This window comes from Zalophus californianus, chromosome 9, assembly GCF_009762305.2.
Source record: "Zalophus californianus isolate mZalCal1 chromosome 9, mZalCal1.pri.v2, whole genome shotgun sequence".
NCBI classification, from domain to species: Eukaryota; Metazoa; Chordata; class Mammalia; order Carnivora; family Otariidae; genus Zalophus; species Zalophus californianus.
Window position 1 is genome coordinate 19,323,563 of NC_045603.1, and position 144,179 is coordinate 19,467,741.

The 144,179-nt window shown below is 38.9% G+C and overlaps 2 protein-coding genes across 6 annotated transcripts; one reads left to right on the forward strand and one right to left on the reverse strand.

Annotated features, from left to right (window-relative positions):
- Positions 1–10,621: 10,621 nt before the first annotated feature.
- LOC113922046 (voltage-dependent anion-selective channel protein 3) lies at positions 10,622–11,981 on the reverse strand. The gene has a single exon (XM_027593772.2). It carries the CDS (start codon positions 11,918–11,920, stop codon positions 11,069–11,071), a length of 852 nt encoding a protein of 283 aa, XP_027449573.1. The 5' UTR covers positions 11,921–11,981; the 3' UTR covers positions 10,622–11,068.
- A 25,042-nt stretch (positions 11,982–37,023) lies between these two features.
- On the forward strand, positions 37,024–113,719 carry IGF1 (insulin like growth factor 1). Of its 5 annotated transcripts, none has more exons than XM_027594205.1 (5): positions 37,193–37,321; positions 37,812–37,893; positions 42,361–42,517; positions 91,320–91,501; positions 93,230–93,391. In XM_027594205.1, the coding sequence occupies exons 2-5, from the start codon at positions 37,831–37,833 to the stop codon at positions 93,389–93,391; spliced, it is 564 nt and encodes a 187-aa protein (XP_027450006.1). In that variant the 5' UTR covers positions 37,193–37,321; positions 37,812–37,830. The 5 variants fall into 5 exon arrangements, with proteins under 5 accessions (XP_027450009.1, XP_027450006.1, XP_027450008.1 ...); XM_027594207.2 differs by lacking the exon at positions 37,193–37,321 and adding an exon at positions 107,407–113,719 and having other exon boundaries at positions 37,572–37,893; positions 93,230–93,281; XM_027594208.2 differs by lacking the exon at positions 93,230–93,391 and adding an exon at positions 107,407–113,719 and having other exon boundaries at positions 37,024–37,893.
- Positions 113,720–144,179: the final 30,460 nt, after the last annotated feature.

Below are 144,179 nucleotides of genomic sequence, written 5' to 3' on the forward strand. Positions count from 1 at the left end.
CTTGGAGTAAGATATTTAGACTTCACATGTGAAAAGATTTCTCTTTTCTGCCCTGTAGGGCTGCTGGGTAAAATACAGGTTGCCCAGTTTAATTTCCATTCCAAATAAAACCTGAATATTATTCAGTGTTACTATATTCTGAGCAATATTTGCAAATATTTATCTAAAATTCAAATTTAACTGGGCATTCTGCACTTTTATTTATTAAATCTGACAACCCTACTCCTCTACTACTTAACTCTTGTTGGTGCTAAAAAGAGAAGATGCTCCTTCTGCACAACACACACATGGACTTCAGACTTAGGATGACTTACTCTATCACTTCATGGAAGAGTTATTTGCAATGAAAGTTTAGAGCATTTATTTTTTGTCAGTTTTAAGTGACTGCCCTGTTACTCCAAATCCCAAGGTGCCAAGTTGAGGGAAGCAAGATACGGGGAGTCGTTTATACTCTATGTTTATGCAGCTAACTAAATCAGTGTAAGGACAATACTTCTCTCTCTCTTTTGAAAATCTGTCCATTCTTAACACATCATAGGTGAAACATAGAGTTAAATTCCAGCAGCCACATATTGAGATTGCAAATGACTGCTTATCATTCCTCAGTTCATAGAAGGACCATATCTTTTATTGTCAATTTGATTAAAGGCTTCAGCTTCAAAATAAAATTCATGTCCAAGGGGCTTTCTTTTTCCCTTTGATAAACGGGCATAATTCACTTTTCTTTAATGTTATTCCAAAGAGTGTTGTGTTACAATGGGGTTTTTGTGATGCCCCAAAAACATTTTTGAAACTGTTCTTATCTTTCCAGGCTCTTGCTAACAGCCACCACAATACTCTCTTGGGCATAAGTGTGCCTGCTCTAGCAAAGGCTCAAGAAATAAGTTTATAGCCTCTGGAAGTTGGATCTCCTGGGTGGGAGGGAGAAAAGGTTGCATATAAATTCTTTCCCATAAAAGGCTTTATCAAATGACTGAAACAGATCATACTAGGTAACTAGTTCCAGATTCATTTTCAATCAGCATTTTGTGAGCACTTCTAGGTACCCAGTGGTTCATAGTGGTTCTTAACCTTCACTGCACATTAGAATCACAGAAGGAGCTTTTTAAAAATACTGCTCCCTGGGGCCCACCCTTGGAGATTCTAGTTCAGTTGGTGTGCCGTTGGGGCTAAGCATTAGTGTTGTTGAAAGCTCCCTAGTGATTCTAAGGTGGAGGCAGCAGTAAACAATGCTGATATATACGATTTCATTTATTCTCCCCTGCGATCTGGCAAGGTCGGTGGGAGTATCAAGCATAACATATGAGGGGATTGCTGACTATAAAGCAGCCTCAGTGACCTCCTCCTCAAGCTTGGGCCTATTTCATGCTCAGTTTCATACTATGACAACTCAGGATACCAAGGGGCTGCAGGGGATTTGTTTAAAAATTGAGTCCTCTAAAAAGTATAAATCCTCAGATCATCTCAGAAAATTAAACTCAACATACCAAAACATGATAGAGGTATTTTAAACTTTGTATTATCAAATGTTTAAAATACATGAAAGTGAAGAAGCAGCATGATTGAATCCCCAGTACTCATCTCTAGACTTGAACGATTAGGCTGATTTTACCAGTTCTGCTTCCTCTCTGTCCTCCAGGGTTTTTGTTTGTTTTGCTTTATTAGATTATTTTAAATCAAATCCCAGTGGTAGTATTATTCACTTGTACATACTCCAGAATTTTTCTCTAACACCTGAGGGCTTTTTTCTTGTGGTGGTAAAATAAAAATGACATAAAATTTACTATTTTAACCATTTTCAATTGTACAGTTCAATGGTGTTCAGAACATTCCCATTGTTATGCAGTCATCACCACCACCCATCCTTAGAACTTTTTTCATCTTCCTAAACTGAAAGTCTGTCCCCATTAAACACTAACTCCCCATTCTCCCTTCCCTCAGTGAGGTGGCAACCTCCACTCTTCTTTCTGTCTCTATGAGTTTGACTCCTCCAGATCCTAGTTACAGTGGAATCCTATGATATTTGTCCTTTCATGTCTGGCTTATTTTACTTAGCATAATTTCTTCAAGGTTCATCCATGTTGCAGCACAAATCCCCTGAGGACTTTTTTCTGTAGCAGAATCCAGTACCATTTTCATCCTTAAAAAATTAATATGATATTAAGATAAATATCCTTTAATCTAACAGTGCCCTCTTACCCAGAATTTGGCATGATTTTGTGCCATTTATTTGTTAGAGAAACCAGGTTATTTGTCCTATAGAATTGCCCATGTTAGATCTGGCCCATGCTCCTTGGAAAGGATTTGGCAGGCTCCTCAAACCCAATATTTGCTGAAAGCTGGGTAGGACCAGAGACTTGACCAGACTTGGACTGTTGTCCCATTTTTTGGCAAGAAGAATTCACAGGGAGTGGACATACATCGTATTGTGCCTTTCAGGGGACCTGATTGTCCTGCTTTTAGTGATGTTATGGTCACTTAAGTGATGTCACCCTGATCCTTCTATCTGATTTCTTTGTGATGGAATTTCAACATGAAAGAAGCCACTCTGAGGGGCACCTCGGTGGTCGATTAAGCGATTAAGTGTCTGCCTTTAGCTCAGGTCATGATCTCAGGGTCCTCAGCGGGGAGCCTGCTTCTCCCTCTCCCTTTGCCCCTGACCCCTGCTCGGGCTCTCCCCCTGACTCAAATAAATAAATAGTCTTTTAAAAAAGAAAAAGAAAGAAGCCACTCTGAGTTTATGACCCCTTGATCAGCTTTTCTCACCTGTACACAGAAGAAACAGGACAGAAGAAGTTTAATGATTTGTTCAGCAACATTTGCCAACCAATATTTATCAAGTTTCCACTCCTAAGAGAGCCCAAGCCTCTTTCCATGTAAAGTTCCATTGCTCTTCCCCATGCTTCCATGCGGCTCAGTTCTTAAAGAACTTAGTAGGCTATGAAAACTGCCTAAGGGGGCACCTGGGTGGCTCAGTTGGTTAAGCATCTGCCTTGGGCTCAGGTTGTAATCCCAGGATCCTGGCATCAAGCCCTGTGTCAGGTTCCCTGCTCAATGGGGAGCCTGCTTCTCCCTTTCCCTCTGCCACTCCCCGTTTGTGCTCTCTCTGTCTCTCCCTTTCTCAAATAAATGAAACAAAATCTTAAAAAAAAACTGCCTAGAATAGACCACAAGCCACAGGAAGGAAGAGAGTTTATCTATTCATTCACCATTTAACTCCTTGGGTATATGACACAGAGCAAGGGACTGATACATATTTGTTATATAAAACAAAGACAAAAATGAATGAACGAATGAATGATTAATTGATTTAATTAAAAGATGCATGAACTTTGGGGTCATTTTTCTAAACATATGTTTCTACAGACATCTTTATAAAAGAATGCCCCAATAGTTTTTTAATATATTCTGGCCATCATTCCATCTCAATATAAAATTTAGATACTTGTAAAAAGCAGTGTAATCCTTTGCCAAGTGCCTTTTCTGGGAGATCTCACAAGGGGTCAAGAACTGGCTTTGATTCCCCCAAAGGGCTTTGAAGTCTCTTACCTGTATGCTCTATGCCCCTCTACAATTTCCAGAGAGCAGCCAGGGTGAAATTTTTCAAATGCAATTCTGATCATGTCATTCCACCAATGAAAACTCTCTAATGTCCTTCCATTGTGTTTAGAATAAAGAATAAAGCCCAAACTTCAAGCTGGGACCCCCAAGTTCCCATCCATCCTACCTCATATCTATTTCTCCAATCTCATCTCAGCTTCTCTTCTCTTGCACTGGCCTCTTTTCATTTCCCTGACCCTAGAACCTGCAGCCTGTTCCCACCTAAGGATTTTGCACTTGCTTTCCCCTCTGCCTGGCCTGTTCTCCTGCAGTTCTTCCTAAGGATGGTTTATTTTCATCCTTCAGGCCTCTAATCAACTGCCCTGGGAAAACCCTATTTAAAACGGGCCTCCTCTATGGTGTTTCTATTCCATCACCCTGGGTATTTACTTCATAACACTGTCCTCATATGTAATTATTTTATTTGCTCCCTTGTTGACTATCTCTCTGCTCCATTAAAATAGAAGCTCTATGAAGACAGGTAATTTGTATTTTTACCACTCTATTCTCAACAACTAGCACACTGCCTGGAACAGAAAATGAGCTCAATAACTATTTATTAGGTGAATGAGGTAAGGCAAACCTTTAAAAGTTTGTGAATGCATAATGCCTGAATTCTTGCATCAGCCTGCCTGTTCCTCTACCCTGATCCTCAACCCAATACATAGCTAAGCTTTTTGACACACTATGGCTCTACTTGGCCCCAGACTCTAGGAAAGGTTGAAAAGAGCCCAGATTTGCTTGGATCTCACACAAAATCCCCCTCATGTTAGGCCTGATCCTATCTTGGGCCTGAGGTCTAACTCCTAAGGTTGTGGCTTATTCCTTCACCTAAATATCCACATTATTTCTCAGGCTATATATAGCCAGGATATATAAATATCCATAATGTGGATATTTAGCTATATGTGGATATTTATATATAACTATATATATATATATATATATATACACTCTGCCTTGTTCTCCCTGCTTCTCCCTCTGCCTTTTTCTTATCCACTCACCTTCAGTCTTAGGCATTAGATCCTGGTCCTTATGCCATCCCTGTGCTGGGACCACACTGCTGTTGACATGGTGGGTCTCCTCTGGATCTATCTCCTTATCCCCCATCAAAGCCTTCCCTTTCCCCTTCTACCAACTTTTGACCAAAGCAGCCAACACCCAAATGGTGGGTCATGTTAAGAGCTGGTACACCAAAATCAAGCAAACAACTTGCTTTTCCTCTATGGAAGATGGAAAGGGTGTCCCCAAGATCTTGAAAAGGAAGAGGAAGTGGGTCTGTTTTTCTCATAAACACTTAGAATAAAAGGAAATATCAACATTGCAGATTTGAACTATTAAGGCAAACCACATGAAATTGCCAGTATGCTACCTACCAAAAAAAGGAGGCTCATATCACTCAGCCTAACACATTTCCCGCCTGCCTCTCTCACCCAGTCATGGCACCCAAAGCTATTGTCAGCTGTTTTAGACTAATCTGGAGTGAAGAAAATATGGACCATAATTAGAGGGTGAAGTCTGGGACCAAACAATTCTATGGAAGGGAAAACCTCCCAACCCCTTTGCCATTGCTTAGGATACTTAAAGCCGAGGATAAGAAGGAAGTATTAGTGATTAATTCAATTCCTCAGGACAAATGCAATCAAGTCCTGTGTGCACTGGGCACTATGCGTTTAATTTCACACTACCTTTATACTTTATGTTTAATTGCAGCCTTATTCTTCCTTTCGAGGAAGATCTTTGTGTTACAACAAAACAGCACTGCTTTAGGATCAGAAAAATCAAGCTTTGGCTCCCAGATCTGTTCTTAATTAGCTGCATGGCCATGGGACAAATTTCAGACTCTGAGTTCTGAGTTTTCTCGTTGATGAAATGGGTATAAAAAATAACCTACACTATACTTTGAAAATGAAATAAGTTGATCCATATGACAAGTGCACTCACTATGAGAAAATTCCCTTCATTTCTTCTTTTTTCATAAGCACTTTATTTATTCTCAAATTTCCTTATGGCAGCCATAGCCTCTGGTTCCCATAGGTTTATACAGGTTGAAGCAAACACTTATATTAAGTGGGATAAAAGTCTGGGGTAAGGTTCACAGACACCAGGTTAAGGATCCCTGAGGTATGTTTAGATGCTCTAATACTTAGTGTATGACTCTGACCCCAAATGATCAATGTTGCTGTTTGCTTTCCTGTTCTATTTTTGGATGTTTGATAAACACACTAATATCAAAGAGTAATATCAGAGTTTGGTTGTCACACTGGACTTTGCCCCTGCCCAAAGCCCTTGGCCAATGTGATCATTGGTCATGACTAATTGTTGGCAAAGCTGCAAGGAAGAGTCACTCTTCTATCCAGCTATGAGAAATATAAATTGAGGATACTTTTTAGAAGACAATTTGACAGTCTATATTAAAAACCCAGAAATGTATATAACTTGTATTCTAGAAATTCACCATTAAGAATATCTGGTGGGAAAATAATATATTAGATGTTTGTTTATAAAACCTTGGAGGGGAACTTCTCAATATCCAACCAGAAACCTAATTAAATCAAGTATAGTTTCCCATAAAATGGAATACAATGAGCCACTAGACTTTTCATGATGAAATGAGAAATTGTAATCTATTGCTAAGTGAATAAAGCTGATTAGAAAACAATACATTACATTGAACACTACATCAAAAACTAATGATGTACTATATGTTGGCTAATTGAACTTAATAAAATAAATAAAATAAAACAGTACAGTACAATGAGGTTTCTTTGTTTTGTGTTTTGTTTGTTGTTTTTACCAAATACACAAAAAGTTTAACAGTAGTTACATCTGCATGAAGGGATTATTGGTGGCTTTTGTCATCCTCTATGATTTTCTATATTTTCTAAAATTTCTGCAATCTATATAAAGTACTTAAACTGATTTCAAAATTAGGAGGTGGGGTAAAGGATGCACCTTTTTGTTCTTAAGTAGTTGATTTAAAAACAACTCTTTAAATAGCACTCCACCATAGGGGAACAGAGTAGAGAGCAGTGATTTCCGAGAATGATGGGGACACAAATAGCCATTTATGGTCATGCAAGATTTAAGGATCAACCTTGTTGATACTTTCCTGTTCTATATTGTTACATGTTTAAAGGATGTTATAAGTTTTCCAGGCTACATGTAAAAGATTGCCTTGACCACTTGCCTTCCACTCCGTGAATAATACAATGGAATTTCAGTGCAGAAAGGAATCTTTAAAATCAATTCGTTTTGTTCCTTTTCTTAGATGAGGCATCTAAGCTCAGACAAGCCAAATGACTTGTCTTGGGCTGCAGAATTAGTCATATCCTTATATATGAGACAATGTAGAAAGTACATTGAGGTCCATATGATGAATGGGGAAAGATTATCACAGATTAGAAAGACCCATCACAAAACTATCCATCTGCAACAAGGTGGGTACAAAAACAGTAACAAGACAAGATGAAAACTGTGTTCGCCAACATTCCACTGGAGGAGAGCACAGTGTTTGTTTCAAGGAATGTTGTGATAAGCTTACTTGGACTGGAAGTTGAGGCCTTGGGGCCATGAAATGGTTTGGTGCCAAGGCTTCAAGAAGGGGGGGCAGAACCCCCTTCTGCAAGAGGAAAGAATTGTATTTGTTCCTTTAAAAGGGAAGGATGAAGAAAGCGGAAAGAGAGAAATGTTGGTCATGAAATGCTGGTGAGTAGTTGGTTTTTGGGGAGGTCCATGAAATACCTGTGTTCTGTACCCAAGTTGGGGCAACCAGTAGGTTGACTTGTCCCAAATCATCCCAGTTTACCTAGGAGTTTCCCAGTTTAGCGGCCATAGTCCTGTGTCCCAGGAGCCCTCAGTCCTGGACAAACTAGGATAGTTAATCACTCCAGGGCAACATGAATATTTATGGGAGTTGGAGACCTTATTTAACATCTAGTTTACAAAAATAATTTTAAAAATCCAAAAGACTCTCAAATTTTGCAAAACACTGTCAAGTTTTGCAACAGGTTAAATGAGCAAAAGGGAAAAGAAAATGTATTTCCCACATCCAAAGAATGTATAATTTTTCAAAAGCCACTTCCCAGGGTAATAGTAATGCTTTAAATTATTTATGAATGTGAGAATCTTAATTAGAAAGCTTCTGTCTTGTCAGTCTTGTGCACGATGAGCAAGGATTAAATTCCTACCCTCCCAATGGTGCAGCACACCAAACTTCTGTGATGCATGCAGAAATCACATCTCCTAAAAGTAAAACAAAACTTCCATATGTAAAATGGAGATGCAATTGTTGTACTATTTCAAAGTTCCAAGGTTTAAATGAGCTCATGAGTGTAGTGATGACTTAAAAAGTTGTTAGTTTCTTTGACTTTTACTGGTTAGAGCTGTTGATGGCATTTCTATTCCATTTTTAGATACTCTGCAAATGTGCTTAAGATTGAAGGCAGAAGAAACCTGAATGTAAAAAGCTCCACATCACAATGCTGGGTCAGAAGCTGCTCCCCAGCCCATAGAAGCTGCCACATTTTCCCCTCTTAATTTTTCCCACTTTTCCTTTCCTACTCTAATTCTCCACAGCTCCAGAGTGAGGATTTGGGTGGCCATTACCCATGCTCTTCCTGCTTTAAAGGAGAACTTGCCTTAGGAAGAAGAGTCAGGACAGGTGGGAAAAGATATGCCTTTCTTCTGGTCACTGCATTAAAGTCCCCCAGGGTTGGGCACATGGGTCATAACTGCCTTCCCTTCTCATTGTCTCTTTGTGGCCATAATGGTAAGATGGAGTAAGGAGGGGGTGATGGAAAGATGGGAGTTGAACAAAAATACTGTCCACTGAACTCCTAAACAAGAGTTAGGAGGACCTTTAGAAAATAATGGTTCTCAACCCTGACTGAGCATCAGAATCACTAAAGAAATTTGTTAAAAATAGAGATGCCTCAGGATCCATTACAGATTTCCTCAGTCTGAAGGTCAACCATGGCCTGAATGTTTGTGTCTCCTCAGAATTCATACATTGAATTCCTAACACCGCAGGTGATAGTATTAGGAAGTGGGGCCTTTACGAGGTGATTAGGTCATGAGGGCAGTGCTCTTGTGAATGGGATTAGTGCCCTTATAAAAGATGTCCCAGAGAGATCTTTTGCCCCTCTCACCATGTGAGGATACAATAAAAAGTCAGCAACCTGGAAGAGGTCCCTCACCCAACCATTCTGGGACCCTGATGTTGGACTTACAGCTTCGAGAGCTGTGAAGAATAAATTTCCATTGTTTAAAAGCCAGCTAGTCTGTTGTTATACCAACCCAAATGGAGTAAGACAAGTTTTATATTTTTAGCAGGCATATGTATATTTAACCACTTCTTCAACTAATTCCAATGTAAAGCCAGGGTTGAGAACTTTGCGTATGGCATATGTGTGGTGCAGTGGGTCTCAGATTGGGGGTTCTGAGGCAAGTAGAATGAAAACTGCACTTTGAGAAAAGCAACTCCAGTGGTTAAGAGCACAGGTTCTGAGGTGAGGAAGACCTGGGTTGGAATTCCAGCTCTGTCCCTATGTGATCAAATTACTTAAGTTCTCACTTTCCTCGGGTATAAATTGGGAATGAAAATAAGACCTTCCTGTTAGATGAAAGGAGAAAATGTTTGTAAAATATTTAGAAACACATTAACAAGGTATACAGTAAATAACAAAAAAATGGTCATACTCTGCTTCTAACTAGTCACTCAGTTCTCTGTGAGTCTCAGCAACCTCATCCACAGAATACAGTGTGCTCAAGGCTATCTCCATGGTGACTCTCAGTTCCCATTCTCTATGATTGAATAGGATGTAAAGTAGGCATTGGCAAACTTTTTCCTCTAAAGGAACAAACTGTGACTATTTTAGTCTTTTCAGACCATATTGTCTCTGTTGCAACTGCTAGACTCTGCCATTATAATGTGAAAGGAGCCATAGTTAATACATAAATGAACAAGTGTGGCTGTGTTGTAATAAAAGTTTATCAATAAAAACAGGCAGTGAGCCAGATTTGACCCTGGGCTATAGTTTGCAGAACCTTGATATAAAGGACAAAAGGAGAAGGCAAGTTCTCTCCACTCTCCAGCAGCGTGTCTTCTCCCAACTACTACGCTGTTAGAATATATTGAGGTACAGAGAGGTTACATAACATGCTTGTAGTTGCTTATATTTTTTAAATATAGTCATAACAACATCTCCCATTACATATGCTATTCATACAATGAGACTTTGACATCCTTTCATCAAGAGGTGGAGTCAACATTTCCTACCTTTAACTCTGGGCAAAATTATGACTATGGCATGATGGCACTATGTCTTTTGAGACAAGTTCATAAAAAGTGATGCAGCTTCCACCTAGTGCCCTGGTTCTCTGGTTGGGACACTTGCCTTTGTAACCTAGACACTGTGCTGTGAGGAAGCTAAAGTCTCCTTGTGATGAAACCCACATGGAGAGAAATTGCCTGTCAGCACCAAATTGTCAGTCCTATGAATAAGCCATCTTGGAAGTGAATCATCCAACAATAGATGGGCTACCCCAACTGGGAGGAGCAGAGATGAAATGTTCCTGCTGAGTGTTGTACAGGTTGAAGTTTCATGAATCAAGTAAATGATCGGTTTTACTCTAATCCATAAGTTTGAAATGGTATGTTATGGAGCAATAGACAGAGTTTGGTACTGAGAATGGGGGGGAAAGTGAAATATATCACACTGGCTTTGGGATTGAACAGGACAGAAATCTAAAGTGTCTTGAAGAAAGGGTTAGTGACAGCCTAAAGGCCTCAAGAAGGTATCAAAAGGAAAAGTGAATTCAATGTTATTTTGAAGCTGGAGGAAAGGGTATCCATATAATGTAGTGGCAGAAAATTTGACAAGTGAGTCACATAGGGTAATATGGCCAATAGGAAATGTACCTAATGAATGTAAGGACTTAGCTAAAGGGATCTCAAAGAATATTAGAAAAACTATCTATGATAAAATGTAAGAGAAGACAGATTAGCTAAAGAACAAACTTTTTTTTTTTTTTTTTATGTTCCAAATGTGATGGGTTTATTTTATTTTACTCTGATGCAAAACCAAAGATTCCACTACAGCACAGAGACCAATATATTAAAAGGTCATGAAAAAGTGGTGTGGGACATGCAGGACGTGATGTACAAACTGGAGGATCGGGTCACTTCCTTTGTAACATGACACTACATTGTCGCTGAGGAACACATTTAAAATAACACTGCGGAACTCAACTGAAATGTGGCACAAACATGACAACTTCCAGGCATGCCTTCAAGTACCTCTCTTAGGATGGACCTGCGATCTCTAGAGTTCAGTGTGGGGAGGATTACAATTCTTTGGAAGAATAAAAAGTTCACACTTTTGAAATTTCACAGAATTTTAAGGCCAAAACATAGTGGGTTCTCTTCACCTCCAGGGACAAATCGGATGCTTTACCCAAAACCACATTAAGCTTCTAGTTCAAATCCCAACCCAACCTTGTGACCTCCTGCATTGAAGTTCTTTCCATCGATTAAAGCTGATAGGGTCAGTTTGACACCAGGTCGAAGGGTCTGAGTATAACCCAGTCCAATCAGGCTGGCATTATTTACTTTAGCAGATAGAGAAGTTCTACAATCCAGCTTGTATTTAGCAGCGATGCCAAAACGGGTATTGTTACTGCCAGCCGTCCAAGCAAGATTTATTGACGTTTCAATCTTCTCGTTAACCTTCTGGTAGATAGACCCTCCAAATTCAGTGCCATCATTCACATGAGTGTGCAGCTGGAAGTCTGCAGCCTTATAACCCAGGGCAAAATTATTCTGTGACAGTTTGGATTTGGCTGTGTCAAAACTCATCTGATAGCCAGCAAGCCAACCCTCAAAGGCTAACACAGCCCAGCCATAGATGGTTGGTCCAGAAAAATCTATATCAACATTACTGCCAAGACTGAAACAATCCCGTTTATAAGAGGCCTTCAATTTTCCACTCTTCTTTCCTGTGTTCGGTACAAATATGGTATCAAGAGTCAGTTTCAACCCTTCAGCCAACTTATTCTCCAAAGAGATTTCTGTTCCGAGAGTATTGTCTGTGTTCCATTTCTGGGTGAAGGTAAGTCCATAGTTACAGACCTTATATTTGGTCTCTAGGTTGCCTGACGCTTTCCCTGTATCAGTGTAAGCATGACCAGAAGTAGAAAATTCCACTCCACTACAGGACTTGGTTTTCAGATCTATTTTAACCATGCCAAATCCATATCCTTTATTGAAGACATCCTTGGCGGCCTTTCCTAGGTCACAGTAAGTCGGTGTGTTACACATATCTCCAACCAGAGGGCCTGTCCCCGTTCCGCCAGGGCAACGCTGAAGGTCTTCTTCAAGAACAAACTTTTATATACAAATAAGCCAGGATTTGCAGGATTTGAAAATAAAACTGTGTCTCATTCCTAGCCTCACCAAGATTTTCAAATCTTTAAATGGCTTCAAGGCAAAGATGATTAAATACAGGATGTGACTATAAATCCCTTTGTTAAGACTTCAGAAATATTTAAACTGATGCCTCAGAGACTTTGATAAAAGGACCTCTGAGAATATGAGAAGCATAGATCACCAATTCTCTCCATCAAGTAATAGGGCTTCCAAAATCTTAAAGGCAATGTCATTCAGTAGACTCACAGGGGGCCAAATATTAAAAGCCTGTCTCAGATAGGTTGTTGGTATAACTTTTGTCTAATGGGTAAACATCAATATGATACATAGAAAACCCACAATGTTTTTAAGATTTTTCTGGTGGAAGCACAACTAATTTGGGTTGAAAGGGACAGAAACTATACCAAATAAAGAGAAATTTGACTGGAATGTGGACTAAGAAAATCACTCAGCTGCAAATGTGGTCTACAGTTTATGGAAAATAGAGGATAATTCAGGAGAAGGAGCCAGGTGTCAGAAGAAAGAACCAAGAGCCATGGAGAACCATTTCCAGAGAATAAGATGAGCTCTACTCAAGGAAGTAACAATGTGTCTGGCTGGATTCCAAAATTATTATGACCCCAAACAGTTGTGTGTTTCTTATTTTCCCTCTCTCTGAAAGAAAATTTTTTTGTCTGTGAAGTTATTTAATGCCTGTCCCAAATTATATATTGGGTATGAAAATAGCAGATAACTTGCCTCTTTAGTCACAGGTCTTCAGAGCAGTATTCAAATGACTGTACCTGATGCCATAATGAGATGAGATTGGGGCATCTAGAGAAGGATATAAGTATATTTTGCATAAAGAACAAATGTTAATTATTATGACCAGAAAGTAAATTACAGAAGACTGTATTTTCTTTAAAAAAAAAAATGGTAGAACAATAGCTCCAATCTCACATGTTCTTCTTACAATGTAGCCTTACCACTCTTCTAACAAAATGTGATGCTCTCTGATTTCTGAGGCTAGGTCATAAAAGGTGATACAGCTTTTGTCTAGTTATCTTAAAATGCTCATCCTTGGTATTCAGCCACCATGCTATAAGGAAGCACAAGCTCTCTTGTGGAGAGGTCCCTGTTGAAATTGCCAGCCATGTAAGTGAGCCATCTTGGAAGTAGATCTTCCAACCTTATGCCACCCCAGCTGACACCATATAAAACAGAGATGAGTTGTCCCCACTGGACCTTACCCAAATTGCAGATTTATGCTATAAATAAATGATTGTTGTTTTAAAGCTATTAAGTTTTGGGGTGGTTTGTCACATAGCAATAGATAACTAGAACACTTAGCAAATGGTAGAGCTCACATTTGAATACAGGCATTTTAATTCCAAAGTCCACATTTGCAGTTTATAGAGAGTGCTGTACTGCCCAGATCCCCCTGCAGGAAAGAAAGTCATATTCATTCAAGTTCTGGGTGTGTTGCTCACCAACAGCTCTCAGTCCTCAGGCTTCCACAGTAATTGCCCTTGGATGAAAAGAGACACCTTGCCTAATGTCATCACTCCCTCCAGGAGCAGCTTGCATCCAACATCTGGTTCATGTAGAGATATGAAAGCTCAGCTTCCTTCCCCCAGTCTGGGCCAACTCTGAAGGGCTTCCCCAGCTTCAGAACTCCCTGGGGTCAGATAAGGCCTTGTTGCTGCCATGCCACAGTACATCCTCTCTCCCAATCTGCTTCTTTCACTTCCTCCACAGGTACAGATCCTGAGAAACCTCCACCAAAACTTCCTGCACACAAATCTACATTTCAGAATCTTTTTCTTGGGGAATCCAGCCTGCAACATTATTCTTATCCATCATTAAAATAGAATGAGATGTTTACAAAGGATACAAGGCATTCAAGCACAGGCACTTGATGGGAATAGGGTAGAGGGAAGTTAGTCTATGTAAATAACTTTTACTGATTGCCTACTGCATGGGAATCTAAAAATAAGAGACTGACTTTATCGAGAAAAGCTTACCATCTAATAAAGGATATAGACAAACAAACATGAAATTGTAATACAGTATAATAAGTACTATGAGAGAGAAGTATTCTAACGCATCCATGGGAACCCAGAGGACCAGGAAATGTGTCTCTGTGCTTTGAAATACAAGACAACATGAGCAGCATATAGGGATCCATAGGCACTGCTAAAAATACAAACGACGGGAACTAGTAAGTGATATAGCTAGAAAAAGCTTTCATGGTCTGGACCATGAAAGATTTCAGTACCCCGGTTAATGGAATGTATTTTACTTTATAGGAAAATAGGGTTCCACTGAAGGGCTTTAAGAAATGGATCATCAGAGTTATATCCATATTCTAGAAAGATCACTATAGCCACATCTTGGAAAATGATTTTAAAAATGGCAAGACTGGAAACAGGAAGAGCATTTAAGGTTTGTTGTAACAATGATCTGGATGGGATTATGATCTTTTTTATTCTTCAAAGGTGCCAACTAAGAAAAATGGGAATTCTGTACCTCTCCCCCAACTCCCTGCCAAAGATTAAACCATCTAATCTGGGCAGTCTATGCTAAATGTGGCTGCCTGTCCTGATTTAACTGAGCAACTAGCTGATTAATCCTCTCTTCCATGGAGAGGCTGAGAAGGCAGAAGAAATTATAGCAGCTCACCAGTTTCGTTAGGGAAAAATAGTTCCTCTAGCCCCCAGTACCCCAGAGAAAGCACCAGTTCCTCAAAATGAAGATCTGTATTAGACACTTCTGTGACATGCCACTGCCCAGACAAATGCTGAGATATTTTGGGCACCCCTAAGGAGTGGCTTTCCTGCCCCAGAGTGTCATGACCACTCGGAGGACTTCCCTCAAGGATGAGAACATCTCTGCTGGCAATGTAGTATCAAGAACATCTAGTCCAGCTTATGCCAGAACTTATTTGTTGTTTGTGTTTGTCTTAAAAACAGTTTTCAGCCACCATTTCTTTGGTTCACAGGAAAGCAGAGACCTGTGAAACATGCAACAGCAAAAGAAGTCTGGAGGAGATTTTCATGATTGGCTGGGAATGGAATAATCTCAGCATTAGGGCATCTAAGAGTTCCAGAAAATTGCTGGAATCCTTTGAGATTCAATTCCCTTGTGATTAGAAGGTGGGAATGGAAGTAGGGAGAAAAGTGTCTATTTTGTTTCATTAACTACCATCTACACATACATACACACACAAGTACTCCAATTCACTTAACATTTTAATTTCTTAAAAAAGGTCCTATTTGAGCATATTAAAAAATTACACAGTACAATATATTATAGTAAAAAAATAAGTTTTTTCTCTTTCACTTTGCCTTTCTCTCATTCTCAATTTCCATGTCAGAGGAATTACTGTGTCCAAGTTCTTCAATATCCTTCCAGTGATATTCTATGCATATATAAATATATATACATATATACACATACATATATACACACATTTTTGCACATATGGTGGCATACTATTCAAACCATTATTAATCTTGCTTTTCTATATTAATAATATATATTGATGATTTTTCTGTATCAATGTATCAATACAGATAGAGTCTTCTTATTTATTTAGCAGCCACATAAGATTCCAATATATGGTGGTGCAATAATTCGTTTAATCAGCCTCTTACACTGATAGACACTGAGACTATGTCCAAAATTTTGCTACTATAAATAATTATGCAATGAATATCCTTGTATGTATACATGTATGTATTTGTGCAGATGTGAGTCTTTATCAAGTGCATAAATTTTTAGAATTAGAATTACTGCATACAAGGGTACAGGTGTTTAAAATTTTGCCCTTCATGCCCCCACCATACCCCTTCCTCAGTCACTAATGAATTCCTACTGCAAGCACCTGCACCTCTTTGTCTGAGGTTTTTCCCTGGCCATAAAAGTATGCTTTGTGCACTCACAAGGTAGGCCAGAAAAATTGGGGACTGAGCATACGCAAGAGAAGTCCTCAGTCAATGACAAATAAATGCCCTCACTTTCTTCACCCTTTGGCAGGAAACAACTCTACAGAGGGGTCCCTAGTGGAACTGAGCCTCAGCTATCCACAGTGATAACTCTCTCATTAACATACCCTTTTATTGACTTCCTTCCCTTTCCTCTCCCTACTGGTGCTACATGGGATCACCTCCTAAGTAAACTACTTGCCCTCAAATCTTTGTCTCAGTGTTTTTGCTTCTGAGGAAACACAATTTAAAGGTTCCCTCCACAAAGGTTGTGATACTTTGCACTTCCACCAACAATGTCTGTTCCTCATCCCCACCTCAATTCCATCCCCACCCCAACTCACCATCAATTTTATTGTTTATTTATTCATTTATTCATTTGTTCATTCATTCAATAGATAATTTTTGAGCATTTTCTATGTTTCAGGGACTTAGCTGACCCCTGGATACAATACAAAGCACTAGAAATCAGACATACCTTGATTACCTATATTCTTCCTCCTTTAAGTTTACACCTAAATTTCTTTTAAGAAAGGCAAGTCCAATATTATTCCACAGTCAGAGCAAAAGCATTGAAAATGCATAATCTTGGGCGCCTGGGTGGCTCAGATGGTTGAGCGTCTGCCTTCGGCTCAGGTCATGATCCCAGAGTCCTGGGATCGAGTCCCGCATCGGGCTCCCTGCTCCTTGGGAGCCTGCTTCTCCCTCTGCTTCTCTCTCTCTCTCTCTCTCCCTCTCTCTCTACCTGTCTCTCATGAATAAATAAAATATTTAAAAAAAAAAAAAGAAAATGCATAATCTTGACTAAAGAAACATACAAGTGAAGCATTCCAAAAATATGTTCTCAGCAGCAACAAGACAGATTACCAAATCCTCCCCAGGTTTGTGGAGGGTTGGGGTTGAAGAGAACAGGAGAGGTCAGACCCTTGAAGTAGGTCAAGGGGACATGGGACAGAAGATATTCTTCAGTGATTTCACATGGTGATCTAGACTAGGGTCTGGTCCAGGACAAAAAGAAACTGTGTAGTGAGCAATTCTGTCATACAGCTACAAATGTTCTGCTTTCATGATTTATGGACATGTTTTTGTTTTTCAGACTGCCTGTTTTCATAGTAAAAAGCTTTATTCCTGGAGTACTAATTAATGAAGGTAATATTGTTCTTAAAAGAACAAGAAGGAAAGTTACCCCTGTCCTGGATAAATGCCACAGTCTGCCTTCTCTGCTCCTAAACCAGGCTGCCAAGCCTTGCTGGGAAGAAGTCCCTCCATTCTATAATCATGGACTCCAATCACAGCTGGACCCTGGATACTTTGAATATAACTTGTACTTGTCCATGTTTAACTTTCCCCCATTTTTCTCAGCAGCTATTTCAAACTTTCTCATTTTTCTTTAAACCCCTAATCTTCTACTTTTTGCCTTAATCCAAGCACATGAACTTTTTTCCTATTTTAAGGGGAAAAAAATGGGCAATCCAAACATGGACTTCTCCATCCACAAATTTCTCCACATCTGCACCAACTCCTGCTCTCTATTACTGAGAGGACTCAAGAACCTCACCTATTTCTCTGGTCCTCTCTAACTCATTACTCTAGGGCTCACCTCCTGTACCTCTTGTATCTTCATCTTCTCAAGGCCTTACTATAGCCCTTTATTTTTAACAAAAAAACATGCCCGGATCTTTCCCATTTTTAAATAAAAGGCACTTTTCTGTCATTCCCTCTAACTGGTTCCCTCTCATTTCTTTGATAATTTGGTGTCTTGAAATAATTGCCTATCCTCATTGCCTTTACTTCTTCTCCTCCCAATCATTCCTAACTCCCTGTATCTTCATCCATCCACCACAAACAGACATACTGTTCTCCTTTTCCACATTTTCAATTCCAATAAACTTTTTTCAAAGCTCACTTTCTTCAAAATCTCTATAGCAGTGATTCTCAAAACTGGTCCCCAGCAAAAAAAGCATCACCTGGGAAATCCTTAGAGACTTAAATTATTGGACTCCACTCAAGATTTACTGAATTAGAACTGCTGGGGTGCAAATCAGAGTAGGAGGTGAACCATGAGAGACTATGGACTCTGAGAAAAAAACTGAATGTTTTAGAGGGGAGGGGGGTAGGGGAATGGGTTAACCTGGTGATGAGTATTAAGGAGGGCACCTATTGAATGGAGCACTTGGTGTTATATGCAAACAATGAATCATGGAACACTATATCAAAAACTAATGATGTAATGAATGGTGACTAATATAACATAATAAAATAAAATAAAATAAAAAAGAACTGCTAGGGTGGGGCCCAGCAATCTGTGTTTTAGTAAGCCCTCTAGGTGACTCTGCGTTTTAAGTTTAATACCTCTAACCTCTTCTCTTTCTTTACAAAATTCCTTCTTCACTTAGTTTCTACGAGCTAGATAGTGATGGTTCTTTTACATTTTAAGCTATTCTTTTTAGTCTCCTTCTTCCATTCATCCATAAATATGGTTTTTCCTGGTGCTCTATTATCTCACTATCTGTCCTGCCCATGTGATGTCATCTATTTACAACACTTCGGTTACAAATTGTGTTAGTCAGGACTCTTGGTTACAAATGGCAGAAAAGGCAATTCAACTTAAGTGATGTTGAGCAATGTTAAACAAAAGATAGAATTTATTGGTTCATGTAACATGTTTGTCTTTCCCCAGGATCTTAAATAATATTACCAGGATTTGGCCTCATTCTCTTTTTCTCTTAGTTCTACTTCCATCTGAGCTGGTTTGGTTTCCAGTTCAGGCCCCCTCTATGTGGTCTCTTGAAGCTCCAAAAGTACATGTTCTCAGTTCCAGAGCAAATTAATTTATGTGCCCATCATGAATCAACCATTGTCTCCAACAAAGTAGAATATGATTACTTCCTTAAGCCTGAGTCATATCACTAATTCTGGAGATAGAAGTGAGGTCAACCTTAAACAAACTGACCTTTATTTAACATACATAAAACACTTACTATGTACCCAGTACTGTTCTTGGTTCTAGGAATGCAACAGTGACCAATGGAGTCAAAGTTCCTAGGCTCATGAACGGAGTCAAAGTCCCTACACTCATGGAGCTTATATTACAGAGGGATATATAGTCAGTAAACAAATAAAACAAACAGATAAATATAAGCATAGGAAGATAAAGGGGTAGAGAGTGATGAGACTGCTCAGGGGGACAGGGGTAACTTCCCAGAGACTATCAGGATGTTAATAGGAATAATGAATTCTAGGTTGGTAAAAACAATAGATACAATTCCCAGGTCTACATCTTTAACAATTATAACCAATTGCCTATTGACCCTGTCACTTAATAGGAAAATTAAAATGTCCCAAACTGAAAAATATTCCTTACTTTTAACTTCCTACTTGGTTTTCTTTGAATGGATTTTTCTTTTTAAATGAATGATTTTTTTAAACTAATAAGGATCAACCCCTCAAATTGGAGGTTATAAATAACAAAGGATATAGAATGGAAACCTCACAAGCAGGAATGGAGAGAAGCTAAAAAGACTATTTTTTGAGACATCTTAGGTAGGAAACTTGTGGAAGGATGGCCAGAGTGCAAAGACATGAACAACCTATGAACAATAGAAATGAACAACTTCCTATGAACGATAACCTTCCTATGAAGTCCCTTCCAATCATCCAATGAAGTACTCTGGGTAAAATCTTAAATCTAGAATGACTACATTTGTCCATTGTCTCTAGCTTCTACGTGATGGTTCCTGATATGAGCAAAGCTGATTATCTAATTTCCAAAGTCGAGGTTCACTCATCAAATCATGCCAATTCAGGGGCGCCTGGTGGCTTAGTTGGCTGGGCGACTGCCTTCGGCTCAGGTCATGGTCCTGGAGTCCCAGGATTCAGTCCCGCATCGGGCTCCCTGCTCAGCGAGGAGCCTGCTTCTCCCTCTAACCCTCCCCCCTCTCATGTACTCTCTCTCTCTCATTCTCGCTCTCTCAAATAAATAAATAAATCTTTTAAAAAAAATCATGCCAATTCTGCCCCCTAAATGTTTCTGGAAAATATTCCCTGACCCACACTCCTGTGACCACTTTACTCTAGTCCATGGTTCATCATCTCTTTTCTCTCTCTCTCATTTGAATCATAACCAGTCTTCTTCTTGTAGTCTTATCCCCTCCCCCAACATTCCTCACATTATTTCTGGAAAGGTCGTGGATTTCCAAGCAGTACTGCACTGTAGGTTGACTTGGCATTTCTGGTAAAAACAAAAAACAAAAAACAAAAACCTCAGCTGAGTTTGCTCAGCCTGATTGTTTTCTTCAGCCACATTCAGCTGCACCCAGGTAGTCAACAGAGATTCAGAATTGGGGTTTTGCCTGACAAGTATGATGGAAGGAGTGATGGACAAGGTATATATGCACATGGGGATGGATTAAAGTGATGGGTCACAGAATCTAAACTGGGTAGAGAGGGAAGCAAGGGCATAAGGGAGTAACAGGGAAATACGGTAGAATCAAAGGATTGGATATCCCAATGGGGTAAAGAATGGTTAGAGGAAGAGTACTAAAAGAAATGAGCTGGAAAGATAGAAAATGGTATGCAGGGAGTGGTATACTTAAAATGAGGATTTTGGAGATGAATATATTTTTCCTTTCCTGAAAATATGTTTATCTACCATATTTTGAAAATAATGAAAAAAATGGATTGAATTCAATTTAAAGTGGAAGCATGCTTCAGCAATGGAATTTTAAGTGATAATATTTGGTAACCTAAGTAAGTGTCAAGTGCCACAAAACCCCAAACAGAAATTTGAGTCCTGAACCTTCAGATAGAAGTCTGATGCCCTACCAACTGAGATATCCAAGATAGTGGTAATTGAAATAGCAGTGTCTAGGGCATAGTGTGTGTGTGGAGAGGGGGTAATAGCTGAGATAAAGTGGAGAACAGATGACTGGATGCAAGGAGGTCAAGGAGTTCAAAGGCCACGTTGTCAGATGTACTGTTCATATGAATGCTGAAGTCCTCAAGAATGGTGACAAGAGCAATGGTGGAAGGAAAAGCAATGATCCAGACAACAAATCTTCAATGCATAAAGGGGAATGACCAAGAAGACAATAGGTAATAGCAATAAGGTGGCAGAGAAGGTGGCATATTCTGATAGCTTGTGCTCCCAAGGAGTTGGAAATGGAGTAGCTTTGGGAAGACAGAGCAAAAATCAGAAAGTAATCATAGGGAATAAAGAGGACACCTATCCATCATCCCCAGACCCTGTTGTTTATGAAATATAACATGAAAAAATAAAACAGTCTCAAGACTGGGAAAAATCGCTGTCCTCGGGAGAGACAGATGGGTTTCAGTTAGAGCAAAAAGGGGAAGCAAAAGAAGATGAAGAAATGGGGGATTTTGCTGATGACATGTCATGAGTTCCAGAGAGCACAGCAGAAGAGTTTAGGGAAGGAATACAGAAGACTAAGGCGGATTAAGGAATGTGTAGAGGAGGATAAAGAGTGTCTCATGATGAGATATGACCTGGAATGTAAACAGGGATCAAAAACATGATACGGTTAGTCCATGTGGTCTTTTAGAGGGAAATTAGTAACCAGCTCTAACTGTAGTCTTTTTTTTTGAGACTAGTCTCTGAAGCAGTTTTCAATAGTGAGGTGGGAAGTGTTGGAAAGTAACATGGTCTTGCTAAAAAGCATCAGAAGCTCTGTTAGCCTTATAAGGAACCCCAAAGCAATTCCTATTAATCTCTGCATAAACTGTAACCTTTTCAGGGACTGTTTGTATTTTTAAGTGAGGCTGTTTTCCTTAAGTGTATGGAGGAAAGAGATTTGAGCCTCTGCATCTTGCTTCCTCTGTCCCATTTTTATGTATGCTCCACTTCACCTCAGCTATTAATATGGCAGAACAGAGATTACAACTGTTACTCTCCTATCATCAAATCATCAAAATAAAATAAATACTAATATTTAATGTAATGTTTTTCTAAATTAAAGCTAACAAATATGACAGAGAGATCAGTGTGACTATTTGTAGTTTGAAGAAATTTCAGAATCTGAAATTTTTTGGATAGCTACTAGGTTGGATATTTAGATTCGTTGTCCACTGTGGATTAATGACAGGGATGGTACATTTTATAGTAGGTGATATTTCCTAAGAGCTCTGCAATCTTTCATGTTAGCTAGCTTATTTATCAAGACTTGCATAAATTTGGGCACCTGGGTGGCTCAGTCAGTTAAGCAGCTGCCTTTGGCTCAGGTCATGATCCCAGAGTCCTGGGATCGAGCCCTGCATCAGGCTCCCTGCTCAGCGGGAAGACTACTTCTCCCTCTCCCACTCCCCCTGCTTGTGTTCCCTCTCTCACTGTCTCACTCTGTCAAATAAATAAATAAAATCTTTTTTTTAAAAAAAAGACTTACATAAATTTGGGAATACCCAAATCAGTTTTAAAAAGGTCACCTTAACCTTGACCTTGACCCAACTTTTCTACTAAAGAGAGGCCATCAGGAAATTCTGTATACAGATAACAAAGTAAATTCCAAATTGGAAAACTTTATGTTAGTGGTTTGTACTAAATATATACAAACATTCTCATACTAACAACATCTATTCTATTAGCACTTTTTGTGTGTTCAATCTGTGAGGTAGGTATCCATATCCTAATTTTATAGATAACTAGCCCAAGGTCACACCAACAGTTAATGATGCTGCTGGAATTTAAGTCCCAGTCTGTTTCAACCTGGGATTGTAGATAGAAAAGCTCAGAGAGAATGAGTAACTTGTCCAAGGCCATAGAACTATTTGGCAATATGTCTGGGATTTAAACCCAGGTCTTGTATCAACTTCTGTGACACTTATTTTGGGGGACTATAATTTACTCTTTCCAACATGATGCTTCTATTTCCCAACCTGGACCATCTTGAAGCTTGGCTTATCCACCCAAAAATCTATCTCTAAACTTCCTTTCTTTTTGTGTTACCTCTCTTTTCTGAGGCACACAAATCTAGAAGAAATCTTTTTCCCAAGAAAGTGCCCATCAATGTGTCAAAGAGGTCATCCTTACCATTTGCTTCTTCTACAAAGTGCCACATGAGTGAATATATGTAGGAAAAATACACATTTCTTCCTTCTTGTTCTCTCGCCCAGTTGAGATCACTGTACTTCATTATTCTGTACATATCCCTCATCAGATTTCCCTTTCTCCATTTCAGTAAGATATCAAATGAATAGGCAGCTGGACTTGAGGTGGTTTCCAACATCCCTTCCAATTCTAAAATGCCATGAATCTCTCAATCTGTACTTCTGATTCTTGTCTTGAAATATGGTACATTAAGCACTGATAGCAGATATGTGCTTTTGTTGCTACCACCCCTCCTCCCCTAACTCCAGCAAAAATATGCATAGTAATTATTTTAAGTGTTGGATTTGCATTTCTGTAGTTTCTTTTGTGATGTCAAGTAAGGTTGGATCATAAAGATGGAAGGTGGTCATGGTTTTCTGTATTTGCCCTCCAAGTTTTCAAATACTAAGTAGTAAGATGAAAAGATGACATTGATTAGCCTCTCTTTGAGGCTGAGAATAGGTATGTATTTATTAAGTGCTTTATGTTCTTCATGTTGATGTCTACAGATTGGCTGTTTTAGAAATTGTCTTGGCAATTTATCAGTTGAGCTTTGTCTATTGCAGCTTCTGATTTTTTCACGAGTTTTCTCAAATAGCTATCCACCTACACCTAACACAATTTTGGTGCAGTTCTATGAGATAGATTAAATTATTTGCTGCCAATAAACTAAAATTATCATAGTTATAATTCAGTTATATAAGCAGCAGTATCTAATTCACCAGTGTGTTCTAAATGTTTTGTGTTCTAAATGTTTATGAACTCCAAGAAATCATAGCTGAATGAATAAACTGAGGCCTGTGGAAATAACCCACTTGCTAGAATATTGGCTATGAAGTCACACTACAGTACACAAGCCCTTATTTTTATTGTACCTACTTTTGAGAAATGCTTTTTTCCTAAAGAAAATACTTCATTTCTATCCAGTTGGAATTGGACCTTTAGAATCTATCCAGTTGGAATCAGACCTTTAGAAATTCTTACCACTGATAAACTATGATTTCCCCTGTTCCACATAACTATAACTATGTAACTATACATAGTTATATATGTGTGTGTGTGCGTGTGTATAGTTCAGTGGGAAAAAGTTCAACAAAATAATGCTCGTGGTAAAAGGAGGGAGAGAAATGAGGTGGCAGCTGGATGGGAAGGTAGAATCAAGATGGGAGAAAAGCCAGCATACTTATGTACTGGTGAGAATGATGCAGGATGGAGGGCTAATACAGGAGAATATAAGAGAGAGGGGAAGAATTTCTGGAGTGAGTTCCTTGAATAGGCAAGAAGGGAGGCAAGTGGTAGTTAGTGTCAACTAGGAGCACGGATATTTACACCTATTAATGGAAAAGAAAACAATACGTGTAACAACAAAAAATGGGTGGTTAGAAAAGTACTGTGGGAGGAGCTTGTAGGAAGTCTCTTGTGAAGCTTCTATCTTTTTGATGAAACAGGAAGTAAGGTCTTCAACTAAGAGTGAGGATGGTGGCAGAGGTGATAGAGAATTTGGGAGAGAAGAGAAAATGAAAGCCATCTACAAGAGAGGTGAGTTAATAGAAAGGAAAATAAAGTATGATTGCTAACCAAGGTCAAGGGCCCATTCTTCCCTCTCTGCTCACCATAGCAATAAACACATATCAATAATCACATAATCTAGAAATTGTTCACATGCTCAGCTTAATACTTCATGATTATATCATCTCTAATTTTTTTGTTTGGTGTCTCTTAAGCAAGATAGCAATCTCCTCAAGGTCATCATAGATCATGTCTTGTATTTCTTTGTGAACCTATAGTGTCTACCAAAGGAGCTGGGCACATAGCAGAGGTTCCATGAATGCTCACTACATTCAATTAGAACCATAACTGCTACCTCTCTAGAATCAGAAACTGACCTGGTGTGGCAGAGCTCACAAGTTTGATGTCAACACAGAAAGAGATGTGGTTCAGAATGGTTGATTTTGAGCTCCTTGGCCTTTGGGACTTGGGGATTTGGGCTGGGCATAATGCAACTAAGATGCAAATATTGGAGAGTTGTCTGCTCTGTGGAGACTTCAGACCACAGAGATGGCTTTGGAAGACTTACTGTGTTCAAGTAATGTCACCAGGAATGCATGACAAAACCTTATTTGGCCCATGGCAAATACAGTAAAATCTTTATCTGTAGCATTTAGATGAGTTAACTGAGATTTATTCTTAATTTATTTGCTTAATTTATTTCATTTTTCAAGAAAATTTGAATATTTGTTTCCTAACTGTTCTTTCAATTTATAGAAACTACAATTTCAAATGAGGAGGACATTTGATTCAACTTATAGTACTAAGCTTATTCTGCCAGAGAAAAGGTTTAAACAACTTGAGATTTTAGTTTTTATTATTGCTTCTTGACACCATGATTATTATAACAGGTGATTTCTATATGTTCAATTTTTTAAAGGACTACCTCTAGATTCTTATATTCCTAATCTTATTTCAAATTTAAATTGTCTACCGTCACTTGAGTCCAACCTATTTCTACCTGCATTAAAAAAAGTTACTTTGGGATCATGTTGTTTAGTTAAAGCCCAGAGTTAGTGCCCACAGCACACTTTCCCTTTGTGCTTCTAGGAGGCCTTTTTTCAAAGTGGGTCAGTGACACAATCAATTAAACCAGGTACTGGATAGAACACTACAGCTAGAAGAATATAGGTATTTCCACTTCTTAGCATGTTGCCTATTATAATAAATGACTACTTTATGAATGAAGGAATAAATATACAAAGAAGTGTCTACATGCCTACATAAATGCATACAAGAGGAGAAGGGCATGAACAAGTGATATGGGAGCTTACAGGGATGAATCATCACTTATAGCTACTGCAGGGGTGAGGAGGGCATGGAAGAAATGCCGGGGGCATTAAGGAAGGATAGGTGGAAAATGTGCCAGAATTTTCAAGCTAAATGTGCTGGGGTTGAGGCAGGGGTGAAGATAATTTAGTAGGAGCTACAGGTACAAATGGGGCAAAGCATGTTTAGAGTATAGCAAGTAGTCTAACTTGGCCCAAGGGACAGATGAAGTTATGTAACAAGGGGTACATTTGTTTGCAAAGATCAGTTCAGGCTGAACGGCAAAGGGCTTGGAAGTTGTATTAATTTCATAATAACTTAAAAAAAAGTTGGTGTGATTCAAAACAGTACCCTCCAGGATAGAGAACATTGTGAAGCAGATATCTACAGTCTAAAAGTCTAAATACTTTTTAAGATGACTCTTTAGAGGTTGCTTAGAACTCCTTTTGGAAGAGATTTTGAAATTTAAGCAACACAACAAATAGAAGTGTCTTGCTCTGATCATTCAGGACATTGAAAGGTCTGATTTAACAAAGGTTGGTTACTCAGTGATACAGGCAAGGTGATCTACATCTACATTTGCATTTCATGCCCCTAGACCTTTCCAGCAAATGTTCTGTTTGACAGTGGAAATGAGCATGGCACCATGAGGCTAAACTGGGAAAAATCTCAGATGGAAAGGTCCTTCAGTATCTCCTTTGCTTGCTCTTTCTTTTCTTTTTCTCTTTCTTCCCACTGCTTTTTACGTGTTTGTTTTGTTTTGCACACACACACTTACTTAACTGGAACTATGGGATTTAGCATTATAATTCCACACATATCATATTTCAAGTGTGTCTCTGTCTAAGTTACTAAAATCAGACTTCCTGGGCAAAGAGAAAGCCTCCACTTTGCTCCCAGCAGATGATTGGGACATAATGAACATCTGGAATGTATACTCGGCTTCTTTACATGATTACTGATAGACCCAATCCTGTTGTGTTCTTCCAAGACTATAAAAACGTGTTAACATGGTTACATCACACACTTCAGCTGGTTTGTATAAGGCATGATTTTGCCACATGATATTTACTTTAAAAAAGTAAATAATAGTCTCATTTTAAAGTGATTCTGTAACTCAGGGCACCCATGTCAGCCCTGCCCTGGCATTTCTAGCCCATTTTCTGGACTGAACCAAATTCTTGACACTGAGCTATGTAAGCATATTTTAGTATTACCTACTAACTAAGGCAGCATAGTTTAGTAGTATAGGAGAATGTTTTCTCCAATTTGGGGTAACTCTGGCTTCAGTGTGGGTGGCTGGAATGCCCCAACTGATGAGTTGCATCTTCTAGTCCTATGTTTCAGAAATGGCCTCCTTCACGAAGAAAATCCCTCTTGTGTAGGATAACACAGCCCTGGGTTTGGCATGTTTGGGACATGGTTGCTGCTAAAATTTTTCAAAAGGACTCAATGAGGATCCTGTAGAATTTTTTTTATAAACTGCAAAAAATGAAAATTTATCACCACTGGTACTAGATGCTGATGATTGCTATTGTCTGGTTGTTCCTGGCTACACTTAGCATCTGTTCTTAGTTCTTCCCTCCCACTGAAAAGATTCCCTTCATTTCCCATGAGCGTTGGGTTTTATGTTTTGTCTATTTTGTGTTTGGGTCCTAAGAGTTGGTCAGGTTTGGATCATAAGAGTCCCTTGCCCACTGAGGCTGTCCTTGGGGGCAACACCTGGAAAATTGTCTTTGGTTTGGCAACACTTGCTTTATCTGAAAAATGCACAAAAGTGAGTGGGTAGAAAAAGTTTAGATGTTGGAAAACTTGACCTAGATAGCCTCTTGGGAAAAACAGATGCCTTCACTTAGCAGCCCCAGCCTCTCTCCAAACCCTGCAAATACTACAAATGCCTCTGGATGTCTCTTGCTTTCCAAAGCAGTGGAGTGAGTTTAACAACCCTGGCACCTTGCAGAGAAGCTAGCCATTCCAGGATATGGAATTGCTACCTTGATGGGAACCCAAGCAGGGAAGGAGCCTGCCAGATGGATTGGCAGTGATCTAGCCCTGGCAAGATCCAAATTTGAAGTCACCATCTTCCTTGTGAAGAATCAGGGATGGAAAGCCAGAAAGCAGTTGATTAAAGGGAACTAGTTCAGCTAGTATTCATAAGCCAGGAAAAGAGCAGAAAGAAAGGGGGATGTTGAAACAGACACAAAGAGTAACTGGGAGCAAAAGGTCAAAATACTAGTTAGTGAGCATACGGTCTGGTCAAACCATCCTACCTTGAATTGAGAATACTCTGTAAGACTTTAGGAACTGTCCCTAATCCATCCTGAGCTCCATTTGGGAATTGCCAGACAGGTAAAGTCATAGCTTTCTGAGAACCCTCAAGCTGCACTTGTTCTAAGGCAGGTTGAGAGGGATTTGCCATGTTTTCTATCCCAGGACAACCTGTAGATGTTTCCCTAACCTTAAGAAGTACAGAAACCAAAGACTGAGTTTTCCCAAAGATTGAGTTTCCCCTAATCTTTGTCTAAGAAGTTGAGCGTAAATTACCCTTAAATAAGAAATGTTAAGGTGTTTATGTCTCATTGAAAAAAAGTGTATATAAATCAGAGTAGGATTCAGTAGATAGATGCTTGACAGTGTGAGTTGCTTTACTACAGCTGCCCACATCTACATCCCAGAAAATCTATACTCTTTTCTTATTGCAATCGGAAGAATATAAGTGGCTTCCTGTCTGAGGCAAGCTCTGCCTGAGTTTTTGCCTTGGAGTCTTAAACCTTTTGCGTCTTGAGAGTAATTGTCTATTTAAGTGACTTTGTTTACTTGTTTTGCTTTATTAGAGGCACCATAGTATAGTGAAAAATCTGTAAGGACTTGTTTTTGTTTTATTTTTTTCTCTGTATTTCTGAGTCAGCAGCTCAGGCTGGAAGTAAGCATAATCTTTCTTTGTTAGTTTCTCCTAAAATGCTCCAAACATGGCTGTAACCAGACTCCACCCTAAGGGTTCTCTGAACTTTTCAGACTAGCTATTTCGGAAATTACTATTACAATTATTCTAAATTCATGTTTAGAATTAATTATCCCTTTATTGAGCAGCAATGAAAGTACAACATTTTACAATGGGGGATGTAGGGGTCATATAACAAAATACTGAAAAGATCATCCAGCTACTAAAGATGTGTAAATCATGTAGTGTTATATATTAGACCAGCCTGAATTTGAATCCTGGCTCTGTTGTTTACCAGCTATGGGACATTAGGCAAATCATTAAATTCTCCTAGCTTAATTTTCTCTTCATTCATCCAACAAATATTTTAGAGAATCTGATTATGTTCCAAGAACTGCACCAGGCACTTTGAAATGAAAGTGGAAATAGAGTATTTCATTGAGGTATGTGAGAATTAAGTGAGACAATTAAAGTAATATGAAATAGGGGCACCTGCGTGGCTCAGTCAGTTAAGCATCTGCCTTTGGCTCAGGTCATGATCCCAGGGTCCTGGAATCGAGCCCCACATTGGGCTCCCTGCTCGGCGGGAAGCCTGCTTCTCCCTCTCCCACTGCCCCTGCTGTGTTCCCTCTCTCGTTGTGTCTCTCTCTGTCAAATAAATAAATAAAATCTTAAAAAAAGAATAATATGAAATAAAGAATTGGATAGAATATATATTCAATAATGCTAGTGGTTATTATCATTAATTAACAAATATATCTTGAGAACCTATTTAAAAGCAAGCACTATGCTAGGGCTAGGGATATGGTGATGGACAACAGGTTATGAAGAAGCCATGATGGGCATTAGCAAGAGAGGAGGCTGCTAAAGAAAGGGGTGTTTTGAATGGGACGAGAGAGACTTAGATGTGGCCAAGGGACTCTGAGGAGGTGTGAAATACATGAACATGGCATTTGAGGAGGAAACCAGAATTGGCTAGATTGATATGAGGGAAGACTGTTAAGAAGCCCATGTAGTAATCTAGGAATTCATTAATCCAATCTAGAACAGTGGTGGGCAAATTGAGAGAAGGAGGCTGAACTTTTTTAGACATTATAAGGGAAGGTGGAAGAATGAAGGTGAGATTTGATGAGCGAGTGCATATACATATCATATAAGTAAGCCAAGACCAAGATGGTAATCATAGACGTTCAAAAGATTTGCAGAGGTAAACCGAGCTACTAGATACACATCCACTCAAACACATACATATATGTTACATATTCAGTTAATACTAGAGACAGATATCACCTATCAATGATGTTTTCAATAATTTTTGAGACTTTTCCTGACTATAAAAGTATACCTGCTGAATATAGAAAATAATAATAATTGGAAAATGCAGAAAAGTATTAAGAAGAAAGTTGAAATCACTTGTTGTCCAGGTACTGAAAGGGCCATCACTCCCCATAAAGCCAGGCATGGCATAAGTCTCTGGAGGCAAAAGCATGTAGGAAACTTCTCTCTCCATTTTGCCAAAAGGCAAGACATCACCCTACCCAAATACCACCACAGGCCTGAAACTTCTCTCCAGTGATCTAAACAGCTATTTTTAAAATAAGGGAATGAATACATTTCCTATTATCTAGAGAAACTAAGCACAGATGTTTACATGTGCATGTGTTTGAGGTATATGAGTGTGTGTAAGTGTGTTATATGCACACTTGTTCCCCTTAGTGATAGGGGAAAAAACCCAGGTTTTGGGGGGGCACCAATGAGTAACATCTTCATAAAATATAATGACATAGTCAAGGCAAGTGCCCTGTGACTTCCTTTTATCAATAATCAAGGAAGAGTGAGTATAGGAACCAAAGGTTTAAGAAAAAATGTATGGAAGGAAAACTCAGAATTGGGAAATATAATCCATTAACTTGAGTTTTCTTTTCTGAAACTGGGAAAAGACTATTATTGTTGTTCAATTTTAGTGAGGGAGGACTAGTGATTGTACCTTTGGAGAACCAGTGGTGTGATGTTTAATATATATGTCAACTTCGCTAAGCCACAGCACCCAGATATTTGGTCACATTCTAGATATTTCTGTGAAGGTAATTTTTAGAAGAGATTAACATTTAAATCAGTAGACTTTGAGTAAAAGCAGATTATCCTCCATAAAGTGGGTGGACCTCATCCAATTAGTTGAACCCCTCCCTGGAAGAAAAGGGAATTTTACCAGCAGACCACCTTTGGATTCAAACTGCAACTCTTCCCTGAGTCTCCAGCCTGCTGGCCTATCTGCAGATTTCGGACTTGCTAAGCCTCCATATTCACATGTGCCAATTCCTTAAAATAAATTTAGATAGATAGATAGATAGATAGATGGTAAATAGATGATAGATATCGATCTTATTGGCTCTGTTTCTCTGGTGAACTCTGATCAATACAACTGTGTTTAAATATTTATTTTGAGTTCTGGAAGAAGTTGAGGACTGCACCCTGTGTTGTGAAAACGAGCAAAGTGTGTTGTAGACATGTCTGAATGCCTGCAAGGTGTCCACAGCTGACTTTCACTCCAGGATCAGGGTTCTGTGCTTGGCAGAGGATAAGTTACAGTCTCCAAGGGTACATGCTTACCAAATGGATCATTACCAAGTGCTCCCCTAGAATCTGTATCTCCTCTTCAATTGATTACTCAAACTGCTATTTATGCAGGGAACCTTAACGGGAAGCAGTCTGAAATGTTCCTTAGCAGCCATCTTTAAGTAAAGAATTAAGGGTGGTGGCTGTGTTCCCTGCTCTCAAAGAACACAACAAAACTTCTTTAACTGACCCACATGAAGAGTGGGATGCTCTGAGGAACCAGTTTTTCTTTTTTTAAGATTTTATTTATTCATTTGACACAGAGAGAGACAGTGAGAGAGGGAACACAAGCAGGGGGAGCAGGAGAGGGAGAAACAGGCTTCCCGCCAAGCAGGGAGCCCAATGCGGGGCTGGATCCCAGGACCCCGGGATCAACCGGAGCCGAAGGCAGACACCTAACAACTGAGCCACCCAGGCATCCCGAACCAGTTTTTCTAGCAAGTTCAGGGCTCACCAGAAACAAGACCTTTTTGCATTTAACCTTTATTCTGAAAAATCTTTATCAAGTATAATTGTTTCATTTTTCTATTAAAATTTACTTACCAAAGTAGAAACACAATTTAATCTTTCAAAATGGAAGCTCTGGAAAGACCACTAGGTGAGGAAGAGATGCCTCAGTTCTTCTTAGCTAGCACTGCTCTCAGATTGACCTATGTCCAGGTCTGTTGTTCCATATGTACCTTGAGGCATGATGCCATACCCAGAGTTAATCACAGATTCAGCTACATACAAATCTTTTTATACAAGGGGATCATGAGAGAATTAAGACTGTTTTCCAGTCTTCTAGCTAAGCGAGGGCTAACTGATGGGGAAAGTAGAAAACCAAAACGTCTCCACAGTGTAGGAATCTGAGAGCATAGCTACAGGTCATCCCCCACATTGCCCCTACACTGGGAACTCCTCATTCTTATAATACAACTTTGTCCCTGCTGTTTCTTCTGCCCAGCCTTTACTATTTTCTTGTCATCTTAGATGTGAACTCATACCTCAAGACCTAACTCAAATGCTACTCACTCCTCTATACATTTTTCAACATCTTTAAGCTCTATGAAAGACTAGAATAAAAATGAGTGTGAGCTTAGAGGATACTTAAATTATCAAGAAACATAATTAATACATTTATATGGTGGTATTTTTTATACACAGGGTCTTTGTTCCCTGCTTTTTCAGTGTGACTATGTACTTTTCCTCCCAACACATGGCATGTTCCACAGCAGTGATTCCCAAACACCAGATATTCAAATACCAATTACACATTTTTTTGGTCATAACCATTGGCCACCTGTAGTAGTATTTGCTTGTTTAAAATTTTTTTCTTAAATTGATTTTATAAGAGTTAGATATTTGCTTCAAAATCAGCATCACTTGCCCTAAATAGAAGTTATCCTTAAAAATAAATACAATGAAAATAAAACAGTACTGTTAAATTCTGGATAAAACCACTGCATGCGAAGACTTTGGGCTTAAGGTCCATAGTTTTTGTTTTTTGGGTGTTTGTCGTTGTAATCAGACAGGAAGATCAGCAAGTTTTAGAGAAAACTGAAGACAGACTAGTACCAAACTGAGCTTTTCTCCCTTGTAAACTCAGGGTAGAAAGAACTGACAATGAGACCACTTTCACACTTGAGTGATTCTTTAATGCCCTGTCTTTGACCATCAGTGCAAAAGCCCACATTTTGAACCCTGATGAGCGCAGAGCATATAGGGAGACTGGGTTCGAGATCCATTTGCAAATGCCTAAATTTGTTTCAGTAAACAAGTCACTTTTCTATCCATCGATGCCCCGCCCTTCATTTTCCTTATTCACTCTCAGGAGAGTTTATGATAGTTTTTACATGAAATAGTTTACTTTTATCATCACTTTTTTTCTAGACTTTCATTAAATCAACAAAATGCTTTGAACCCATACCAGAAGCTCACCACTGAGACTGCAGCCACGGGGAAGACATTTCGTTCCCTCGCTGAGAGTTCTCTTTCTTTCTCCCCTTAGCTCTTTCCTCCTTTTTAAAATTACAGCGAATCAAATACCCAGTTTATTTATTTCAAACTGATGAAAAGATTAAAGATCGGTGCAGCTTAAAGTATACTTGAATCCAGAGCTTTCAAAACGCCCCACTCCTCCCAAACACACATTAACCATGAAGATTGCCGTGGCAGTTTCCCCGCAGGCCACTAGGCGGCGCGCACATTTTTCGATTCCGAAAGAAAGTGCCTATGTGGGTACTACCCCTGAACTTTGGAATTGGCGTCTCCTTTCCCCACTTTCTATTCAACTTGGGGCAATTGTGGAGAGCCCTCAGGTTCACTCACTCCACTAAGCCATCCTCGACCCATGTAGTGACTCCTTGTCTGCCATTACGAAGAATTCTTTTGCTCCCCAAACCACAACAGTTTTGCTTCTGACTGTTTTCAGCATTTGCCCTTTTGACATTTTAGAAAAAAGAAGATCCAAGTTTAATGTTGAAAAGAAAGCACTAATTTATTTAGTGAGAAGATTTCTTCTCCCTATTACTGTTTTCCCTAGCTTTGGGGAAAATGCTCCTCTAAGTATTTAAAGCAGCTCCTTTGAGCAAAAGAGCTTTCTGAGGAATAACAGAGCTCTTTCTGAGCAGATCTTTTGGAGCTGACACTGGTACCCTTGTCAGCAGCATGTTGTATTTTTGAGGTCCAGACTTTGTCTCTGAATTTTACATTCTGAATTAACAAGGCCTTGAGTTCAAACACTGCAGAATACATTCCCAGACCAACTGTCCCTACAAATCAGGATCCAAGACCTAGATCCAGGAGTTCTCCAGGTTCTTCACCTGGTGTGTGGCCCTAGAACCTTAGACCTCACCATTTATCTGATCCCAAAGTCCCCTTCCCTCTAAATATCTACTCTGAGCTTTTCTTGGGAGTCAGCAAAGACATTAATGAAATAAATTGTAAATATGCCCTAATGCACATGGATATGATATTGCCTTTTGGATGAGCTCCTCCAAAGTTGACATGGGGAACTCTGGGAACAGGGCTTGAGCAAAAAAGAGTGAAGACTGGGCCTTGCCCACCCCTTTCTGTGAATCTCAATCAGCCTGTTCTTTAAGGAGATAAGCAACTTTCTTTCTTTTTTTTAAGGGAGGTGTCAGAAGTCTTCTGAGGCTGCAGCTTTATGCAAATGCACTACTCAAGAAGAAGGCTTTAGGGGAGAGTTATTTATATCCCACAGGCATTACACATGCAAAAGGTGAAACTGTGAATCTCTGAATTTCCAGGAGTGGATGTTCTCATGATGAGCGCATCTTTGCAGTTAGCTATTTTGGTGGCACACAATTCCCATACCTGTCAGATTGTTCCGGGGAGGAGACTACATAATGATCCAGTAATTTTAGACTGACCCTGTATGTTTCTCTCCCAGTGGGACTGCATGACCTGAACTTTTTCTGGGATTAGATTTACTACCGCCTTCATCTACCTAGTAATAGATACATTTCATTTCTTTTTCTCCTAAACAGGTACAGCTCTCAGTTATTAAAAGGTAATGATGTGGCACATTTATTGCCTCTTTCCCTTTCAGATTGACCCCTCGAATTAGCAAAGAAAATGGCCATGTCTCTAGGAATTATTGCCCTGCTCTGTCACTGGCTTACCCTACCCAGAAATACAGACCATTCTCCACATCGAAGTCTACAGTAATCACTTCAGGAAATTGCTTTCCCTATTGGAAACTGAGAGCTCAAATCGGAATGTTTCCACAGCACAGCTGATGATAATTACGACTCACTGAAATTTCAGTTTTCTTTGATTGTGACATAAAAACTGGGACATAAATTAAAACCCAATTATCCTTTAAGGGTAATTGGGGTTATAAAACCAAGAGACTGTGAGTCAGTGTGTCGATATTGCAGAAGCACAGTGTCTGATGGAACAATATGTGTTCTGTATCCCAAACAGCCTTTCACATGAAATGGCTGGGAATAAGGTGATCCGTGTACAGTGCCTACCGAGAGTGTACATCAGACCAGGTGACAGCCTTGGAGAAATGCAGTGAGCTTCTAGGACATCTTGGAAAGATTAAAATATGCAAAAACTCTAATGGGAACGTCCTGGCCTTCACCTGTGAAGGTGCCCAGTGGTGGAACAAGGCACTCAGCACCAAGACTCCAGCCAACACCTGAGTGCACACTTGCAAAATGTGGTTCGATCTACCTGGGCAATAGGTATAGTTCTTTGGTGTAACACAATCTACATCATTATAGTCCACGAAAGGATGGACTTTGTTTTTCACGAAGGGCATGATCCCACAAAGGCTGCAGAAAAGATTTTTGGTAAATCAAGTCATAAGTTAACTGCATGAAGGAGAGCTCATTAAAGGAAGATTTGGATTATTATTTAAGGACAGGAATTGCCCACATACCTGTGGCTCTCTACCAGGCCACTTCTGGATGATGAGTATGTATACTCTTCGGGTCAAATCTTATCCACCAAAACTTCCCAACCACGTACCCCAAGCCCTATTGTGACACATCCCTCATTCTGGATTTTCAAAAGAGTTTCACTTCCCGGTCTTTCTAGAGAATTTTTTATTCCCTTCCATTGTGCACCGTTCATATTTTTAAAAGAGTACATACCCACCATATGACAGTGACATTTTCCTCTCTGGCTCTGCCACTCTGCCCTTGCAGTGCCTTGACTGTGATGCGTGTGTTGGGCACATAGCAGACACTCACTAAATGATGCTGAATATAATGCACCATTGAAACAGCATAACTCCAGATTTTTAATTCTTCTTTTTGGAAGGTAAACATTGCCATAAGTTATTAACTACACAGAAGACTTGAACAAATCCAGCTCCCTTTCAAAACCAACCAGGTTTTCCTTTGAGGGCACTCACCTCTGCAAACAATTTTCTGGCTGCAGGACAACATAAAGGTCCAGACTAGGGTATCCAGCAGACCTCTGTTTTTAATTGTTGCGTCAGTCTCATCAAGTCCCCTGAGAATCACGAGAGAGAAATGCAAGGTCCAGGTTATTTCCACAACCCTGGGAAACCAAGCTTGGATAGACATCTAGGGAAAGTGTTATGTCTGATCTGGGCTTTTGCAACCTTATTTCATAATCCACTTTCTTATCTATTATCTCGCAAAACCAAAGAGCAATTGGTACAAACTGTATTGACAAAAGATCAGAACTTGATTCTCAATGGCAAAGGCAAGTATACATTATAAATAGCAAAACAGCTGGCTTGGACCATGTTGCCGGCCACTCATCCAGTTGAGGGATTTGAATGACATCATAACCCTTGAGAGGGTATTGCTAGCCAGCTGGTGTCATTTAGAATACACAAAAATTGGAAAAAGAAAACACACACGCACACACACACACACACACACACACACACACACACACATACAGGTTCAAGTTATGCAGAAAAACATGAACAATGGAAAAATAGTTTGCCCCTTAGGTGCCTTTCCCTGGGCAGGGGGGAGGAATGGGGGGGAGGTTGGTAATAGGAAGCCTAGTAGAGAAAGGAAGAAAAAGATTTTATTTTTTCAGTTGGCTTTATAGCTCAGCAAAGTCTTTGCCCTGTTGCGGGCAAAAAGCATGAGACGGTGTCCTAAAGGGAGCCAATAGCAATGCTGCCTGCCCCTTTTCTAGGTTCTAGGAAATGAGATCATTCCCCTTGCTTGGCAACTAGGACAAGGGGTCACCCCAGTGCTGTCTTCCAACCTACTTTACCCCAGTCATTTCAGGGTTAAAACTGTAGGGTTTGCTCGAGATTTTTTTTTTTCTTCATTTCTGTTTTTTTATTTTTGCATTTGCTCTGGAATAGAAAAATGCTCGCCCATCCTCCATTGTATGTTCCTTTAATACTGGTAAGGTGTATTAGCAGATGTGTGTGTCTCCATGACCAGCAGAAAGTTAATCAGAGAACAGATCCTTATTTTTTATGGCAGCATCAGTATATTAATGTCTGCTAACCCTGTCACTAACACACATTCTTTTAAGGGAAAAAAATGCTTCTGTGCTCTAGTTTTAAAATGCAAAGGTATGATGTTATTTGTCACCATGCCCAAAAAAGTCCTTACTCGATAACTTTGCCAGAAGAGGGAGAGAGAGAGAAGGCAAATGTTCCCCCAGCTGTTTCCTGTCTACAGTGTCTGTGTTTTGTAGATAAATGTGAGGATTTTCTCTAAATCCCTCTTCTGTTTGCTAAATCTCACTGTCACTGCTAAATTCAGAGCAGATAGAGCCTGCGCAATGGAATAAAGTCCTCAAAATTGAAATGTGACATTGCTCTCAACATCTCCCATCTCTCTGGATTTCTTTTTGCCTCATTATTCCTGCTAACCAATTCATTTCCAGACTTTGCACTTCAGAAGCAATGGGAAAAATCAGCAGTCTTCCAACCCAATTATTTAAGTGCTGCTTTTGTGATTTCTTGAAGGTAAATATTTCTTACTCTTTGAAGTCATTGGGGAAATTTCTTTAAATTGTGTACTGTTTGCTTCTGCCTAGAAATGTTATTCACTTTAGAATTTTCATTGTTTCGGAACTGGGAGTTATTTATAAATTGCTGAATATGCAATTCTGTGGGATCTGAAAAACTAGCTCCGGGAGATGGATGCCTTTGCACAGATATCTGTATGAGTAGAAACTATAGCAGGGTACTTATGCTAAATCCTCCACTTGTGCAGGGCTTCAGTGGTATCATTATAGAAGGTTCCTTTAAATCCTGTCTATGGTTAAGGGCTATAGAGCATGGATATGAACTTTTAGATTTTTTTTTTTGCAGGTGCAGATGTTTTATTTTTAAGACCATGTTTCTGTGTGTGCGTGTGTGTGTGTGTGTGTGTAACTCGTCAGGACTTTTTATTACGAGGCATGCCACATACGAAGAGTTACCTTTTAGGTGATATTAAAGCTTTTAAATATGATCTTTGGAGCTAAGGTCCCAGAACTCTCTGCACTTATGCCCAGAGAGTCAAAGTTAGAGCGAAGTTTAATTTGCTCTTCTGAAAAAGAACTTGACAACTCTTGCTGACCCTGCATATTCGTATAATTTAAACAAATGCATACTGTATGTATGAAAAGCGGAAACTTTCTAGCAACTGCATGTCCAAGTTTTCTCTTTGGAAGAGGACTTTCATGGGTGAAGTTTGGACTTGGGATTTCGTGTTGTAAAACTGATTTTATACTCAGTGTTGTAAAGTCTCTTTAGGTAAATTTGGCTGCCGCTGTTAATGCCAACTTCTCGTTTCCAATCACTGGCCCTAGTTCAAGTTTCCATTCTCAGCAAAATTATATCCTTCAAGACTTGTGTTTTTCCAATTTGCAAGCATTTTTAAGCCACTGTCACTGGCTCCTCAATGCAATTGCCTAAGAGCTCAATTCATAAAACTTCCCTGCCACTTAATACAGCATTCATTTGCTGCTTTCAAATACTCCACCACTAGGATTTTTCTTAGTCAAGTAAGTGGATTAGGAGTTAAGAGTACATCTTTGTCAGGCACCTGATTCTGCTACCTTCCAGGTGCCAAGACTGGCTACCTTGCTTTTAAAAGAAATGAAGTCTCTCTATATACTATATATATAGCATATATAATATACTATGTGGTCTGACAGCTAAGGTTTTTTTCTCTCTACTTAGATGATCATAAAAGGGGTTGTTGAGTGTTATCTCTGCATTAATTACAAGTTTGGAAAACTTTCTCCAAATGAACTTTTCAGAAATAGAGCTAGCAAAAGTTGTTACTTTTCCTTTGTACCTGGAGCAAGAAGTGGCTTCAGGGAGCTTTGTGGTCCTTCAAATGTAATTCAATAAGTAAAGGGGTCCTGCCTAGAGGCAGAACTCAAAAGCTGACTGTACTCTGAGTCTCAAGATATTTGTAAGTGTTTGAGTCAGAGGGAAGGGGGTAAGGCAGAGGACTGGAGCTTGGGGTCCCTGTTTAGAGCGGCTACAATAGGCACACAATGGAAATTGGTGCCTTGATGGCGGGGTGGGGGAGAGATGGACTCAAATCCCAGCTGTGCAATTTGTTCATTGTTTGATGGACAAAAGGCAGTTTACCCAGGCTAATGGCATACCTGCCTGGGTGTCCAAATGTAACTAGATGCTTTCACAAACCCCACCCACAAAGCAGCACATGTTTTTAAGTCCTCAGTTTTCTATTCACATCAGCCTCATAATACCCACCCTGACCTGCTGTAAAAGATCTGGAACAAACAAAAATGGTTACACCTACAGTGAGTATTTTCTTATGACTATTGCCCTCAAATTTTGCTGGGCATTTTCAATGTATCCCAGACATCTGGAATCAGTTGATATTCCATTTATTTAAGATAAAAAAGAAAGGTCTTTTAAATTTTGAATTTGTGAATGATTTTTGAGAAACAGTGCTCTGAATTCTTTTTCTTTCTTTTTTTCTCTTCTCTTTCTGGTTCTTCCTTCCTTTCTCTCTATATCTTTCCGTTCTCTCTCTTTGTTTCTTTTGTGTTTGGCAAAATAAAAGACCAAGAAAAGGACGGACATATGGGGCCACTTGTTTCAAACTTTTAACCCCTAAGCAAGTTTGTTATTGTTTTCTTTGGGGGGAACATAATGTGATAAAATTCTCTGGTTCCCTGTGGGTGTACTGGACTGTTCCCTGAACTAAGGGAAAATGCAGTGGAGGTTCTCTCTTGTCCTAGAACTGTAAGTGCTGATATTTATCTAACAACATAACTCCGCAAAAAAAGAAAAGGAAAATGAAAAAGCTATAAAAAATAAGTCTTATATTCTGAAATGCTAGTGATCTATATGTGAGAACTTATATGTTATGCCAGAAATAACTATTAAAAATATAGTTTTGACATCTCACGAAGTTCTCAATTCACTAAGGCTACGTCTCCCCATGGATTTTACGAGAACTAAAGAACGTCAAGCCATCTACAGTTGCAGGTGCTTCAGCATTACTATAAACTCAACAAAGAAGGGAGGGATGGAGAAATAAGATTGGTAGAATAGTGTGCATTCTAGACCTGGCCCATTGCCAGAGTGTGGGGTATGTTCTGTAAGATCAATTCACAGTTTGCTCTTTTGGAAAAGGCAATGAGGCCCAGACAGTTTGGAACTGTTGAGATTTCCACTGGAAATATTGAAGGGGAAAACCCCCACCAATTATTTTATGACTAAGAAAAATGTAGATTGGATGAGAACCTGTTTCCTGCAGTCCTGGTGGCTTTGGCTATGTGGAGGTGGAAGGTTTCTATACAGAGGTCCTATTGAGAAAATGGAAGAAGTGTTCAGTTGAGCTTTCACCTCCTCCTCTATTTTATGTCCATTATTTATGATGATTTGCAAATAGAGGGCACTTTTCATCTTAAACTGTTTTATAAGCATTAACTGAGTATTTACGTTGTGTTAACGAGAGGCAGGGGTTTAAGGTGTTTTTTTTTTTTTTTCCCAGTTTCTGAGCTGAAGGTCTGGCCACAAAAATGGAAATCTTAATTAAAATGATGGAGGAAAATCTGCCGCTGATGTAGAGAGCCATTAAGTTGAGAGTTTATGGAGGGCAAGGAAGGCAAATGACTGAGTCTGTTTCTCCAAAAGGGATGGGGTTGAATGGGTCTACCACTACTGTGAGGTTCAGAAAAGCATTTTTTTATAATGATCGTTTCCAGCATAACTCCATGACCCTTTTGATAAGGTCCCTCACTTACATCCTGCCAGTGACTCCTCCAAGGCCACTGAAAGTAAATACATCCGAGAGAGGTAAAGCTACTCACCTTGGGAGGCTTCCTGGAAGAAACCACATCTTCGTGCCACAATAGCTGTATGGAAAAGTTAGTGATCACCTTAGCATTGTTCCTACTACTTTGAGAGAGGATAGAGCCCTGAGCCCCAGAAATCCTGCTTTTAACCAGGCTGTCATTTGGCTATCACCGGGGGTCCCTCAGTATATTCTGCTATAAAATGGATACAGAGACACATTAAGTCCCTCCAAGACATGAAGTCAGAATTCCTGTGGCAGAAAAAACAAAAACAAAAACAAAAAAACTTGAGCCCAATGCCCTGTTCATGGAAGGCAATATCTCCACACATATGATTTGATACTGCACTTGACCTAGAGGACTTTAGAATACAGAAGATGTAGGGTCTACTTAGCATGAGCCAATTTCATTCCTAAATCCTATTTTTCCTGTTTCTGTTTTTTTTTTTTTTTTTTTCACTTCCACTTGTGGTTGTGTTAACTGCTGCTATTCCCCCAGGTAAGAAGTTTCTCTGTCTCTCTGTCTTCCTCTCTGTCTCTGTTTCTCTCTTTTTCTCTCTCATTAAGTGAAAAAAAACAAAAACAAAAACAAAAACCCTGTAATGACATATAGTATTTTCACAAATCCATTTTTATCCACAGTAAATTATCTTTAATCAGTAGCTGGGGAATGATGTTAACTTAATATTCTGGCCCATAATGAACGCATAGGCCATCTGTGGATGGCCAATCTTTAGAGAATTTAAATTAATAAAATGTATTTGATTCCAAATCTGGACTGAGCATAGTTTAACCTTTGACAATTCAAAAGGTTTACCAGGATCTCTGAGTGGTGTGGGACTCTACTGCAATCATAGCAGTTTTCATTTACATAGTAAATGTTTCTAGATATTTTATCTCATTGAATTGCAATAGGAGTCTGCAAAGAAGGGGTTCAGAGAAGTCCACAGTGGCAAGGGGATTAAACACAGGTTGTTTGATGCCAAGACATGCTCAGTCCCCACCACCCTGCGGTCCGTCATGCACTCTGTTGCACTTCTGTGCAGGGTAGTTCTGACTAATAGCAGTAATGTAATGCTAGGAGTGATGCACCTTTGCCTCACCGCCACTGCCCTTGCAAGGACCAAGGAGGAAACATGACCATCCTTCTATTTTTTTGGCAGGTAAAGATGCACATCATGTCCTCCTCCCATCTCTTCTACCTGGCCCTGTGCTTGCTCACCTTCACCAGCTCCGCCACAGCTGGACCGGAGACGCTCTGTGGGGCTGAGTTGGTGGACGCTCTTCAGTTCGTGTGTGGAGACAGGGGTTTTTATTTCAGTAAGTAGCCCTCCCTCTCACTGCTCTGTGGATTTACAACCACAGGGAGTGTGTGAATAACTGAATGACTGCCCGTGGCTGGCAGCCTTCCTCAGCCTCTGAGATTCCTTACCTTAAAGTAAGCCTAGTGTTTCAGCGGGGCTGTGGCAGGTTTTGCAGATTTAGGATGGAATTTTCCTCCTTAGCAGTTTGTCTTTTAACTACTTCCTGCTGAGCTTTCCCAAAATTATTGTGCTCTACCCTCGCTATTCCTTTCCTTTCAGTGAAAGGAAGGGACAGAATGACCCTGGGGAATTGAGGTTTTTGTTTTTGAGATCTGTGGGTGCTCATATAAACATATGGAAACACGGAGGCCTGTTTTTAGTGGTAGGTAATTTGGAGTAAAATAGTAAGGTGGACTGGAAAGAAGAATTAAGGGGGCACATCCCAGATGTCTCCGCGCAATGTGAAATCACCAGGGACAGAAGGTGAACTTTGCTCAAAGGCACATTTATAAAATCACAGGCATTCTCTAAATGCAAACTGAAATGTCATATTAATTTGTCCTCTATGAAAATTGACCTTGATGTTTTGTTATAGCCTTCCTTTGACTTAGCTTTTCTCTGGGACTCTCCAGTGATATCTCCATCTGGAAAAGGGTTTCTGACAAGTGTGGGGTTACTTATCCCATAAGTAGGTCTCAGGTGATTAAAAAGCTGACAGTCAATAAAAAATAGACAGCCCAGTCAATGTTTGCAAATAATAAACACAAACATAAGTCAATGTTGCCTGGGGGAACTGAGCACTTACAGAATCTACCTCAGAGACATCTATCTCATTGTATATTATAGGACAGTGAAAGATTTAAAGCCAATTGCTCATTCTATATAATTATTTGGAATTTTAGAGAGTTCCAGGAAACTGATGTTCAGGTCCTCAGTGAGCATGAATCATTCTTAGAGGTTCATTATCACTCGAGTGTAGACAGCTTACCTCAGTTGCCCACTAAGCTTTGAATAGCTCCTCTGATGACTCACACACTTCAGGTCTCTCTCATCTTCCTCCCAGGGAAGGTGGTGTGTGCCTGTGCATGCGTGCGTGCATGCGTGTGTGTGTGTGTGTGTGTGTGTGTGTGTGTGTGTGTGAGAGAGAGAGAGAGAGAGAGAGAGAGAGAGAGTAGGGGGAGGGGCCTGAATATAGCAGTCTGGGATGAGTCAGAGAGATGGCAAGGGAGAGGCTGATGGGGGACTGATGATTTGTATTCATCATAGATTTGGCAACAAATAGTCTTTAAACAACTAGTGACAGAGAATGAGAAGTGCTTTTTACTACTTGAATGGGCAAACACCCCTCTCTGTTTCCAGCTAATGCTTCAATAGGATGAATTCATTTATTTTTCTGGCAATAAAGCAATTCTATCCAGGTCTCTGTTGTAGGGCAGATGAATAAGTTCATTGGGTGGGTACTTTTCAAACAGCAGACTTGTTTTAATTTTGAAATATACAGTGAAAGGCAAATGTGCTACATCAACATCACCCAATGATGGGTTGTCATTATTCTTTACTTTGCTGCTACTGATCCACATATAAAAAAATGAATAAGTAATTCTCACATATTATGCCCAAGAGGATTTTTTTTTGCCTTGATAATCCATTTGTGCAGTTTCCTTTGATCCAAGGATCAAGGTAATTGCCAAGCCCACAATTGTCTTCCGTTATGTGCCAGAATGAATTGTCTTGTTCAACTTGACGTGCTCCAGGATTTCCATGCACAGTGCAAGGAAACTGGATCATTCTGTGCTTATGATGTTTGCATTAGATAATGAAAAATGGGAATGTAAATAATGATTTGGTCTCAAGTAACCATATAATACTGATATATGAGCACACAGACGGTTAAGAGTATTGGACAACTATGATGGAAACCAATTTCAAGGCACCAAAAAGGTTCTCTTATTGAAATCACCTAACCAGGATCTACCCTCTCAATGAGCTCCTTGATGCCAAAGACTATGTTTATTTTCCGTTGAATCCCAGTATCTAGCTCAATGCCTGGCTGATATAGAAAAGGCTCTATTTGATCATTGAACTGACAAGCTTGAATTAAATTGAACCCAGTTGAATGGAATGGAATTACATATTTGGGATCTTAGTCTTCAGAAGCATAAAGAATTAGGTTTGTCAATTACTTTGGATAATTCATATCTCCTATTTACCCAGCTATTGGATAAAATTGTTTTTCTTTTATTCAACTGAATACGACTGTGAGGCTGACTAGAGGCTGCATTTTGGTTGTCATCCTTAAGCTACACTGATGGTCTGTTTTGTGTCTGCGCCAATTATTTTAACAGGCATTAACTGTTGTCAACAAATTGTATTGAGTTTCCTTTTTGTCCCTTGAGATTTAGTGTGTGTGAAGTTAGCTCTAAGCATTTACACGTCTTTGAGATACTTTTTTAGAGGAAAGCAGTCTTCCTCACCTCTATCCCTTGTCAGTTGACCCTTTTCATTCTTTTTACCCTTACTTTCAAAGTTTTATTGCAGCTGTGCCTTTTATTTTAAGCTGCTTCAAATCCATTTTGAAAGTACAGTTTTGTTGTTGTTTTCTTTTTTTAATAGTGGAAAGCAGTTTCTGATCTTCGTTTGAAATTCAAACATCTAAAAGAAAATTGCCTCCATATTTATCTTTTTTGTCAGGTCGAAATGTTTAACAAGGAGAGTTTTCTTAACCTATTAGACACAGAACAGTTCTGAATAAAAAAAAAAAATAATGTTTACTTTGTATAGACTGACCCAGTGTGTGAATGAGCTCATATTTCTCTATAAGCACAAGTTCTACTACAACACAGTGGAAGCAACCTTCTAGATTATCTGTTTTGTGAACAATTTTTCCAGCATAAGTGGAACAGTTCCTCTATAATTAATGCAGCTTCCCCAGACATTTCATGAAATGAAAGTTCCAATGAAGAGCTAATTACTAATTCTTCCCTATGCGTCATAGTAAGAGAAGGTATCAGCCAGTCTTATGCTCTCACAGTCCTGTGAGGAAAATGGTGGCGTAATGAAGTGGTACATTGGGAAAGAGCTCGCTATTATCTCGCCAGATTGATGGAGCCCTTATAGAGGAGGGCTTGTTATAACCTCATTTTGCATGAAGCATAGCAAGAGGAAAAGAGCTTCAAGTGAAAAAGAAGAAGTTAAGCTTGCCATAGATATAATTTTTTAACAGTCATGGTGATTAACCATTTTAACATGTACTTTAAGGGCTTGTGGAATTTCTCTCTTTGGAGATACTTAAAAATTTGAAAGACAACCAACCATCTTGGATGGTTTCAATTAAGAGCAACCAAAAGAAAGCAAGTTTCTGGGGTCCTTTTTAGTTTTAAGAGTCTATAAACAGTCCCTTAAATAAACTGTATATGCTTTACCTCAGCGGTCTGGGAAAAAGAAGAAGTAAATCAAATAGAAAAGAAAGTTGGATACCCTTTCAGCTATTCCAGATTTATAGCTTTTGTAAAACACACTTCCAATTCATAGTTATTAAGAACAGGTCTGAATAAACTAAGGGCATTCTTCATGCATTAAAACATACTGCTTTATGGAGTTTAAGCGAAACTTTGCAATGAATTTCATTGTTATTGATTGCAACAAACTTCCTAGATCTAGGTATTATTATTAACTCAGGTTTCTTTCATTTGAAATATAGTGCTCAGAAAACTGCTCCCAGACCTGTCACTCATTAGCTGTATGACTTTGGCAGGCATTTAAACTTCCTGGGTCAAAATGTCCTTGTCCATAAAACAAGGGGATTTTGTTAAAGTAAATGACTTCTTATAACTTTAACAGACTCATAGTCCAGGTTATAATGAACAAGGATTTGGTGTTATTCAAGAAAGGAGAACCTTAGATTTAAGCAGTGACCAAAGAACATTTAGTGTCCTTTATCTTCCCTAAAGAGTTTCTGTTTGCCCCAAAGATAGAAGATTCCACCTACGTAAAGAAAGAGTAGCTAGCTTCTTTGTTTCGTTTTGTTTTGTTTTGTTTTGTTTTGTTTTGTTTTGTTTTGTTTTAATCTGGGTTTCAACCCCTCAGGAGTGGAATAGAAGCTCAGACATGACCAAATACACGAAAGTCATCTGGCCAAAGGAGCACATGCAAGCAGATTGCCATGTTTCTTTGCGAGGAAGGACCAGCTGACAGTTCTCATCTTTACATTTTCTCACTCTCTTGGTTGTGAGAACAAGTGAGTAGGTCAGTTTTTAGTTGTCCTTTATCAAGTCAGATGGGACAAATAAGAATCTATAGGCTTCTAAACCTTGACCAACCGCCTTTTGCCAGCCTATTGATACTGCCTTTCCAATTAAAGAAGGGAGTGTATAGTTCAGGGCATTCAAAGATATACACCATTAGCAGTGCTTTGAGTGGGGCTGGGTTTGAGCTACACCATTTGTATTCCACGGCTTGGTACCCCTTAGACTGCCAGCCATGCATTTGTATGACAGCTGGTCAAAGTTAAGGGTACAGTCTCTGGCTGTGGAAAAGCTTTCTCTTTGAAATTAATTGGCACATGTGGGGTTTTACCTTATGGCCCTGGGCTCATTAGTACCACTAAGCTAATAGGCCACAGATATTCTTAAAGAAAAGTAATGTGTTTTTATATTGATGCTAAATGCTTGCATCCCCGAGGACCAGTCTATGCAAACAAAGGACCACTTAAAAAGTGATAGCTTCTGTAGAGAAATTAGAAAATAATTTGCATTTTTCTAACATTTTAATATTCTTTAAGACCATCTCCCTGATGGAGAATTATAAGAAGCAGAAGAGTGAAGGGTTCAAGACCAAGAGCATGGTCTCTATTGCCAAGAATTCAGAGTTTGAATTCTAGCTTACTTGGTAGGTAGCCTTGAGCAAATTACTTAACCTCTTTGTTCCCCAATTTCCTCATCTGTAAAATGGGGCCTACCTCATAAAACTGGTGTAAGGATTAAATGAGTTCATGTATTAGAACATATTAACTTAGAATACTGCCTGGCACATAGTAAGCACCATACACATGTTAGCAATACTTATTTACGCTCTTGTGGGGTCAGTTGCAGAGTATATTGCAAAGGTTGAGGTATCTGAACAGCCCAACTAGTTATACACTCATTTTCTCTCCTTAAGGGCAGCTGATAAAACCTATTATTAGTAGTAGTAGGTATATAACAATATCAGTAGCAAGAAGAATTCTTGTGTTTGACTAGTATATTTACTTGTTCAAAATCCACTTGCATCAGCTTTCTCACTTTGGTTTTATCCCATGGAAGGCAAGAATTATTGCTTCACTGGACAAATGAGAAACATGAGACACTGAGATTTTGTGCCTTACCTCACTGGACAGATATAGAACCAAAGTTAGGGTCTCTTGTCTCCAAGAAGCATGTTCATTTTGGCCATTTACATTGTTTAGTGACCCAAAACGTTATGGCATAGAGAGATGCTTCTAAAAATCCCAGTCCTCTTCTGAGACAGAGTAACCCAGTTGATTCTGAACACTTCTTTGAAAGGAAGCATGAGGGAGATATTCATGTGATCACCCTACATTTTATCTTCCAGAAAAATTTAGGAAATACTAACTGAATATCTTCAGGGTGCACAAGAAAAGTCTTTGATTAGGGGCTGCTGTTGTTCAAGAGACTGGACCCCACTCAGATTGAACACTGCAGTTCGCCTGTGAACACCAGGATATGCAGTATGATCCGGGGGAAATCTTCTGGACAACTTCAAGTTTTCTTCCTTCTCTGCCAGCAAACTTCAAGTGCCTCGTGTCTTGCAGCTATGAGTTCTGTTGGCTTTTCTCAAAGACCAACTGAAGAAGGGCTGTTTATTTGGACCGGGAATTTTTCTCTGGGTGTATTGGGAGAGAGGCGATAAAGGAGAGGGGATCACAAGGTGCCATAATCCAGATAAGGTGCCAGGCAGGAAGAGGCTTCTCCAGCTTGGCCGTGGAAGAAGTTATGAGAGCAGCCAGCGGTTTGGATGTAAGGCTTCCCCCTGTGCAGGTATCACTCAAGCAGTTGTTTGACACTATTGGTTTTGGATGTCTCTTATCTTAAGTGGCTGGTAAGTTAGGCATTTTGGATCCAGAAGAGAGTTTTGGCATTCTTCAATTCCCTGGGCCACCATATGCCTTTTCCAGACATCATGTACCATGCCAGCCTTCCTCAGGGCCTCCGTTAAGAGCCAACCTCATCCTTCTACCAGCCTTCCTTCCCATTTCACAGCCTATAACAAAGAATCAGACACTGAAAACAGGTACAAGATCTCTCTCAAGCAGATTTCTCATTGTTCTCAATAATGGGCTATAAAGCCTTTGCTGTTTTATGTAGCCAGATCTCTTTGACAACCATGGTGGCAAAAAATCGTTCTTGCACTGAGCTGCTGCCCTGGCAGAGTTCCATCCTACACCTCCCTGTGAAACATCAGCAAGCTCTTACATCACAAAGAATTACTTTTGGTTGCCTGGAAAGTTCAAATCATCAGGTCTTATTAGCTGTTAGACTAAGAAGATGACAACACAGCATTTTGTTTGTCTTTATCTATATGCGAGATCATGTTTAAAACAGCAAAGAGCTGTTATTTGACATGCAGTTCCTTAACTGCAGTAAGTTGTATGCCTATTTAATGCATTGTTTAGTCTTGCATTGGCTAAAGCCACTTAAAGAAGCACTTGGCAAGCTCTGGCTTTTCATTCTTGGCATAGCTGCCCCTCTTACTTTTTCACTGAACCTTAAATACCAAGAAAAACCCTTCACTTACTTTGTATCTGGCATATTGCTTTATGCAATTGGCCAGAACTTTTCCACATGGCCCTCTGCATTTGTCCTAAGGTAATTAATGGCTTTGCAATATTTGATCAGCAGCAGCACGGACACAAAGAGAAATTGTGCAACCAGTAGAGACCACACAGTCTTTTAAATTAAAACCTTTTGCATTTAATGCTCAGGCATACTACAGGATAGGATTTCCATGCCAAAAAAAAAAAAAAAAAAGAGTCATGCTGAAGCCCTTGGAAAGACACCCAAGAACCTGATTATTGATTAAGTATATATCTCTCTAATATCTCCTTCTTAAAAATACCTGATTATTCAAAGGAAGTAAAATTAAAGACTGCTATAAGTTTGGAAACCCTTGAAAAATAGTCAAACATCAAGAATGAAACTCATAGAGAGGTGATGTGTCCAAGGTCACACTGCTATTTAGTGGCAGAAATACAAAAAGACACTGTGGATTCTCTTTTCTGATTCCAATGCAGTGTTTGGCCTCTGGCAGCAATGAACCATGCCTATGTCAAAGTTACCTGGTAAATTAAAATGGCCTGGGAGAGGGCTCCAATCAAGCTCACCCAAGTGAATATAGATCTTGGTGGCTCTCTCATTCCAATAAACTCACCTGAAACTTAAGTTTAACACTTTCCCTTGCTATAGAAATTTGCACGGACTAAAGTAATTCCTTGCCTGTTTCTTATACATTACACAAAAACTTTAGATGTGCTTTAGGCATTCCAAGTCCACTTAAGGTCATAATTTAGACTATTATTGTATATTGTATTATTCTGACTCTTTGGTCACTCTCTCCAATGTCAACTTGGGTAGAGCTGCTTTGGAATGACTTAGCAAAGCTGTGCTCCTGGAAAATCTGAAACAGTCTGACGAGTTGTTGGATCAGCTTTTTTTCTGGAGATTTCTCTGACGGCCCCAGGCCAAAAGAAATTTACACCTGATTTTTTTGCAGACTTCCAAGCAAATACTCTATGAATCTCTTCAGATTTTCTTCTTTCATCTGTGGTCTTTATGAGGTATTAAAAGGCTATTGGAGGGGTCTTCTTAACTTCGAAATCTGGTTAGTCATAGAGTCAATTCTGTGAATATTGCTGGGAAGATGGTACTACCTCTGTGCCATTTACCCTGGTGAAAGTGCTCTTTCATCAGAGGCAAGTGATTAAGAAAGTCTGCACTGAGCCAACCTACATGCAGCCAATAACTCCTGATTATCTATGAAACTGGGGAAAGGAGCACCAAGAGTTAGAATTCTGGATTAAACTGATTTGAGGACACTATAGATTTTGGCCTCCTTACTTCTCCTTCCTCACTGCCCCAGCCCCAGACCCTTTGTGAGACCAAGTGGCATGTTTTTAAATCCTACTGCATTCTTATACTCCCCACTCACCTCCCCCAGCAGTGTCACTGGCAACAGTTTCTCAACCTCAGCACTATTGACATTTTGGGCCATATAATTTTTTATTGGGGGAGGGGGCTCTTCTGTGCATTGTGAATGTTTAGCACCATACTAGCCTACTACCCTCTGGATGCTGGTATCCTTCCTCCAAGTCATGACAATCAAAAGCATCTCAACATTACCTGATGCCCCCAGGGTGGGGGTGTGGAATCACCCCTAGTTGAGAACTACTGGACTAGAGGTCTCTAGAAGAGAAGCGACTAGAGGGATGGGAAAGCCATGAGTGAAAGAAACAGAGAAACTAATTATCAGTCACTGGTTAATCAGGAGTCTATGTTCCATTGCCCAGAGTAAACAATGAGAAGATTCACTGTGGTTTTAAAAACTTTTTTCTGAAAATATAAAGCTCTTCCTATAGGCTATCTAGGTATTTGTAGGCACCACCTTTTGTGTTATAGCTATGGAACTCATTTATTTTAGTAACAACAGTAAAGGAAGGTAGAAATGGTGTAGAGCAAAACTTTGTGCTTAGAAATATGATTATGACCACTTGGAGCAAATGAAAAAGAAGCCCGTTATCTATGACCTCAGTATTTATGGCCTTTTCCTTCTTAGTCATATAATAAATAGCTGTCAATGTCACACAAGTGAAAAGGCCTGGCTCAGATATGGTGGTCACAATTTTTCTCTTGCCTTCTGTGTCTTTCCTATCTAAATATCATCAGAAGCATTTTATTGCCCAGAAACAACCCCAGCAGAAAACAGAAAGATCAATGAAGTATTACATCGGAAACCAGAAGTTCCACATTTGAGCCTCACCCAGTTCCCCTTCTTAATAGCACTTCTCCCCCTTGGCGCAGTTAGTTAATATCCTTGGGTCTTACATTCTCCTCATTAGTAAAGTGGGAATTAAAATATTACACCTTGTTTTGAGGCCCAACTATAGAAGGTTTTGAAAACCTAAGGGGCCATCTAAATATGTTACTGTTAATTGATTGAGTTGAATGCTTTGCCTTGTCTCTCTAATGATCACCACAAATTATTTCAGTGGTTTGACTTCAGTTATTAATGGCATTGACCCATTAGTTCAATTGTTCTGCAGTAATTATAATTTAGAAAAGTTAATTTGGCAGTGTATCATCTCAATCTTATTTATTAGAAAGAAAAGTATATTGATATCTTCTATTAACATATCGCTTTGCATTTAGACGGCCCAAGAGTTAACTAATGGATTTTCAGAATGTTCACCCAGTATTACCGTTCATGTCCTCATTGCAGGAAGTAGAAAAAAGACAGAGCCTATCACTTTACCACACTAACTTTGCTTAAAGAGTCTGTCTCCTCAAGGTGGTTAGGTAGTCACTGAGGTTTCACATGGAAGCAAAAGATTTCCATTCTCCCAAATCAGCAATTGGTGATTTCTGCTCAGCCTCAAACTACAGTGTTCAGCAGAAGGAATGTACTCACTAATCAGAAAAGTATCTCTGTACTCTCAGGTTGCCCAGCGTAACTGCTTCCTTATCTCAGCCTGACTTAGGAGAATTGAATTTTTTTTTTTTGTTTCGGCATGGCTTTGATGAAATCAAAATTGTGAGTTTTATCAACATATGGTCTAGTGACCATGTGGCATGTAGTTCTTCTATCCCAGAGGCTTCACATCAAACAGCTCTCAGAGACACAATATTTGACTTAGCAAAGACACTTTTGAACCTCACAATCAAATACTGGTCACTGCTGCCATGAATTTTCATTCTATTTTGAGCTCTTTCAGAAAAATAAAGTTTTAAGGTTTTTTTTTTTTTTTTTCTGTCCTCCACAACATTCGGTGTTGGGCACTTAGTTAACCTGCTTGACTTGATGTTGACAGAGTCATTCCAATAGTTATTTCCTTCTACTAGTCCCCAGAATATACCTCCATAGCTTTCCATTTGCTACTGCCACCATTAAGGATCTGAGATTTAAGGTATAGAATAAAAAAGCCTATTTGAGATATCATTTCTTGGGACCCCTTCACTATTGCCCCAGTAAAAATTTCTCCTAGCTCAATAGTAAGCTAATTCTAGTCAACAGAGAATTTTTAAGGTCTACCAAAAAGAGCCTTCACAAAGAGGTTCCATCTGTGGAAGTGGCTTTGTACACAGAACCTCCACTCAGTTCCTCTCAATTTCATCTGAGATATTCATACTAAAAGGAGGGATGATGGTAGTCAAGGGAAGGCACATAACAAATGGTAGATCCCTGACAAATAAGCCCCCAAGGTAGGTATAACAGCTGGAGATTCAGCCCTCAGAGAATAGGTAATTTTTATCTGTCACAGTATAACTGTAGAATTGGAGATCTAGAAAGAATTGTATAGAGCAATCTGGTGCAGTGCACTCACTTCCCAGATGAAGGAAGCGAGATCCAGAAAATAACATAATAGGCATGAGGTCACAAAGCACACCGGTGGGAAAGCCAGAACTGCAATTCAGTCACCTCACTTAATCTAGGGCTCTTTGCACAGGAGGACACTTTAAACTTAACCTTGATAAAGTCACATAAAGGTAGCACTAGCAACTCAGAACTGCTATGTCAGTCACTTCTGGTGTAATGTATTAGAATAGTGTTTGAAAATCTGAGCCCTTAACCAGTCAGGAAACTTTTTTTTTCCAACTTCTATCACCCATTGGATAACATCAAGTCTCTTTACTCCAAATCTGATCAACCTGACTGTAGGACTATGGATCTTCATAGATTGTAGTAGTTTGATGAATTAGAGGTTTAAAAGAAAATAGTAAAGAGCTAATTTCTTTTTAGAGATGCCTTCAATTCAAGTCATGTCTGCTGGTTGCCTAGTTTATGCATTTTGTATTGCTTGTTAACTCAGAAGCCATTCCCAAAACAAAATGTATTGTCGAGGCATTATTTCTGTCTCTACACATTCCTGACTTGCTAGTCTTCCATGAAGGTCTTCCATGAAGAAGCTTAAATTTTCCTACGTATTTTGAGTTTTATGTTTCTTTCCATTAAAGTTTCCAGCCGTTCATAGACATATTTAGTTTGGCAGAAGGTAGTGGTGACTCATGGAATGAAGAAATTTGAAAGCAAAGCTACTGAAAATGGATCTAATTTCTTCTTGGGGTAATTTGGGAGCGAGCGATTGATAATTTGTCTAATTTTTCCTGGTTTCATCAGCTGCCATACTGCCAAATATTTGTTCCATATGGATGCTTTGTTATTACTGAAACATATAACAAATTTCAGCTGCAACTATATCTAATATGGTCAAAGGGTAAGACTATTGTTGGCTCATTTTCTCATTGTTTTTGGCTGAACACCCTCAATCAATGGTTATTGAGTGAAAAAACAGGATCATATTGAATCCATTTTCAGCATGTTTCTTCCTATGGATCCAACCATTTCACTGTGAGTTTGTCAAGCACAGCAAATGTTCCTTATTAAAGGGATGATTATGTTTTCGGCATAGACACGACTGCCAGTTAATTGCATTCACCTTATAATTCCACTCTCTCAATTTGGTGTAGAGATGTTTTTGGCTTTCCAAAGATCCTTCTTTTCTGCTTATTCTTGCCTCCCACTATAGAACAGATATTTGGGGATAGATTCTGAGAAGATCAATGACATACTCATAAAATAAGCATCATTTCAGGCTTACCTTTAAGATAGACAGTCTGTGGGCCCTGAGTCATTTGAATCATAAGACTTACAAAAGATATTAGTGCCACAAATCTGGCTGGCATTTCTGTAGATTACTAGTGCTTTGCATGCAATTATGGAAATCTCCCTTACCAGAGAAGCCAGACAAGGGTTCAGTAACATTGCATGAAAACACTATGCTGTGTAAGCTAAAGACACAGAAGGATTTATTTCTGGCTGGTTCTGAAGTAGGCACTGATCACTTATTGTCTTAAAGTCATCCATCAGGTAATTGATTTCAGTCAATATAAATGATTTCAATATCCTCTCCCAACAAAAAAACAATGGCAATAATAAAGAACAGAGAAGTCTCCTAGAAGAAACCAGATGTTACTGAAGACCATGGAAAGTGGCAAGAAGTAGTCTCTTGTTTCTGAAAGGAAAATCTGGTTTGATTAACAAATGTTCTAAGGGTCACACATGATAGCTTGTTGGAAATGCAAAATCAAGGGCTCTACTCCAGACTAATTAAAACAAAATCTGCATTTTAAACCAAATACCCAGAGGATTCGTATGCACATAAGGATTTGAGGAGCCCTAGTCTAGGGAATCACAGGGAATAACAGGTACATGTTGATTGGTGACTCATCTGTTAAGAAAGAAAACACAAGCTAGTCAGAGTTGAACTTCCACTGAAGATTTGAAAAGTGTTGTTGGGGCCAAACATGCTTGTGATCATTAACAATATATATGTTGATTCAACCATATCAAGTCCCCAATTCCTTCACGTTGGTAGAACCTTTCCTCAGAGGAAGTATAGAACTGCTCCAAGGATAACCCCAAGGCCTGACCTTCTATGAACTGGAAATTGGAACTCCTAATTGCTGTGGCTGCAATTTCCAAACCCATCACTGGGGCCAGGAACTGAGATCCAGTCCTTAAGATCTTGCCAGCTTCTTTTTCAATAGTTACATTTTATAAGAACAGCCAAGCAAGAGTCCTTAAAAAAAATATTTCTAATTGCATTGAGTGGACAAATGTGTGTTTTACTCATATCAAATTGCTTCCTTTGTCATGCTTAGCCAGGTTCTAATATTATTTCTTATGACTCTGAGTTGATTAGTTCCATTAGGTTTGCTATTGGAATTTAAAAGAAATGGTTTTGATCTAAGAAAATTGGGTTTCTGTCTCCTATTGGAAGATGAAGGGTAAACTTTAAAACTGCTTTTCAAAGAGGCAGCTGGATCCCCAGTTGAAAGCCTTCACTAGACCCTTTCTGGAATTCGGCAAGTTCCCCAGCCTGAACCCATTTATGAAAATCTAGATTGCTAAAGGACGTGCTTGTTCAGAAGGACCTCATCCCACAGGAAGGCAGGTAAAAGTGAAAGAGGGCCAGTTTATAACTTCTTTTCTTTGAATGACACTAGAAAAAAGAGAGAGGGCTTTGAATGAGGGACTTTTGAGTATCTTGGATTTACTCAGAGGTTTACCACTACATAACTTCGTAAATTTGGTGAATAGTCCTATGAGTCTCAAAACCTGTTTCCATTGAAACAATAATAATAAGTTGAACCATGACATTCCACTTCTGAAATGGGGTCACTATGATTTCTTTTCACAGTTCTCCAGAGGGAAAAAAATAAGTCATAGATATAGTTTTCACATTTTTTATATACATTTTCCTTAAACTTTAAGTATCTGTCACCTCTTGATTATATTCAATTCAATTGGTGGTATTTGACTTAGCTCACAATTATATATTTAATTTATTTAGACTTAATCCATAGCATTTTAATGCAACATCCCTAACTCCTTGGCACTCTACCCACTGAAAGAATATTGACAAGATACTCTCTAAGACCTTTTCCAAAACTAACATTTACTGTTGTTTCATGGAAATCTTTAAAATCCTTTAAGAAATCCAACTGGTGGGGCACCTGGGTGGCTCAGTCTTTAAGCGTCTGCCTTTGGCTCAGGTCATGATCCCAGGGTCCTGGGATCGAGCCCCGCATCAGGCTCCCTGCTCCGCGGGAAGCCTGCTTCTCCCTCTCCCACTTCCCCTGCTTGCGTTCCCTCTCTCGCCGTGTCTCTCTGTCAAATAAATAAATAAAATCTTTAAAAAGAAAAAAGAAATCCAACTGGATATAGAGCTACTGTTGTTCCTTTATTAGAATTCTTCTTTCATTACTTTTACTCAGAGCTTTAGTAAAATGTATAGAAGTAAAATTACAGCACTAACCTATTTAATTATAGCATTGACTGGGCACCTGTTCTGTGCTAAGCACTACCCAAGAGAGGATGAAGCCATGCCTTCAAAGAGATTCCTCACTCGTATGTGAGGACCCATTAAATATCAGTCATGAACCCCAAGCTTGGATCAGATAGAAATGTTCCTCCCCTATATTATTCCAACCTACACCATTCATTGAGTGTCCTCTGGTTAGCAAAACACTAATGATGAAGGGAATGAGTAAAGATATTAACTACCCTCATGGAGTTACTTTAGAGCAGATGTCACAAAATGGTGCCCTATTCCCACCCCACCTGAATCTAGCCCACAAACATGTTTTGTTTGCACCAGCAAATATACTTTTTACATTTTGGAATTATAAAAAACAAGAGATTTTAAATTAAAAAAAAAACAAGGATTAACAGCTTCTCTTGAAAAGTTAGGTGATCTAGCATTACTGGCCAGTATTCCTGAGTAGCAGCTATTGGCTAGAGCTTTAGGGGCAGGATATATGCCCCTCCAGCTCACCACAGTGCCTTACAGGCTTGCTTTATTCATATATATACCCATCATGCCTCCACATACATGGACCTGTGCCACCCCTTCCCCAGATATGCAAGATCTCTTTGGATATTAACCATTCACCTTTCTTCTTTATTCAACACAACATTCATTTATTGCTTTTTCATTATCACCCATGCATTAGACTAGTCACTGCTGATTCCACAAAACTTTTCTTTAAGGTGTTTCATTGTTCTCTTCAAATATAGCAAGGGTATAGCTCAGGTAAAATTTAAAAAACAATCAAATCTTCCTGGTGAAGGAAGAGCCCAAATCTGAAAAACTGAACATTCAATAATTTAGAGATCATCAAAGGGATATTTCTTCAAGAGTAAGTGGAGCTTTTGGCTAGTGATCTTATAAAGCAGGAAAGACCAAGTTCCCAGCCAATGCAATGGACAAGTTACACAATCACTCCAAGTGTTTAGGACAATGGAGACCATCAAACCCAACTCTTCAGACAAAGTGAGTTGTAGCATTGTAGTTTGTTTTGCACCAAGATCCAGAACAGCTGTTACCAATTCACTGGAAGATTACACATGTGTCCTTCCTTCCATTCCCATCACTATTTAGGTCCTCCTCATCACTCACCAAAACTATTGCAACAGCCTCCTCAATGATCACTCTGTGTCCAATATTGCTTGACACCAGCCATCCCACCCATGAAATTAATCTTTCTAAAGCACAGTTCTAATCACTTTATTCTTTTTCTAAACAACTTCAGTAACCATCCATGGCTAAGTAAATTGAATCCAAACTCCACAATTTGACAGTAAGGCATTTTATATAAGAGCTCTATCTAACTTTTCAACTGTATTCCCTAACATTTCCCTACAGCAAAGCTCACAAACTGGCAGTCTGTAAATTGTATCTAATCTTCAGAAACATTTTGTTTGGCAAATGCAAAACTTTGAATTATCTGTCAATATAAATGACTCTTCTACATTAGCACCAAAATCTTCACCACTTTCTATTGCATTACTATGGCCCACTCACACCTTTACATGATTTGCTTGGCTCTTATAGGCATTTGAGTTTATAAATACTCCCTACATATTCCAACATCTGACCTAGATGATTTCCTACCACATATAATATTTTCCTAGGCTTTTCTCCTGTTCTTCTTTCAAATGTCACCTCCTCTGAAAAACCTTCTACCAGATTTCAACTCTCTTTCCTCTAAATAACAATACTATTACTCTTATTACACTTATAACCTATTCTATATTGTGTTTTTTGGTGAGTGTTCATGCTTTATACCATCTGGTTGGCTATAAGCTCCTCAAAGTTGAGGGCTGTCTTATTAATCTTCTGTAAAATCCCACACACTCCCTTGAACACAACATGGTCAATGTCTTCATGGAATTAATTAAGCTATCTATTTTTCTTTGCCTTCCAGGCCTAGATCAGTAGTGTGTGCCCATAAGAAGGTAGTAACTCATTTGAAATGCAGACATGGCTGCGTCGGAATGCCCCCATGGACTTTTAAGCATTTTCAAGTAGGGAGTGAGAAATGCTGTATCTAAAGGAAACTACTGAGGGAATTTAGGTAAACAGAACATGATCCTTTTTGTTGGAAGCTGGCTGTGGTCTTACGATTAAATCCCTATTGCATGTCTCACAAGGAGCATCAGCAAACCCATTAGTATGCTTAACTTCCTTAGAATTACAGGAGTCAGTCTATTCCGGGAGGGGGGTGGGGGGCTGAAACAGTGAGTTGAGCCAGCACCAGGTAGAGCACAAATACCCTTGAAAAAAAATGAAACAGAAAGAATTTTGCACACTGCATTCAAAGGTATCAATTTCCAGAGTTACTGAATACCCAGAAAGGCACTCTCATTCCTGTTTGCCCTGGCAGAAGGAAGAGCCTGTCAACAAGTTGCAGGGTTATGGAGTCAGAACTTAGTGGCTCCAGAAATGGATCCAACTTAACGGATTTTGATCAGAATGACAGGTGGTAAAATATGAACTAAAAGGAAGACAGTCACTCTTCTAAAATATAATTCAATTAAGTAATGCTTTATGGACTAATAGGTATCCAGGATAGTGCTAAAAATTAAGAGAAAGTTAAAACAAGAATGCAAGTAGAGACAACTAATATATTAACAAGCACACACCATGTTCTCCATATATAACATAAAAGCCTGCCTTAAGTTACCTTCAGTCTGGTTAAGAATGCAAACTTTACCCATGTGTAGGAATTATCATCAAGGTAAACTGACAGCATTAAAATAAATAATAAAATATAAAAATGGCATTCTTTTTTTCTATTCCTCCTGGACATGGCAGATGTCAAAACATAAGTTTACTAAATTTCCAAATGAATACTGAGAATTTTCATTCTTCTCTCTATATATAGTCTTGTGAGGTTTTCCATTGATGTTTAAAAGGAAGGTGGAATTTGTCACCTTCACGTACATTCTGTCTGCTTGAGTCCTTAACTAGGTAGAGGTATGGATGTGCTTTGTTGCTTGAGAGAGGCAAGAAATACTGGGTGAACAAGCTGCTTTGACTTTGAGTTGATGGGAAGTACAGGAAAAAATCCCTCCCTTTGTGAAGTTGCCAGGCCAGTCTTTCCAACTCAAGTTCAGTGATGTATCCAAATCCTACCTGGAGTCATGAGGTTCCCCTTCAATGAGATTCTCTGTATTTCCCAGCCAGACAGGATCTGACACAGAGAGCATGGGCATTATTGACTCCTTTTCTTTCAGCACAAGGATTCCTCAAAACAGATATTTTTCCAAATTAAACAGAAATATAACTGTGGGTATCTGTGTATATTTGAATAATATTTTAGGTTAGGTATCAAAGGGGGCTCAGATTAGGAGGTGAGGAGACCTGAACACCCTGAGGAGACTTGGCTTTGCTAGTGATAAGCTGAGTGCATTTAGGCAATTCTCTTGCTTGTAAATGGGGTATCGTCAGCCCTGTTCTGCCTCCAAAGGGGGGGTTTTATGAGTATCAGGCAAGATAATACCTCTGGAGTCATCACAAAATTTCTAGGGAATCAAGGTCAGTTACAGGTTTCTAGAGATAACTTGAATGAGGTGTTTGAACTGATGGAGTGCTAGGCTAGAGTACAATCTAAAGTTGCAATTGGGTTAGCCAAGATGACATCCAGGCACCTTCCTCTAGAGGTTGGGACAGCCATTCCTTTTTGGGTCATGTATGCTTTTTGTTGGAATTACAAGGGCAAAAGTAGGAGTAGCTGTATTCTTGGTCAGTGCTTCCCATATTCCACCATCCCATGAGTAAGGATAAGAGGTTAATTAAATATATCTCTCGGGCAACAGAAATGATCAAGGCTGTCCCTGGAACACAGTTGCTTCAAAAAGTAGGCTTTTGTTTCAGGGAAAATCTCCCACAGAGAAACATGGAACACCAAAGAGAGCTATAAATAGGGCTATCATTTATGTCAATTATAAATAGATTTGTTCCCTTTTGATTAGAAGATTAGTTCTAGCTGAAAGTCTGTAGTTGAACTGAAATGAGGGAAAAGCTCCTGACAAAATATTATTACATGCTAACAGTTAGATTTGATACCTTTTCCTCCCTGAGGTATTTTCTGATTTTCCCTAAAAGACATTTGTGTTTAGAATCCACTTTTAGTTTTTGAAGTACGTTTATTCATACTTCATCACCTCCTCAGGATCTCTCCTTATCTTCTTTAAATTAGAACACACACACACACACACACACACACACACACACACACACACACACTCCACTTTTTAAATTGAAAAATTGAATAAATTGAATATCAGTGTTAGGAATTCAAAAGAGGTAATATTCTCCTCAGAGGCTCCCAGGATGGTCACCATACACTATTACAAAAGTCTGCCTTTTCATGAAGGAGATTCTTTACCAAATTGCAGGTCCTTAGCAAACAACTATTAGCATAACGACTGAAGGGCCAAAGTAAAAGATCAGTAGAGGAAGGGTCGTATCCCACAGGCTATTGCTACTGATCACTTGTCAGATATGCAGCCCTTTTCCTTTCATTCCAGAGGGATGATTTCCATTCAATATCCAGAGGGACCCCAACTCTTTGGGTCTGGTTAGTCAACTCCTTGTCCTCTGCTCATGTTCATGATTCATCTCTTCCCAGGGCCAGAGAGAGAAGTGGCAGCTTCCCATCCAAGCTGTCTGCTAGGTTCATCCTGGGACGAGGGTTTGTGGATGGAGCAGCAGGGTGCTGCTGTACCAGGCATGATGGAATGCAATGGAATGCATGTTTCCTCCCTGCTAGGATGAAGGGTTGGAAAACCTTACCTGAGTCTAACCTACCTTGCCTCTTGGAGACTCTTGATCTCACCTATCCTAGACTCAGCATTAAAAAAGAAACTATAGGTGAGAGTAATTGGGAGGAGAGGGCAGACGCAATGAGCAGGAACCTTTCTGGGAAGTTCCTCCCCCACTTTAAATGCCTTATCCTGATTTCACTGCAGGATATTTGAAAATGAACTTAGCTTGTCAACTGGAAATTCACTGCCTGACCCAAGATTCAAGGGAGATTTCTGGAAAAACACTAATCAGGGATTTGGAAAGCCTGCGCCCCAACACATAAAGAAATATATTGAATATTTTTAAAGATATAAAATTCTTAGAACTGTTGGACAGTTTTCTGTGTGTGACCTCTCTCTTCCAAGTGGCATTGCTCAACAGCCCAGCTCTCATCAAAAGGCTGACATCATGCTGTTGTGCAACTCACAGCCATTGCAATGTCACTTTGCTAACTGCACTTGCTGTGTATTCAACTACTGAGAAGCAGAGCAGCTTTAGGTCTTGAGTCAGAAGTCCTGAGCAGGATCATTCCCGTGAAACCTAAGCCTTTGGTTCTTCTAAAAAGTCAAAATCCATTTGGATCTTGCAAATCGGGAATGTCAGAGCCAATATTTTCTTCTTAATCAAAACCCAGGAATGCTGCAGTGGGTGATAGGGGCCATGTCCTCCCATTTTCTCATTCCCTTTCCCCACACTCCCAGTCAAAATTCTCCAGGCTTGAGAGAACTGAATGGGAATGAAGTACTGGGCCTTGCATGTTCAGTCCTGAACTTCTCTACTGAGCACTGCATTATGGCGGACTCTGACACAGTAGGACGTAAAAACATGAGACTGGAGATCATCCATTTGTTCCCAGACAGGTAGGTAAACAGAAAATAGGAAAGGCTTCTTCCCACTCAGTCTTGCATTCCCAATCAAGTATTTAGGATTCTGTTCAACAGCCCAATTCTCCCTCCAGTGTTGGCCATTGAACCTGCTGACTCTTTGATGGGGAATCTTCCATCCTCATCCCCTTGGATCACTCCTCTAGCTCAATCTGTGAAACACTTTTCAAAATTGAGGAGATGAGACCCTTCTCCATTCTAAAATAGGCTGGTTCAGAATGTTCTTGGGAACTTCATGAAGAGCTCTCTCTGAGTCCTGTCTTATTCACAAAGCTGGCAATGGCCTTCAGATTGGGTTAAGTAAAACATAGCACATTCAAGAGACCAGGTTTACCTTGTTCCTTTTGTGGGGCTGTCATCTTTCAGGGAAATCTAGAAATAGCAGAGAGATGAATCTGCCATTCACTGCCTCTAGGGAAAAGGAAGGGAAAACCCTGACATTCCCCAGACCTCATGAATCACTCCAGAAGATCAGTAGTAGCTTTGGTTAATGGGAAGTTTTAAGAAAGGAAGCTTCCAAAAATTTGCCATGATGCTTGTGAAGTGGAATAAGAATACTCACATTTGGCTAGAAGTTGCATCTGGTGTTTAAGAGAGGTTTTGAATAGATAGGATTTTGATAGATAGAGAAATTCTGGGCAGAGAAAACAACTTAGTGGAAAAGCCGTGAACAGCAAAGTATAGGGCATCTTTGCACCTGCATAAGCCATCCAGCCAGTTGTTGGGGTAGTATGCTGGTGGAGAATAGTGCAAAATAAGCCCAAAGAGATAGGTTAGAGAAACATTTGTATTGAAGAAGAAGAATAACTAGCACTCTCTAAGCATTTATTATATCCATGGTATTATTTTAAGCACTAATATGTATTAGTTCTTTAAATCCTCACAACAAAACTGTGAAGTGTATACTATCAGTATCCTCACTTTAAAAGTGAGACTACTGAGGCACAGAGAAGGATATAATGTGTATAAAGGCACATAGCTTCTAAGTGGGACAAATGAGACAAAACCATGGTTTTAACTCAGGCAGCTGACCCCAGCATCCATTGTACCTGGTAGCCTTTCAGCTTATTGCCCATAGCGTGCCTTTATTCTTTGCTTTTTCTTCCATCCCCTCTTCCTTAGCTATGGAAATACTGGGTAACCTCTAAGGGCAAGCTCATATATTCCTTCCTTAGTGAGATCTCTTCCAACTCCATTGGTAAGAATGTATCTTTCCCTACTCCAATTTCCTCTTTATTTGAATTTATAGTAATCTTTCCAATATTACTTAGAGTGAAGTATGTGCTCATTTACAAACTTCTATAATCCATACTTGTTTTCATATCCCCCTTCATATCCTCAGACCGTGGGATAGTGCTTTACATGTAGAAAGTGCTCAATTAACATAGCTGAATTGAATATCAGAGTCCACTAGTTGAAGCCTGGGGAAATGTCCCCTAATCCCACCATATCTCGTTTATATCATCTTTCCAAATTCAAAACAACAACAACAAGAGACTAAGAAATCTTGAGCCCTACAGGGAACTCCCCACTCCTGAAATCCTACAGCCCAACAAAAACCATTTGGAGAAGCATAATGTGGACAGGCCACAGACCAAGAACACCATTCCAGGATTACCCTGCTTGGCTGCAAAAGAATGCTAACTCTAACAGTGCTTTTACAGGCTAAAAGGTGGCTACACATGGATGAAGTATCTCACCAAGGGCTGTGGGGTTCCAGGATTTCTGAGAAGACTCCCTTTATTCTAATAAAGTTCTCAGTTTCTCAATTCCCATATCCCAACTCCCTGTGGGAGACTCAAAAACACCCAATTTAATTAAAACCTCTCTTTTTTCACATTGAAGTCACAAGTTTTCACAGGGTGCAACGTGTTGCTAACCCAGCAATTTCCAGACTAGACTGCTCAGCAAGACAGGTGCTGTTTTCTTTTTACGGCCTATGTTCTTAAATTGCTTTGCTGCTTAGATATGACTGAGGGCCAGGTTGCTCAGAGAGATTCCAGCCCAATCTCTCCTTCTTTCACCCAGCTCTTTTCTGGCCTGGAAGATTTCTTTCTCCCATAGGTGAGGTTACCCAATAGGAAGAGAATGTCTTATCCTTTTATAAAAGTATCCTTTTAATGTTTGTCATGAGTTACCTCCAAGTTCAGAGAGTCAATAACAAGTAAGCACAGTGTGATGCCTTTGGAAGGATGTCAGACAAGCATGTGGAATGACCTACAATTATCTAATTGTCAAGGCCAACACTACACAAATTGAGATATGCAAAGTTGAGCGCTGAAATGTGGTGGATGAGTACACGGTTATTTACTGAGCATCTATTATAATGCCAGGCTCTGAAGCAGGTGTTAGGGATTTAGTGCTGAACCAAACTGACAGGTCTCCTGCCTTAGGTGCTTAGAGTTTAGCCAGAAATGTGCTAAGGTCCAGGGCTAAGGGTGAACAAGGAATGGTGAGACTCTTATGCCCTATATTTGTCTGGGGGGAGAACAATACAGTACATGCCCCAAGCTTTCTTTTCTTCCTAACCGTTGGAATATTTTTCTAATCAATCTCCCATCTTCTTCTTCTTACCCTCTCTTATTATTGTTGCCCTCTATAGCAGGCATTGTTGCATATCCACTCTTATAGGCATTGGTTTAGATGCCTTGTGGCAAGGAAGCCTCGACGTTAGGTTCAGTTTGGGCTTTTGCTCTTTCCTCGTCTTATCCCAGACAATCAAAGGAGGCAGCTTAAATTGTGTAACTAGTTTGCTTCTATCAGTAGTCAGACTCATTGTTCCCCTCTGTTTTTCTACACATACTGGGATATTCCATGTACACTGGAGTCTCTTGTCCTGGGAAAGCCCACAGTTCCTGAGGTGTTAAGTAAAGGAAACCATAAAATGTCCATGGGCCTATGTCTTGGCACCTTGATCTCAAGCTTCTAGAAGTGCCAGCTTCCTGGAAATTTATTACCTACTTTGTGTAAACAAACAAAATAGAAAATGGTGGGAAACACTGGGCAGGTCCCAAATTACTTGTTTGATAAATATCCAAGTGCCTTGTGCAAGGAAGAGCATGGTCTCTGGTCCTTGATTGAATCTGTAAGGAAGTCACAGGTTTTGATACTTCTTTGATGAACTCAATTCCAATCTAGAAGCCAAGTGATTTACCTAGAATAGTTCCGGGAATAGATAAGCCAGACTTAATGTGGGGGATCATTGATCAAATCATATCAAATTAGGTATGAAACTGACTCACTTGATATGATATTAGAATGTATATTTTGACATTGTTTATTTTTCTCACCAGTAGACTTTTTGGTTTTCCAAAATCCTTTTCTTTGTTAGAATGGAAAGAATGAATCAAAATTAGATGCATAGATAGAAGGATAGAATACTGAAAAATAACATGTAGAACTTGAGAAAGTAAAATCAAGAATAGGAGAGAACTTGTTTAAGTGCACCAAATGAACTTGAAAGAAGAGCCCATTGGCTCCTTTTATCTATATTCACTAACATAGAGTAAAAATCAAAATCTCCAAATGAAATGGTTGAAAATCCTGGCCTTCAAATGGGAGGTGAAAAGAGATTGAGAAGTCCAGAAAAGCAGTGTTTTATCAGGTCTAATTTAGTCCTAGAGCTATTGGGAGTCGATTTGTCTCCAAGTAGAGCATTGCCTGGTGTCTGTGTTTCTGTTCATGCAGAAAGCTGCTGGGGCCATCAGAGCAAGAGAGACTTCACAAAGAAAGTCAGAAAGCAGTGCCAAAAGGCAAATACGGTTCCTGTCACAGCCAAAATAGTTCACTTAGCTCTTTGTGTTGCTCTTTTACTCTGTAATGGAGCAATTTCTATGAGAGTTGTGTAAAAGTAAGGAGATTTTTAGCTTTGAGTGAATTGGGCAAGAAAAGCATGAAATTTAGTGAGGGAAAGAGTGATAGGGAAATAATATAAAAGCCCTGGAAAAGAGTGCTTCCTCTTTAGAAAATCTACTATGTGAAAATCCACACTTGTAAAACAGATACACTCTGGATGGATTTTCTCAGTTCAGAAAAATTTATCACTTTACTAAATGCTTTTTAAGTCTTCATCTTGTGACTTCTCATTTAATGTGGTTGAACACTTCTTTTGCTCTCTCTCCCTCTCCCCTTTCTCCACCCTACATCTACTAGAGATGAAAAGGTGTGTAATCCCTCAGAGGCCTCTGTGCCTACCCATGTTTGTGCTTCATTTCTACCATAGTGGCAAGACTTAGAAATATGACAAGACTTAGAAACCCTTGGTAGACCAGAGGATAAGAGTTTCTGTCAAGAATGGAGATGGGGGGTGGGGCGGGGTGGCACCTGGGTGGCTCAGTCAGTTAAGAATCTGACTTTGTCTCAGGTCATGATCTCGGGGTCCTGGGATCGAGCCCCACATCGGGCTCCCTGCTCTGTGGGGAGTCTGCCTCTCCCTCTCCCTCTACCCCTCCTCCCCTGCTTGTGCTCATGCTCTCTCTCTCTCACTCTCTCAAATAAATAAATAAAATCTTTAAAAAGGAAAAGAATAGAGATAGAGGGACTATTGAATTATAGGGTTGCAAAAAATCTTTGAACTCATAAAATCCCTCTGCTCTTCAACATCTTGACAGAAGGACTCTGCTGAAACCCCCCAACTTTACTGCCCCCCACGGTCTGCAAGGAGAAAAACATAGCAATGGGGTGTTATACCAACCCATGAGATGGTCATCTCTTATGAATAGAGGTCACCCCTCAGTGATTCAGCAGGGTTCTTTCTCTGAACCTCCATTGTACCTTGTACCTGCTCAGACACTTAGCCTTATTCTGCTTTTTTATTATGGTATTTATGAGTCATCTCATCCCCTGCTGGGTCACAAACTCCTTGAAAGCAAGGGTTTTGCCTTACCCAACTATTTTCACATACCCTTAACACTTAGGATGGTGCATCTTAAAAATGGCAGGTAATAAAAAGTTTTGTTTGTTTTTTAAAGTGACTTGTTTTTAAGTTGAATTCCATCTTAGTTCTGTAGGAAGACTATCCAGATTAGAAATTATTTTGTCACCATAGATTTAAATTTCCTTAATATTCTCTTAATATTTAATGCATAGAAAGTATGCCTAACACATAGTAGATAATGAATAAGTTTGTTGAATGAATTCATGAGTGAAAAGTCAATGAACAGCTGCTCATGGAGGGTGCTCCCCTCTTCCCCTGTGAAGCTGAGGCAGCACTGGGAGAATGCTTTATTTATCTGACCCTCACTCTCCTGTTTCAGTCTAGTATTGCTGATACAAAGGTGTCATCATCACCGTTAATCCAATACTGATGTAACCTGAACTTTTGCTCTGTGTAATCACAGATATGGGTGAATTTCTTAGAAAAGAACAACCCCTGAACTAAACTGTTAAGTAGACAAAGTATAAATTTGGGCCTCTTCCATATTGTCAAGAGCAAAGGAGGCCCTAACTCTGCTCTGCCCCTTTCATCCTGACCCCCCACCCCCTGCAGCAGCACTTAGTAATCCCTGCCACAGAATTATAGGAACCTCAGGCTTGCCTATTTTATACCTCTTCCTACTCCATTCATGCACCCTGAGGCATCTGTTGCCTTCCTTCCCAGAAGTTCTGTATAAATATATCCTAATCCAATGAGACAAAGCCATAATGGGGTCATTCGAGGCATCAATAATAAGCCAGTGACCTTCAATAAACTTTGCTCTTTAAAGAAGTGGTTACCATTAATATTCTGTGCCAGTAACAGTTCCAGGATTACATTGGCTTAACCAACATGGAAGTCGATTCCTCTTTCACATACAAGTCCCAAGGTACATAGTTCAGAGCTGCTGAACTACCAGCTGAACAGAGCAGCTCACGTATCCAGGCTCCTTCTAATTTTCTGTTTCACCATGCTTATAGTGTGGCCCTCATCTACATGGCCCCAGATAGCTGCTAGAGCAACTGAAAACAACATTCCTGCCAGCAAGAAGATTTTTAAAAAGCAAAGGATACATGCTGGTTTTCTTTTTAGGAAGGATCCCAGAAATTGTCTTGTGAAACTTTCGCTTATGTTCCATTGTCTAGAATTTGAGCAAATGGTCACACATAGCTTCAAGGGAGGCTGGGAAATATAGTCAGCTGAAAATTAATGTTTCCATTATCATGGAGAGAGGGAGAATGGATATTGGGCAATGAGAAGGAATCCCTGCCAGAAGGACCATCCCAGAAATCTTTAAGTCATATCACTTAGGTGCTCACATATGCACTGCAAAAATCAAAGGTTGATCTTGTGTCAGCCAGATCCAAATGCCAATTCTGGCAGCCTCACTTAATAAGCTGTGTGATCTCTGAACTTTTTCCCATGCTATCAAACATGGAAATAATACCTCCCCCTTAGGTTCCTATAGGATGATGTAAGATGACTGGTGGTGCATAGCACAGTGCCCGGCACAGAGTAGATGATCAGCCAACATTTACTATTATCATTCTGCCCACATATAAGATTCAGATCTGCTCTGTTCCAGGCTTTAGACCAAGTTGGGCATGAAAACATTAATAAAGCTCCTGGTGGCCATGTTTCTTGAATAATTTCACATCCTATCCATTAGCCAGATGTGTTAGAGCAAATGAATTGCTGCTCAAGAGAATGTTTTTATCCTTAGTTGTCCTTTCCTTTCTGTCTTTGTTGGATGGTGTCAAACAAGACAAAAGCAATTGTTGAACTTCTCAGCACTGCAAGAGATGACAATTAGAATCAGCAGCACTAAAAAGGAGCCTAAAATGATGGAGGGGATAGTGGACTTTTTAGAATACAAAGAGAATTCAATTCCACTTCACTCTATTTATCAGGTCAAGCAAACTACTGTGGAAAGTCACTCTGGAAAAGGGTGAAGAAATATATGTACCACTTTGGACTTCCCACTGTGCATATCAAGTAAATGGGTTAAGAGGTATACTGGGCTTTATTTTTCACTGTTTCATACTAAGTTCCTCTTAGAAGATGCTCTAAGATGCACTAAGTTCCTCCCATTGTTTTCTATCTAGTCAGGATAGAACTGAAAAGTACTGTAGTAGGATGATTTGGTACTTGGGCAGACATGAGTTTAAATCCTGGCTTGGCCACTTAATAGCTGTGTGATCTTGAGACATATTAATAGACTTTTCTAAGCCTTGGTGTTTTCAACTGTAAGATGAGGATAATAATGGCATTCATCTCATAGGATTGTTGTAAGAATTAAATGAGATAGTATATGTATAAACCAAATGTCTCCAGGTTTTCTGGTCTGCTTAGGTCATACTTTTATCCACTATCTACATAAAATGGCTTGTGACCCCTTTCCACATTCCATGGGAAGTCCATGCACTGCCCAAAAGCTCTGAATATTTGGGGCACCAGGCTTTTCCTTAGTTAGTTCACTCCACAGTTTGTTTCCATACTATTTCCTACTCCTAGTTGTCACTCTTGATTCCTGAAACTGCCTTCTTCTGTCACCTGCCCCCTTTGCTCTAGCACATCAAAAGATGAATCAAGGGTGGGAAAAAAATAGAGGCAGGAGAGTCGTGAGTGCCTGGAATTTTGCAGAAGCCTTGAGAGCTATGATAAATAAGACTTGATGCAATATATTGCCTGCCTGGATAAAGGGGGAAAGGAATAGCAAGTAAACAAAGGTGATCGTAAAATTTTGAGTCTGGATAAGCAAGAGGAGGATGGTGTAGACATGGACAAGTCCAGAGGAAGATTTTACTTTGGTTGACTTTAGTCAATGGCAAAGATGCTGACTGGTTTTGAGATACTGAATCATAATGGTGTATTCAGGACACAATTCCCAAGGCTCATTATTGGTGCTGGTTCAAAGCTCAGAGAGACAGCAGCCCAAAGAAATAGGTTTGGAAGTTTCCTTGTACACATGATAGCCAAAGCATGATCCCCCTTATCCCAATATTTAAATTTTAAGTTATTTTTTTAAACAGGAAGGAAGAAATAAAATTGCCATTTTGGGGTCTCAAAAGAACTGAGCATCATCCAATTACATCACAAATGGTCTCCTAAAAAACTCATTCCTTTAGACCAGCAACTGATTTTTTATTCATTATTATATTTCTAACTAAAATTTAGAATTACAGAATCAAAACATGCTACAGTTGGAATAAGCCCTAAAATGTTCTTGGTCCAAATGCCTCACTTACATATGGGGAAATTGATCTTCTAGAGAGTCGAGATGACCTATCCTTGTTCACTCATGCTGAATAGTGATGCCAGGTAACTATAACCTACTACTAGAATTTCTGTTCTTCCTTGCTCATTTTTTTCTGCTACAGTTTAGGTACCAAAGATATGTTTTTAGAGATTTACCTGATTAAAAATGTTCTTTCCAACTGAAGTACAAACACAAGTAGTGAAGAGACAGCGTAGAATAAGGAGCCAGAGGGTCTGGATTTTAGTTCCATACAGAAAGAACTGGCTATGTGACCTGGAGAGGGTCATTTAATCTTTCAAGATATCAGTTTTCTCACTTGAGTAGCAAGGAGATTGGTCTGAATTAGCCCTGAAATGCTTTGCAGCTCTGATATTTCTTGATTCTTGGAAGTATCAACTGTCTCCAACTGGATCCACATTTTCTAATCCCACACAAGATGGAGAGCAGGTCCATTCCAGTATTTGGGGAGGCCCATCAGGACAAGAACTGGCCTCTTTCTGTGGGGGCTGGAGAAGGGAAGCAGCTGAAGCAACACTATCAGTTTCCTTCCCATTCAGAAGAGAACAATCGAGCTCCTCCCAGGGGAAGCCATTTGGATTTTGACAGTGCGGGGTCTGTCTTATGATGGGAATGGAGGATTACTGTAGAATGGGGGTGCTTAGTGGCTATGATTCTGAACACAAAATCAAACATGGAAGGAAATCCAAGAGGTCCTTAGGTCCAGTCCCCTGTCTCTCTCTAAGCCTTCCAAGGCAGATGGTTGTCATCCTACATTTAAAGATCTCCAGGGCAGCTTCCCACAGAGCCCTGGGTCAGCATGTTTCCCCCTTAAAATCAAGAAATTCTTCCTGGTATTTAAGTGGAAACACTTTCTGTATAGCACTAGTCTGTTTACCTTTGTCTAGTCCTTAGTGGAGATAAGGAAGAATATTATGTGTGATAATAACACTTCTTACACCTGGCAGTGGTAAGTAAGTCAACTATTAGCCTTTGGGGGGGGCTAAATCTTAACTCCATTTTCCACCCAGTTAATCTTTTTTTTTTCTTTTTCTTTTCTTTTTCTTTTCTTTACTCCTAGCTGGATTCTTTCCAGCTTCTCCAAATGAGTCTTAAAATAGGAGGATGAAATCTGAGTTCCCACTCTAATTAAAACCTCAGCAATGCCAAGTTTTGTAGAAGGATTACTCTCTAGGCTTTCATTTCATAATTCTCAACATACGCCTGCCTCATATTACAATTTTGTTGTAGTACTTTCTTGCTGACTTGGGGCCCACAGCTATTTTGCTATAGTACTTGTCTCTGCAAGTTGGAGCCCATTTTTATCCATTTTAAACATCTTCCTGCTTTTAATGACCTCCCCCTTTCTACATTGTTAAAGGTCACTTTAAATTCTAATTCTACCTTCTAATATTTGAAGATCTTTTCCTGGCTTAGTGCAATCTGAAAAACATTCTAGTCTATTATTTCATTGAGGAAGGAGTCTCAATTTTCTCCCAATACCCACAAGCATGGTTTGAGCATGAAAAGCACAGCAGACCACCCTTCTCCAGTCATCTATTCAACAAACATCTTTTCAAGCACCAATGATAGGCACTGGGGATATAGTGATGGATAAATCATAATTTCTTTATCCATCTAGTAACATATACATACAATGTATACAATATGTATTCATGAAGTACTTACTCTTTGCAAACCTGTGGTGGGTATAGAGGCTGTAACAGTGAACAGGACATATAAGGCTCTTGCCTTTATGGATCTCATATTCTAAGGGAAGTAGAGGAGGAGGGAGACAAAGTACAAGTCAACCAATAAATAAACAGTACTATGTCAAGTCTTGATAAATGTTCTAAAAGAAACAATGGGATGATAAACATCATAGTGGTGGCTATCTTAGACGGGGTAGACAGGAGAGACCTCCCCAAGGAGGGGGCTCTGAATACCTTACAGCCTAGCAGCGTTCTGCTATCCTGAACCAATCCTCTTTAGCAAACCAGACCTTCCTCATGGTCTCTTCTCTCAGACCCAGAACTAACTTTTGCTGGGATGTTAATGGCTGATAATGCACTGTTCCTTAGTAAATTATTTACATTTCTGAAGGACTCTTTCATGTTCTTTAATCAAAAGGAATGATAAATGAATTTCAGGATACAGATGCCTTAGTTCCATAGGCAGTTAATAGACATTCGTAGAAAACAAGGATCCAGTGGTCCTTTAGGTGTGGAGAGAGACTTCAATACCATCACATAGATTTCTTCACCGCAGGGTTTCTTACAGCCTTGAATAGGTTGGTGAACTTTAGGACTCTCCCAAATGAGAAGTTTACAGCTGTTCCCTAAGCTTTTGGCATGGAATCTGTGAAAGAACGTTCTGTGATGAATCCTGGGCTGAGGAGATGTCTTGGATCCTTTGGTGTCTTTTGACATTGGGTTTGGCATTGGGGATATGATCCCATATCATAAGCACCCAGTATGCAGGCTAGCCTTTGATGTTTCTGAATGGTATGACAGAAACAAAATGAGCTTCTCCATGATCCTGGGCCTGTACTTCTCTTGTTTCTGCAGATCATGGAGCATTTTGAGAGTCTTTTAAGTGTCTTGAATTTCCTCTTCCCAGGAAAATATGCAAACATACATAATTACACATCATGCGGAGGGTTCACAGGTCTCCTACAAAAACGCATGCATGGACTAGAAGATTTCTAAGGACCTGTTCAGTGTTAAAGTTCTGTTTCTGCTCTCAGATCATACAGACCTCTCAGTTCATATTTTTTATTAGCCTGTGGGTTTCTTGAGACTGGGTGTTCTACCTCTTCCCACGCTTGGTCGGCCTTGGTGGAATGCTCAGTACACAAAGGATGCTAATAAGTATCTGTGAGCCTGTGGTTGCCTCCCCAGAGGGTCCTGTGGTGACTGCTGCCTAAGAAACAGCCAGGGAGAGTGGAGAGACCCCCCCAACAAAGAAGTACCAACCAACCGTGGGGATACCCAGTTGGCTTCCCAATTAGTGAATGAGATCAATTTTCCCTCTGATCTTTTTCAGAAATAGATCTGTGAAGAAGGCATGCACTGAAATGACCTAGCAAGGCAATGAGAAGGAAGTGACTAGAAAGGGAATTATTAAAAACCCAACTTCTTCTTTAAAAGGGAAATGGAAACAGGGACCTGGAGGAGGGTTATAACTGCCAAGCCAGCAGTGGCTCCTGCTTTCCTCCCCATGCTCCCAATATGGATTTCCTGCCTGCAGGGTACCGTTTGATTTAGAGCTATGGGAGCCTCACACACACTCTCACGAGAAGGGCTTGGAAAAGAAATAGAGCAGTGTTTGCCCTCTTCCTGCCACTTCTGTATGAAGGCAGTTAGATTAATTAACCCTGTTTCCTCAGCAGGATTGATCCTGACACTTGCTTGAGAAATTTTGATGATTATGTGTAGCCTGACTGACAAATAACAAATTATGATTTTTTTCTTTTTTGCAAAACTGTATGTCCTCTGGTTTATGTAACCACCTTGATTCTATAGGCAATCATCAGTGGCATACTTCCCTTTCACTCTCCTTTGCCATGAGTTTTGAATGATCCATGAAAGGATGTTTTGATGATGTGGTCCCGAAGGTGTGCCAAAACCCCACCCCATCTTTTTGGCTTCTCTGCTTTACCCTAGGTGGTTATAAAGGGTGAAGGCATAGAAAAGGTAGATTTGGGTCTTTGGGAAGTCTGTCTTCTGAAGTAAGTTTTACAATTGAGCAGATGGGCTTGAATACCCACCTGACAATTTTGAAAGCCTAAAAATAAATTGAACCTGGTGCTTAGAGAAGGTGGCTTTCAATATCAGAGGACGTCCCTGTGTTTCTAGCTCTCCATGTGGTCGGGGAATTTGTTAAGGCTCTAATTTCCTTCCCTGAGACCTGGCTTGTCTTCAGGTGCTCGCTGGAAGTCAGAATGACACAGACTGTGCAAATAAAAAATGCAGGGAAGGGTAAAAGGTCAACATGTGTTTTTCGTTTCAGTTTAGTTTCTTTCTTACTTTGGAGGGTTATGTTTTTTTTTTTTTCCTTTTTGCAATAAGATTGGTCCTGCTACCAGACTAACATATGGATACCTTTATTAGGGAATTATCAAAAGATATCAAGCATTTCTGGAGTTTTTAAAGTGTAAGAGGTCTTTCCCAGAACTCCTGTTCTCATTGGCCCTTTCCTCCTTGCTAGTGCTCTACTAAGTCATATATTACATACACATGTTGGAAGTCTTCATCACACATAGGCATTGGGCCTTGGCATTATCTGAGAACTAGTTGGAAATGCACATTCTCAGGCACCACCTCAGACCTACTGAAACAGAAACTCTGAGGGTGGGGCCCAGTGATGTTGTTTTAGCCAAAGATACTGATGCAGGCTCAAGTTGGAGAAGCCTTGATGTGCATCATTGTGTAACTAGCCCCCTCCTGGTTCATTAGTCATGTTGCACACTGGATGCTTCAGGAACCCCCCCCCAGATTTATAAATCTGAAATCCATCCTTGCATGGAGGTTAGTGGAGACAAGTTGTGGGTGGGGAAATTTTACCATCTGAAATCAAAGGAACTTCCAGATTCGTAAGTCACTTGAACTTTCAGGGTCCTGGGGAGTAGGGGCAGGGGGACAGGGTGCAGGCAGGGACCGTGTCTCCTTTGTCCTCATCAGGATCCTAAACCCTGAGTCCAGGCAACATAACAGCCATTCATTGACCTTTTGCTGAATAATTATAACCAACATTTGGTAAATGTTTACTCATGCACTCATCAAATACCCTTTGAGGTGGGTACTATTTGTATCCCCTTTTGTGGATGAGAAATGAAATGTTAAGTACTTTACCCATGCCCACATAGTTAGAAATGGTGGAGCCAGCATCTGAATTCAGGCAAACAGGCTCTGGAGGTATAACTTCTCTGCACAGTCTCATAACTAATCCATGAGTTGTGATGCTAAGGGTGGTGATGGGAGGTGATATTTCGTGTTTGCTCTGTGCTGCTCACTGTTCCAAGCTCTCTTTGTGCCTTACCTCATTACAACCTGATAGAGGTACATACTATCATAGCCCCCTTATTAATATAATTTATTTTTATAAATGATCTCAAGGAGTAGAAAGTTATTTCAATGAAAATATTTACGGCTACATTAGTTAAAATAGAGACTAGTCCTGATGTTGGAATTACTCTTACCAAGGTAAAAATGTCTTCATATTGCACCTCTTTGTGTACTGTTTGTGCACTCGACTTACCAATCCAACTAATTAATAAGTATTTATGAAGTGCTTGATTAGTGCCCAGTGCTGTCCTTCTAGACACAGAAATATGAGACACAGATTCTGCTCTTAAGATGCTTCGAATCAAGTTGGGAAAATGTGCCAGTCTTCATAAAACAGAAAATAAAGGCTAATAGGTAGGTAAGTGCTGGTTATCATGTATAAAGTAATCATTTTACACCTTCAGAGAGGTTGGTGGAAATGAAGTCCTCCGAAAAGAATTTTCACAAGGGCCTAAAGGAGACTCCTATTTCTAGACTCAGACTTCAATTGTTCTGGGCAGCTGTCATTGAACTGTTGAGTTCAGCATCCCTGCACACAGTCTCCTTCAAGGCTATCACAGGAATCAGGATTATAAAGGGAATTGTGACCTGTTCCTCCATTTTTGTCTGTTTTGTTCACTTATCCTCAGTACTGAGAGTAGTATCTAGAACATATTAGGTGCTCCATAAACATCCGTGATTAAGTGATAATAAGCAGGAGAAGAATAATGTGGGAGAAGGACAGATATAGTTTGCCAAATTTGGGGTTGGATGGGGAGGCCAATGGTCAGGGATATTACTCCCCAAAAGCAGATTGGGAAGAGCCTGGTATTCTACAGAGAACTTGGGTTCAGAAGGAGAACAGGAACAGAGACTTTTGTTATTTACAGTACAAATTCCCCTACTCCATACAGTGGGGTGTGGTGCTGTCTTGGCTCCTTGAGCTCCCACTCTCCCCACCCTAGAGAAGAAACCTCATAGGTACTTGGTAATTTTGAAAGTTGAGAACCAGAGTCTCTTGTCATCAGTTTCATTCTCCCTGGTTTTATTTCTACTTAGCAAACCTTTGGATGCCAAGCCCAAGTCTTGGTTACACCCCATATTTCCTTCAGAGGAAACTGTACTAGTAATTGAAAACAGAAATTGGTTATTTTATTCTAATTCATGGGATGCAGGTAAGATTCCTCTTTGTGCTCCACCTTGGTTGTGTCTTTTCTAATCCTGGGAAAATATCTGAATATAATTCTCTGTTTTAGTCCTTTGGTCTTTCCTTCTGGTCTTTATGCAAAACCATGGTCTTTCATCAAAATTAGATTGTCTGACAATATCCTTTGAGCCCTAATAATTCCATTCCTTGGAATTTATTCTTTTTTTAAAAAGATTTTATGTATTTGTCAGAGAGAGGAAGGGTACAAGCAAGGGGAGCTGCAGGGAGAGGGAGAAGCAGGCTCCCCAGTGAGTAAGGAGCCCAATGCAGGACTTGATCCCGAGACCCTGGGATCATGACCTGAGCCGAAGGCAGTCAGTCACTTAACTGACTGAGCCACCTAGGCGTCCCAACTGGGAATTTAATCCTATAAGTGATCTCAAAGAGTAGAAAGATATGTGCACAAAAATAATGCTACATTAGTTAAAATAATGATAGAACTGGAAATAGCCTAAATGTCTAGTAACAGGAAGATAGTTAAAGAAATAAATGATGAAAAATCTACTCAAAATACTCTGCTGCTTTAAAATTATAATTATGAGGATTGTGTAGCAATATGGAAAATGCTAGTAATATAATGTTAAGCAAAGAAAACACAATACTATATTATATTTAGGCTGTGACTGTAGCTATGTCAAAATGATGTATGCATCTGGATGAGAACTAGAAAAAAATTTTAAGTGAAGATATTATTTGTTGAGATACCAAGATTATGGGTAAAATTTCTTTATTTCAATTTCTGCTAAAGTTGTTATAACTTTGGCAATTCAAAAGAATTGGAAACAAGATGGTCTGGCTACTGCCCCTTCTGGAAATGGAAAGAATCACAGTGAGATGTGAGCATCCCATACGCAGCTGTACCCCAAACCACAGGATTGCATAGACTTCTGTCTCAAGGGCAAAAGCCATGCATGGTACTCCTTCCGACATTTTCTAGAATACCTAGTGTAAAACTGTCTACTGCATGCACTCAAACCCTGGGGTTGGCTGACATAGATGGCCTAACCCACATCCTTCATGGGTATTATTACATGCCTTTGAGAATCCCAGTAACAGTATCAACTTCAGAGTTTTTCCTCACCTGGGATTTCTCCCATTTTCGGGTGTCTTAAGTTGAAGGGAACTAGCTCTGCAACTTTCTAGCTGTATGATTTGGGTCAAGTTACTTAACCTTGCTAAGTGTCTATTTCCTCATATGTAAAATGGATATAGTAATAATGCTACTCCATGTAGTACTGTAGGATGTAAATTTAAAAAAAACAGGAAAAGTGAAATTTACTATAATAGTTTAATAGAAAGCACTCAACAAAGGGAAGCTATTGGTAGTGTTTTATTGCAAAGGCCCCCATTGTTCTAAATGTCAAAGAAATGTTTAAATATAAAATGAACAAAAGAATGAAATGCTGCCTTTCACTCTCAAGAGAAACTTGTGTTTAATGGAAAAGTTTGCAACCTCATTTGATTGTATCTTTGGGTCTTGTTATATAGTTCTTTCTCTTCCACTGGCTAATCATTATCCCCTGGGTTTGAGTCTTGTCAAGTGTTCTTGCTGCGTGGAGGTACTGTCTGCACTATGGTGTTTAAAACATGTTAAGGAGTTTAACTAAGCATCCAACCAGATAGCATGGTTGAGCATAGTAACTCTGACATTTGAAGAAATGCATAATTTCAGGCCAGGTAGAAGGCTAAGAGAAAGAGACACTGCTGGTGATGCTGCAGATGACTAACCAGCTGAGGGAGATGAGAAATCTGGGAAGCCAAGAGCCATAACCAAGGACAAGCGAGGAATCTGGTTTGCAAAGAGAGTGTTAAGACATCAACAGCCTGGAAAGAGAAGTCCAGGGTAATTTGTGGCCTGTTGAGTACCAGGAAAAAAGATGTGGCAAAAGAAGCACAGATGTTGTGAAGAATGCAAGGAATTTATGACAATTCATAGTCTGACTACGGGAAATGCCTGCCAAGGGCAGATCTCAGTGGACCATGGGAGCACTAGTTCAGTGAGAAGATATGTAAAGACTAGGACTTCACAAATGACCTTTACCAGAGTATCATCTTGAACCAGAAGCAAAGGAAAAGGAGGAAGAAGAGGAGAACAAGAAATTGTTTGAGAAGAAAAATAAATGTTAGCAAGTCTTTAAAAGTAATTAAAATGTTTCTAGACTAACACCCCCCTTTTTCCCATCATTCTTTTATTTAAGAAGTCATCATCAATGACTTGAACTCACAATGATTGAACTGTGAAATGAGGTTGTATGCAGCTCTCTCCACATTCTCTTATCAAAACCCATACTACTCAGTCAAAACGCTTTACTTCTCTCCTCTCATCCCAAGTACATAGAAGTTGCTGCAAGACCTTGAGGATCATTTCTTCTCAACAACCTTAAGGTTTCTATATGTAGTTTTTATATAAATATGCATCTAATTGACATAGTGAAGATTATGGAGACCATACCCATCAAGAGGTCAATGGATTTGATACTCTCCTTTCTCACAAGTGTGAGAGGCTTGGTGTGGGGTTACAGGGAAGAAGACACTTTCTGGAAAGCTGGGAAGAGAAAATGAAGGCTGCCCTGCTAAAAGACTATGCATCAGAAGAGATCTGTTAGCCCTCACTTGGGCCCTCACTTCATGCTGGAGTTAAGACAGAGCTAATTTGCCTAAGCATTAGCATAAGCAGTGCCTCCATGCAACCTTCCCAAATCCAGATCTGAGCCTAAGAGAGCAAATAGAAGGCAAGTGTTAAGGGAAATAAAATGTCCCACAAGCAGTATCCTGCCCCCATATGACACATCAGTCCTCAGGTTCCTTGTTCCTAATGAGGCTAATTAATTCCCCAACCATGGATAGGGTTTGTGATAAACTGAAAAACAACTTCTGGGGCAACTGTCTCTAGTTCACAGAAAGTAAATTAATGGAAGTGAGTGACTGGCTAGGAGGCCAAGAGGCCACTGCTTCAGAGTGGCATCCCAGAGTGGAGCGATGCGGTCATTCACAGCAAGTTTGACTATGTGAGAAAAAATTAAAAGAAAGGAGTTTGGTTTCTCTTTTGTGATTTCCCAATATCACAAGATGAAAGTATTTTTCTTTGCTAAATTTAGTAAAATAAATAAGAGAATCAGAGATTTTTCTTAATTGAGAATATTTGCTAAATAGCATTCATAAGTTTTGAAGAGGTAGGCATGCTATCAGTCTTAGATGAAATAAAATTAAGAACAGTATTTATCATGGAGACAAGCCACAACTTAACCACACCTCTCCCTATCCTTATTCATAATTTACTTCTTCAATTCAGAAAAACAATATTTGGGGGAAGGAGATTGGGATGAGTGGGTGGTTAAAAGCTAACAGGCTTAGTGATTGCCAGATTACTAAGAAGTCTCTTTACTTGACGTTAAGTTTGCTATCATGTCCAAAGATGTATGAAATTCTAAAATACAACAATTTGAGGAAAGCACTTCAAGTCTCTTCATCATGTTTAAGCAATCAAATATTAAGAGAAAAGGGAGGAAAATTATAGCAGCAAAATTCCACTGAAAGAAAAGAAATAAAAGATGATCTCATGAGTCCAGAATTTAGCTGAAATTTCCTGAAATAATATAATCACTCTAAATAAACCATTCAGCCTCAGTCTGCATACCTGCTTGGTATTTTGATAAATAATACTACAACTTGCTTGAGAACTCCTTGTACAGATTTTAAAATTTTAATAGCCTTAACATTAGTTTATTTTACCAAAAGGGATGATGTTTGAAAAACCATGTTTATAATGGTCATCTTCTAATTTTGTTCTCTGGGCAGATGTTGGGTACAAATAACAGAGATGATGACCTGTCTGAAAGTCCATTCACTTTATCAGAGATGAGACAGCATATGGTGGTAGCTGGAATTTTCCAGGGAAACTATGCCTGTGTCCCCCTGGAAGGAACTGAATATCTCACAGAGGATTCATATACCATTCACAGACACCAAGGAAACTAGTGAAATAAAAAGTTGGCCACTCTGAGTGCTACGAAGTTTAGCATTCTGGCCTACAATATTAGCAACCCTCCCAGGGCTTGTCGCTTATTCATTTTTTGAAGGTGCAGCTTTGTAAAGAGTAATGGTAAAAGACTGTGCCCACGATTTCACACTAATTTTCATTTCCAAGAGCCCACACAAGTGAAAGCCATCCCTGACTTATTCCTCAAAGCCTTCAGGGCCCTGATTTCCAGAATGTAGTTTGATTCTCTCTACTATTTCAACAGCTCTGAAAAATGACTTTTCTTACCCTCTTTCTAATTCACACCTGTATCTTCCTTGAATTGGTTTCTTCAATCCCCATAGATGGTCTTGACCCCTCCTCTTACTCAAACCCACCTCCATATTGGACATTCCTTATTTTCTTCCAACAAACCCAACACTGACCCCTGCTTTCCTTAAATTCAGCCTATAAATCTTGTTTTCATCTAACATTAAACCTGACAAACTAGAAACTCCTGGTTCCCTCATCAAACTTCTCTTCGCTATATATTAACCTATTATTAGGGAGAAGTGCTGATATGCCATTTGTACATTATTGATTAAAAAGTGGGGAGTGTAACCATCCAGATAATCCTTAGGGTCATATTGTTAGAAAAAGTACTTGATTTTATCCAGTACTTTGGTTATCAACATGAGAAAACTGAATCTCAGAGAGTTTGGGTGACTCGTAAGTTCGCACAAAGGATCTGGGGCTAAAATCCAATGTTGTTTTCAATATACCACATTGCCTTCTTTTTATTCCCTCTATGCATATGGCACTCTTGTAGGTGCTATTAGAAACACTTCCCAGAACCTTTCAATTCAGGAACAGCACTGTTGACACACCGGCATGAAAGGGACATCACATGCAACCCAGCTGGCACTAAAGTGCACACCATGTGGTTATTTACATCATGTAACACCCTAGCCACCTTCTCCCTCCTTCCTCTTCCTTCTCTCCCTGTGTTCAATCTGTCGCTGACTCTGACTGTTCCTTCTCTGCGGTAATGCCAAGGGCTGTCTCTGCTGCTGTGGAGGCTGCATTCCAGCAGCTCACTCCCTGATGCAGGCCCAGTGCCTCTCCTTATGGGGCCTCCACCTCCCAACACTCTCCCTTCAGACACGCCAGACTGCCCTGGCAGCTGTCACCCCTTCACCTGCCATCCTGACCATGTCACACCCACCCCTGGGAAAATCTCCAGATGTACCCTGAGCAAAACACATAGGCCTGAGTGAGGAGACTGAGAGGGAACAGGGCCCCTGAGAACGCAGAGCAGGTGCCAAGTTTGCAAAGAAAAGAGAAATGATAGACTTTAGAGTGAAACTAAAAATAAAGAGAATGTGTTTTAATATCCTTTTGGCTGATTCATCTTTCTGTGGCACCAGAGAGAGGGGTGTTACCCTCTATTCACCAGTGTGCCTTATGTTTTGCCTACAAGGCCTCTCTTACCACATTTGAAAGAGTAAACGAACAATAACAATGCAAGTATAGCAGATAATGTTGGTAGCATGGCTACAATCTCCAGGTTGGAGCCAGACTCATCTTACAATTTCCATCATAGTCTTTCTCAAAAAAATGAGATAAGTAAAGTCCATATACGTGATTCCTCAACATCCCTTCGTATTCTTTCTCCTGTTGTCTGTTTTCATCTCATTCAGGCATGAGTCCAAGATGGAGTAGTGACTAAGTGGGCCTGGTGACACTGTACACTTGGTGACTGCTTATTCCCAAAGTGAGGTTGGCAGGAGAGGGAGCCCTAGTTTTCAGTCATTCCAGGGAGGGAACTAAACTCTAATTCCTAGCCTACTATGAAGTCTGCATAGCATCAACTTTTGTCCTAAAAATTCATCAGTGAGTAAAAACATCAGTGGCTGTCAATAGCAGGAGAGGAGAAGATATAGAGGAAGAAGAGAAAAGAAAGAGCTGAGGCATGCAGTGAAGAAGAGAGGAGAAAAATACATATGCTGGTTGAAAGTGATTGGGAAACCATATGATAATTGACTTTCTCTGCTTGACTTATTTCACTTAACATAATCTCCTCCAGTCCCATCCATGTTGATGTAAAAGTTTGATAAATGAAGGGGGGAAATTGGAGGGAGAGATGAACCATGAGAGACTATGGACTCTGAGAAATAAACTGAGGGTTCTAGAGGGGAGGGGGATGGGGGGATGGGTTAGCCTAGTGATGGGTATTAAGGAGGGCACGTACTGCATGGAGCACTGGGTGTTATACAAAAACAATGAATCGTGGATCACTACATCAAAAATTAATGATGTATTGTATGGTGACTAACATAACATAATAAAATTAAATTAAAAAAAAAAGAAAGTGATTGGGAAACCACTTCTGACCATCTATTTTGCCCACACCCATCTCATGCCTTGCAACACTATTTTGAAATAAGTGGATGGATGGGGATGGTAACACTGAATAACTATTGGGGAGAAATCAAAAGTAACAAGAGGTCAAGATAAGCCCATATGATTTTGCTTTGTTTGACTTCATAGGAGCATCCATTTTCAGAGGGTCTATTCTAGATTTAAACTATTTAGAACAATCTATACAACATATAGTTTGGGTATCCTTTTAAAGGAACAATTATTCATTTATTTTAATGGCAAATAGTCCTCGTTTATCTAGAAAGGAGGATCTTTTTCAACCAAACATTGGAAAGGATGCATTTTTAAGAGTAAGGGAAGAAGACGATACCTGCCCAGCTAGATATGTTATCCAACTCAACTCCATAGTGATACTACTTAAAATAGCTAACATTTATTTGGACTTTACTGCATACCAGACATTGTGCAAAATACTTTACATACATTATCACTTAATCTTCCCATCAATCCTGGGAAGTACTCTTTTACATATGTCCATTTTATATAATCTTTGAGTCTTAGAATATTTGGTGCCTTGCCCAAGGTGAACAGTGAGTAAGTGGCAGAATCCAATCTGTCTGACTCCAAAACCTGTGCTTTTAGCCATTCCACATACTGCCTCCTTCATTGGTATGACTGATGTCACAGGCAGATCATACTCAAATCCTGTAATATGTTCTAAAGAACCGAAACTACATAACTAGAAAATGGTAGCTAACTTATATAGCAGGCCCAACTGAAGTCGTTCAAACATAAAAATGACCTCTTGGCATTTGATTATCTTTTACCTTAGACGTTGATAAACCAAACCATTCCCTTAGGACAACATTTCTGTCCAGCAAAGCATTTCTCTTGCCAAAGTATAATTTTGTTGGCTACATCTATCTCCTCCAAGCCCTGGAATCAGACCTAAACTAGTAAATTGTGCTGTCCTGGCAAGACGCTTGTCCTCCAGGGCATTGTATCAGGCTAAAGTAATACATCATGTTGCTTCCCACTCTGTTGGCCCATTTCTCCACAGTCCTAAAACAGTAATGTTTCTGCTCTGAATCGCCAGTTTTCTTGTCCCTAGGCCTTGTGCTTTAGCTTCCTGGTCTTAGAGATAGAGGCAGACTAAATTGCACTATTTTTACACCTGCCCTTGAGTTGAGGCTTCCAAAAGAAAGGAGAGTTTAAAGAAAGGGGAAGCCCCATAGATCTCTGCTTCATTCCTTTCAGACCCAGAGATACACAAACATTGACTTGATTAGGTAACGAGAAGATTTTGGTCTTTTGGGGTTGTGGGGATTTAGTAGCTGAGAAAGAGTTGCTGAGTGGTGGGGGTGGGGGTGGGTCAAATAGGGCCAAGATTCCTAGAAAAGATAACCTTGTCCAACTGAGAAGTAGTAGGACCAGCAAACACCAGCAGTTAAAAATTAACATAGGCCAAAATGAAATCAATGCCTAAATGTGATAGGTTTTCCAGAAAAGTTTGTGACATGTAGTTCATAGAAAAGTGGACATTTTCTCAGTGTTCACTTTTACAGATGCCAAAGGTCAATCCTACTTGGAAAGATCCTTCTGTAGAAAAGCAGAAATGTATAGGGTCCACCAGCAACATATAAGGCAGGCAATAGGTATACATTTTAGAAAAACTTCTTCAAAAGCAATCCTAATTTCAAAGTGTTTGACAGTAGCCTTAATACTGACTGTAAGTCACTTGACTCCCTGATACATGTACAAGTGTGTGTATGTATGTTATTCTAAGTGCATAATGATGTGCCTAGTTTACAGAAGTGAAAGCCTCTTTCCGTATCTTTACTAAGCATATAACAACATATATCTCAATAACTTTTTTCATTCAAGTGTGATTTCCATAGAATTTTTTAAAGGTAAAACATTGCCTCATCAAAAGGATTTAAGTTAAATGAAAATCCTATGAATTCAGAAAATATCAACCATCAATGTATCACATTTTGTTTTTGGATAAATAGTCTTATCACAATTTTCCTTATGTTAGGAATTCACTAAAGGAGCCTAGTTTTCCATATAAAGCCATAAAATGTGTAGGAAGGATTGAGAAGTGATTCTCACTTTTCCACCAATGAAAATAGCAATTAAAATGTTAAAATAGAGACAACTTCATGATTACTCATATTTTACCAAAGTTTCCTAGAGTATACCATGCAAAATTATGTCAACTGAATGATTTTTTTATTAAACAAGGTGGCCCATGGGGAAATGTTGCCCTAAGAAATTAATCATTCTGAGTTACTCTAAATTGTCAACATGTCTGGAGGTTTTGGATAAATAGTTGGTGTAAGAAACTTAATTTTCTGGCTTCTGTGGATTCTTACTGTAGTAGCTAATTTTGAGATCCATCCTCAGTTAAAGTTAAATGGAAGTAGTTTCTTATTACTTAATAACCCCATTTGTGTTTTCCATCAAACACATAATTGTGAATTTTTTTAGAAATAGCCAACTTGAATTGTCTTACTTCTTTTTTTCTGCCTTCAAAATATGATTGACTTTAGAACCTACTCCTGTTAGCAATTTCTAGAGAACAGTTTTATTCCTCAGAACCCAAAGAGTAGCAAGTTGTGTCTTCAGAACTGGATATTTCCCTGTTTGCAAAATGTTTGCATTTTTAATTGTTTAAATACTGATTCTTCAAATCAATGTCTCTTCTTTCCACTGATAGGGTTAAAATAATTAGAGTAAAGCTTTCTCAATAAGAGGAGAACTTTCAAAGGAAATTAAAATTGAGTACAACATCCCAACTGCATTCCAAGAAGCCTATAAGAAACACAAGCATACATAGCACCAGTAGAGGTAGTACCATTTCTATCAGTAATGAACAACTAGAGCTCTTTGTTCTGGAAGTGATGACCCCAGTTTAATCTCAGCATTACACCTTCTCCTTCAGAGATGGAGGGAAGCAAGTTGCTTGCATCCATGACAAAATGTGAGACTCAGCTAAATGGTGTGGTTTTGATGATGCCACAATTCTGCCCAAAACCCTTGTAACTAGCAAGTTTGCCCTGAAGATTATTGAATTACTCCACTGACCATGCATTATTTAAAGGGAAGTGCTATTATTATAGAAGCCAGCTGCTTAACCATTGGAATTCTGTCTGCTGGCCAACTTTCAAGATACAGCAGTGCACTGTGACTATGCATTATGTCTACTCCTAGTGGAGTCAAAGCCTAGGTTAAGTGGTGGCCAACTTGTCTGCTAAGCAATATTTGGTGTGCAAGCTTTAGAGCAAAACTGATGACAAAATAAATAAATAAATAAATAAATAAATAAATTTTCAATGTCAAGACTCTATCAGCAAGAAAAAGTCTGTGAAATTTTATCCATGTTTATCTATTCATGCTGATGGTTAGGTGAGTATATGGCCACTTCATAAACGCCAATACCACAGAACTCTGGGACTGTACCTACTTATAGAAAGGACTATCCTTTTTCTATTCTATTTCTTTTGTGGTAGTCTCAAGTGAGGAAAAATATTTTAAGCCTCTTGGGGAACTCAAATAATAAATAGAAAAAAATATTTTCAGTTTCTAAGTTAAAAAATATTTGAACCTATTTCCTGAAGACAATGTAAGTAGCTTCCAACCATACTGAATATTTGGCCTAGATGGGTTTTCTCCTCCATTTCTTTACTTGTTACAGAATCTCTGAAATAGACAGGACCATGGCAGTCATACACTGTGTACAATACAGGAATATGCTTCTAAGATCTCTGGCAGGTGTTCATACAGCCTTTACTTAACTGTTTCTAGCAATGGGAAGTTCATTACCTTTAAAAGAAGTCTGTCCCATTTTTAACACTTTTGAGTACAAATTGTTAGTTTTTTTCTTATATTAAGGCAATATTTGTTTCCCATTCACCTACCAATTCTGACACTGCCCACTGGAGCAGAATTACATAGTTCATGTAATTCCAATGAGGAATTTATAAAGGCAAGGATAGAACCATTCATTCCATCTCATTTAAAAATTAATCATAATGACAACAGCTATAATTTACAATCATTAAAAAATCCCCATTTTTCTCAAAATCGATACTGGAGCAAATGATTTTATGGCCTTTCTAGTAAACTACATTGTTTCAGACTTGTAGTTTTAGCCCATAGCAAAAAATGTCTTTATTTTAGTTCTAGAAAAAAAAAGTAATATGACTGTACTGGTGGTGGGAATGCAAAATGGTATAGCCACTATGGAAAACGGTATGGAGGTTCCTCAAAAAATTAAAAATAGATCATATAATCCAGCAATTCCACTTCTGGGTATTTATCTGAAGGAAATGAAACACTAATTTGAAAAGACATGTGTACCTCTATGTTCATTGCAACATTATTTATAATAGCCAAGATATGGAAGCAACTTAAGTGTCCATCAATAGATGAATGAACAAAAAAGATGTGGTATATAGTATATACAATGGAATATTACTCAACCATAAAAAAACAATGAAATTTTGCCATTTGCAGCAACATGGATGGACCTAGAGGTATCATACTAAGTGAAATAAGTCAGATGGATAAAGACAGATACTATATGATTTCGCTTATATGTGGAATCCAAAAAACAACACAAAGGAACAAACAAAACGAAACAGAAACATATTCATAGATATAAAAAACAATCTGGTGGTTGCCAGAGGGAAAGGGGTGAGGAGTGGGCAAAATAAGGAAGGGGATTAAAAGGTATAAACTTCCAGTTATAAAATAAATGAAAAACAAGGATGCAATGTGCAACACAGGGAATAGTTAATAACATTGTAACAACTTTGTATGGTGACAGATGGTAGCTAGATTTATCATGGTGATCATTTCAAAACGTATATAAATGTTGAATCACTAGGTTGTGCACCTAAAACTAATATAATAGTGTATGTCAGCTATACTTCAATTAAAAAAAAAAGAAGAAGTAATACGAGGCATTTGAAGATAAAGGACAAAACTTTGACCCTCAACTGTGGCCTCCCAATTAGTGAGAAATGATTTTTTTGGTTACATATCTTGATGTAGAACCAGAAATCTAACCTATAGAACACTTCAAAGGATGAATTAAACTTTAAAGGGCAATAGGTAAAAAAATGAAGGTGGGGAAATTGGAGGGGGAGACAAACCGTGAGACACTATGGACTCTGAGAAACAAACTGAGGGTTCTAGAGGGGAGGGGGTGGGGGGATGGGTTAGCCTGGTGATGGGTATTAAAGAGGGCACGTATTGAATGGAGCACTGGGTGTTATATGCAAACAATGAATCATGGAACACTACATCAAAAACTAATGATGTAATGTATGGTGATTAACATAACATAATAAAATTTTAAAAAATAAAAATAAAAGATATGGACAAAAGGTAAACTTTTTTATGGGACATTACAGAAAAGTCCTAAATTTCTGTTCCCAAATTCATTGATCTATGGACTGAAAAAGCACAGCTATTTTATAGACTGAGCCATGTAAAACTCTGAGTTCATCTAAGAAAGGTAACAAAGCAGATGCCCAGTGTGTGTTATTATTTTTTTGCTGTGCTGATGATTACTTGCTATTTCATAAGAGGAAATAGACCTGTGGTGAGTTTCATGGCTATTGATCGTCTCCAAGAATGGAATATGCAATATATACAGTGTTTTCTGCCTTCCCAAGACTAAGGGTGGTGTCTTCCTCCAGAATGAAGATTACACTAGAGATGCATGAGATGGAAATGCTAAAGAGATCCTGGAATTGCAAACCCTAACCTCTCCATCTTCAACCCATAAACATGAATTTTGAAATTAGTTTTTTCTGAGTTAGCCAAGTTTGTAGGTTTTTGGAACCACCTTTACCACCCCACCTTCAAACATAAAATTATTATTCTATACTATACAACAAAAAAATCCCAATTATGTTCCATTAAGAGATGTATAGTTTTGACAAAGAGCAACCATTACCTATGGTGAACAACGGGAATTCCTCAAAGTAGGCCAAGCCACCTTCTCCTTCCCACCCCAAGAGAAAAACCAGTGTATCAGCTCCTCTTAACTGGCTGACCCCTTCAACCTCTTGAAATAACCACTTAGCAAAAAGTATGTAGAAGTCCTTTGTGGATTACAAAGAACCATGTAAACCCATTTGTGTTCTTCCTCTAATTTATAGTCCCAGGAAAAGATTATAAAAACAAAAAACAAAAAACATTGTTTACATTGCCCAGGGGACTGGCCGAGTCTCAGCTTGCCAGGGCCTGGCTGGCAAGCGGAACCAGAGAGTCTTCAGCACTAGTGGCAATGGCAAGTGAAAGCACTACTGAGGCTTCAGTTGGGGCCAGCTGCCTGGTCCCTCCCAAACCCCTCAACCATGAGGTTGGATTTGCCCCTAAGTGAGAAAGCAGACCCCACCCAAAGAGACCACAAATGAACCCTCACTGAGTTACTACCCCCAGCCGCCCTAAGAATGACAATAAACCTGACTTACAGGGAGGAAGCATCCCCAGGCTCCTGTGCCAAACATCAGGAAAACATTTGGGTTTGTAGAGGATGCCATGAATGGTTGGCCCTTCAAGCAGCAAGGCAGCCAAACTAGTTTGGTAGCAGGCCATTACTATGGGTCTGATCTTCCCTAACTAGGGAGTTCAAAATATACATGGGGATTTTGACTTTCAAAACACCATTCTGAAGAATGGTGTCATTATTATACAAACATGAGGCTTTTTATTTAAAATATAACATTGTCTTCTGTGTCGGCAATAAAGATTGAATATATGCCAGATTGATTAGCTGGATTCTTCAGGATCCGTGGTTCATAAATATTCCTCCAGGAAGGCTGGATATCAGTGCAGAAGACCAGGCTCCCCACCTCCCAGAGGAGGTAAGGGAGATGAGAGAAAGCCAAGATCCAGTCCGCCCTGCCTTTGTCTGAGCCAGAGCAGTTTCACTTTTGTCTGCTTTATCTATTGGTGTATAGGCAAGATTTAGTTTAACAGAAGTTCTACTTTAACAAAAAGCTTACAAGAAACTCAGGTACATTTTAAGTTCCTGTGGCAAGTTCACATAAGCTTGTTTTGCCCTCTCTTTTAATTCTAGAGCCAGGAAAATTGTGTCCAAAATAAAACTAAACCAAAACCTATTTGCCAAGTAAAGAGGTCTAATTTGCAAATATCAAAAGAAATTTGATTCATGATGTGCCATCTGGGCAATTAGAATCACATGAAAGATGGACATTTAGTTCATTCTGTCTCAGTGTAGTAATTCTATAAGAAACAGAATTGATTGTTCTGGTCTCTCCAGGATGATAGGAGAGGAAGCCCCATCACACTAGTACTGTTATCAATTCTAAATTCCAAGGCTTCAGGATGCACTTAATACTAAAGTTGTTTCTTCACAGACTATGTAAGATCCTGGAAAGGGTACTCAGAGAAAGTAAACTAACATTATTTAGGATCTATGATCTATGTCAGGTGATATTCTAAGCACAATTCATACATTATCTCATGGAATCCTCAAAGAATCCTTATAACAAAGATACTATTAAGCCTACTTTACAAAATAGATAAACTGGGCCCAGGAGGCTTAAATAACTTGTCCATAGCTACACAACAGGTCTCCTGGGCTCTCTGAGCCACTTGAACTCTGCAGGGAATAGATCTGAGTTTGAATCCTGATTCAACCCCTTACTGCATGAATGACTTGAAGCAAGTCATTCCCCACTCCAAGTCTCAGTTTCCACATCAGTAAAATGAGGAGCCCTTTCCAGACTTGAAACCCCTTTGATACTCAACCTGATGTTACAATGGAAGCTGTTAAGCAAAAGAGCAAACACTTGAGCCACGCTGCACATAAAAACTATGCAGATTTGCTAAAAAGATGAAGAAAATTTAAAACATGATGTTCTTTTAATTAATATTCTTAGCAGCCTCCAAACTAAGTGAATATATAAGGAAAGATTAAGTTTGTGCATAGACAAGATCCTTGACTACAGGTTTCTGAGAACTCGAGAATTAACACAAAGTACATGGTGCATTGAGTTAGTGCTAAGGAGTTTGAGGCAGAGTCCAGAGACACACTGGAATCCAGAAGGATCTGTTAGGTCAGGAATTGTTGGGGAAGTTTCATGAAGATGTTGAGACATATAGATTTGCCAGGTGTGAGGAGAGGAGAGGCTTCAGGAGCTGGGTAGAACTGTGAAGATAGCCAATTCCCCTCTAAAGCTAGGCCACTCTGTGTTTGATTTGCACAGACAAGCCCACGGGGTATGGCTCCAGCAGTCGGAGGGCACCTCAGACAGGCATCGTGGACGAGTGCTGCTTCCGGAGCTGTGATTTGAGGAGGCTAGAGATGTACTGCGCACCCCTCAAGCCTGCCAAGTCTGCCCGCTCAGTCCGTGCCCAGCGCCACACCGACATGCCCAAGGCTCAGAAGGTAAGCCCGCTGGTGGGGAGGGATCCACCATCCTCAAGATATTGAGGATACCTGTGGGTAGGCCAAACAAATTATGCCCCACAATCTCCCGGCTTACAGGTCAAAAAAAGCAGCATTCTCACCTCAGACATCCATCCCTTTGGTCACTCCACATTGCAAATTCTTTCCACTGTTCTGGACTATCTGATACCAGAAGACAATGGAGAACAGTCACTAAACATGAGCTTTGGTATCAGACAAAACTGAAGTCCTAGCTTCACCAGTCACCGGCTGAGAGCCCTTGGCCAAATAACATAATCTATCCAAACCTTAGTTTCATCAGTAAAATTGGGATAATAATACCTTCTACATCAAGTCATTTTAAGAATTAATAAATACACATGCAATTCTTTTCACATCCTGCACAAAGTAACTGTTGGACAAGTGTTAACATCTTTCATAATTGTAATTAATAACAAAGCATGTAACTTTTCAAGTCCTGGTATTCTGCAAAGTTGCAAAGAAAAAAAAATAATGCTAAAATGGGAACTATTTGAAATTCATGTTCAATGGCAAACTTATTAAAGAAAAAACCCATTAAACATAGAAATTTTTGGGTTTTTTTGTTTTTTTTTTAAGATTTTATTTATTTATTTGAGAGAGAGAATGAGATATAGAGACAGCATGAGAGTGGGGAGGGTCAGAGGGAGAAGCAGACTCCCTGCCGAGCAGGAAACCCGATGCGGGACTTGATCCTAGGACTCCAGGATCATGACCTGAGCCAGAGGCAGTTGCTTAACCAACTGAGCCACCCAGGCGTCCCAAACATAGAAATTTTTGTTTGGCTCTAAGAATACCTAGAAATTTCTAATGATCAAAATCTGTAGGTGTCTTTTTCTATGAACTAGACTTCAAACAAACCTTAGAGCTACTATCTATGCCATCAAAAATACAGAAATCATCTGATGCATATTAGTCACTTGATAAGTTTTGTTGAATGAGTGAATAAATGAGTGAACAAATGAGAAGTGATTAAATTTTAGTCCTCAAGTAGAAAGAATGAGAACTGAAAAATAGGGGATAGGTGAAGGAGAAAAAAGAAAGTGAGGAAGGGTGGGTAAGGAAAGTAAAGCCCAAGTAGGTCTCCTTGGGGACACTGTTTAAAAAACAAAACGAGAAAACAAAAACAAAAAACTGTGGTTTTACTCTTTGGAGCCAAAACTAGCACTGTGCAGAAAGCATAAGAAGAAAAACCAAGAAGTTCACAGTGACACATGTGCTGCTTCCTGGTCCTACACTGCAGCTGAACCTGGAGGAGGACCAGGAGCTTAGTGGAGAGGTGAACCCAGGGAGTCACCATGAATGATGGAAAGGGCTTAGGCATAATCTGGTGCACAGAGAACACAGTAGCCAGTGGGTAAGTCAGGGAGCAAGCATCATGGAAGTAACTTAGGTGAATGTGGTTGAGAAGCGTGCTTGAGGGGACAAACGCAGGTCAATTCTTTCTCTTCCCAGGTGACCCAGTGTCTCACAATTTCTAGCTGGAGAGGGGGTGGGGGTCAGAGATGAGTCCCAGAGTTCTAGAAATTTGGGTCTTGTGACTGAGGCCTAGACATCCTTCCAGCACCAATGCTGTCTCCTATACCACATGGAGCCCGGGCATTCTGGGCTAACTCAAAGGCTCTGTCTTCTGGGACACACCAAGGGAACCACCTGTTCTCAATGCAATTATTTTTGTGATGTTTGCAGTATCATCCCCCATCTACCACCAAGAAAACGAAGTCTCAGAGGAGAAGGAAAGGTGGGCCAAAGAAACGCCCAGGAGGGGAACAGAAGGTGGGGACGGAAGCAAGTCAGCAGATGAAAGGAAAGAAGAAAGAGCAGAGAAGGGAGACTGGAGCTAGAAACTGAATGCAGAGGCAAAAAAAAAAAAAAAAAAAAGGAAACTGGAGGAGAGAAGGACTAAGCAGACAGAGGCAAGGACGATGAGAGAGAAGTAGACAGCAATAAAGAAAAGTGGGAAGTGCTATAGAGGAATGAAGAACAGTAGGCCTGGTGGAGCTAGATAATGCATGTGATGGAAGGAGAATGAACCTGTTGTAGAATGTGGATAACAAACATGGAGAGAATGAAAAGAAAAATATAATGCCCAAAGAAGTCCAAAGAAAAACAGTGGCAAGAGTGAAAAAAAGAACACAAATTATAAAAGAGGCAAATAAGACACTACATTATGCCCCCCCCACAAAAAAACAAATAAGAGTAAAAGAATTAAGATAAAAACCAAGGCTTTTTTAATGCATTTTAAAATTTTGTGTGAGGCTATTATAGAAGAATTGGCCATGTCAATGTATGTCCAGAGTTAAATATTAGCCCAAAATTCTCAGCAAGACTGAATTGTGTCATAGAAGTTCCCAGATTTCCTTTCCTGCAGTGTCATGGAGGCTAGGTTTCTTAGTCAAGTCCAGGTTCAGGCCAAAGGGCACTGAGTATTTGCCTAAAGGCCTGTGAGGCCGGTGAGGTAACCTACAAGAGGAGGTCGTTGAACCTTTCCTTTTTTTTTTTTTTTTTTGCACTTTGGAATCAGATATAGAAGATGTATTAGTTGTATTGGTCTGATTGGGCTGCCATAACAATATACAACAGACTGGGTGGCTTAAGCAACAGATATTTTCACACATTTCTGGAAGCTTGAAGTTCAGATGAAGGTGTTGACCTCATTTTAACTCAATTACCTCGGTAAAAACCCTATCTCCAAATAGGACACGTTTTAGGTACTGAGAGTCGGGATTTTAACTTATGAATGGCCAAGGAGAGACATAATTCAGCCCATAACAGAAGACTTCTGATGTCTGATTACTGCCTTCTAATCCTATCTCCTGTAAAACTCTGTGTATATGCCTATCTCTGTCACACACACACAACACGCACACGCACATGCACATGCACACACACAAATCAAGTTTTTCAGATATGAAATCCTGTGAGTTTCTGTTCCATGGAAACACTTCGACAAAAGGCCTCTGAAGTTGATTGGTTCAATCCCTTCATTTTAAAGAAAAGAATACTGAGATCCATAAAAGGGTAAAGGCATGCTTGAGTTCTAAGCTGCCCTCCTTCTGGCCAGCAGAGAAGAGCCCATAATCAACATGGACTAAGAAAGAATTCTGAAAGGAAAAGATGGGGCAGAAATAGACGGCACATGAAATCTTCCATTAACTTAATAGTTTTCCACCAGAAGGAAGGGCATGAATGAGAACAAGGGGCTGGATTTCTCCGAAGGTAAAAAAAGCTAAGTAGAATCACAGAATTTAGGTCTTGTAAATCTTCTCCTTCAGCTTCTTTGATTTAATTAGTAGACTTAGCATCTTCATAGATATAGAACAAAAAGTCTCAAGATCATCCAAATTGTGAATTCTAAGAGCTGAGAGAGGGTGTAGGAGAGCAGTGGTCACCCAAGCAAATGATGACACTTGGGGTAAGAAGATGACTAAACCAAGAAGTGAAGTATTTCATCCAAGTAACCTACTTTGAAGATGTCATGGTATAAAGGAACCTCCTTTCCACCTGGTCCTTCATGTCCCTGCTGTTTCTACTTCAGGATCATCCTTTCTCTATGGTGCAGTGAAAACCCAGGATATATAATAAATATAACATAACAAAACATATAAGGCCATGCCCAAGGCTCAATTCAGGAAGAAAAGGTCCAGTCAGAAATATGTCAAGCCCCAGATGAGAGCTAAGCCACTTCTGCTGTGGTTGCAAAAGCCTGGCCTATCTGAATAGACAAGGGTAGGCTGGTGCCTAAGCCCATCTAGACAGTCACCTTATTCAGGAGATGCTGAGTTCTTCTACTAAGACATCCATGCTTTGAGACCAACCTCAGGCATAAACCAATGTTTATTGCGACCACCACCTGAGAGTACCCTGCAAATACAGATGGTTCTTCAAGTTCCACAGAAGAATTAATAATTCATGTCCTATGGAAAAGTTCCTTAGAGAATTATCTCTTCCCTATTTATTGTTGACTGCGTAAATGTCAATTATGACTCAAGGCTTTGGATAAACTATAATAATACTCTATGATAAGCTTCATTCAAAAGAAGTGAGGCAAAGACTTTAAAAGAAAAAAAAAGGAATGGAACTTCCTAGTTAAAGAATGCTTAACTCTCACACTGTGGATTAAAATACACTTCTTTTTGGAATGGGTTTTATCAACTCTAAAGTAGTCATCTTGAATGCCTACATATGATTTCTGAATAATATGAACTAAGTAAATAGGAAGAATCTATTATTGTCTTTCCATCTCCTCCTTTCTAGTGTCAATACACAAGTACCTAGTGATACATGGCATATAATGCTAGATGGATGGGTGGGTGGATGGATGGATGGATGGATGGATAGATGGATGAAATAGATGGACAAATAAGTGAGACAGGAAGCTGAATAGTGGTAGAGAAAGACAGACCATAATAATAAGTAGCATTGCTGAGATGAAATGATTCCTCTCATCCTTGCATAGGACAATAAGGCAAGGACAGAGTAAGAAAAAGGAGGGCAAAGGAGATGCACTGACAACAAGCCTCGCATTGCATGTTTAGAACTTCCTTCTGGAGCTTAAACTGAAATTGTTCAAGGACCCACTGCTAAAGGTGGCAACTGGCTGAGTAGTACTTTATAGTGAATGTTATGTACCTATTTCTCTCCTCAATGCTTTCTTGAAGTGTGCAGAGTATTAATCATCATTTAAAATTCTGTTTCTACCATATCTTGGTGCCAAACGATGACTGTAAAACTAATGGGAAGATGGAAGGAATCATGATCCTGAAATCAAATTGTCGAAAAATATTTTTATTGAGCACCTACAATGTGCCAACCTCTGTACTAGGCATGAAGGAAAATTATAAGGATTGAAGGGGCAGTAAAAGATAGCAGTTAAGAATACAGACTCTAGAGTCATGCTGCCCGGGTTCAAATCCTGACTCTCACTTACTGGTTGTGTGGCCTTGGGCAAATCATGTCATTTACCTGTGCCTTGGTTTTCTTGTCTGTCAAACAAGGGTACAATTGACTCTACTTCCTATGGTTGTGAAGATTTATTGACATAATATCTATATAAATGTGTATGTGAGCATGTGTGTACAAATAACATATCATATTGCTTAAAATGGTTCCTGGCACATAGTAATCACTATTAGAGTTTTAGTTAATATTATTTTATCTAGTTCTGAAAATTAGAGCCATCTGAAAAAGTAATAGATCTCTTTAAATGGAAGTGAGTCTTGTATCACTAAAACCTTCAGGGCCAAGCTTGCCAGCACTTTTTGGTGAGGTGGTAGCTGGGTTTCAAGCAGATAATAGAAGGGAACTCAGTGACCTAAGAGCCCTTCCAACCCAAAGAACCCCAGTTCTATGAATAATTCCAACTTAAGTGGAAGCTCAGCTCTCCCATGTGAGGAATCGTTAACTTTTATTTCAAGGTCACAGAATGAACTTTCAGAAAACCACCATTTTTCTCAACCAGTTAAAATCAAATGTAATATGTGTTTTCATTTCATGGTGCCTGAGGAAAATTTAACTGTAGCATGAACTCCAGCTCTTACTAGTTTTAAGTAAAATTGCCAAAATAAATAGAAATGTGGGATATTTCCGGGCTCACACAGCTTCCGGGACATTTCAGTTTCTAGGGCTGCCGATCCAGTGCCTTTCACAAGCATTTGATCTTCTTTCAAACATCTCTTGAAAACAAACAAAACCTCATACAGCTTCGAATGTGCGTGCTGTTAGGATGTAAGGGTGGAAAAAAAGGCAAAAAAAAGAAGTTCTCCAAGAGCCCCTCCTCCCTCCCTTAACCCCTTGACCACCCTCCCACCAAACACCAACAGGAAATAATGTTTTCTTAAGTAATATTTTGCAATTTCTCAAGTCCATTAGCATCTATGGGGGAAAGATGAGGTCTATTCTCTTTACTTGTCTATGTGAAGGGAATAAGGCTCTTTCACTATTTAATAGGTAACAGGGAGCTGACTTTTAATCCAAGGGCAAAGTTGATAGTTTGAAGTTAAAGTGGATGGCTTTGGTAGCAATAAGAAGATAAATTGTTTTAGACGAACCAGAATGCTCTTTTATGAGGTTAGGGATTTGGGGTGACTTGTTTTCCAAAATTATAGGTAAATATAATTTCTTGGTTTTTCTTTCAGTGAAGAATTCCTCAGGTTATATGCTCACCAAAATGATTAAAAGTCCAGCTACTAATTGCTATGAAAATCAGTGACAGTGATTTATTGACCTAAGCAAGACAAGCCCACATTTAAAGAAGGAGCAGGTGAGGTTAGCAAATGTTCTTCAGTGGCCATGAAACTTCCAGGTCAAAATCAGCTTCTCCATCCTCAGGGTGCTAACTGAAATCTGAGCACTTTTCCCTGATGTCTGCATGTTTGGGGTTCACCTTTGATGGGACTCTTTAATGCCTTTAGTGCTACCTCACTTTTATCCAGCAACCAAAAGAGATTATTTAGAAATACTGACTTATGTTTAAACTCAAAAGAGAGAAAAAGAAATAGAGAATGGCAGCGAAATTATGTGAGATGTGGACAATGGACCTGTGAGTCCATATCTGGTACTTCTAGCAAGCAGCCAGGAAAGTTCTCACCATATACTAGAAGCTCAATTACAGATCTGATGGGCTACTGCTAGATAAGTAACAAGAGCTAGAAAACATTTTGGAAAACTCCTATCTTTATTTTATTAGCTAATGTTCAGGAAACTAACTCTTTTGAAAAGTGGAAGTTTGATACAAATAAGGCACCCAACTAATTTTAATTCTAAAGGTTCTTGCTGTTAATTTACAATCTGTAATTAACTATAGAAAATAGTTTTGAGGAGAAAGAGATTCTTTTCCCTACTTTCTGTGTGTGTGTTTACATAGTTTTGTGTTCTAGCATTGTTGCAACCACTAGGGATTTGGGGTGAATCACTTTCCAAAATTATAGGTAAATACAGTTTCTTGGCTTTTCTTTCAGTGAAGGCAAATTCTTATGTGAAAACTAATCATCATTCAGGAGAAATCACATTATTCCTTTGTCTTCTCAAAGGCCCAGGTTTAGTGCTAAATTAAATATTATTCAGGAAATAAAGGGAAAATTATTGAAGAGGGAGAAAGAAGTTGGTTTTCTTTCTATTGTATCTTCTAAGGATCCATGGATTTCAACTACTTCCAATCTGATCTACAGAGAGAAAGAATGGTTCTGTATATCAGAAAACAGAAACTTTCACACAGAACCAATTTGCAACTTTAGAAACTTTCAGGTCTAATTCTTGACCCAGCACAATCATAGTTCAGTTCATCCAGCCTGTCTTCATTCCAGCATCCCCTGCTCCTACTTCTATTAGAGATTGGGGTTATTGGCAAAAACTATCCAATGCCTTTTCCACCACTTTCCCCTTCCATAACTGTAAACCTCTAAGTTCCTCAGTTCACTCTGGCATACATACACTTTTGTTCCCATTGGATCATACAAAGGTACATACATTTATTTGAGTAGGCGTGTATTACTGTCACTATGGAAAGAAGGAGGCAATAGTTTATACCATCCTTTCTGGCTTCTCTAACTAGTAGGGTGAAAATTTCTATAGGAAGGTGGGATGTTAAGAGCAAGACCTATGAAAGACTGAGCATGATGGCAGTTCTTCTGTCTGGTAAAATAACCCCAAAGTTCCCACTGAGAGACCAAGAGATTTTACATCAAACCCAAAACTGACCAAGTAGCCCCGTCTTCTAAGATGGGATTCTCATGCCAAATGTTTTTATAAAATTCTGTGTAAAATATATAAATGTTTATATGGGGCTTTCTGTCTGGCCAGTTCCAGGAGGTCAAGTAATCAAAGACCAACCATCCCTGCCATCTGTGAAAATATGATGTGCTCTTTTCACAGCTATAAATAACAATTATGGCAAGACAAAAATTCCAAATGATTAGGTGCAAGACCATGGCAGGTTGAGGGTTGGGTAAAGATTCCTAATCAGTTGACTGTTGTAGACTTGGGAATATGCGTTATTTATGTCATGGTGTGTGGGTGGCATGCTTGAATAGTTCCATGAGGCATTGCAGGACTAGAAAATAAGGAAAGTATAAATGAATCAATAAATACATAGCGCTATTACTGTTACTTTGTCAATATCGGTTGACTTAGGCCACTGTTGGATGCTCTGGTTTGTCTTTCTGTAAATAATGACATTTATTTCCTTCTTCAAATGAATATTAGGATAGAGGTAGAAGTGATTTTGGCACAATGAAGCAATTCTGATTTCTAAAAACTGTATACACGCATGAATTGTTCTTGCGCCATTTTCTGTCCTGGAAAAGCTCTGCTGGCACCATGAGTGTTTACTTTTATAAGCTGAAAGGCTCCCATCAACGTCAAACAGATGCAAATCACTTTAACTTGTCACAGTGTTATTTTGTTCATCCTAAAAGTTCAGACAAGCCTTTCAAACTTCCAGAATTTCTCTCAATTCAGCGAGGAGGAAAATTTAGAACACAGTATTTGAGTGTTCTGCCCAGATGTGTCACACACACAAAGAATGAGTGGAGGAGGGCAACACCCTTTCCTACCGATCCTGTGAACTCATCACTATGGCGTTGAAATGACACCAAAAGCTACAGCTCTGGGACACACATCTCCTCAGAACATGGCAATATAAATCACTTCATATACTACTTTAAGTACTCCAGCATAAGTTGTATGTCAGATGTATGGCATTTTGGAGGCTTGAGAAAAAAAATAATCAAATCCAGTTTTCAGGTAAAAATGTGCTGAATCTTTAGCACACATCAGTGAAATTGTTAGAATGTGGTGTTTCACTTTTTAAAGTACCACAACATTTGAACCTTTCAATAATTCCAAAATCAACTCCCTCTGGGAAAGATAGTGTTCTTAAACTTTTTTTTAATTTAAAAATGTAACACAAACACAAACAGCTAACTAAACAAGCTGCCCATAAAATCAACAGTGTAAGCAGTCTGAACCCTGAAGTGTTTTACAACACCCTTCAAGACTATTAAAGGCAACGTAAATACCTCTTGCCAACAAGGGAAAATACCCTTCAGCACTTTTTTTCCTTTACTTTTTTTCCCCAGGATTTTAAACAATTTTGGTAGTGATTTCTTACATCACAGACAGAAATATTTGAAATAAAGTCAGGTGGTATCCTTTGAAGAGTAAGAAAGTTGCTAAATCTGGATAATCCATGAATAATTATGGGACAAATATAAATTCCCTAAATCCTAGGGATTCCTAGGGATGCACCAGTCTCTAGAAAAAAAGAAGTGTACATCTGGTATCCCAGCATTCCAGGGAGCTCTAAGCACTCAGTAAGTAGATTCCCTTTCTCCTACCAGGGAAAGGCAACACCCTCCTATGGGATGGTTACAACAGTAACTATAAAAAGGGCAGTGGGCAGTAAGAATAGCTGGTATTTATTAAGCACATGCCCAGTGGTAAGGATTATAGTGAATTATTTCAGTTAATCTTCACCATTAGATTATAGGGTAAATACTAAAATTATCCCCATTGTACAGATTTAAAAAGTTGGGCTGAGGATGGCCAAATGTCTTGCCAAGGTCTTGCTCTAACAAGTGGCCAGACCAGAATCTAAACTCAGGAGGGACTCCAGTGTGTTAACCATGCACTGCACTCTCTTTTCTGCATTTTTCGTTGATACTTCTTGTACCACAACCCACCAATTGTAAGTTCCAAAACAGGAGGGGGCTCTGTGCTATTTGTCCCCATAGAGAGCACAGCAGGAAGTAGGAAGCCATGCAAGGGTTGCTATTTAAACTCTATTCTACTACTTCTACAGAAAAATTAAAACAATTTAGCAAGCTTTTCCTGATTTGCTATGCTTGTTGGAAGTACTGTGCATCTGGGAAGGATACAGAGGTGAAGGAAACATGTTACCTATCCTCAAGGAGCTTACTTTTCCGTGGGGAAACAAACACAGACATATTTACTCTACAGCACATCAATGCTCTAACAAAGGTAGAGGTAGAGTGGACTCTGATAGCATTGAAGCCTGAGCAGACTGATGTTGCTAATAAATGAGTTCACAAAATGGATCAAAATCAAGGGCCCTTGAAACAGTAGGCTATCTCACACACAACTATGCCAGGTAAATGTGAAGCGTGATCACCTGCACTCATAATAACATTATGAGGTGGGTGCTTTTACCCAACCCTTTCTTTTTACAGAAGAGGAAAGAGAGGAGAGAACAATGTAGTGATTCTCAAGGTCCCTTAATTCCTGTGTGGGGAGGTGGTATCCAAACCAGGTGTGTAAGCCCAGGTCTTTGGGGAAACAGAGATGAGACTGGGTTAAATGAGCAGGATTTTATTAGGGGAAATACTGGTGTGAAATAGGTGGGGAATCGGGGAGCCTGGGCAAGCCATCAGAACACAATGCAAGTGTGACCCCAAGTGAAGGAGAAGGGCCTGCAGAGAGAATGTTGGGTGGAAATGTCTTGGACTGCTGTATAGTCTAAGGAAATGTTCAGAAAAGCCACTGAGGAGTCTTTGAATCAAAAGTTTGCCAATAAAGGAATCTTGTGTTTCCCAGGAATGGGTCTACCTGTATCCCCACCATATTCATTCTTGTCTTTGGGGAAGGTGTCAGCTCTGGGCCATTCACCGTTGCCAGAGAAAAGGGTCATATTGGAAAAAATGGCCATTCCCACCATAACCACAGAAAAGGTAGGATGAGGTAATTTCCAGGAAAAAAGGAAGAGGCTGAACAGACTGACATTATGTCTAATCTATATACCTTTTACTTTGTTAAAGAGGCAACCATCCCACCAGGAGCACAAGTCTCTTGAAATGTGCACCTTTGTCCTTTGGTTTTAAAAAGTCACATCCCAAAGCACTGAGTAGACCGCATGACACTTACTCTCTTGGCTCCCAGAGATGAAAGGCTGACCCAACTATCCTGGAATTTGAACTTGTGATTCCCTGAAGTAACTTTGATATTGAAACATCTAAATCATCCTCCACAATTTCATGTGTTTCCAGGCCAAACCAGCAAAGTAGCTAGAGCACATCCTTTTCTACAAGCAAAGAGCTGATATCTGGACGATCTTTCCAATTATCTGTTCCTCTGTTTCCCCCCTATTTTGCCCTTTTTAGGAGAAGGTCAATGCTGAATTAGGATTTTTTCTATACAATAGGCTGCTGTCTACGGCCATACCACCCTGAATGCGTCCGATCTCGTCTGATATAAAATAGGCTGCTAATATTCCATGCTGGACATTATTTTCCCAGCATTTCTTATAGGGTGCCAGGCTTTTCTTAGACTTTATGTCATACAATACTTACTTGTTTGGAGTAGTTGAGATGGAAACATAGTCTATTGAAAACATCACTGCTTCCTCTCTGAAATTTAAAGAGACTATTATCATCCTTCTTTTAGATGCTGTTTCTCAGGCAAAACCTCATAAAGATAGGTGGGGCAAAAAGAAAGGCTTATGATATCCACAGGGTTAGCTTTTCCTAAATGAACACTGTGCTACTAAACTCCTATCAATAATAATATAAATGGGGCCCAGCTCACTCTTGTGGTAAGGGACGGTACACCTCCGTAGTTTAGAGTCTAGCCTTACCCTCTAAACAAGCATATAACCACCATCTGGGATCATGGGCAGCTTATAACATTGTCAGTTATTATTATTGGAAAGATATTTGGACCTTGAAGCACCCAAAAATGTTTTATCTTTTGGGGAAGCATTATGGTAGAATGGCTAACTGGTGAGTTCCAGAATCAGAGGAAACTGGTTGTTTAGCTTTTCTAAGCTTCAGATTCCTTAAAGGCAAAATGAACAAGACATATTATCTATCCCCAAGAGAACTAGGAAAATTAAATAAGAAAAATATGTGCAATTAACATATATAATGTAGTGCCCAGCCCTGAGTGAGAGAAGTATCTTATTAAAATAATAAATTGTCTAATTATTAGTCCTAGGTCTATCAGTTTGTTTTTATGTGACCTCAAGCAAGTCACCAAATCTTAGCAAGCCTTAGGTTATAAATAAGACTGATGCAAATAATATCACTTTACTGGAGATTACCATGTAAACTATAAAGTGTCCGCAAATGTTAATCAAGGTTATTGTTACTGCCATTGTTATTAGCTCTCAGTGATCTTTTCAATCAAAAAGTTTGTGGATTGCTTTCTTTTGTAAAGCCAGGAGCTAGGATAAGAGCCAAGAGACAATGGGAGAATGTGAATTTCATGTAATACTTCAGGGCATTCACCAGCTTCCTAAATATCTGTGTATGGTACACAATGTGTTACTATGTATATCACAAATTAAGATGTTCTGAAACTTATTCCCTGATGAGTTGGTTAACATTTCCTTCGAAGTGATAAATTTCCTCAACCAACCTGAGTGAGCTAAAGGGCCAAGATTTTTTTTTTTTTTAATAATCTTACCTTCCCTGGTGTCAGTAGGAAACAATATTTACTCACTACTGTTTTCCTTTCAAAAATCTGTCTAGTTGCATACTAGAAACAGTGTCAGCTGGTTTGTTTGTCTTGGACAAGCTGTTGAAGTGAAAAGTTTTTGCTTGGCTCAATGTGGGACAGTTTCATAACCCTTCAAGAAGTGCATTGAAGGTGGGTGCCAGTTCCGGCTGCTTCTAACATGCCTCCACTTGCTGCCCATTGTCAAGGGTGGCCAATGTAATTAAATTAAGACAATAAGCAAAGCAACAGATGCGACTGAGACCAAATCCCTGAGTGCTTTTGTTTTGTCACTGTCATTGTCTGCAACAAAGAAGTCACATGTGAGAGCCTGGGAAGGGAGCCAAATGCAAACCAGACAACATCCCAGCTGGTTTTGAATGGCCTCCACCTTACGCGTGTGTGCATGGGAACCATGCTACTTGGAGCAGTGTCTGCTCTACTCAAGTTAGTTTCTGCCCATGGCTTTGCTGCAAGGCTGAAACAGACTCAGAAGAAATAGGCCAGATCCCTGTCCTCAGACTGACACTTTACACCTCTGCTTTGAGAGAAAAGAAGAAGAATCTCTCTGTTGGGGAAAAGGATAAGATCCATATGGTTAACCAATCTAACCTCAATCCTTTTTGCTACAGCCTTCATGAATTTGAAGAGGGATGGAAGATACCTGAATTTTTTCTTCTGTAAATCTGGGATTAATTTGGCTTGAGAGAAAGACTAGAGATTATCTCACACCTCATCTTTTAATTTGTTACTATTTCTTTCTTGAGCATTTTTCCTAGTATGCTCATTATCCAGATTCTTAAAATCTTTTTCTAAACTGGTATGCTTGTTAAAGAGAAAACAAGGCAAACTCAAATTAGCATATTTTTAGATCTGTTATTTAATTTGATTAGTAGTTTGGTAGAGAAGTGGTATCCTTAATAATGGCCATGTGGGGGTTTTGATGAGCCACATACCATCTGCAGGGTCCACTGCATACTAAACAGAAATGTTTCAAGGAGTTTGGGACAATAGTGATACAACTCTGTAGCCCCATTTGTTTTTCTTCCATTTTTCAGGAGAACTCCTTTAAGAATGCAGATTGGTGGGGGGTGGGAGGGATGGGGTGGCTGGATGATAGACATTAGGGAAGGTATGTGCTATGGTGAGCGCTGTGAATTGTGTAAGACTGTTGAATCACAGACCTGTACCTCTGAAACAAATAATACATTATATGTTAAAAAAAAAAAGAAGAAGAAGAAGAAGATAGTAGGAAGGGCAAAATGAAGGGGGGGGAAATCGGAGGGGGAGGCGAACCAGGAGAGACTATGGACTCTGAGAAACAAACTGAGGGTTCTAGAGGGGACAAGGGTGGGGGGATGGGTTAACCTGGTGATGGGTATTAAAGATGGCACGTATTGAATGGAGCACTGCGTGTTATACACAAACAATGAATCATGGAACACTACATCAAAAACTAATGATGTAATGTATGGTGATTAACATAACATAATAAAATTTTAAAAAATTTAAAAATGCATCTAAAAAAAAAGAATGGAGAATAACATGTAAGATTAGGAATATAAACTTACTGGTAGCTTAACAGTGGATATTTTTATATCAACAAATGCATGTTAAGTGGACTTGGTGAAGTTGTATGGTATCTGGGGGAAAAGTGCCAGTATTTTAAACAGATGCATTTCAAGCTATCCTATACAAATGTCAAACTTCTTCCCACAAATTTTCAATGGCCACTGAGCTAGTTATTTTAATAAACATATTTACACAATGAAACTATCTTCCCTCTATTTAGTCAGTACAGGATATTGCCCGTCAACTTACAAAGTGCTAACTAGCTTTTTAGAAGGACTTGATAACTCTAACATTCCAGGTAGAGCTGAAAAATGTGTAAGAGAAATTACCAAATCCCTATGGGCCTTAGCCAATAGGTTTTATTTCCAGGGATTGTAGTCAATTCTGTCCCAGCTTCTCACACCCTGCAGGTCTCAGGTCTGAACAGTTTCCAAAGTCCTTTACAATGATCTATAAGTTCCTAAGAATGATTGGGTTGAGAGGTCATTACTTTAGCCAGAAGGAAGAATTTGGAGATTCCAGACACCATAGTGAGAACTCTTATTTTTGGTCATGATGAAAACATGTTCTGGGAAAAAGGGATATTGTGGATTCTTGAACTTTATTCTGTACCAATAATGATTCATTATGTCCTCCTCTAAGGGCCTCCTCGTTAGAGGTGAAACCAAGAGAAAAAGCACCTTATGTTTATGCATGCCGATGCCATTTCCTCCCGGATTTAATCCACATCTTCTTATTTGTGTAAACTTTGCTATTTAAATATATTCAAGGATAAAATAATAACTATAGGAAAAGTACAATGACTTGATTATACACATTATTAGAGGGCCCAGTATAGTCATTTAATTCATTCTATAGCTATTTATTGGGCAACTGCAATATTTCAGGCATTGTTTTAGAGAAAGGGATATTAACCATGAACAGACAGATGGATCTCTACTATATAGGGCTTCTATTCTAAGCAAAACTCAATATTCCTTGGATAACAGCATTGCTTGCTAATAAGTGAATGGTAGCACCAAAGCAAGGAACCCAGGGTTTTTAGTGCAGGAATGGTTTCCAATGAAGATGAAATAATAATAACAAGTAAATAATGATAACTAATACTTATATAGTGCTTACCATGTGCCAGGCCTATTATAAGTCTTTTAGGTACTAATTCTTTAATTCTTAATCCTACAAGGTAGGAACTATCGTTATGCTAGTTTATAGATGAAATTGAGACAAAAGAGATTGCCACTTGCACAAGTTCACATAACTAAAACTGAAAGAGTCAGGATTTGAACCCAGCTCAGTACATTTGTGATTTTACAGATTCTAAGTCAATTATAAAACTTCCCAATCTTCTACTTCTAAAACTCTCCCTTTCTCCATAGGAGAAAAAGAAGAAAATGAAAAATGTCTCCTTTTTACAAAAATTAAACCAAAACAAAATGCAATAAAACTACAGAGGATGATCCCAGAATGTGTTCCTTTTCCGCCCCCCCTCTTAGTAGGAAAAGATGCCACAGGCCAGAATTCTGGATTTTTCATTCTCCTTCTGGTCAACGAGTCCATGATAGTGGCAGATGAATAGAAACACATTTTTGTGTGATTATAAAGCAATCTGTAGTCCCCATGACACCAGGGACACATAAAAGTAGCCTGAGTAAAGTTTGACTGCACTAAAAACTAAAGGCCTATCTACTTACATATGTCTTTCTTAGAAAAAAAACAGGCTCAAGGTGTCCGTGAGATTGACCGATGAAGCATCAAATATGAAAGGTTGAGACCCAGTGTTAGAAATAGATGGGTAGGGTACATAAAACTTCATCAAATTAATGTCACTTTTTCTCCCTTATTTTTAGGAAGTACATTTGAAGAACGCAAGTAGAGGGAGTGCAGGAAACAAGAACTACAGAATGTAGGAAGAGCTTCCTGAATTGTGAAGAATGACATGCCACCGGCAGGATCATTTGCTCTGTAGGAGTTACCTGATAAACATCAGAAGACTTACCAAAAAAAAATAAGTTTGATAACATTTCAAAAGACGGGCATTCCCCCCAATGAAATACGCAAGTAAACATTCCAACATTGTCTTTAGGAGTGATTGTGAAAAGCTTTGCACCTTGCAAAAATGGTCCTGGAGTTGGTAGATTGTTGTTGATCCTTTATCAATAATGTTCTATAGAGAAAAATATATATATAAATATATCTTAGTCCCTGCTTCTCAAGAGCCACAAATGCATGGGCGTTGTATAGATCCAGTTGCACTAAATTTGTTTCTGAGTCTTGGCTGCTGGAGCCATTCATTCAGCAGTCTTGTCTAAGTGGTTTATTCTTTTTTTTTTTTAATTTGCACTTCTTTCTACGCAACACAGGCCATTTGTTTTACATTGTCTGATAATCTTGTCTATATTCACCCTCCCCCCACTTCATCTTTATATTTGCCAAATTTGGCCTCCTCAAGAGCAGCAACAAGCAGTCAAGTAGCACACCCAAAAGATCTTAACCCAAAAGATTCCATCTGTGGCATTTGTACCAAATATAAGTTGGATTCATTTATTTTAGACACAAAGCTTTATTTTTCCACATCTTGCTAGAAAAAATTTTGAGGCCAATCATTTTTAGGCATATGTTTTAAGCATAGGAAGTCTCAAACTCTCAACAGTTCCTTCAAATGATGAGTTAATGTGCAAACTGATTAGTAACTTCTCTTTTTTTTTCCATATAGAGCACTATGTAAATTTAGCATATCAAGAATACAGGATATATCACAAACAGTATGTAAAACTCTGTTTTTTTAGTACAATGGTGCTATTTTGTAGTTTGTTATATGAAAGAGTCTGGCCAAAACGGTAAAAGGTGAAAGCAAAACAGAAGAAGCCTGGAGCCCAAGATGATACGAAGGGGAAGGGTCCTAAAAATCCATCCATTTGGGAAAGAAGGCAAAATTCTCCCAATGATGACTTCCAAGAAAAACTTAAGACACAAAGTCCGCTAATGCAAATTTGACTGGGGAGTCCAGAGAGGAGTGGAAAAAGCAGAAGGCTAGGAATTTAACAGTCCTGGCTTCTATTTCTCACTGAAGAAATAAACATTTGCCAACTCTGTCACGGACTCACCATTGTGTGACTTTGGGCAAGTCACTTCACCTCTCTGTGCCTCAGTTTCCTCATCTACAAAATGGGGGCAAAACGCCATCTACCTACCTCACAGGGGTGGTATGAAGATTACAAAGATAAAGCTCCAGATTTTATTCTGGGTTGCTATAAGGGCACAAGTTCAGAGCCCTTCAGTTGCTGGGATGCAAGGAATTGTAGAAACAACCCATTCACCGCATAACTAGGAAACTGATCAGCTGAATGTTCCTGACGTGCTGATTCTTGTCAATGTAGCTATCCCACAAACTATCCAATTATCTAGTTGTTAAAAGCTGCCAGCTCCATCTCTTTTAAAACCCTTTCAAAATAAGTAAGAAATATCTGATATACAATCAGATCTGAATTCTGCATTTGGATTTATGAATACAAAGTGCAAAGAGAGAAAGGAAAAGGAAAAAAAAAAGATTTCCACCAATGAAAGAGGGACTACTCCATCTGTTAGCACTCATTGACTCACCCAGGCAGTTACTAGTAATCTAGTAATACTTCTTGTAATATTATAAATGATACTCTGTTCATTTTGAACAATATAGTTATTCCTTCTCTTTGGGTAACCACCTAAAAAAAAAATGGCCCAGGATTTCAAATATTGAAATAATATCTAATTCTAAAAAAATCACAAAATCACTTTCTCTTATCCTTAGCTATATTTACATATACATTTTTTTTAATTTTTGTTAAAATATGCTTGACTAGAGTTGCTAGTTGAGAGGCAAAATTTTCCTTTAGAACTAGAAATTTTCTTTTATGTCTGCTGATAAGAGTGACCCCTGGCCTTCTGCGGATGCATCTTATCCATTCAACTGAAAATTGATATCAAGAAAATCCAACAGTGAGGATAGGCCCATGGTGACCTAGAAAATGTTTCCCAACTACATTTTAAGATTTTCTTATTAGAACAATGAATCATCCATCATTCAGATCTTTTTATCTGCCTTCAAACTTTTTGGTGAAAAGCCACCAGGCTTGATTACTTCATGCAAAGTGTATTTCTTTGTTCTTGGAAATTGTACATGGAAAACCAAAATAGCATCTTCAGTTTTCATCCCACTGGTTCACCTCAAGGTTCAGAAACCAGAAAACGTCTAAGACTTCCTGGATCTTCAAACACATGCAAAAAGAAGCCCTATATAGTGGGTACCCCTGCTCAGCCAATAAGTGCTTAAACCCTCAGACCCTCAGCATTACTTGAATTGAGCACCTCTGTCAGGCTGAGCAATGTTGTGATCACTATAGACAAATGTAAAAGAAACTAGAAGTCATTTTTGCCCTTTATCTGTTTTCCAGACAGATGTGTTCTGTGGATTTAGATGCTGGACCTCTCTTCCCAAAATGGCACTTCTGGTTTTTATTTCTTTTTCTTCATGTGTACCTTTTAAAATTGCTGTCTCTCAGCAACAGTTTACATGCAATCCTCTGCAGACCTATGGGTTTCCAGGCACAGTTGGATATGGTAATTCTAAGAGTATCTATGACTTATTTGATTCACTTAATAATTCTATTCACAGCCAAAACTACCCTAGTGAGGAAGGCTTTAATATGCAAAGCTTTATTATCTTTCTTCATTTTTTCCAACACATAATCCTCTCCAACTGTATCATAAATCAATGAACTAAAAATTAACTAATTATACTAACTCACTATCTTATTTTTAAATGAAATAAAACTAGAAGACAAATCGATGTAAAACCTCAAAAATCAGTTGATCTACATACTACAGCAGAATGACCCAGGATCGATAGAAAAGAGCACCTAAAATTTCACATCTCAAAACTTTTACAAGCTTTGCTTTGGATTTTTCAAATGAGGCAATTTCAAAATGTTTATGAAAAAGCTATAAATATCGGTAAGAATGAGCTTTCAGTTTACAGGCTTAGCTTTAATTTAACTGACAATACTGAATACCTAGATCAAATTTCGGTTCCCAGTTCCCCAAATAACATTACAGTATCTTTTGAACACTTTAAGATGAGGAGGATCCACTGAAAAAGTTAATGTATCCTTCCATCAGAATCCACTCTTCTAGAAATAAAGAAAAACTTGCAACACCCACCCCCCGACAGGCACGTGCACGTGCACACACACTCAATCTAAGAGTCCAGTGGAATACTGAGAAGAAATCACTTCCTTGAAAAAACTTATTGGGGGAAAAAAAAAGGCCTAGCCTCCCTTGAGAATCCATCGCCTCCTTGGAATGTCAATGTTTGTGTAGATGACACCATCTCATGCACTGTGGCTCCAGGGTTTCTGTTACTAGTTTATGCACTTGGGAGACTGCTTAAATGGAAGATGTAGCACATTTTGCTTTCCCATTTATTGTTTGGCCGGCTATGCCAATGTGGTGCTATTGTTTCTTTAAGAAAGTACTTGACTAAAAAAAAAAAAAAAAAAAAAAGGAAAAAAAGGAAAAAAAAAGAAAGCATAGACATATTTTTTTAAAGTATGAAAACAACAATTCTATAGATAGATGGCTTAATAAAATAGCATGAGGTCTAGTCGCCACCACCTTTCAACTTTTTATCACTCACAAGTAGTGTACTGTTCACCAAATTGTGAGTTTGGGGGTGTAGGGACAGAAGATGGAATTTTTGTAAAGTTAGAAGGCTCTGTTATTCTGCTGGCTCTCAAACTCAGCAAAATTAGCAATATGTTATCCAATCCAAACACCTCGATCAAGAGCATAGAGTATACATGGGGAAAAAAAGGACCTTACAGGCAAATGGCAGAACAAAACATGATGAAATTACTTACTGATTTTTGTGCTCTCTGCTCTAAAACAGATATTCAGCAAGTGGAGAAAATAAAAACAAAGAGATAAAATGCATAGATTAAATCTGCTAAAAATAGCTTCTGCCACATCCCCCTTAAGTCATTCTTTGGCATTTACTGATTTATAGAAGATACTCTCCCTTCATCTAAACATCTCAAAGAGCAGTAGCTCTCATAAAAAGCAATCACTGATCTCATTGGGAAGTGTTGGAAAGTATTTCCTTATGAGATGGGGGTTATCTACTGATAAGGAAAGAGAAGAATTTATGAGAAATCGTTGAAAGAGATGGCTAACAATCTGTGAAGATTTGTTTTTGTTTTTGTTTTTGGGGTTTTTTTGTTTTTTACTTTATACAGTCTTTATGAATATCTTAATGTTCAAAAATGACTTGGTTCTTTCTTCTTTTTTTATATTGGAATGAGGGATGATAAGTTAAACCCACATAGACTCTTTAAAACTATAGGCTAGATAGAAGTGTATGTTTGACTTGTTGAAGCTATAATCAGACTATTTAAAATGGTTTTGCTATTTTTAATCTTAAAAGAGTGTACTAATTTATTAGAGATGGTTCCTGTTTGGCTCTCTTCATAAGAAAGAGCATTCCCACTCAAATCACCTGGGCTTTCCCATCAGTGTTTTCAAAAGATAAATCTGATTTATCCGTCATTATGGCATCATTTATTTAAAAAAATTTTAATAGAAGAATTGTAATTCTTTATGCCCCTCTCTTGCAATGATCATGAAGTTCAGAATATGAGGGAGCAAAAACAAGAAGAAAATTTTGTTGATTCTTTGTTTTTGGTTTGTTTAAATGCTAGTGTTTAATCCTATAGTACATATTTGCTTATTGCTATTTTAATATTCTAAAAGACTTTCCTGTTAGGTGTTAGAAACTGATACATAGATATCTTTTTTGTGTGATTTCTATTTAAAAAAAAGGAGACGAGAGGACTGTCTGAAGCTTTAAAGTGCATATGGTACAGGATAAAGATACCAATTGAAATAACCAAGTCCTATCTAGAACTATACTTTTTTGGGGGAAACCTCTCATAGATAAAACAGAGGCCCAGGGAATTTTTGAAACTATCTCTATTCCTCCCAGTCCTTATTCATTTAGTATTTGCCTCAAATTTTTATAGAGGGGTGACCAAGCTGAAACCCTAGAATTAAAGGGACCTCTTTAAAAAACATATATTCCACATGTTCCCTCTTAATTTATGATTACACATTGATCTTAAACATGGTCCCTCTTTCTCCCCATTCTTCAGCTGTCATTGATAGGGTCTTTGAAGGAAAAAAATGTTAATTTTAAAAGGGGAACACAAAAGTCCAATGTTACTGCCCAATTGAAATGTGAGTTAAGATGGAGATAGTTTCTCCTACTCTATCCCTGCTAAATCCCCTGATACCTTCAGAATGACCTTTTGTAAACCTTAGAATCTGCCTTTTATTTAATTGCCCAGACCTACTGCATCCAAAAAGTAAACATTATTCATTTTCTTTTGCCCAAAATGCACTGATGTAAAAGTTGGAAAAAAAAAAAAAAACTCAAAAATCCCTTCCAAGTCACCCACTGGCCCCATTTACCTACCCAGAGCAAAGTCACTTCTGTTAATCCCTTAATCTGATTTTGTTTGGATATTTATCTTGTACCTGCTGCTAAACACACTGCAGGAGGGACTCTGAAACCTCAAACTGTCTACTCACATCTCTTATCTGTGTCTGTGTATCATTAAAATGTCTATTCAAAATATTAAAATCTTTCAAACACCATGCAGCTTGTATTCAGTTTACATAAAGGCCCCAAATACCATGTCAGATCTCTTGTTCCTAAGAGAGTTAATGAACTATGAGAACTGGGATTACATCATGTGTTTTGCTTCATATGGTTTTATCACAATTATAGGCCAAGTGTGATAAGTACACTTACAGACACTGAATTTTTCCCTGCTACTTTGAAACCAGAAAATAATGATTGGTCATTCATTATATCTATCTTAGTTCAAAAGCATATTTTTTATTAAATTAACTCTGATTGTATTTGAAATCATTCTTCATTTATGGCAGAGAAATATCAATCCTAATGACTTCTAAAACTGTAACTAACTGAATCATTATCTTACATTTACTGTTAAGTAAGCATATTTGGAAAAATGTATGGCTAGAGCGTCATAATAAAATGATATATCTTTCTTTAGTAATTACATTAAAATTAATCATGTTTGATTAATTAGTTCTTTTGGACAATGTTGGTGTAATGTGTCATTCCTTAAGAATTCTATTGTTATGTAGCATTTTTATTAATGAAGGTCACTGCAACAAATTAACAAGAAAACTTACCCAGAAAAATAAACATAATCATACACCAGAATGGAGATATCTTATAGAATTTACAGATTATATTTAAAAATAAATGTTTCAAAGAGCTTGTACAAACTATGTAAGAGATGTATGAATTGTACGATATATGCATTAACAATAAAGCAGGTGTAATTAACTAACCCCACTCACTGTAACCCAACGGTGAGTTACAATCCATGACACAAGGGTCTGGGAAAAGATTTTCTATCAAATAGGGCACATAATATACAAGTAGCATTCAATATTTACCCATATTGTGAGATTTCATAAGAATGTGGTCTCTCAGCATTGAGTTTTTATTTCAATAAATCTTTCTAAATCTTTACTGAATAGCAAACTCACAGCAGCATTTGTAGAAGCACAAGGTGAAAAGATTAATAATTTCCCTCTTGTTGTTTGAAAGTATCTCATTCTATTTTTCTTTTCTTAAAACTTCCATGAACTATTTGGAAAGTTACCTAAATATAAAAAAGACTCAGGAGACTTGTACTTGATTTTAAGGAACTGCTAGCTATACCAGTTTATTATTTTCCCACGTGCAGCTCACCGTGATTCCCATCACTCCCTCAGAGTCCCCACAGCCCTCCTTAACCCTATCCTCCAGACCTCCTTGTCCTATTTGTGCTCAGCATCTTGCTGCCTATGGCCATGAGCTTCTAACTGCATTGCTTCTCTCCCTAGACAATACTTTTCTCCCTTTATTCACACTAGGCTAATCTGGGCACAGCCTTTCAGTAAAGGTTTTGGGGATGATGAAGTGGGAGGCAATAAAGCACACGGCAGAAATTGGCTGCTAATGTCAAACATCACTGTTAACTAAAATCCATTAAGGAATTTCTGGCTGCTCATGTGTCTCTTGTCATTTTAGTAAGACTCCTTCCTCCTTTCAACAAACTCTCCCTGGAATTACTTCCTATCCAACACTTCATCCTCACCCTTAGAAAGAACTTGCAAAGTTGGGGGCAGGGGGAGAAGCACCTGGGTGGCTCAGGCAGTTAAGCATCTGACTCTTGGTTTCAGCTCAGAGCATGATCTCAGGGTTGTGAGATTGAGCCCACGTCGGGCTTCATGCTGGGCATGGAGCCTGCTTAAGATTCTCTCTCCTTCTCCCTCTACCTTCTCCCCAAAAAAACAAATAAAATAAAAATACTATTCAAATTTGCTGAGCATTTACTAGGGGTCAGTCACTATGCCAAGTAGTTTACCTCTATTATCTCATTAGTCTTTACAAAAATTCTATGAGTCAGGCACTATTATGAACCCTATTTTACAGGTGAGAAAAATGGAGACTCAAAGACATTATGTAACTTACTTAAGGTCACAGACAGGCGGGATGGGCTTGAATCTGGGTCTAAGGACATCAAAACCTGTGTTTTTACTCTCACCACTGCTATTCAACATAGTATTAGAAGTCCTAGCCACAGCAATCAGACAACAAAAATAAATAAAAGGCATCCAAATCGGCAAAGAGGAAGTCAAACTCTCACTCTTTGCAGATGATATGATACTTTATGTGGAAAACCCAAAAGACTCCACCCCAAAACTGCTAGAACTCATACAGGAATTCAGTAAAGTGGCAGGATAGAAAATCAATGCACAGAAATCAGTGGCATTCCTATACACCAACAACAAGACAGAAGAGAGACAAATCAAGGAGTTGACCCGATTTACAATTGCACCCAAAACCATAAGATACCTAGGAATAAATTTAACCAAAGAGGCAAAGGATCTGTACTCAGAAAACTATAAAATACTCATGAAAGAAATTGAAGAAGACACAAAGAAATGGAAAAACTTTCCATGCTCATGGATTGGAAGAACAAACATTGTGAAGATGTCAGTGCTACCTAGAGCAATCTACACATTCAATGCAATCCCCATCAAAATACCATCCACCTTTTTCAATGAAATGGAAAAAATAATCCTAAAATTTGTATGGAACCAGAAGAGACCCCAAATAGCCAGAGGAATATTGAAAAAGAAAAGCAAAGCTGGCGGCATCACAATTCTGGACTTCCAGCTCTATTACAAAGCTGTCATCATCAAGACAGTACAGTACTGGCACAAAAACAGACACATCGATCAATGGAACAGAATCGAGAGCCCAGAAATGGACCCTCAACTCTATGGTCAACTCATCTTTGACAAAGCAGGAAAGAATGTCCAATGGAAAAAAGACAGTCTCTTCAACAAATGGTGTTGGGAAAATTGGACAGACACATGCAGAAGAATGAAACTGGACCATTTCCTTACACCACACACAAAAATAGACTCCAATGGTTGAAAGACCTAAACGTTTCAAAATCCTGAAGGAGAACACAGGCAGCAACCTCTTCGACCTCAGCCACAGCAACTTCTTCCTAGAAACATCGCCAAAGGCAAGGGAAGCCAAGGCAAAAATGAACTATTGGGATTTCATCAAGATAAAAAGCTTTTGCACAGCAAAAGAAACAGTCAACAAAACCAAAAGACAACCGACAGAATGGGAGAAAATATTTGCAAATGACATATCAGATAAAGGGCTAGTATCCAAAATCTATAAAGAACCTATCAAACTCAACACCCAAAAAACAAATAATCCAATCAAGAAATGGGCAGAAGACATGAACAGACATTTTTCCAAAGAACACATCCAAATGGCCAACAGACACATGAAAAAGTGCTCAACATCGCTCGGCATCAGGGAAATCCAAATCAAAACCTCAATGAGATACCACCTCACACCAGTCAGAATGGCTAAAATTAACAAGTCAGGAAACGACAGATGTTGGCGAGGATGCGGAGAAAGGGGAACCCTCCTACACTGTTGGTGGGAATGCAAGCTGGGGCAACCACTCTGGAAAACAGTATGGAGGTTCCTCAAACAGTTGAAAATACAGCTACCATACGATCCAGCAATTGCACTACTGGGTATTTACCACAAAGATACAAATGTAGGGATCCGAAGGGGTATGTGCACCCCAATGTTTATAGCAGCAATGTCCACAATAGCCAAACTGTGGAAAGAGCCAAGATGTCCATCAACAGATGAATGGATAAAGAAGAAGTGGTATATATACACAATGGAATATTATGCAGCCATCAAAAGGAGTGAGATCTTGCCATTTGCAACAACGTGGATGGAACTGGAGGGTGTTATGCTGAGTGAAATAAGTCAATCAGAGAAAGACATGTATCATATGACCTCACTGATATGAGGAATTCTTAATCTCAGGAAACAAACTGAGAGTTGCTGGAGTGGTGGGGGGTGGGAGGGATTGGGTGGCTGGGTAATAGACATTGGGGAGGGCATGTGCTATGGTGAGCACTGTGAATTGTACAAGACTGATGAATCATGGATCTGTACTTCTGAAACAAATAATGCAATATATGTTAAGAAAAAAAAGAAGAAGAAGATGGCAGGAGGGGAAGAGTGAAGGGGAGTAAGTTGGAGGGGGAGACGAACCATTAGAGACGATGGACTCTGAAAAACAAACTGAGGGTTCTAGAGGGGAGGGGGATGGGGGGATGGGTTGGCCTGGTGATGGGTATTAAAGAGGGCACATTCTGCGTGGAGCACCGGGTGTTATGCACAAACAATGAATCATGGAACAGTACATCAAAAACTAATGATGTAATGTATGGTGATTAACATAACAATAAAAAATTATTTAAAAAAAAAAACCTGTGTTTTTAGTGCTTTGCCATTCATGCCCCAATCCAGACACAAGGACAGTTCCATATGGTGACAGATATATTCCTATTAAAATTTGGTTTTACAAGCTACAGGCAGAAATATAGCTAATTGCACCTTTGAGTGATAAACTATTTATGAATATTATATTATCAAGATAAATAAGCATTTTTGCTCAACAACTAATGAATCTAACTGGGCTTTCAACCTTACCTGCTGCCATTTCTCTGCTCATTCACACTGCAATGTCAATTCTTGATAGTCCTTCACATGGTGTATATAGTATCTGATATTAAACCAATCTCAGGATTCCTCAGTGAGGAGGTGTGACTTGGGTCACAGAAATAAGCCATTTCCACATAAGTAAAACTAGAAGCTGATGATGAAGAACCTTGCCAAGAGCTTTGGCAACAATACGCCTGTTGTTCTCTTGACAGTTTGTCAAAGCCAGTGTGGTATCAAGGGACATGGTTGAATCAGGGCTTCCACAGACAAAAATGTGGATTCGGGGAGTGAGTTTCATGAAACTCATGTTCTTATATCTCTGCCCTTCAAAAGGGCCTTAGTTATCCCACTCTCAGGAGTTCCAAAGGGTATAATGCTAGCTCTAGATGGCATTTTGGAAATGTGTAGGGACATTTGGGGTTGTCATTCATGATGATTGAGGAAGGCATTATTGGCATTTAATTGGGCAGGCGGTTAGGGCTTCACACATTTCATGTGGATGACAAACCTATTTGTAATTACCTAAGCCTAGGCTATAACTCTAATTTACTTACAAACTCAAAGTATTTTTGCATGATTTTAATATAAACTGAATTTTCCAGGAATGCAATTACCATGTAAATTAAGAGGAAGGTGGTACTTTATTTCATTTGGAACTTTACCAAGTGTTGTCCACTATTTTAGAAAAACATCATTGATGACAATGCTAATTGTGCTGTTTGAATCTCTCCATTCTCTGAGCGGATCAGTAAGCTTGCAGCTATAACATTCATGATTCTCCACATTAAGGGTAAACATCTGACCACTTCATTACATGTTCTAATGGAGTTGTGCCTGAGCTTTTCTATCTTGTAATGCATGTTATCTTATTATAAACTATTTTCATTTTAGTTCTCCTTTATATTATGGTTCAGGCATCATTTTTATTTCTATTGAAATTGTATATGTCAGCATTATCTATAAATTTCTCTTTGGGACACCAGAGGGTATATCATAAAATATTTGTTACATAAAGGGGAGCTTTGGGTTTGATAGAACTGAACCACTGGGCTATACATACCAATTACAATCCTCTCTGGGTCATAATGGCAGGTGGATGTCAGAGCCTTTGCCCTCTTCTCCATGAGGCATCTTTTAAGCGTAAAGCTGAGCTGAAAGTTGGTGTCTTCCTCACCTGTTTATGAATAGAGATTAAATCTCTTTGGGATCCAATAAAGGATAATGGTTATGGTTAATATAACATCTGGTTTCTAAATGTTCTTTCCGTCACCCTGTGATGGGATGAGATGATTTTGAAAAGAATAAAGTGATCAGTAAAAACAGAAACAGATGTAAATTGGATTTGAGACAATTGCAACAGTACATCAGAAATAAAATTCAACCTTGGATTTCAAGGAAGGTACGAAATGTGGCCTAGAAAGGTTTCTCTCTCTCTCTCTCTCTCTCTCTCTCTCTCTCTTTGAAGATTTTATTTATTTATTTGAGAGAAAGAGAAAGAGAGTAGGGGGAGGTGCAAACAGAGAGGGAGAGAGAGAATCTCAAGCAGACTCCACACTGAGCATGGAACCTGAGGCAGGGCTCAACCTCATGACCCTGAGATCACGACATGAGCTGAAACTAAGAGTCAGACACTTAACCAACTGAGCCACCCAGGCGCCCCAGGAGGTTTCTCTTTTTAATGGCTACTACCAGGGAAGTTAAAACTGGAGTACCTGTCCTATAATTTCCTAAATTTATTTAACTCAATGGCTCCTGCTTAGCCCCCAACCTCCTTCAGGGGAAACACTAGTAACAGTCTCTCTCTCCAAATGGAAATTGGAGAGTAGAGGGTGGGAAGGTCCTAGTCTCTATTCATGACAAGTCTCTGTATAAGTGCGGTCGCTGAATCCATCATTCTACTCCACAAATATGGAACTGTCCTTCACAACTCCAAATTTCTGAGAGAGGGAGAGGGAGAGTGAGAAGAAAGTGACTGTTCCTCTAAAGAGGAGAGGAGACACAATGACAGAGGCAGAAATGATAGCCATGGTTGGCTTCTGCCACCTTATTTGACCCAGAACATCTAATTCAGCCACCCTTATAGAACCTAAAATACTCAAAGGTAGGGTTACCCCAAGACCAAAATTCTCCCCTTATTTCTTTTGCCTCTCTCTGCTTTAAAGGTCATTTGGAAATGGAAACATGCCCATCCCCCTCCTTTGGCAAATAAATTCTCTTAAACTGTTAATATTGAAAAGTTCCTTCTAGGAACTTTATTTAATTTAATTAAAAATATTTAATACATATTTAGGCTATAATATACTGGATGTTTATCTGTTTGCTCTCTTATCCATTTCCCAACATTCCCTTCATTGACTCTGTTTCACAAGGAACATTTCTCAGTCCCTACGTTCTCTTGTTTCTGAGTAGGTTTGCCTAATAATAAGAGGCACTAACGAAAGAAGCCGGGCAGGAGGAGGGAAGAAGCCAGGGCATATCTCCCCATTTTCTCTCTCCATTTCAAGTAGCATCTTTGGCAGCAATGGCAGTTCCTCGCTCCATGGACCCTGCCCCCACCCCAAATAGCACCCTGTCCCTGGAGGGAATCTAGACCCATCCAGGTAATTTTTCTCAGATGGGAACACCACCTCCTCTCTGGGTCTCTCTATGCCTAGGGATGGTAGTGACTTCCTGATACTGATCTCTGGGTTGACTCCCCTCTGTAATTTGGCTACTCATTTCTTCCATCACCCGTTTTAAATACCCTCTGTTTACAATACCTAGAATGGTTTCTGCTTCCTTCAATGGACCTAGATACCCAAAGGAATAACACAGTGGTAAGAAGCAGGAGCACTGAAATCAGGCAGACATGGGTTGGGTTGTGATTCTGACACTTCTAGTTGGATGTTTTGGACAAATTAAAACAACTTCCGTGAGGCTGTTTCCTCTTTTGTAAAGTGATAATAATAATAATAATAAATATATTCTACCTCATATTATTTGAGGATTAAACATTATCATGCAAGTCCCTAAACTTCTAGATTTCTCAAAATAGTGAAATCCAAAACTAAAAGTATAAATTGACTTAAGATGGAAAAATATATTTGGCTAAAATAAGGATTTTTTTTAAAGAAACATCAATCATTATGTCATTACAAGGGAATTTATTTAAATAACATGGATATAATCTCAGAGTAAAGGGAAGTTTCTTAAGTTTACTACATTAACCTTTAGGGAAACTCATCACTTTGTATTAATTTGTTCTTTTCATCTTTCAGTTTCTCTATGGCTAGATTAAAACACTGGCGCCAGACCTGCATTGGTCTGCTCATCAGCTCTTGTGTGGTGTGGTTCCTAACGTTTGTACAGTTACCTTCAGTATCACTACTTCCCTTGTTATTATTAGTTATGAAAGAATTAATTAAAGATCTAAGATATCCAGGGTAGAACCTCTCCATTGGCTTGTCACACTCTTTTTTAAATATTAATTAATTAATTAATTAATTAATTAATTTTGAGAGAAAGAGCAGGGGTAGGGGCAGACAGAGAGGGAGAGAGAGAATCTCAGGCAGACTCCATGCTGAGCACAGAGTCTGACAGGGGAGTAGGGGTGGGGCTCAATCTCACAACCCTGAGATCATGACCAGTGCTGAAATAAAGAGTCGGATGCTTAACTGACTGAGCCACCCAAGTGCCCCTTGTCATACTCTTTTCTGTGTACAATCTGGTTCATAGCCTCAACTTTTCTGACACTGACCAAGTGATCAGTGTCACTTTTTTCCCTAATTTGATTCTGACTTAGCAAAATCACTTGAAAAGTACTGTTTGAACCTAAAATTCCTTGCACTACAAAGGCAAATGTAAAATTTCAAATCTAGCATTTTCTTGCTATGTCACTGATCCTTTCTCTTTATTCACCCCAGCCCAGCCCAGCCATCAGGGCTACAAACTTTCCATATAATGATTTTTAACTATTTATATGGTATTTTCAGGCTGTCCCTCTATAGTACCAAAATAATTACTCTTGTCACTATAATCAATTCAAGAAAACAATGTAATTAAGTTCCTTGTGTGTCATTATGTACGACTTAAACTCCACTAATTTTTTAACCACTTTTCCTGGATTCATCAGCATATAACTTTAGTTATTCTACATTTTACTTTTAGTCATATTTGTTCCACACCATATTCTTCTAAGTCATCACTGTAATTCTTGGCAATCTATTAAATAATATTTGATGGTCTGGTCTTTTACTCCTCAGCCCTTCAAATTTTCCATAATGTCAAATAGAAATATCCCTGATGTGGCAAACACAGAGTCCCTGAAAGAAAATCGAACCTATTTTCAAGTCCTTCTTAAGCTGTGAGGATTTACTTTGAATCTTTCAATATGTGTGTAACATTATTCCAAATCCTCTTTGGGGTTGCTCCTGCAGGACCCAGGGATGTATCAGTCAACTGGAAAAGCAATTTGAGAACCTCTAGGATTGATTTTTGAAAGTGCAGTATCCACAGAAACAGACTTCAGATGCTATCCCAGCAAATCCTGGCAACTCTGTGCTTATGTAGAAAGAGCCTCCTGTGGGTTTTTCCAAAGGTTGTTCTATGGACATTGTCACTCTTTTAAACATAGCACATTCTATGCTGTATCCATGTATGACCATTTCACAAGAATTCTGAGTGTAGACTTGTATTTCCCAGTAAGAGTATGCAGCAAGCTAGAGCAGCCTGATAAGATAAGGAAAATCTGTCAGTGAAAGGTTTGCTAAGAGAGTCTTTGGGCACATTCATGCTCTCCAGGGTTTATTTGTACAATATTAGTAAGCCAATTCCCAAAGCCAGACTGATAATATTCAAATATTTCCAAGAAGACACTTGCACTGAACAACACAGTCTTGGATCATCACACTGCCTTTTACCTGAGAAGTAAATAAATGTGGGAAAACAGATGTGGGTGGCCATAAAAGTACAGTTCTATGTGCTTTTGGTCATGACGTTGTCTCTGAAAATATGAACTCTGTCCACAAGCTGAAGGAGGAAGGGAGACAAAATTTCTTGAAGAAGCAACCCAGATAAACCCACTTGAAGCCACTCTTTCAGTATTTTTAATGGATTGTACACAATCACTCACACTTTCTCATGGGCCCCCTTGGGACCAACTACATAGTTTAGAGACAAGTAGACAAGATTAGGGGTGAAGTCTGTGAACCAAAGAACACAGTTTTCCTCTGAAACTAACTGGCCCTTCTGGGGATCAAACCCATGACCTTGGGCTCATTAGCACTCTACTCCAACCATGCCGAGAACAAATACAGGTTTGAAGCCAGAGAAGCTTCAAACCACACATAAGAATGTAATCAACAGAGCCACAGGGAAACACATAAAGTAAACACTTTCTATATAGGCAAAAAGAAAAGAAGATTTGGAAAGAGACTACATTTTCTGAAACCCTTAGTCATCTAAAGGCTTACTGGAAATTTCCACTTGGATATCTTTCATCACTTTCACTTCAATCCATTTTCCTCTCTCAGCTCCCACCCATGTAAGGAATTTACCATTTGGAACTTCTGTCTATGGCACCATCACTCAGTCAACCAAGTTCAGAACCTTGGAGTTGTCCTTAGCAACACATTTGACCATCCAATGCATATTTAGTCCAAAATAAAATCCCCCTGAAACCTGTATTCAAACAAAATTTTAAGGTTTGATAATATCAAGTATTGACAAGAGTATGGAAAAACAGGTTTTCTCATATTCTGCTTGTGGATGTATATCTAGTTCATTGGAGTGTGAGTAGGCAGTAATGATTAAAATTTAAAATATCTGTATCCTACATCAATTCAACTTATTACCCTAGAGAAGCCCTGACAAGTGTGTGCATAAATGAAAGCACCAGGATATCTTATGCAGCATTATTTGTTAAAGCAAAAATCTGTAAATAATATCAATGTCAACAGTGGGGAAACAATTAAATAACTGTGATTGTATTCATGGTAATGAATACTTCATGTAGTTTTTAAAAATGGGGTGTATCTCTATAAACTACATGGATAGATGTCTAAAGCAAGATTTAGAATGATATCTATGGTAGCATTTTTTTATGGAGATAGATAGATAGATAGATAGATAGATAGATAGATAGATAGACAGATAGATAGATGATAGATAATAAATATCTCAGCCCATTCAAGTTGCTATAACAAAATACCACAGACTGGGTGGCTTATAAACAACTGAAATTTATTTCTCATGGTCCTGGAAACTGGAAGTCCAAGGTCACAGTGCCAGCATGATCAGGTTAGAGATTTCTTCTGGACTGCAGACTTTTCATTGTATCCTCATATGACAAAAGGGAGTAAGGAGCTCTGGGGAGTCTCTTTTTATAAAAGCCCTAATCCCATCCACAAGGGCTCTACCTTCATGACCTAAGCATCTCCCAAAGCCTCCACCTCCTAATATCCACACATTGACCATTAGGTTTTCAACACATGAATTTTGGGCATACACAAACACTCAGACCATAGCAGTAGACTAGAGAGATAGAAGAAAAGGAGGGCAGAACAGGGGGGAGGGGAAAAAGGAAGGAGGAAAGGAAGATCATTTAGAACAAGAAAATGGATAAACACACCTAAGGAAAGAGTATGCAGAAGAGTGAAGGGCCCAGAACTAAACCCCAATGAGCTATATTACTCAGAGTTTGGGGAAAGGAAGGAGGTTCTGAGAAGCTGCAATCACAAAGATAGGAAAAGAACCAGAACATTGAAGTGCTACTGAGCGAGGTCAACAAAATGTTACAAGGAGACTGTCAGTGTTCCACTAGATTGATGATGATTAGTAGGTTACTTTTGCAACACAGCAGATATCAGTGGCTTTTCCTGAGTAATTTTGGTGGATAAGAGAGAGAACACACATTAAGGTGAAAGTAAAGAATCAGTGAGAGGTGAGGAAATGAAGAAAAAGGTACAGAGAACTTTTGATCAAGAAGGTGCCAGAGACACAAGGGGATGTGAGCCCAAGAGTTATTTTTAATGGAAGACACTAGAGAAGGTAGGTATATTAACAGAAAAGACCCAGTAAAAATGTAAAGATCAAAGATGAAAGTAAGAGAAAAGGGGAAACTTGAAGAACAAAGTCCTTGAAAAGATGAGAAGGGATATGATCCAGACCCTTGCAGGGGAAAAAAAAAAAAGTGGTATTTGATAAGAGAGGGGGTACTTCCTCAATGATAACAGGAAGGAAGGAGGAAAAAGTGCAGCTGCAGATAGGCTTATAAACATGGCAGCAAAAAAAAATGGGGTGTGCATGTCTGATGATGTCTACATTATCTGTGAAGTAGGTAGGATTCAAGGTCATCATAAAAAGATTGAAATCTTTCCATCAGCAACAACATGGATGGAACTTGAGGGTATTATGCTAAATGAGATAAGTCAGAAGAATAAGACAAATACCATATGATTTCACCCATATGGAATGGAATTTAAAACCCAAACCCAAACCAAAACCAAACAAATAAACAAACAAAACTCGTAGATATACAGAACAGATCAGTGGTTACCAGAGGGAAAGGGGTTAGGGGTGGGCAAAAGGGGCAAAGGCAGCCAACTGTAGGGTGATGGGTGGTAACTAGACTTTTTTGGGGGGATCATTTTTTAGTGTATACAGATGTTGAATTATAATGCTGTATACCTGAAATATATATAATTAAAAAAGTGAGGACAATGTGGGGTGTGGGGGGACGTCAAAGTTTGAGGTGGGAGTAAAAGGTCTAAAATACATTTATTGTGGTAGGTAAGAGGACAGCCTTAGTAGGGAAATGTATTAGCAGAGAATATCTATTTGAGGTTGAGGATTACAAATATATATGCCAATATGATCACTTGTCTGTGGCTATAGGTTAAATATACTAGAGAAAATGTACAGCATTAAGTTTTACTTTCATTCAACTTTCAGTAAACTTATAGTCAATCAGAGAGTGTGCATTCAACAGACTTTTATTTTTTGAAATCAAAGAATTATTTGGAGAATATTGTTTGGTGTTGCTTCATTAAATCTGTTTTGAAAGCTTCTCCATCAATTAAATGAGCAGTATTCTTTTTGTTTTATAAATACATGAGCTGAGAAACAATAGGTATAAATGAGTTATCTTCGATCCTTGTCTTTCCTTCTTTCCTGTAGCCACCTGTAGCCACCTGTAGCCATCAAGTCCTCCCAGTCTGCTTTCTGGGTGCTTCTCTAATGTGTTCTATAGTTACTGCTATTACTCTAGCCCTGCACATTGTGGGGCAAAAGCTAGCTGCATATAAGAATCCTCAAGCTCTATGCAGACTGGTTCAGAACGTCTAGAGACTGGGACTCTAAAGTCTCCATTTTTTTTTTAAATTGAAGCGTATGGTGCACCTAGGTGGCTCAGTCAGTTAAGCATCCCACTCTTTGTTCTGGCTCAGGTCGTGATCTCAGGGTCATGTGATTAAGCCCACATCGGGTTCCATGCTCAGCGTGGAGTCTGCTTGGGATTCTCCCTCTTACTCTCCCTCTGTCCCTCTCTCTGCTCACACACATGTCCCCCCCGCCCAAATAAATAAATAAATAAATAGAAGTATAATTGACATATATTAGTTTCAGGTGTGTAACATACTAATTCACTCTTTCTATGCATTGCAAAATCATCACCACAAAAAGTCAAGTTACCATTGGTCACTATGCAAAGTTATCAAAAAATTATTTTCTTGTGATGAGGACTTTTAAAACTCTTTCAGCACCTTTCCAATATACAATACAATACTATTGACTTTGATTACCCTGCTGTACATGACATCCCCATGACTTATTTATTTTATAGTGGAAGTTTACACCTCCTGATTCCCTTCACCCATTTTTGCCTACCCCACTAACCCCCTCCCCTCTGGCAACTACCAATCTGTTCTCTGTGTCTATGAATTTTGTTTTTTTATTTGTTTTGTTTTTTAGATTCCACATATAAGTGAAATCTCTTTCTGTCTTACATATTTCACTTAACATAATACCTTCAAAGTCCATCCATGTTGTCACAAACGGCAGCATTTCATTCTTTTGTGTGACTGAGCAGTATTCTATTGTATACATATATACCACATCTTCTTTATCCATTCATCTATCCATGGGCACTTAGGGTGCCTCCATATCTTGGCTATTCTAAATAATGCTGCAATGACATAGAAGGGCATATACATTTTCAAATTAGTGTTTTCATTTTCTTAAGATAAATACCCAGAATGGAATTGCTTTATCATATGGTATCATTTGATACCAAATGCTGGATTATTTTTAATTTTTTGAGGAAATTCCATGTGGTTGCACCAATTTATATTGTCACCAACAGTATACAAGTGTTCCCTTTTCTCCACATCCTTGCCAACACTTGTTATTTATTTTTTTGATAATAGCTGTTCTGTCAGGTGTGAGGTTTTGATTTGCATTTCCCTGATGATTAGTGGTGTTAAGCATATTTTCATGTGCCTGTCTAATCAAATCTTCTGCCCATTTCTTAATCAGATTGTTGGTTTGTTTGTTTTGTTGCTGAATTGTATGAGCTCTTAAATATCTTGGATACTAATTCCTTATTGGACATGATTTGCAAATACCTTCTTCCATTCAGTAGGTTGCCTTTTCGTTTTGTTGATGGTTCCCTTTACTGTGCAAAAGCTTTTTAGTTTGATGTGGTCTCATTTATTTTTGCTTTTGTTGCCCTTGCCTTGGGAGTCAAATCCAAAAAATCATTTCCAAGACTGATGTCAAGGAACTTATCTCCTATGTTTTCTTGTAGGAGTTCTATGGTTTCAGGTTTTTTGTTTGTTTGTTTGTTTTTTGTTTTGTTTTGTTTTGTTTTTGTGAGAGAGAGAGTGAGGAAGGGCCGAGGGAGAGGGAGAGAGAATCTTAAGCAAGCTCCACATATAGCATGGAGCCTGATACAGGGCTTGATCTCACAACTTTGAAATCATGGCCTGAGCTGAAATCAGGAGTCATATCCTTAACCGACTGAGCCACCCAGGTGTCCCTATGGTTTCAGGTCTTATACTGAAATCCTTAATCCATTTTTGAGTTAATTTTTGTGTGTGATATAAGACAGGGATATAGTTTCATTCTTTGCATGTGGTTGTCTAGTTTTTCCAACACCATTCATCGAAGAGACTGCCTTTTCCCCATTGAATATTCTTATTTCCTTTACCATAAATTAATTGACCATATATGCATAGGTTTATTTCTAGGCTTTCTATTCCATTCTATTGACAGATAGTGTCTGTTTTTATCTCAACACCATATTGTTTTGATTACTATAGTTTTGTAATATATTCTGAAATCAGGGAGTGTGATGCCTCCAGCTTTGTTCTTCCTTCTAAAGATTGCTTTGGCTTTTTGGGATCTTTTGTGGTTCCATACAAATTTTAGATTTGTTATATTTCTGTGAAAAGGCCATTGGAATTTTGATAAGGATTGCATTTAATCTGTAGTTTGCTTTGTGTAATACGGACATTTTAACAATATTAATTCTTCCAATTCATGAACATGGAATATCTTTTCATTTATTTGTGTCTTCTTCAATTTCTTTTATCAATGTCATAGTTTTCAGTGTATGGGTTTTTCACTTCCTTGGTTAAATTTATTCCTAGGTATTTTATTCTTTTTGTTTTGATTATAAATAGAATTTTTTTCATAGTTTCTCTTTCTGGTAGTTTGTTGTTAGTGTATAAAAACACAACAGATTTTTCTATATTGATTTTGTACCCTGCAACATTGCTGAATTTGTTTATTAGCTCTAAAAGTTTTTGGCAGAGCCTTTAGGGTTTTCTATACAGTTGACCCTTGAACAAAATGGGTTTGAACTGTGTGGGTCCACTTGTACATGGATTTTTTCAATAAATATAGTACGGTACTATAAATACATTTTCTCTTCCCTATGATTTTCTTAATAACATGTTTTCTTTAGCTTACTTTATTATAAGAATACAGTATACAGTACATATGACATACAAAATATGTGCTAATCAACTCTTTATGTTATTGGGAAGGCTTCTGGTCAACAGTAGGCTATTAGTAATTAAGTTTTGAGGGAGTCAAAAGTTATACATAGATGTTTGACTGTTCAGAGAGTCAGCATCCTTAACTCCTATGTTATCGAAGGATCACTTGTATGTAAAATCATGTCATCCACAAATAGTGACAGTTTTACTTCTTCCTTTTCAATTTAAATACCTTTTATTTATTTCCCCTAATTTTCTAATTGTTCTGGCTACTACTTCCAATATTATGTTGAATGTAAGTGGTGAGAGAGGGCATCTTTGTCTTGTTCCTGGTCTTAAAGGAAAAGCATTCAGCTTTGCACTGTTGAATTTGATGTTAGCTTTGGACTTGTCATATATGGCCTTTATTATGTTGAGATACGTTTCATCTGTATTCATTTCATTGAAAGTTTTTATCATAAATGGATGTTGACTTTTGCCAAATGCTTTTTCTGCATCCACTGAGATGATCATATGGTTTTTATCCTTTATTGTATTAATGTGGTGTATCACATTGATTGATTTGTGAATGTTGAACCATCTTTACATCCCTGGAATAAATCCTACTTGATCATAATGAATTATCCTTTTACTGCATTGCTGAATTTGGTTTGTTAATATTTTGTTGAGTTTGGGGATTTTTTTGCATTTATATTCATCAGGGATATTGGCCTGTAATTTTCTTTTTGTGATATCTTTGCCTGGTTTTGGTATCAGGATAATGCTGGCCATATAAAATGAGTTTGGATGTGTTTTCTCATCTTTTTGGAAGAGTTCGAGGAGGAGAGGTATTAAATCTTCTTTGAATGTTTGGTAAAATTGACCAGTTAAGCTGTCCGGTCCTGGACTTTTGTTTGTCGAGAGTTTTTTGATTACCAATTCAATCTCCTAACTAATAATTGGTCTATTCAGATTTTCTATTTCTTCATGATTCAGTCTTGGAAGACTGTATGTTTCTAGGAATTTACCATTTCTTCTAGGTTGTCCAATGTGTTAGCATATACTTGTTTATAGATCCTTTGTATTTCTTTGGTATCAGTTGTAACTTCTCTTTCAGTTCTGATTTTATTTATTTGAACCCTTGCTCTGCTCTTTTTTTCTTATTGAGTCTAACTAAAGATTAGTCAATTTTGTTTATCTTTTCAAAGAAACAGCTCTTAGTTTCATTGATCTTTTCTATTGTCTTTTTAGTCTCCATTTAATTTATTTCTGCTCTGATCTTTATTATTTCCTTCTACTAACTGTGGGCTTCATTAGTTCCTCTTTTTCTAGTTCTATTAGTTGTAAAGTTAGATTGTTTATCTGAGATTTTTCTTGTTTCTTGAGGTAGGCCTCACCACCATAAACTTCCCTCTTAGAACTGCTTTTGTTGCATCCCAAATATTTTGGCATCTTGTATTTCCATTTTCATCTGTCTTAAGGTATTTTTATTTCTCCTTTGATTTCTTCATTGATCCATTGATTGTTCAGTAACATGTTGCTTAATCTCTACATATTTGTGAGAATTTTTCCCATTTTATTCTTGTAATTCTTTTTAAGTTTCCTACCAGTGTAGTCAGAAATAATGTGTGATGATTTCAACCTTCTTAAATTTTTTGAGACTTTACTTTGTGACCTAATATATGTTTGATCCTGGAGAATGTTCTTTGTGCCCTTGAGAAGAATGTGTATTCTGCTGCTTTTGGATGAAATGCTCTGTATATATCTATTAAGTCAATTTGGTCTAATGTGTCATTTAAGGCTGATGTTGATTTTCTGTCTGGGTAATCTATCCATTGGTGTAAATGGGATATTAAAGTCCCCTACTATTATTGTATCACTGTCAATTTCTCCCTTTAAATCTGTTAATATTTGTTTTATATAATTATGTGCTCCCAAGCTAAGTGCATAAAAATTTATAAATGTTATACCTTCTTATTGGATTGACCCCTTTATCATTCTGTAATGTCCATCTTTGTCTTCTATTACACTCTTTGTTTTAAAGTCTATTTTGTCTGATATAAGCATAGCTACCCCAGCTTCCTTTGGTTTCCATTTGCATGAAACATCTTTTCTCCATTCCTTCACTTTCAGTCTGTGTGTGTCCTTACATCTGAAGTGGGTCTCTTGTAGGTAGCACATATATGGGTCTTTTTTTCCATTTTAGTCCCTCTTTGTCTTGATTGGAAAGTTTCACCCATTTATATTTAAAGTAATTACTGTAGGCATGTACTTACTGCCATTTTGGTAATTGTTTTCTGGTTGTTTTTAGTTCCTTTCTGTTCCTTTCTTTTTCTCTTGCTTTCCTCCCTTGTGGTTTTCCTGTAATGTTAATGCTTAGATTCCTTTCTCATTATCTTCTGTGTATCTACTATAGGTTTCTGTTTTGTGATTACCATGAGGCTCACATATAAATATATATGTCTATTTTAAGTTGATAGTGCATTAACTTTGAACACATTCTAAAACTCTACATATTTACTCCATACCCCCTCATTTTTATGTTTTTGATGTCACATTTTACATCTTATTTTGTATATCTCTTAAGTATTACAGTTATTTTTACTACCTTTGTCTTTTAACCTTCATACTAGCTTTATAATTGATTGATCCATTGCCTTTACTATATAATTTCTTATAAGGCCAGTTTAGTAGGTGATAAACTCCCATAGCTTTTGCTTATCTTCTTCAATTCTGAATGATCACTTTGTCAGGTAGAGTATTCTTAGTTGGAAGTCTTTTCTTTCTAGCACTTTGAATATATCATGCCACTCCTTTCTGGCATGCAAAGTTTCTGCTGATAAATTTGCTGACAGTTTTACGTGGGTTCCCTTATACATAATAAGTTGTTTTTCTCTTCTGCTTTTTATATAATTATTGTATTCTTCAGCTGTATGACTTTTGTTTGGTACTTTCTTATACTTTCTCTTTGTTGAAGTTCACACTGTGTTCATACCTTCTCTCAAGCTCAGCAAGCATATTTATGACCACTTGAACTCTTTACCAGATAAATTACTTATCCATATTTTATTAAGGTTTTTTCTGGAGTTTTATTTTGTTCTTATGTGTGTAACATATTCCTCTGTTTCCTCATTTTCCTTGACTTTCTGTGTTTATTTTTATGTATTAGGTGAAACATCTCTCCCAGTCTTGAAGGAGTGGCCTTGTATAGAAGATGAACCTTATCATTTAATGTTGCCCTAGCTCTTGGTTGTCTCCTGAACCTCTGTGACTGTCTAAGCAGCCTGATTTATTCTTGATAGAACCCTATTATTAAGGGTATGTCAAGTGTTCCAGAAGGCAGGATCTCAGTCAGCACCTAATTTCAGGCTGATTGGAAGCTAGAACTTCGGGAAGCAGCTTCTAAGATATGTAAATATATACAGTACTGTGGGGTTGCAATTGTAAACCCTGTTGGCCTTCAAACCATGTGATCTGGAGGTGTCCCCTCAGCAACAGTTGCAAAAATCAGGGCTCCAGACAAGCGTACGAGTTCCTTTCTGGGAGGTAATGGTGAGCTGTAGTGAGGTCAAGAGTGAGCACAACAATGGCATCCCCTGGCCTATGTTCCTTGAGAGTCACTAGATGTGTGGAGCCTGCTCCTCAGACTGAAGCTCCAGGATGAGTAGACTGGCCTTTTTCATAGGAAGACTGGGGTATTTTTTGGTCTGCTGTCTGTGCAGTATCTTGGAGTGGTAGCCTACCAGGAAATATCTCTCTGATTGTTTCAGATCCATGGGGCCCAGAAAGAGAATCCCTCTGGCCACCAGATCTAAGTGCTCAAGGGTTATCCCCTGTATGAGCTGCATGTGTGGCTTTGACAGGGCCATGGGAGCAGCACAGAGGTGGGCCCCCTGTTAGCAGGTTAGAGGGAGAATGCAAAAATGGCACCTGCCAGTGCCTCAGTCCCCAGAGAGTTTTAACAAGCTCTTGCCCTTCTAATAGATGCTTTAAGATTAGCAAATTAATCTTATCATGTGGTCTAGGTGCTTTCCAAACTGCTGGTTTTTCACTGAGTCCCAGGCAAAATGGGTCTGCATGTGAGCCCTTTAAAAGTGGAATCTTCATTCCTTACAGCCCTCTGGTTCTCCTGGACATAAGCTATATTGGTTTTCAGAGCCAGATGTTTTGGGGTCTCTCCAGGACAGATCCCAAGGGCTGGGGTGCCTGATGTGGAGCGCAAACCCTTGGCTCCTTAGGGATAAGCTCCATATGTGTAAGATCCTTCACAGCTGTCAGTCATCATGCCAGAGGTGGGGTTTTAGCAAGACTGCATCTCTGACTCTCCTGCTTATCTCGATATGGTACTTTTATCCTTTGTTGTGGAGATGCTGTTCAGCAAGTTTTCAGGTCTTTTCAGAGGGAATCACTACATAGGTGGCTGTAGATTTGTTGTGTCCGCAGGAAGTGAGTTCAGGATCTTCCTACACCATCTTCAGTCTAAGCTCCTAAAATCTCCACTTTTTCAGTCAACATTTGTCCACATTTGGAACATACTCTACCACATGCAAGGTATATTTTGGTCTTTCTTGACTCTGTAAAGAAGCATCGCGTGCACACACACACACACACACACACACACACACACACACACACCACTGCCTCACCTAATAGAGAAACGCATCTGAGAAAGAGAAAGAGGACTTCCATGTCTGAACCAATAAATCATCCTTAGAGATGACTGCTTGAGTTTAAAGTACATAAGGCCATTTTGTGTGTAAGAATTATTTGTGGAATGAGTAAATGAATGGATAACAGTTGAGTCCAAGGAGGAGACAAGGAGATGCTACATTCAGTAGTAGTCTATAAGACTGGACAAAACTTTTGTACATCCTGTGTTGAAGAGCTACCAGGGAGAATAAATGCTTAAGGCCAAGGAAAAGTAGTGTAAGAGGAAAACTTAAAGTGGAGTATGAAGCTTGGAAGGAGCCACATATGAAATTAAATGTCATTTATTCTTTTCTAATCACAACTCAGTTTAATGAGGAGATTTGGCAGGGAGGGGGCCCTGGTTGGAATAAAGATGCTCTATTAACCAAAGAAGCCAGTAGAGATTACGTAGTCAAATAAACTGTAATGGCCTTCCTTAATTTACCAGCTGTTTCCTTTCTGTTGAATGGAAATAGAAAAATTAAAACTCCTAAACTCAATATAAAAATAATTCCTTCAGACTCTAGAGAGCATGATCAGGTTCTCACAAGAGAAACTATTTAGCAGTGACTTAATAATGCATCTTCAGAATACAAATTCAAGGGATCAGACATGGAATGTTCATCAGCCTTTCTAATGACATTCGCAGAGTTATTTTTATGCTTAATCAAATGAGTCTCAGACAGCTTTTGAATATGGAAAGGATGATACACAAATGTTTGTGCCAATTTCTGGTTATGCACTTTGCTTAAAAATTGACTTGGACTAGTTGGATTTTGGCTGAAAGGTTTTCTTGGTAAGAGCAGAGTAAAATATGTGGGCATTTCATCTGAATTGGGGAAGGTGTCATTTCACTTTGGGTCTCAGGGTTGTAAAAGTTCAGCTAGGTGACAAAGTGACAAATTCTCATTACATTATTTAACGAGATTTTATAGATTACATGTTGAAGTAGGAGATTTCCATTACCATTTCCTGGATGGGGAATACATTGAAATCTTCTATTAAAAGGATAATAAATGACTCAAAACATAAAAATTAAAGCATGTTCCCTTCATTTGCTTTTTTGCCTTAGAAATACAAATTCATAATATAATTTGCAACTAAAATAAAGCATCTAACTCAAAACACTTGTTTCACAAATGAAGAAAAGTTGTCAGATTTAGTTCAAAGTTAGAGCACCTAAGAGTTGATTGGATTTTTGATAGCACTGCTGACTTAGTATGACTGAAAACCTTGCTTTGATTTTCCATATGCACTGGAAAGAAGACCAGCGCTCCCCAAATAATACCCCATAATGGACAGTTGTCATTTCCCTCAAAGTCCTTGTCTTCAGATCTTTCCCACAATATGCTGATTTCTAGGAAATACCTGGTGGAACAAAGCGAAGAGAGGAAGGGAGACCCCTGCAAAATCTTGCAAAATTACCAATTCATGTGAAGAGAAAAAAATCATTTTTTCCTTGGCTAAAGTAATTTGGTTTGGCTTTCCACATGACCCAAATTCACCAGATAATTACCAGTTCTCTGTTTCCCTTCATGCCATTTTGGTCTGGCCTTTGAATCCTGAGTGTACCCACAGTCCAAGGGATTAACTGAAAATTTCCCCTGACATTATTAAACCCATATACCATGCCTTTTATGACCTGCTGCAAGACCCCAGATTGCCAGCACTAGGGAATATGCTCAGAAGATTGTCCTGTGTCCCCAGATCAGATAAAGGGAAAGAAGTTATTTGAAAAGACTAGCTGGGATACAAACTACATGAGGGTAGAAATATGTCTCTCTTATGTCATTTTATCCTCACCACCTTGCACAGTGCCTGGCAGTCAGATAGAAGGGGCTAGATAAATATTTCTTGAAAGCATGTATAAATGAATAAACAGAAAATCAAATGAACAAATCTACAAAGTTGAAACAATGAAATGTAACTTACCTCTTAGTTATTATAAAAAAGTGTCAGTTTGTCAGATCTGTACCACACACACAGAAATTTGTTCTGGTGTGGCTGAACACAGATAGTAAGAACAACTAGAAATAACAATTAGTGGACTCTTCTATGTATCAGGCACTGTTCTAACTAAGTCCTTCATATGTATTAATTCATTTTAACCGAAGCAAACCTATGTAGCAGACATTGTGATTATGCCATCTGGCAGACAAGGAAACTAATGGGTTGAGAATCTCATAAGTTTTCTCAAAGTTTCCCATCTAAAAAGGGGAGAGAACCCGGATATTAGGCACACACTCTTAATCACTATGCTGTGTTAACTCCTAAAATTAATGTTAAACTTAAGTAATGAAGATGGCTTGTGACTCCAGATAATTGTGCTAGGGGCTCACCCTCCACATCTCCACCCACCTTCTAAGAAGTGTGGCTCTGTTTTGGGGTTATTTGTTAGTGTCATTGGCCACTAAAGGAGAAATATCTAAATAGGTAGCTCTTGTGGAGCTTAGCAAAATCTTGGGACATTGTGGGGTTTCACTTCTGCTGAGAGCCCACACAAAGGTGATATGCAGGCCACTGTTTACAGAAGGTCCTCAACAGAAAAGCTGAAACAGCTAACACAACTCTCTCCTAAATGGCACCTAATTTTATGCCATAGATTCTCTAGCCTGCTTCCTTAAGGACCTTTCCTTTGGATTCTCAAGGGTTTTTTTTTTCCCCCCTCTATCAACAAAACCTGTCTCTTACAAATCAAAAGCTCTTACATTCGAATCTATGCTTCTGTTGTAGGTTGCACGAACATATTTTATTATTTTCTTTCTTTTTGCTTTCCTTATCTAACAATCCTAACTCTCCTCAAAGCAATATAGATGCCTGAGGCTAAACATGGAAGAAATGCTGAGACATAAAGAGAGGTTAGTATTTCAAAAACAAAAATAAAAATAAAAACCTCCCTTTCATGCCAGCCAACCATAGTCTACTCAATTTAAGAGATCATCAAAGCTTAATAATTTACTTCATTGAAGTATGTTGTTTCATTTTGCCTCCTCCCAAAACCTGCAGAAGCAATTTTTGTACATGACCAGATTTGCTCCAGAGTGGAAAACAGCTCTGGGCCTTAACTTTTGTCCTAAGTCTGCCCTTAACTTACTGTAAAACTTGGGCTGGCCACCTCCCCGCACTACTGGGTAATCTGTCCCAGTTGTACAACCTATGGAACAATCCACTGTTTATGAGGCAATTACCATGAGCCAGACCTCTCTGGGAAGGGGTACATGCATTGCCTCTCTTGACTTCACAAGAATCCTGAGAGCAAGGAAGGTATTTTCATTCCCATTTTACAGATGAGGTAACTGAGGCTTATCATCAAGGTATAGTGATAAATCCAAGATTCAAAACCAGGTTTTATGGACTCTGAAACCCTTTTCACTCTACATCTATTATTGTGTGTGTGTGTGTGTTACTATAGAGCTGCTAAGTACATCATAGGGGAAACATTAATGGGCAAATACACATTCCAAAACATACCTATGCCCACTACTGGAAAGAGAACACCCAATAGTTAGTCACCCTAGCCAAGGGGCAGAGCCATGGGGATATCCTCATCCAAGAAGATACAGACAGCAAATGTGAGTGAACAAGCAAATTCCCTTTGGTTGACCAATCTGGGTTGATTACATTGTTGGGACAATTTCTCACCCTTCTAAGGCGAGACCAGAGTTGCAAAATCTTTAGAAAGGGCAAGGCAGAGACCACAAGCATTCTGGCAAAATTCTGGTTTGCAGTGACCTCTCATGATGACTTATTTCTGCTGAAATGATAAGGATCCCAGACAGGCTCTCTGGGCAGGAAACTCCAGGGCCTAGGGAGGGAACCTAATTGGGAAATGGACAGTGAACTATATGCAGATTCTCATATCCCTGACACAGCAAAATACTCTTTGCTCTGCATGGCAAAGTTGTTTTCCCAGTGTGTGCGTGGGAGAGAGATGACACATTCTGTGACAGTAACTGCGAACAGGTGGGGGGAAAAACAAGGGTCACTTCCAAGAGGTCTGTTAAAACTTGCCCTTTTCAAAGTCTGAGGAAATAATAATGTGGCTGCCCAAGTGAAAGTCTATCTGTTGCTATGTGTTCAGTGTACACCTTGCTTATCCACTCAAAAGTCTCAATTAAAATCACAGGTGTTATTTGTGTATTGGGTTCAGAAACTCTCCCATGGCCATGGCAAAGGAACAAAGGAAAATACCCTTGTTGGTTGTTACACCTGCAAATGGGATGAATGGAGGCTGCGTTCATATTATATCTGGAATAATAATAATGCCTTTCATTTGCAGAGAGCTTTACAGTTTGCGATGCCCTTTTATGTACATTTCATGCATTCATTTGAATATGGTGCCTCCCTTACAGAAAATAATACAAAGAGATACTTTTAAAAAAAATCAGTTTCTGCAGCATGTAGATGACCAAATGGTTCTGAGTGTCTAAGTATATTCATTACATGGTCATAACACCCCAAGATTTCCCACTCAACAAATTTCTCCTCCATCGTAACAACAGTAACACACACACACACACACACACACACACACACACAGCATATAAGCATATTTCTTGTTTTTAGTTGTGTTGTCTATCATTTTTGCTTATTGATTTATAGGAGTCCCTTCTGCATTCTTGATATGGGTTCTTTGATATGAGTTCTCAATATGAGTCAGATATATGGTGATTATGACCATCTTCCAATTCCTTATTGAGTCTGTGACTCATACTATTTATTGAACTTTGGAGTAAGAAAAATTACTAGTGATTCTTTAGCCCAACCTCTTCATTTACAAATGAGGAAAATGGGCCCAGAGAAAAGTTTATAAAGCTACTTAGTGGTAAAATTAAGATTAGACCCCAAGTCTTCTGCTTTTTCTCCTGGGCTGTAGCTAATATTCTGCATTGGTAAATTCTTAAATTGTATGACTGCCATACAATGTGATATAGTCATACAATTCACATATAGCGAGTAAAAATAAAACAATCTACTGACATGTGAAACAACATGGATAAATCTCAGACATAATTCTGAGTGAAAACGTTAGACATAATAGGTTATATACTGTATGATTCCATTCATGTAAAGTTCAAAACTAGGCCAAACCAGCCTGTGGTGGTAGAAATGAGAGCTCTATTCCTTGAGAGAGGACAAAGACTGAGAGAGAGCATGAGAGAGCTTTCCCCTGGTGTTGAAATGTTCTATATTTTGATGTGGAAATAGTTGCATGGATGGATACATATGTAAAGATTCACCAAGCTGTACATTTAAGATTAGTGCATTTTACTGTATGTAAGGTATACATTCATAGAAAACAAAAAAGAAAACCAAAGCAGATACTTAACTATTTCTCATTGACTTGATGGGTATTGAGCAAAAAAAGAATAATTCTGGCCCTCAAATGATTTTTAATCTGAATTATTCTTTTTGGCTGACTTTCACTATTACACAAACCACAAAGTTGCCAAATCTCCACTTTTTTGAATAGTCTGGCTCTGCCTTGAACAAGCTGTGGGTTGGGCTAATTGACCTTCAAAGTCACTCCTGGTCCAAATTTCTGGGATTTTTTGAAAGAGATGCCAAAATATATATAATCTCTGAGTGGGAAGGAACATCAGAAAGTTTCTGGTTCTTGTCTGTTATTTTGTGGGAGCAAAAGTGAACTTGGAGAATGGAAACGACTTGTCCAAGGTTGCCCTGATAGTAATTCAGTGCAGCTCTGCAGATGTCATCTCAACTCGGTTCAGCAGATAACCTGAGTACCTGCTATGTGTCAGGCACTGAGTGAGACACTATGTTGGGTTCCTGAGTTCCATAAAGCCACAGCCAAAGGCACCACTGTATTACTTTGTGAGAGAAGCAATGAGCTCATATCCCACATTCTTGTATGAGACAAGCAGAAGATAAGGTCAGAAGACTTGAAAAGGAAGTAAGACAAAGGTCACAGCACCAAAGTAATGTAACCACATAACGTGCTTTCCTGCACTCAACCACAGAATCATAAAAGCCTTTCCTTGTCCCAGGATAGTGGTTCTGGGACTCTAAATAGTGATAATGGCAAACTATAATTCTAGAACCTAGTATATGAAAAATCAGATCATATGGCCTAAAATTATATGAGCCTGAAATTCCCTATTTTGTAAATTTGTTCTTCTTTTCTGGAGGAACTTATGTTTTTAAGCAAAATAGTTTTCTTCTTCAGTTGCCTTAGCCAACATGACGAACTAATTGCTGTAGCCTTCTTATAAAGTGGCTGTAGGAATCAAACTGATGAATATAAAATTTCTCACTCAAAGCATCCAAAACCTAAGAATTCACCATTGTGACAACAGCTTAGTACAGCAGACACAGTCTCAGGGAGAAAGTCAGAAGACATGGGTCTGTCTTTTGTTTATTTGGTTGGTTGGTTGATTTCTTTTTCAAGTTTTTACTTAAATTCCTGTTGGCTAACTACAGTTTAATCTTAGTTTCAGGTGTAGAATTTAGTGATTCATCACTTACATACAACACTGAGTGGTCTGTCTCACTTCTAACACTGACTAGTTGTGTATCCTCTCCTCTCTGGGTAGTCACTTTTCTTTTACAAATTAAATGAGTTGGACCAAGAATCATCCACATTTTTCTCAGCTCTAACATTCAACAAAGGCTGTGACTCATAGGCTCATTTAAAAACTTCTGAGGCTGGCAGGCTTTGCTGGTTGTTCCTGGGAGCCCTATGGGTAATGAGGATGCAGAAGGTTAATGAAGGAAAGAAAGTATGGAAAACACAGAAGAGGGAAATGGGGTAATTGGAGCAGACTCTAAGAGGAAGAGATTTCACTGAGGTCTGCTTGACTAGCTGCTAGGTAAGGCCTTCAGGTGGCTCCTGTACTGGAATTCTGACCTTTCCTTTCCCTTCACACCTGTACCCATGAAATATCTCATTCTATCTTGATCAAATTGATCACTAAGGTTCCAGGACCTTAGCCTGGGATGGTGACTGGCTGTTTTCCTGCACTTTCTCCCTCATCTCCTACCTCTCCCTCGTCTATGCTATTTTGGTCCACCCCCAAAACTTCTCCTCTATGTTCCAAAGGCAACATAATCCACACATTTCTTTCTATTTGTGAGTTTCATGGAATTGGTTGAAGTTTATACCTCTAACCTCTGAGCTTAAGGAGACTATGTAAATGTAAATGTAACCCCCCACTACCAATCTCCTTGCAGTCTTGCCTCCTTTAAGCTTAGCATGGCTCAGAATTCACCTAGGATACAGACGGGGATTTTTCAACAGTGGGCACAGTATAGATGCCCGATGTATCTCTGAAGAAAGTAACAGGAATACTCAGTGCCCAGTTACCAGGAAAGCACAGTCGCACACAGCTGAGCCACTTCATATAGACAAGCTCCCAGGAGAACATCCCTTCCCCCAACACAAAGTGTATACAAACCAGTTTGGGTCTTGTTTCCTACCACCACCATTTAATGAGACCTAAAGAAAAATGTGACCTTGTAGGAGCCACCCCCCTATTCTATCACCCATAAAATCAAAACCAAACTCCCCAATCTCCCCAAACTCCATCATAAACTTCTTACATCTCCATCATAATCTTTAGCATTTCACCTTCTTGAATCTGATGCTGTGGTCCTGTGGTTTTCAATGTGGGGTAGAATGGTATTCCATATCAGAATCACCAGGGGAGCTTGCCCTGATGCCCAGGCCACACCCAAGATCCAATAAATGAGAATCTCTGAAGGTGAGACTCAGGATTAATATTTTGTAAAGCCCCCCCACCCTGATGATTTTTAGCATACTGAAGTAGAGAATCACTGCATTAATTGGTTTAAGCATCATCTAGGAGACTTGTTAAGAATAAAGATGGCTTAGCCACCACCCCTGAGATTCTAAATCAGTGAGTAAGAGGTGGAAGCCTTGAAATGTGCATTTTCAACAGACTCCCCAGGGAATTATGGTGCAGATGGCATGAGGACCACACTTGGAAAAAACAGGGCTCTTTGTCCACCAGGATACTCAGTCCAAGTTGCCTGAGCACAGAGAGCACTCTCACTCTCCTTGGCTTTGATTCGGATTTGCTCTCTCCTTGGAATGCCTTCCCCTCACTGTGACCTCTGAGAGAACTTTCAGTCACCTTCCAAATGTAAACTCTTCTCCGTGACTTTTCCTGACCCTTCCCAGGAGGAATTAATCACTTCCCCGTCTGAGTTTCCATAGCACTTTGTACATGCTGCTGCTAAAGCATTTATCATACGGTATTATGACTGTTTCTTTATGTGTCTGTCACACCCTTTAAACTATGAGTATTTTCCTTTTTTCATCTCACCAGCACCTAGCACAGTGCCTGGGACATAACTCAAGTTAGTAAATGTTTATTGAATTAAATGAAATTTTTTGTGGATTGGTCATCATATTTGATATCCATCCATCCATGTGTGGCAAGACTACAGACACTGGGATAAGGCACAGGAAAGATCCTAGTGCCAGAGAGGAGTGTTGGCCATAACAAGGTGGGGTAGGAGGACTGCCAGCCCCAGGACCATGGCTAGGGCATGACTCTTTCAACACAGAGGGCATACAAAACAGATTCAGGTTTGTGTCCTAACACCAGCAGGGACAAGGAAAATACATAAGATGGTAATTGAAAATTAGAAGTAGATATGAAGCAGAAATCAGGCTCATGGATATGGTTAATAATCATAAGAATAACTGGTACAATTATTTAAATTCAAATAATGCAGACTCTCAGAACTACAAACAAAATCTTCATGAGATATGCTGAGAATCTGAAAGTTTAACAAGAGCCCCAAGTGATCCTTAAAATCAGTCAGGTTTATGAAACATCTGGCTAAGAAACTTTAGGAAGTGGTGAGAATGGGTAGAAAAAGTTTTTAATGCAAAGGAAAGCCAGCATCCCCAGGCACCTGATGACCTGGCCTGGTGGTACTAAGTCTGTACCTGGTGGGGAGTGAGGGAAGTTTGAAGTCTGGGGAACACTTGGCATGGGTCATCCCTAGGTCCCATGTCTGACTTTTAGAGAACCTATAGTAAATTGCACCAGCTGAAAGGCAGCTCTTGTCTATCCAACCTCCATAAAGTGTAGAGCTGAGCAAGGCTGAGTATAAGGTAATGGACATTGTGGAAAAGGAAAACAGAAGCTGAGTAAAGCTGTAGAAACAAAGCCAGCACAGAATGAGTGGGTGGAAAAATAAATCAGAACAAAAGCAAAGGTCAGCCCTGTCTCTCCCAAACTACAACAATGTAAAGTTGTGCTTCTGCTCGTTTCGAACTTTGAGAAAGGAGGGGAATATAGGGGTGTCATTACTAGAGTTAGCCAAACTGCAAAGTCTCAGGGCACATTCTCTCAAACTTCACTCATGTATGACACTAAATGCAAGTTTGGGGGATTCCCAACACCACCTCCATTTTGATCATTCACTAGAAAGATTCACAGAACTCATTGAAAGCTATTATATACACAGTCATAATTTATTACAGGGATTAAAACCAACAAAAGGAAAATCCATATAGGACAGAGTTTCAGAGAGCTCCAAATGCAAAGCTTGTGTCATCCTCAGGACACATTACCCTCCCAGCATCAATGTATGACAATACAAACACATTAATTGCCAACTGGGGAAACTCAGCTTAAGTGTCCAGAGTTTTTACTGGAGTTTTATTACATAGCTATAATGGATTGATTGATTGATCAATTGCTCACATTGTTGATCTCAGTTTCTAGTGGCACTTCCACTTCCCCAGAGGCTGGGCTAAGAGGCCTGAGGATAACAGGGTGCCTGTTCTTTGCCATACTTGAAATGGGAGTTAATGCTTGCAGAACTAAAACCGGACTTTCCATGGAGCTCTAGGACACCCATCAACAATACATAATTATGGCATCGATCAAAGAACAGCCTTACTGAAAGTTTGGAATTGAGATAAAGGTATTAAAATATATATGTATGTCATTATATATAATATATATGTTATTATATATATGTATACACACATATATATAAACCTATATATATATATATATATATATATATAGTGTTATACTGAAATTTCGGTGAGTCATTATGTGTGCGTGTGTGTGTATATACATAATGACTCACCTAAATTTCAGTATAACCCTCAGTTAGTAATCAATCAAAAAAAATCTATCAATCAACTACTTTTTGTTAAAAGAGTACTTGCTATGTGCCTAGAACTATTCCAGATGTTAAGCCACTATTTGGAGGAATACTATAGAAACACGAGATATAATCAAGGATCCCGGAAGTTACAAACCAGTTGAGAAAGATAATTGAGACAAATGAATAGGCAGAGGTTTTCAAATAGAATGCAGCGGAGCATGTCAAATTCTGAACTACTGATGATCATTGACAGAACAGAGATCTTGGTAGTGAGAATGTGGGAACCAGTAACTCTCTGGAGGCAGAAAAGAGTTTAAACCCCCACTGAAATAAAATGCCGAACAGTTTGTAATTAAGGGCTTAAATGTGAGGTAGAACCGGTATATGTGAAACAAGCTCAAAGGGAAAAGCAGTGAGGCATGGAAGAGCAGCAGAAATTTCTGGACAAACCTTGAAGGAGCAGGACAGGGTGGATAGAATGAGTGGAAAAGAAGGCCACCTTGACTACCCCGATGGGAGAGCAAAGAGTTAACTCCACACTGTATTTCTTGAGAGCCAGCCATCTGAGTGGCAGTGTGGACATTCTCATAATGAAAATACCAAATAAAATCTTCAGAATCACTTCAAAAGCTGATATGCAGAAGTAAACAGGCACATTAATGAAGCAGGATGCTGTGTGATAACAAAG

What these genes read in the sequence shown, in the direction of transcription:
- LOC113922046 (XM_027593772.2), bottom strand. Translation starts at nt 11,920, where the DNA reads ATGTGTAACACACCGACTTACTGTGACCTAGGAAAGGCCGCCAAGGAT.
- IGF1 (XM_027594205.1), top strand. Translation starts at nt 37,831, where the DNA reads ATGGGAAAAATCAGCAGTCTTCCAACCCAATTATTTAAGTGCTGCTTT. An exon ending in AGACAGGGGTTTTTATTTCA is followed by an intron (nt 42,518 to 91,319) that starts GTAAGTAGCCCT and finishes TGATTTGCACAG; the next exon opens with ACAAGCCCACGGGGTATGGC. An exon ending in ACATGCCCAAGGCTCAGAAG is followed by an intron (nt 91,502 to 93,229) that starts GTAAGCCCGCTG and finishes TGATGTTTGCAG; the next exon opens with TATCATCCCCCATCTACCAC.